The 113,978-nt window shown below is 51.7% G+C and overlaps 5 protein-coding genes across 19 annotated transcripts; 4 read left to right on the forward strand and 1 right to left on the reverse strand.

Annotated features, from left to right (window-relative positions):
- Nucleotides 1-12,257: 12,257 nt before the first annotated feature.
- On the reverse strand, nt 12,258-12,859 carry LOC105478602 (large ribosomal subunit protein eL19-like). Its single transcript, XM_071086280.1, has one exon. The coding sequence runs from the start codon at nt 12,696-12,698 to the stop codon at nt 12,333-12,335; it is 366 nt and encodes a 121-aa protein (XP_070942381.1). The 5' UTR covers nt 12,699-12,859; the 3' UTR covers nt 12,258-12,332.
- A 6,445-nt stretch (nt 12,860-19,304) lies between these two features.
- On the forward strand, nt 19,305-36,320 carry LOC105478603 (coiled-coil domain containing 9). Of its 10 annotated transcripts, none has more exons than XR_011617724.1 (15): nt 19,305-19,518; nt 21,480-21,553; nt 21,708-21,812; nt 23,453-23,554; nt 23,720-23,971; nt 26,132-26,215; nt 26,302-26,475; nt 27,768-27,949; nt 31,988-32,034; nt 32,132-32,267; nt 32,653-32,746; nt 32,833-33,214; nt 33,598-33,690; nt 35,031-35,430; nt 35,633-36,320. XR_011617724.1 is itself a non-coding variant. In XM_071087254.1 (15 exons), exons 2-15 carry the CDS (start codon nt 21,551-21,553, stop codon nt 35,648-35,650), a joined length of 1,722 nt encoding a protein of 573 aa, XP_070943355.1. In that variant the 5' UTR covers nt 19,306-19,518; nt 21,480-21,550; the 3' UTR covers nt 35,651-36,320. The 10 variants fall into 10 exon arrangements, 8 of the variants coding, with proteins under 8 accessions (XP_070943352.1, XP_070943358.1, XP_070943355.1 ...); XR_011617725.1 differs by having other exon boundaries at nt 35,031-35,237; XM_071087254.1 differs by having other exon boundaries at nt 19,306-19,518; nt 35,031-35,080.
- A 110-nt stretch (nt 36,321-36,430) lies between these two features.
- Nucleotides 36,431-37,308, forward strand: LOC105478604 (InaF motif containing 1). Its single transcript, XM_071087258.1, has one exon. The coding sequence runs from the start codon at nt 36,533-36,535 to the stop codon at nt 36,962-36,964; it is 432 nt and encodes a 143-aa protein (XP_070943359.1). The 5' UTR covers nt 36,431-36,532; the 3' UTR covers nt 36,965-37,308.
- Nucleotides 37,309-48,944: 11,636 nt separating this feature from the next.
- LOC105478605 (complement C5a receptor 1) lies at nt 48,945-83,404 on the forward strand. Of its 3 annotated transcripts, none has more exons than XR_011617729.1 (2): nt 48,945-49,098; nt 81,114-81,195. XR_011617729.1 is itself a non-coding variant. In XM_071087262.1 (2 exons), the coding sequence occupies exons 1-2, from the start codon at nt 63,753-63,755 to the stop codon at nt 82,161-82,163; spliced, it is 1,089 nt and encodes a 362-aa protein (XP_070943363.1). In that variant the 5' UTR covers nt 63,586-63,752; the 3' UTR covers nt 82,164-83,404. The 3 variants fall into 3 exon arrangements, 2 of the variants coding, with proteins under 2 accessions (XP_070943363.1, XP_011734385.2); XM_071087262.1 differs by lacking the exon at nt 48,945-49,098 and adding an exon at nt 63,586-63,791 and having other exon boundaries at nt 81,114-83,404; XM_011736083.3 differs by lacking the exon at nt 48,945-49,098 and adding an exon at nt 67,915-68,022 and having other exon boundaries at nt 81,114-83,404.
- Nucleotides 83,405-91,800: 8,396 nt separating this feature from the next.
- Nucleotides 91,801-104,918, forward strand: LOC105478606 (complement C5a receptor 2). Of its 4 annotated transcripts, none has more exons than XM_011736087.2 (2): nt 91,801-91,959; nt 103,420-104,918. In XM_011736087.2, exon 2 carries the CDS (start codon nt 103,435-103,437, stop codon nt 104,446-104,448), a length of 1,014 nt encoding a protein of 337 aa, XP_011734389.2. In that variant the 5' UTR covers nt 91,801-91,959; nt 103,420-103,434; the 3' UTR covers nt 104,449-104,918. The 4 variants fall into 4 exon arrangements, with proteins under 4 accessions (XP_011734389.2, XP_011734387.2, XP_011734388.2 ...); XM_011736085.3 differs by lacking the exon at nt 91,801-91,959 and adding an exon at nt 94,575-95,038; XM_011736086.2 differs by lacking the exon at nt 91,801-91,959 and adding an exon at nt 99,541-99,871.
- The last annotated feature ends 9,060 nt before the right edge of the window (nt 104,919-113,978 follow it).

A 113,978-nucleotide genomic window follows, 5' to 3' on the forward strand; every position in this document is an offset into this window, starting at 1 on the left:
TGAGGCAGGGTCCCACTCTGATACCCAGGCTTGAATGCAGAGGCACGATATTGGCTCACTGCAACTTCCGCCTCCCAGGCTTGGGTGATTCTCCTGCCTCAGCCTCCTAAGTAGCTGGGACTACAGGCCCATGCCACCACGCCCAGCTAATTTTTGTATTTTTAGTAAAAATGAGGTTTCACGATTTTGCTCAGGCTGGTCTTGGACTCCTGGGCTCAAGTGATTCCCCCACCTCAGCTTTCCAAAGTACTGGGATTACAGGCATGAACCACTGGGCCCGGTCTGGACCCCTTTTTTTTTTTTTTTGAGAGGAAGTCTCGCTCTGTCACCCAGGCTGGAGTGCGGTGGCACGATCTCGGCTCACTGCGACCTATGCCTCCCAGGTTCAAGCGATTCTCCTGCCTCAGTCTCCTGAGTAGCTAGGGCTACAGGCATGTGCCACCATGCCTGGCTAATTTTTGTGGGGTTTTTTTTTTCTGTTTTTCGGTTTTTTTTTTGAGATGGAGTCTCACCGTTGCCCAGGCTTGAGTGCAGTGGTGCGATATCTTGGCTCACTTGCAACCTCCGCCTCCCAGGTTCAAGTAATTCTCCTGCCTCAGCCTCCTGAGTAGCTGGGACTACAGGCATGCACCACCACGCTTGGATAATTTTTGTATTTTTAATAGAGACAGGGTTTTGCCATGTTGGCCAGGCTGGTCTCGAACTCCTGACCCCAGGTGATCCACCTGCCTAGGCCTCCCAAAGTGCTGGGATTCCAGGCCTGAGCCACTGAACCCGGCCCAGGACCCCTATTTTTATGGGGCCAGAATGCCTGCATTCTCTTCTGGGAAGGATCATCAGCCCTATGTTCAAAAACCATGATGCCTGAATCCAGTTTGGGTAGAGACGACCAGTCTCTGTGTTCATGGGGTCAGGATGCCCAGGTCTCCTTCTGGGAGGAAGACAGCTGGTGTCTATTTGCACAGATGCTCATGGTGAGGCCGTGGTCTCAAACTGGTGGCCCACAGGGCGGCCACGAGTGTGTTTTCTTGACTGTGAAGTTTCTTATTTTGAACGTTAATGCCTCTCCCACGGGCTCACAGCACAGAGGAACGATAACGTGCCCGGGCGCTGGAGTCATTTGAACCCGACATGGGTTCAAATTATGACCTTGAGCAAGCAGCTTCCCTGCTCTGTGCCTCAGTTTCCCTCTCTGTCCAAAAGGGATCAGCACAGGCAGGACCAAAAATATTGTGAAGATGAAATGAGTTCGTATTTGTAACATACTTAGAATAGTGCCCGGAGGTAGTAAGCCGGATGTGAAGTGCTGGTGAGACAAAATAGAGCTGGTTGACTGCAGACCTAAAACCGTCTCATCTCCAAGATCTTGTCTGCCATTCTGGGGAAGCAGATTTCGCAGCCTGGGGAGAGGGAGTTGGGAAGGACTTAACTTTTCACTGCAGGGTCTGAGTCCTGGCTTTCCGCGGTGGGGAGGGGGTCTCCCGGGTCCCCTCGGTGTGGCCGACCCTGCAGGCCCGGAGGCTGGACCCGGGCCGGGTGGGGGCTGGGCGGGGGAGCGGGCGTCCGCAGGGTCCGAGCGGCCGGCGCGCGTGTGAAGGTTACCGCTTCCCGGCGGGGCGGGGGCCGCGCGCTGTTGCTGGGGTCTGCGGGGCCTGCCTGCGCCCGCGCCCCCCCTCCTTCCCGGCCAGCCAGTGAGCGGTACCCGCCGCCGTTGCCAGGGGAAACTCGCCGCCCCGTTACCCAGCAACAAGCCTGGCCCAACCAGGCGCGAGGACCCCCTAGGCCCCGCCCGCCGCTGCCCACCGCGTGCCCAATGCCAGGCGGGCAGAGCCGGCCCAGCTCCCGGAGACGGCGAGCGAGCTCATTGGCCACCGCCGCGTCCGCCCGGATCTGGGGGAGCCCTCGGCACGGGGGGCGGGGAGCCGGGCCCCGGGGAGCTGCTGGGCGCGCGGCCTGCAAACCTGCGACCGGCTGGGTGATACCCGGGCTGTGCACCATCCACCTCCCTGCTCCCCTGCCCCGCACTCTCGGGTGAGGATGGGCAGTTGGGATGGGTTGGAAACGGGGTTGCGCATTCTGTTCCTACTCCCAGAATGGCAACCTGGAGTTGGCCTTGTGCAAACAGACACCAAGGGCCCTCCTCCCACAAGGAGACCTGAGCACCCTGACTCCATGAAGACAGGGACTGGTTGTTCCCCCGCCCCACCCCGCAAAACAGGATTAGGTATGGTGGCTCTTGAACATAGCGGCTGAAGTTCCCTTCCAGAATCGAACCCAGGCGTCCTGACCCTATAAAAATAGGGGTGTCACTGCACCCCCAAAGGACGCAGGCATGCCTGAACCCGTGAAAACAAGGATATGAACCCCCTCCTCTTAGGAGATGCAGATGTCCCAGCTCCGGGACACAAAAACTGAGGGTCCCCCCAGAAGGGGACACAGCCATGTCTGATCCCAGGAAAACTAGGGCTAAACATCCCACTTCCACAAGAAACGCGGACTCAGGCCTTTGGGCTCCCGACCCTAAGATGTCACAGAGCTCCTGGGCATCTTGGCCCTCACCACACTGATGATGGGAGACACTCCTGCCCCTAACAGTCACCAGACCCTCAGGCATCCAATTTACCTAGGTGGGACCACCTGCCCAGCCCCAGGGTGCAGACCTGCCCACTTCCCACCCCATGAGCCCTTTTCCCTGGAGTCCAGGTGGTTGATCTCCCAGGACGTGGGCATCGGACTTCAGAGTCGCTCTCCTTACCTGTTGGCACCGACCCCCCACCCTGCGCCAGGGTCCCAGGCCTCATAGTGCCAAGGACCCCAGAAGTCCAAGCCTCGGGTCTCAGATTCCCCAGACACTTGGTCAAGCGACCCAGCCCCTCACAGTGGTGTAGCTGGGGACGAGGGGGTAGTGGAGAGGTTAGAGGGCCCTCCCCAGTCCCAGACCCCCAGGTCTGGAAGATCCAGCCCTGCAGCACCTTTACTTGGCCCCATGGATCCGGACTGGGAGCCCCCAGTCTCGAGAGACCCTAACGTGCATGGCTGGGCCACTTCAGAGGCCCAATTCCTCAGTCCCTTCCCTCCCCGGGAGACCTAAGGCAGCGCCGCCTGCAGCTCCAGATCCCAGCTCCAGACTTGGTGAGCCCAGGTGCGGCCCGCCCCTACCCTGGTACCTGGCGGGGCGGAGTTGAGGATTACTCAGCCTCCAGAATGAGGCGATGACATCATCCTGGGGGGGGAGTTGACTAATGGCCGCGCTGGGGGGGGCGGGGAAGTTTACCCGGTAACAGCGGCTGCCGCACGGCCCCGCCCCCGGGGAAGGGCTGGGAGGGGGAGGCACAGCCCGCGCTGGCGCACACACACACGCACACGCACACACACACACACACACACAGCGCATCCCTCCCCCACCGTCCCACATCTAACACAGCTTCCTGGGGCAAGGGCAGGGATGGGCGGGTTGGGTGTTTGTGTGACTGTGTGTGTGCTGGAGTCCTCTGTAGGTCTATGTTAGTGTGCTGTTGTGTCGGGGGTTCACACATTATGGTGGTGGTTGTGTCAGTGTGTGCTATTGTGTGTCACTTGATGGATTGTGTGTCAGTGTGATGGTGTGTGTCAGCATGCTACATTTGTCACAATGCTACATGTCATGGGCTGCTGTGACAATGTGATTGTGTGTCAGTGTACAATTGTGTGATGTTCTGGTGTGCTGTGTGTGATCATGATGGTGTGATGTGTGTGGTTCTGTGCAGCACGCTGGTCTGGCAGTGAGATGTGTGTGCCCATGTGATTGTGTCTCTGTCATGCTGGGATTGTATGTGTGTCAGAGTGATGTTGTGTTAGGAGGAAGATTTGTGAAGGTGCTATGTCACACTGTACTGTCCTGTTGTCGTGGTTGGATGTGTTTGTGTAATGCTGTGTCACTGGGGTTGTGTGTGTATGTCGTGGTGATGGTGTGCACATGTATACAATGCTGTGTGTATGTGGGATTGTGTGCCACTGAGTGTGTCAGTGGTACTTGTGTTGTGGGTGGTGGGACTGTGATTGTGTCACTGTGACAGTGTGTGACCATGTGCTGTGCTGGGTGTCGGGGGAAGATGTGCATACATCCTACTGTTATTGTGTGTGCCTGGACAATGTGGTGCGTGGTGGGATTGTGGGTGTGTGTCACATTGTGATTGTGTCTGAAATGCATGTCTGTGGGACTGTGTATCACCGACAGTATGTGCCTGTGAAATGCTGTGTGTCACTGTGGTTGTGTGTCATTTTGGTTGTGTGATGTTGTGTGTCCATGGAACTGTGTATGTGTCTAATAGATTGTGTGTGTGCAATATTGTGTCTCACTGTGATTGAATGTGTCACTGTTGCGATTGTATCACTGTGATCTAGTGAGTGTGTTGGGACCAATTTGTTGTGGGATTATAAGTGTCACTGCATTGATTGTATGTCACTGATACTGTGTTTCAGGGTGACGTTGTGTGTTCAAGGGACTGTGCATAACTCATGGAGATTGCATGTGCCTGGGCAGCACTGTGTGGACCTGTGGTTGTGGGTCTGGGGAGTGCTATGTGTCCTGGGACTGTCTGTGTCACTGAGGTTTTTTGTTTTTTGAGACGGAGTTTTGCTATTGTTGTCCAAGTTGGAGTGCAGTGGCAGTGATCTTGGCTCATTGCAACCTCCACCTCCCGGGTTCAAGCGAATCTCCTGCCTCAGACTCCCAAGTAGCTGGGACTACAGGTGCATACCACCACGCCCAGCTAATTTCGTATTTTTAGTAGAGACGGGGCTTCACCACGTTGGTTAGGCTGGTCTCGAACTCCCGACCTCAAGTGATCCACCTGCCTCGGCCTCCCAAAATGCTGGGATTACAGGCATGAGCCACCGTGCCCGGCTGTCACTGCGATTTTGTGTGTCTGTGTGATGCTGTGTGTCTGTGTGTTCCTGAGACGTGTGTCTTTCGCTGTGTGTGTCACTGTGATTGTGTATGTGCGGGGTGCGACGTTGTTTGTCTCTGGGACGGTGAGTGTGTGTGAGCCCGCCGATGCGATTGTGTGTCAGCGCGCTTCGCTGGGTGTCGGGGGAAGGTGCGCGTGTCTCCAGGCCTCCTGCCCGAGAACAGCGGCGCTGCTCTCTGATTGGCCGCGGCCGCGCCAGTGAGAAGCTCCCGAATCCTGCGGTAACTTGGTAACTTGGAGACTCGGCCCGCGCCGCCGCCGCGGGGCTCCGGGCTGGGGGCTGGGAGGGCGGGGAGGGGAGGGGCGCGCCCCGCTCCGTCCCACCCGGATCTCGCAGGCCCGCCCCGAATGCCCCTCCCCGGCCCCCTCGCCCCGTCTCCCCTACCTCCAGCTCGGCACCTCTGAACCCCTACTTTGACTCCATCTGCCTCACCTCTGCGTCGCTCCTGACTCCCCCATCTCTGCCACTCCTGGGTCTCTACGTCTCTCTCTTTCCCATGTTTATCTCTCCTGTCTCTGTCTCCCTGTAGATCTCTTTCTGCCTTTGTCTCTGTCTCCCATGTCCCACCTCTGTTTCTTCCATCTGTCTCTCCCATCTGTCTCCACCACTGCTGTCTCTCCCCGTCTCTGTCTCCGCCATCTGTCTCTCCCAGTCTCTGTCTCTGCCACTTCTGTCTCTTCCCGACTCTGTCTCATTTCTCCCTGTCTCTGTCTCCGCCACCACTGTCTCTCCCCATCTCTGTCTCCGCCACCACTGTCTGTTTCCATCTCTGTCTCTGCCATCTCTGTCTCTCCCTGTCTCCACCATCTCTGTCTCTCCCCATCACTGTCTCTGCCATCTCTATCTCTCCCTGTCTTTGGCTCTGCCATCTGTCTTTGCCATCTGTGTCTCCCTATCTCTGTCTCTCCCTGTCTACCTCTCTGCCACTTCTGTCTCCGCCATCTGTCTCCATCATCTCTGTCTCTATCTCTGCCATCTGTCTCTCCCTGTCTCTGTCTCTGCCATCTCTGTCTCCATCATCTCTGTCTCTCCCTGTCTCTGTCTCTGCCACCTCTGTAGCTCCCTGTCTCCTCCGTCTTTGTCTCTCCCTATCTCTGTCTCTCCTTCTCTCTGCCATCTCTGTCTCTCCCTGTCTCTGTCTCCCCTCTCCCTGTCTCTGTTGCTCCATCTGACTTTCTCAGCTGTCCCTCCTTGATTCTGTCTCTCTCTCTTCCTCCTCTGCCTCAGTCTCCCCACCTTTGCCTCTTCTTCCCGTCGTCTCTCCCATCTCTTGTCTCTGTCTCTTCCGCCCCGCTCTCCCTCCCCCAATGCCCTTTTTCTTTTCTTTTTTTTTTTTTTTTTGAGACGGAGTCTGGCTCTGTTGCCCAGGCTGGAGTGCAGTGGCTGGATCTCAGCTCACTGCAAGCCCCGCCTCCCGGGTTCACGACATTCTCCTGCCTCAGCCTCCCGAGTAGCTGGGAGTACAGGCGCCCGCCACCTCGCCCGGCTAATCTTTTTTGTATTTTAGTAGAGACGGGGTTTCACCGTGTTAGCCAGGATGGTCTCAATCTCCAGAACTCGTGATCCGCCCGTCTCGGCCTCCCAAAGTGCTGGGATTACAGGCTTGAGCCACCGCGCCCGGCCCCAATGCTCTTTTTCTTACTCCCACAGCCAGGCTCAGAATTCACTTTTCATCCTTCTAAGACAGCCAGGGGACCATTACTTTGTCCTCTCCCCTCCCCTCCGGCCCAGGCTTCTGGCAGCAGGCCCCACGCAGGGCAGACTTCAGGAAGGACTTCCCGCCCTGGTTCGGCACGAGAGCTTTATCGCTCGGGCCAGGCGGAGGCCGGGCGGCCCCGTGGCTTCCGGAGGCGCCCGGGCGGGATGAGCTCACTGCGAGTTGGCCAGGATTTCATCAGCTTCCTCCTGAGGACTTGCCCCCGCTCCTTTCCCGGTGCGGCCGCGCGGGCGAATCCGCCGGGCGCCTGCTGCCCCCGAGCGGCAGAAGGCGGAAGCACAGGCGCCGCGCAAAAAGCCCACCTTTGCATCGACGATGTCGCTACCTCAGGAAGCCTGCAAATCCAAACCCAATTCATCCTCACAACCACCAGGGGAGATGGAATATACATACATCTATATCTATATCTATATCTATATCTATATCTATATCTATATCTATATCTATATCTATCTATATCTATATCTATATCTATCTATCGAAACGGAGTCTCGCCCTGTCGCTCAGGCTGGAGTGCAGTGGTGGGATCTCGGCTCACTGCAACCTCCGCCTCCCGGGTTCAAGCCATTCTCCTGCCTCAGCCTCCTGAGTAGCTGGGACTACAGCCGCCCGCCACCATGCCCGGCTAATTTTTGTATTTGTAGTAGAGACAGGGTTTCACCATGTTGGCCAGGATGGTGTCGATCTCTTGACCTTGTGATCCACCCGCCTCGGCCTCCCGAAGTGCTGGGATTATAGGCGTGAGCCACCATGCCTGGCCCCATTTATTCTTATATCCACTCACTCAGCAATTACAACTGAGTGTCTCCCCTGTGCCAGGCACTGGTGCAGTTGTAGGCATGGGGATGCAGCTGTGAGCAAAACGGATACAAATCCTGCCTTCATGGGAGGGACACTCTGGTCTGTGGCAGATAGACATTCAAGAAATAGTTACAATACAAAGTGAAACTTCAAGTAGAAAAAGGAAGCAGGGAAGGGCCGTCAGGAGTGTTGAGGGATGATGTCTTTGAAAAAGTGCTATTTGCAGCTGGGCACGGTGGCTCACATCTGTAATTCCAGCACTTTGGGAGGCCGATGCAGGAGGATCATTTGCGGCCAGGAGTTTCAGGCCAGCCTGGCCAATATGGTGAAACCCCATCTCTACCAAAAATACAAAAAGTAGCTGGGTGTGGTGGTGCATGCCTGTAATTCCAGCTACTCGGGAGGCTGAGGAAGGAGAAAGGCTTGAACCTGGAAGGTGGAGGTTGCAGTGAGCCAAGATCATGCCATTGCACTCCAACCTAGGCAACAGAATGAGACACTGTCAAGGAAGGAAGGAAGGAAGGAAAGGAAGGAAGGAAGGAAGGAAAGGAAAGGAAAGGAAGGAAGGAAGGAAGGAAGGAAGGAAGGAAGGAGAGAAGGAAGAAAGGAAAGGAAGGAAGGAAGAAAGGAAAGGAAGGAAGGAAGGGAGGGAAAGAAAGAGAGGAAAGAAAGAAAAAGAAAGAGAGAGAAAGAGGGAAAGGGAAAGGAAAAGGGAGAGGGAAAGGAAAGGAAAAGAAAAGAGAAAGAAAGAAGAAAGAGTGGGCCGGGCGCGGTGGCTCAAGCCTGTAATCCCAGCACTTTGGGAGGCCGAGACGGGCGGATCACGACGTCAGGAGTTCGAGACCATCCTGGCTAACACGGTGAAACCCCGTCTCTACTAAAAAATACAAAAAACATGGCCGGGCGCGGTGGCTCAAGCCTGTAATCCCAGCACTTTGGGAGGCCGAGGCGGGCGGATCACAAGGTCAGGAGATCGAGACCACAGTGAAACCCCGTCTCTACTAAAAATACAAAAAATTAGCCGGGCGCGGTGGCGGGCGCCTGTAGTCCCAGCTACTCAGGAGGCTGAGGCAGGAGAATGGCGTGAACCCAGGAGGCGGAGCTTGCAGTGAGCCGAGATCCAGCCACTGCACTCCAGCCTGGGCAACAGCGTGAGACTCTGTCTCAAAAAAAAAAAAAAAAAAAAAAAAATACAAAAAACTAGCCGGGCGAGGTGGTGGGCGCCTGTAGTCCCAGCTACTCGGGAGGTTGAGGCAGGAGAATGGCGTAAAAACCCGGGAGGCGGAGCTTGCAATGAGCTGAGATCCGGCCACTGCACTCCAGCCTGGGCGACACAGCAAGACTCCCTCTCAAAAAAAAAAAAAAAGAAAAAAAAAGAAAGAGTGAGCTGGTGGGATTGGCTGAAGTAGTGGATGTGGATGTCAGGGACAGAGAGGAGTTTAGGGGGGCAGCCCGGAAGGATGAAGGATCTGAGAGACCAATTGTCATCATCATCATCATCATCATGGCAGCTCTGTCAGTTCACCTACTGTGTGCTAGGCTCTGTGCCAATTCAGAGCTTTACATGCATGACCTGGTTACATCCTTATGACCATCCATAGATCCAGGAAGTGGAGATGAGAGCTGTAGTAGGATTCAAGATATATATATATATATATATATATATAGTTTGTTTGTTTGAGACAGAGTCTTGCTCTGTCGCCCAGGCTGGAGTACAGTGGCATGATCTCAGCTCAGTGCAACCTCTGCCTCCTGAGTTCAAGCAATTCTCCTGCCTCAGCCTCTTGAGTACTGGGATTACAGGCACACACCACCAAGCCCCACTAATTTTTGTATTTTTAGTAGAGATGGGGTTTCACCATGTTGGTCAGGCTGGTCTCAAACTCCTGACCTCATGATCCACCCACCTTGGCCTCCCAAAGTGCTGGGATTACAGGCCTGAGCCACCGCACCTGGACTTTTTTTTTTTTTTTTTTTTTTTGACAGGGTCTCACTCTGTCACCTAGTCTAGAGTGCAGTGGTGTGAACATGGCTCACTGCAGCCTCCACCTCCCAGACCTAAGCAATCCTCCCACCACAGCCTCCCTCCTGAATAGCTGGGACTACCTTCTACCACCATGGCCAGTTAATTTTATATTATTTTGTAGAGATGAGGTCTCCCTATGGTGCCCAGGCTGGTCTATAACTCCTGGGCTCAGGTGATCCTCCTGCCTCCATCCCCTAAAGTGCTGGGATTATATGCATGAGACACTATACATGGCCTTATTTTTTTTAAGACAGTGTCTTGCTCTGTTGCCCAAGCTGGGGCAGTCATGTCATCACAGCTCACTGTAGTCTCAACTTCCTGGGCTCGAGTGATCCTCCCACCTCAGCCTCCTGAGTAGATGGGACCACAGGTGTGTGCCACCATGCCCTGCTAATTTTTTCTTTCTTTTTTTTTGAGACGGAGTCTTGCTCTGTCGCCCAGCCTGGAGTGCAGTGGCGCGATCTTGGCTCACTACAAGCTCTGCCTCTCGGGTTCATGCCATTCTCCTGCCTCAGCTTCCCGAGTGGTTGGGACTACAGGCACCCGCCACCACGCCCAGCTAATTTTGTTTTTGTATTTTTAGTAGAGACAGGGTTTCACTGCATTAGCCAGGATGGTCTCGATCTCCTGACCTCGTGATCCGCCCTCCTCAGCCTCCCAAAGTGCTGGGATTACAGGCGTGAGCCACCGCACCCAGCCTAATTTTTGTATTTTTAGTAGAGACAGTGTCTCACCATATCACTCAGGCTGGTCTCGAATTCCTAGCTGTAAGTGATCAGCCTTCCAGAGTGCTAGGATTACAGGCGTGGGCTACCACTCCAGGCGTTTTTTTAAATTTTATTTTATTATTCTTTTTTTTTTTTTTTTTTTTTTTTTTTTGAGACGGAGTCTCGCTCTGTCACCCAGGCTGGAGTGCAGTGGCCGGATCTCAGCTCACTGCAAGCTCCGCCTCCCGGGTTTACGCCATTCTCCGGCCTCAGCCTCCCGAGTAGCTGGGACTACAGGCGCCCGCCACCTCGCCCGGCTAGTTTTTTTTTTTTGTATTTCTTAATAGAGACGGGGTTTCACCGTGTTAGCCAGGATGGTCTCGATCTCCTTACCTCGTGATCCGCCCGTCTCGGCCTCCCAAAGTGCTGGGATTACAGGCTTGAGCCACCGCGCCCGGCCTATTTTATTATTATTTTTTAGAGAGGGGGTCTTACTATGTTGCCCAGGTGTCCAACTTCTGGGCTCAAAGGATCCTCCTTCCCCAGCCTCCCAAGTACCTGGGAGCACAGGTGCACACCATCACGCCTGGCTAATTTTAAATTTTTTTGTAGAGATGGGGGGGTCTCATTATGTTACCTGGTCTGGTCTCGAATTCCTGGCCTCAAGCGATCTTCTGGCCTCAGCCTCCCGAAGTGCTGGGACTACAGGCCTGAACCGCCTCGCCTGGTCTCTACCTATTCCTTCGTTTAGCTGTTTGTTGTCTGTCTTCTGGAGAAAGTGAGCTCCATGGCGGCAGGGACATTCTAATTCCCATTTCACAGATCGGGTAACTAGAAGGAGGCCCCGCACAAAGTAGGTTCTCATGGTTTCAGGTTTGTTGAATTTTTTTTGTTTTTGTTTTTTTGAGACGGAGTCTCGCTCTGTCGCCCAGACTGGAGTGCAGTGGCGCGATCTCGGCTCACTGCAAGCTCCGCCTCCTGGGTTTACGCCATTCTCCTGTCTCAGCCTCCTGAGTAGCTGGGACTACAGGCGCCCGCCACCGCGCCCGGCTAATTTTTTGTATTTTTAGTAGAGACGGGGTTTCACCGTGGTCTCGATCTCCTGACCTTGTGATCCGCCCGCCTCGGCCTCCCAAAGTGCTGGGATTACAGGCGTGAGCCACCGCGCCCGGCCAGGTTTGTTGAATTAATATGCATGCCCGTTTGTCTCAAGCGGCGGGGAGTGCGCCGCACCGCCCCCTGGTGGAGAGTGGGAAACGTGTCCGCTGGTGTGATTATCAAATTTCCTGGGAGACCTTCAAGTCCGCCCTTAGCCAGGTCGTACTAATGGTAGCATTTAACTCCATTCCACAAATAAACACAAAGTATTTTTTATGATTATTGTTGAACTTGTAAAATTTATTTTTTGATTTATTGAGACCATTGTTTAAGCTGTAGCATAAGTTACATACTTCTCTATTCTCTAAAGCTCCCAAATCCTTTTTTTTTTTAGAAACAAGGTCTCCCTCGTTGCTCAGGCTGGCGTGATCAGAGCTCATTGCAGCCTTGAACTCCTGAAGCTCTCAAACTCTTTTTTCTTTTTCTTTTTCTTTTTTTTTTTGAGACGGAGTCTCGCTTTGTCACCCAGGCTGGAGTACAGTGGTGTGATCTCGGCTCACTGCAACCTCCGCCTCCCAAGTTCAATTCTCTGCCTCAGCCTCCTGAGTAGTTGGGATGACAGGCCCCCACCACCATGCCCGGCTAATTTTTTTGTATTTTTACTAGAGACGGGTTTCACCATCTTGGCCAGGGTGGTCTTGAACTCTTGACCTCGTGATCCATCCGCTTCGGCCTCCCAATGTGCTGGGATTACATGCGTGAGCCACCGCACCTGGCCCTTTTTTTTTTTTTTTTTTTTTTCCCTGAGACAGAGTCTGGCTCTGTCCCCCAGGCTGGAGTGCGATCTCTGCTCCCTGCAACGTCTGCCTCCCGGTTTCAGCAATTCTCCTGCCTCAGCCTCCCGAGTAGCTGGGATTACAGGCGCATGCCACCAGCCCGGCTTATTATTTTTTTTTTTTTAAAGGCTTGTTTTATTTTCATGGCTGATCTATGTAATCACGGAGGCCAGTATGTACAGACAAAGGGGGAGCTTTTATTTCTTGCTCTCTTCCTCCTTGGACAAAGTCTTGATAATCTCCTCCTTCTTGGCCTGGAGGCGCTCTTCACAGCGCTTGTGTGCTTCCTTGGTCTTAGACCTGCGGGCCTCAGCCTGGTCAGCCAGGAGCTTCTTGCGGGCCTTGTCTGCCTTCAGCTTGTGGATGTGTTCCATGAGAATACGCTTGTTTTTGAACACATTCCCCTTCACCTTCAGGTACAGGCTGTGATACATGTGGCGATCAATTTTCTTAGACTCATGGTATCTTCTGAGCAGCAGGCGCAGAATCCTCATTCTCCTCATCCACGTGACCTTCTCTGGCATTCGGCCACTGGCTGTACCCTTCCGCTTACCTATGCCCATGTGCCTCCCCTTCCGGCGGGCCAAGGTATTTTTCCGGCATCGTGCCTGGGAATGGACCGTCACAGGCTTGCGGATGATCAGCCCATCTTTGATCAGCTTTCGGATCTGCTGAGAAGAGTTGGCATTGGTGATTTCATTAGTCTCACTGGGGCCTAACCAGACCTTTTTTTTTTTTTTTTCTTTTTTTTTTGAGACGGAGTCTCGTTCTGTCGCCCAGGCTGAAGTGCAGTGGCCGGATCTCAGTTCACTGCAAGCTCCGCCTCCCGGGTTCCCGCCATTCTCCTGCCTCAGCCTCCTGAGTAGCTGGGACTACAGGCGCCCGCCACCTCGCCCGGCCAGTTTTTTTTTGTATTTTTTAGTAGAGACGGGGTTTCACCGTGTTAGCCAGGATGGTCTCGATCTCCTGACCTCATGATCCGTCCTCCTCGGCCTCCCAAAGTGCTGGGATTACAGGCATGAGCCACTGCGCCCGGCCTTTTTTTTTTTTTTTTAATAGAGATGGGGATGGGAGGGGTCTCACTCTTATGCCCCAGGCTGGTCACCAACTTCTGGGCTCAAGTGATCTACCCTCCTTGTCCTCCCAAAGTTCTGGGATTACAGGAGTCAGCCACCGCGCCCGGCCCCTCCCAAACTCTTAAGTGCAGAACTCCATGCAACCAGCACCTAGGTGGAGAAACAGAAAGTTCTTAGCCCCATTTCCTGATCCTGCTTACCCTAATCATCCTCAGGATAATCATTATCCTGAATTCTAACACCAGAGATTAGTTTTGCTTGTTCTAGAATTTCATATAAATGGACCATGAAATACGGTCTCTTTGGTGTCTGTATGACTTTTGTTATGCAGCCTAATGTTTGCAAGATTCATTCATGTTCTTGTTTACTTTTACTTTTTTTTCTTTCTTTCTTTCTTCCCCTCATCCCCCACCCCTGCTTCTCCACAGAGCCTGGCTCTGTTGCCCAGGCTGGAGTGGCAGTGGTGCGATCTTGGCTCCTTGCAACCTCTGCCTCCCGAGTTCAAGTGATTCTTGAGACCCAGCCTCCCGAGTAGCTGGGATTACAGCCCCAATGCCACCAGGCCCGGCTAATTTTTGTATTTTTAGTAGAGACGGGGTTTCACCATGTTGGCCAGCCTGGTCTCAAATTCCCTACCTTAGGTGACCCACCTGCCTCAGCTGCCCAAAGTGCTGGGATTACAGGCGTGAGCCACTGTGCCCAGCCATGACTGACCTCCCTCCCTCCCTCCCTCCCTCCCTCCCTCCCTCCCTCCCTCCCTCCCTCCTTCCTTCCTTCCTTCCTTCCTTCCTTCCTTCCTTCCTTCCTTCCTTCCTTCCTTCCTTCCTTCCTTCCTTCCTTCTTTCCTTTCAAGACAGGGGTCTCACTTTGTTGTTGCCCAGTCTGGCGTTGAACTTCTGGCCTCTAGTGATCCTCCCACCTTGGCCTCCCCAGTAGTGGTGCACCACTGCTCCCTGCTGATTGGTCACTTTCACTGTTGCAGAGTATTTCACTGTAAAAAGGCTGGATCATAATTCACTGCAATCTTGACCTCCTGGGCTCAAGCAATCCTTCTGCCTCAGCCTCCTGAGTAGCTAGGACCATGTGCCACCATGTCTGGCTAATTTTATTTTGTTTTATTATTATTACTTTTTAACATATGCTGACTTTAGTTATTTATTTACTTTTTTTTTCTTTTTTTTGAGACGGAGTCTCACTCTGTCGCCCAGGCTAGAATGCAGTGGTGCGATCTCGGCTCACTGCAACCTCTGCCTCCTGAGTTCAAGCGATTCTCCTGCCTCAGCCTCCTGAGTAGCTAGGATCACAGGCATGCACCACCACGCCTGGCTAATTTTTGTTTGTTTGTTTTTTGTTTTTTAATTTTGAGCCAGAATCTCACTCTGTCGCCGAAGCTGGAGTGCAGTGGCATTGTGTTGGTTCACTGCAACCTCCGCCTCCTGGGTTCAAGCAATTCTTCTGCCTCAGCCTCCTGAGTAGCTGGGACTACAGGCATCCAACCACCGTGGCCGGCTAGTTTTTTTGTTTTTTGTTTTTTGTTTTTTTTTTTTTTTTTTGAGACGGAGTCTTGCTCTGTAGCCCGGGCTGGAGTGCAGTGGCCGGATCTCAGCTCACTGCAAGCTCCGCCTCCCGGGTTTACGCCATTCTCCTGCCTTAGCCTCCCGAGTAGCTGGGACTACAGGCGCTCGCCACCTCGCCCGGCTAGTTTTTTGTATTTTTTTTTTTAGTAGAGACGGGGTTTCACCGTGTTAGCCAGGATGGTCTCGATCTCCTGACCTCGTGATCCGCCCGTCTCCGCCTCCCAAAGTGCTGGGATTACAGGCTTGAGCCACCGCGCCCGGCCTTTTTTTTTTTTTTCTCTTGAGACGGAGTCTCGCTCTGTCACCCAGGCTGGAGTGCAGTGGTGCGATCTCAGCTCACTGAAATCTCCACCTCCTGGTTCACGCAATTCTCCTGCTTCAGCATCCCTAGTAGCTGGAACTACAAGTGCCTGCCACCACACCCAGCTAATTTTTTTTTACATTTTTAGTAGAGACGGGGTTTCACCATGTTGGCCAGGCTGGTCATGAACTCCTGACCTCAGGTGATTAACCCACCTTGGCCTCCCAAAGTGCTGGGATTACAGGTGTGAGCCACCGCACCCGGCCATGCCCGATTAATTTGTGTGTGTGTGTGTGTGTGTGTGTGTGTGTGTGTACTTACTTATTTTTTTGAGACAGGGTGTCGCTGTGTCACCCAGGCTAAAGTGCAGTGGCAGGATCTCAACTCACTGCAACCTCTGCCTGTCAGGGTCAAGCGATTCTTCTGCCTCAGCCTCCCGAGTAGCTGGGACTACAGGCATGCACTCACACTCTTGGATAATTTTTTTTTTTTTTTTGAGATGGAGTCTTGTTCTGTCCCCCTGGCTGGAGTGCAATGATGTGATCTCAGCTCACTGAAGCCTCTGCCTCCTGGGTTCAAATGATTCTCCTGCCTCAGCCTCCCAAGTAGCTGGGTTTACAGGCGCACACCACCACGGCTGGCTAATTTATTTTTTTGTGTGTGTAGTTTTAGTAGAGACAGGATTTCACCATGTTGGCCAGGCTGGTCTTGAATTCCTGACCTCAGGTGATCCTCCTGCCTTGGCCTCCCAAAGTCCTGGGATTACAGGCATGAGCCACGATGCCTGGCCGAGGCTGAGTCTTTATCTTGGGGACTGGCCTGGGCACTGGAAGATGTTCAGGAGCAGCCCTGGCCTCTGCCCACTAGATGGCAAGAGGACCCTCTCCTGTGACAACCAGAAATGTTCCTAGTCATTGTGAAACGTCCTTTAGGGGGCAAAATTACCTCCATGGAGAACCACTGGCTAAGAACATGGAGTGTGAGGATGCACAAAAGAGAGTGATGTGGCTGGAGAGGGCAGCAGCGGTGACACACACAATGCTCAGGCTCCATCAAGTCAGCTCTGCCTAGGGTGCTCTGGGCAGCCTCTTTCTGTCGGAACAGTTGCCATGGTTTGAATGTGTCTGTCGAAGTTCACGTGTTGAAAACAATCAGCAGGGCATAGTGGCTCACGCCTGTAATCCCAGCACTTTGGGAGGCCGAGGCGGGTGGATCACGAGGTCAGGAGTTCAAGACAAGCCTGGTCAAAATGGTGAAACCCTGTCTCTCCTAAAAATACAAAAAAACTAGCCAGGCATGGTGGCACATGCCTGTAATCCCAGCTACTCGGGAGGCTGAGGCAGAGAATTGCTTCAACCTGGGAGGCAGAGATTGCAGTGAGCCGAGATTGTGCCGTTGCACTCTGGCCTGGGCAAAAAGAGCAAAAGCTGTCTCAAAAAAAAAGAGAAATGAAAAAGAAAAGAAAAAAAATACACACACACACACACACACACACACACACACACACACACACACACAGGTGGGGGTCTTACTATGTTGGCCAGGCTGGTCGCGAGCTAGCTCCTGGCCTTAAATGATCCTCCCACTTCTGCCTCCCGAAGTATTGGAATTACAGGCATGAGCCACTGTATTTGGCCTACTTTTAAATTTTTTTGGTGGAGACTGGGTCTCACTATGTTGCCCAGGCTGGTCTTGAATTCCTGAGCTAAAGTGATCTGCCCACCTTGGCCTCCCAAAGTTCTGGGATTACAGGCACAAGTCACTGCACCGGCCTGCAAGTGAATTTTGTTACATGCATAGATTGCTATTTGGACAATTATAAGAGGATTAAGTTTCATTGGTATCTCTGAAAGGCTGTAAACAGTAGCCATATAAGTGGTAAGCAATTACCAGGTACTTCCACTTTCCATCTCTTAAATCACAAAATAAAATTACTAGCACCGCAGGGAATCTGGTCTGTTCACTTATAACGGTCATTCACCTTCTCTGAGGGTATTCTATAGCATTCATCATCATCTGTCACAATAGCTTTTTTATGTATTTATGTATTTATGTATTTATTCTGAGACAGAGTTTCGATTTTGTTGCCCAGGCTGGAGTGCAATGGCGCAACCTTGGCCCACTGCAACCTCCATTTCCCAGGTTCAAGTGATTCTCCTGCCTCAGCCTTCCAAGGAGCAAGGGTTACAGGCGTGAGCCTCAGTGCCTGGTTGGCTTGTCACAATAGCTTTATCATGTCTAAAATTTTGGTTAATGCCGTAAACTCCTGGACTTTGCAGCTATTCAGCTATTGTTACTTTGAGTATCTTGTAGTTTTGGGAATGCACCCAGCTCATTCACCACAGGTCCTTTGCATAGGTTGTATCCTTGGGCCTGCTCAGGCAGCCTCTCACCCTTGGGCCTCTCCTGCCTCTCTTGCCAGGCATCTCCCACAGGTGCTGCTATTTCCCATTTACTTGTGTCTTAGGAGGACAAGGATGGGGTCAGCTTTGTTCATCATCTCAGTTCCCCCTCCAACCTTTCCCCCCAAGTACACAGCCTGGCAGTCAATGCTGATTTGGGAGAATGAACGACTGATTCTATCAGTTGAACGTTTATTTTATTTTATATTTTATTTATTTATTTATTTTCGATACAGAGTCTCACTCTGTCGCCCAGGCTGGAGTGCAGTGGTGCGATCTTGCCTCACTGCAACCTCTGCCTCCCCGGTTCAAGCAATTCTCTGTCTTAGCCTCCCAAGGAGCTGGGATTACAGGCATCTGCCGCTACGTCCAGCTAATTTTTGTATTTTTAGTAGAGACGGGTTTCACTATGTTAGCCAGGCTGGTCTCGAACTCCTGACCTTGTGATCCACCCGCCTCAGCCTCCCAAAGTGCTGGGATTACAGGCGTGAGCCACTGTGCCCAGCCAGTTATTTTATTTTATTTAGTTTTTTGAGACGGAGTCTTGCTTTGTCGCCCAGGCTGGAGTGCAATGGCACGACCTCAGCTCACTGCAACCTCTGCTTGCCGGGTTTAAGCGATTCTCCTGCTTCAGCCTGTAGGTGGGATTACAGGCGTTACAGGTGCCTGCCACCATGCCTGGCTAATTTTTGTATTTTTTAGTAGAGACAGGGTTTCACCACGTTGGTCAGGCTGGTCTCAAACTCCTGACCTCAGGTGATCCACCCACCTCAGACTCCCAAAGTGGTGGGATTACAGGTGTGAGCCAGGGCGCCCAGCCTATTTTATTTCATTTTGAGACGGAATCTCCTTGGTCGCCCAGGCTGCAGTGTGGTGGTGCAATCTCGGCTCACTGCAACCTCTGCCTCCCAGGTTCAAGCGATTCTCCAGCCCCAGCCTCCCAAGTAGCTGGAATTACAGGTGCCCGCCACCAAGCCTAGCTAATTTTTGTTTTTTTTTTTTGAGATGGAGTCTCTCTCCGTCGTCCAAGCTGGAGTGCAGTGGTGCGATCTCGGCTCACTGCAAGCTCCGCCTCCCAGGTTCACGCCATTCTCCTGCCTCAGCATACTGAGTAGCTGAGACTACAGGCACCCGCCACCATGCCCGGCTAATTTTTTTGTATATTTAGTAGAGACGGGGTTTCACCATGTTGGCCTGGATGGTCTCGAACTCCTGGCCTCAAGTGATCCGCCCTCCTCGGCCTCCCAAAGTGCTGGGCTTTACAAGCGTGAGCCATCCCGGCCGGCATTTAAATTTATTTTTGAGAAGGAGTACGCTCTGTCGTCTAGGCTGGGTGCGGTGGCATGATCTCGGCTCACGGCAACCTCTGCCTCCCCGGTTCAAGCGATTCTCCTGCTTCAGCCTCCCAAGTTGCTGGGGTTACAGGCGCGCGCCACCACAACCGGCTAATTTTTTTGTAGAGATGGGATTTCACAATGTTGGCCAGGCTGATCTCGAACTTCTGACCTCAGGTGATCCGCCCGCCTCGGCCTCCCAAGGTTCTGGGATTAGAAGTGTGAGCCGCCCCCCGCCGGTTGAACATCTGAAGCTTCTAAAGCGAACTCTTAGGTTTCATTGGCACGAGGGGCTCGAACCAGGTCAGCCTTCCAGGCGTCAGTGCCCAATGCTTGGCATCTACTGACAGAAACCAGGAATAAGGGGCTGGAGGCGGAAACAGCTTGAAGAAAGAGGTAGAGGCCAGGGAGTGAGGACGGTGTCTCCTTTTCCTGGAAGTTGGTAATTCAGGCAGAAGGAAATTGGATGAGCTTCCAAAACACCCGGGGGGCCAGGTGGCCCCGATCCCACCTCCACTGCGGAGACGCGGCCCCTTTAAGGCTCCCGGAAACGGTCCCACAGGGCCGGAAGTGACCCTCTTTATTTCTCTGCCTCACGTGGTGCGGGCAGGAAGTGACGCGCGTGGCCCGGGAGCTGCGGACGCAGAGGCCGACGGAGCTGGAGTCGCGGACGCCGCGGGGTCTCCGGGACAGGTGACCGGGGGGAGGGGGCCGGGAGCGCGCCCAGAGAAGGCGGGGCCTGAAGCTCCACGTGGCGGGGAGCGCGAACAGGCGTGGGCGGGGTGGGGAGCCGCCGGCGGGGGCGGGGTCGGAGTACTCTGCGGGGGGCGGGGACAGGACGCCCACATGGGAAGCTGGAGGGGCGCTGGCGCGGCGGGCCGTTGGGGGGGGTGGGTAGGGCCGAGGCGGGGCGGGGCCCGAGCCTGGGCCGGCGGCTATGGGCGGGGCCTAAAAGTTGTGGCTGGGCTGTGGGCGGGGCCATATGTTGCTTGGACAGCTGTGTGGCGGGGCTCCGATGCCCGGCGGACGCGCTGTGGGCGGGGCCAGAAAGTTTTGCCTGACTGGAAGTGGGTCCAGATTGTTGGCCGGGACGTTGGGGGCGGACCCAGAGGCTGACGCGTGCCGGGGGCGGGGCCACTTTATAGTGGTGAGCCAGGGGGCGGGGCCAGGGAGCTGGCGGGGAATGCTGGGGGTGGAGCCAGAAAGTTTCGTCTGAGCCACGGGCGCGGCCAGAGCGTTGGCGGGGAAGCGGGGAGCTGAGCCAGAACCCTGGGGAAGCCACGGGTGGGGCCAGATGCTGACGTAACGAGGTGTGGGAGGGAGTCAGGGGGCGTGTCCAGGAAGTTGGCCAGGCCAATCGGAGGCGGGGCCGGAGGGTTGACTGGGAAGGCCGGAGGCGGGGATGGAATAATAATAATAAGAGATGGGAGGGGCGGGTCTGGGCTGTTGCCTGGGAGAAAGTCGGGAGGGGGGTTAGATTAATGGCCCATGGGTTGGGGCGGGGCTAGAGCGGTTTCTTGGATGTCGGGGAAGTGGCCCTGGCATTCCCAGCTGGATTGAGGCTGGAACTTTGCACAGAAAATCTGGGGCGGGCCTGGGTATTTTTGTCCTTGTTGGTTGGGGCTGGTGGAGTATTCAGTGGGGCAAAAGGCCAGTTCCAGGAAGCCTCGCCAGTGAGTTCTGGGCCTGTGTACAGAATCCTTTCAGGGGAGGCGGGAGGCTGTTGAGTTTCCTTAGGGTGCTGAAGACCGGGACTAGGAAGTCCCTGGGGAAGGTGTGGGCTTGGCGTGTTCTCTGAAAACTTGGGCAGCCAATAAGAGTGGGGTTCAGACTTTCTTTGAGCGTGGGATTAGGAATGTTTCTGAACCTTACCTGGCGGAGCTAGAATATTCGCCTGAATATGAGAGGCACCAGGATGAGCACAGGGAGGTGGGTCTGGAACTTTCTTGTGCAGGCTGGTTGGAGGGGTTGTAGTTGGAACTCTCGATAGGGAACCGGGCTAGCACTCATACCACAGGGTATGCAGGCTGGACTAGAATCTGCGTTTGGAGGAGAGCAGTGTTGGATACTTAAGTAGTGGGTGGGGGCCAGAATATCCCCAAGGTGGGTTTCACTAGATTGTTTACGTGGGAACTGGGTGAGTCCACAAAGATCATGAAAGGGCTGAGTCTTAATTTCTTTCTTTTTGTTTTTTTTTTTGGGACGGAGTCTCGCTCTGTTGCCCAGGCTGGAGTGCAGTGGCGCGATCTCGGCTCACTGCAAGCTCTGCTTTCCCGGGTTCACGCCATTCTGCTGCCTCAGCCTGTAGCTGGGACTACAGGCGCCCGCCACCACACCCGGCTAATTTTTGTATTTTTAGTAGAGATGGTGTTTCACCGTGTTATCTAGGATAGTCTCGATCTCCTGACCTTGTGATCCGCCCATCTCGGCCTCCCAAAGTGCTGGGATTACAGGCGTGAGCCACCACACCTGGCCCATCTTAATTTCTATGGAGAAGGTAGAGCTGGCAGTTGAAGGGAGGGAGAGTGAGGGCTAGAATTCTCTTGCGGTACAGGTTTTTTTTGTGTATGGCTACGAGGAGCCCCCAGTATGTTAGAGGACGAAGTAGATTGGGGGGCCATTGGCCTTAGTCCTTCTTTTTCCTCTGCCCCCAGGAACCCTCAGTGCTGTGTCTAGATTCTGCAGGGGAGGTTTGCTGGGACCTTGACCCCACCGAGCCAGCGAAATGGTGAGGCTGAAAGTGGGTCTCTAGAATCTCAGTTTTGGGGACGGGGGCTTGGGAGGATGGGATCCAGGGGGCGCAGACTCTCAGACCCCAGGGGAAAATCCCTGGTATGGATGGAGGTTTTTCCTTCCATCCCTCAACTGCCTCCCGGTCTCAGGCAGCCACACTCGATTTGAAATCAAAGGAGGAGAAGGATGCTGAGTTGGACAAGAGGATCGAGGCTCTTCGGCGGAAGAATGAGGCCCTCATCCGGCGCTACCAGGTGCCCTAGCCCCGCCCTGGGAGACCCCATCCCCTCTCTTCCCCGCAGTGAGTTTTTCTCACCTCTCCCTTAAAACCTTTTCATGGCTCCCCATCACTGTCAGGATAAAAGCCAAAGGCCTTAGCCTGACATCCCTTCTTTCATTTCATTATTCATTCATTCATTCATTTGTTCACAAGTATTCCCCAAGATCTTTACCGTACCAGCCCCGGTGCTGAGTGGTGCTGGGGATACAGCTGTGATTGAGACAGACCCAGGCCTACCCCTCCAGGGTCCACCGTCTAGTCAGGGATGTCCCAGAGTGGACAAGTCTGGAATCAGGAAATCCAGGGGTCTGTGGGAGTCTGGAGGAGGCTCCTGCCCAGCCTTGGGGATATCAGGAAGGGTTTCCTGGAGGAGTGGACTTTGAGGCTTGAGTGATGAGTAGACAGTAACCAGTTGAGAAGGAGAGGGGAACATGTTTCAGGCAGAGAGAACAGTTTGTGCAAATGTTGGAAGTGAGAGAGAGCTTGGAGCTTCAAGTTGGAGGGTTGGTTAGGAGAGAATTGACCTGGGCAGGTCAGCAGGGACTAGGCTGTGCGGGGTCCTGAATGCCACCAGGCTGAGTTTGAACTTTGTCCTGAGGGCGCTGGGGAACCAGGGAGAGCCTTGAGCAGGGGTGGGACCCGTCAGAATAGTTCTTTAGGAAGACGCATCTGGGTGCTGTGTGGTGGTGGGTGGGAGGAGGTGATACTGGAGCCCAGTGACCGAGGAGGAAGTTGGGGCTGGAACCCTAGTAGGAGAGGAGGTACCTGGCTCAGGGCAGGGCTGTTGAGAGGAACTCAGTTACTAAAGAGCAGTTGGGGGCAGGGGGAGGAAGAGGGAGGATTTAGGACAAGGCTGCTGAGTAGGTGGTGTGGCTGTCCCTGAGATGGGATCTGGGGGGAGGCATGGGTTTCATTTATTCATTCTTCATGAAGTCATTCATTTTATAAAAGGCATATTGAATTTCCCTTGTGGGCCAGGCAACGTTCTAGACTTGGGATACATGTCAGTGACATACATCACTGAAAGCGGACCGACATTCCTGTCCCCAGGCAGATTCTGCTGTAGTGGAGGAAGCAGACAGTGAGCAAGACGCACACGGTGCTGGGTGCAAATGGGATGAGATCAGAGAGGGTGGCAGGGAGCTGGTTTCCATAGGGTGCTCAGGGAAAGCCTCACCAGAAGGCAGCATTGCAGCAGAGACCTGCAGGAGGTGAGGGGTTGGAAGATCTCTGGGAAAAGTGTTCCTGGCAGAGGGAGCCGCTGGTGCAAAGCCCCCGAGGCAGGTTTGAGCTGGATGTGTTCTGGGAATAGCAAGGAAGCCAGAGTGATCGCGGGGCAGAGGGTGAGAGACGAGGTCAGGGAGGTACCAAGGCCAGACCCCACGGGTCCCACAGGATGTGGGGAAGGCTGTTACTCAGAGATGGGCACCACAGGAGCGTTTTGAGTCGGGCAGCAACGTGATGGGGTTTGAGGGATATGAGTGGCCGCCTTGTCCAGAGCCCAGGAGAGAGGCCTGGGCTGGGGCCAGACTTAGTCGGAGATCAGGGGTCTGTGGGAGGCTGTCTGGCGGTCAGGGCACCTGACGCTTCCCTGCCCCGGGTGTCTGTTCCTAGGAGATTGAGGAAGACCGTAAGAAAGCTGAACTTGAGGGAGTTGCGGTCACAGCTCCCCGAAAGGGCCGCTCAGTGGAGAAGGAGAACGTGGCAGTGGAGTCGGTGAGCTCATCACTGGGGTTAGGGATCGTGGGGATGGGGAGGGGCAGAGGGTTGAGGCCTGGGACCCAGGACCCCCCAGCTGTCCTGCACCAGTGGGTGGCCTCCATCCTGGCCGCATGCCTGCCTGCCCCAGTGACTGTATTTTCCCCATCTCCCCTCTTCCAGGAGAAGAACCTGGGTCCTTCCCGGAGGTCTCCTGGGACCCATCGGCCCCCAGGGGCCAGCAAGGGGGGCCGGACTCCTCCACAGCAGGGAGGCCGGGCTGGCATGGGCCGAGCATCGCGCAGCTGGGAGGGCAGTCCTGGGGAGCAGCCTCGAGGAGGAGGAGGTGGGGGCCGTGGCCGGAGAGGCCGGGGCCGGTGTTCCCCTCACCTCTCTGGAGCTGGAGACACCTCAATCTCTGACCGTAAATCTAAGGTAGGAGCTAGGCAGCACTTGGAGCCCTGGCTGAGGTTCTCTGTTGTCTGTTTCTGTCTGTTCCTCCTCTCAAATGCACAGTTGTCCTGTATATCCATCTTTCGGCATCTCTCTCTGAGCCTCTGCATCTGGCTCTGTTTCTCTCTTCCTTTACCACCTCCCCCTCCTCCTGCTCTCCCTCTTCTATTTCCTCCTGTTCCTTCCCTCTCTCCTCACGCCCAGAGCTCGCATGTTACTCCTTGTCTCTTTCTCTCCTGCCCGTGTTCCCCTCTTCTCATTCCTCCTCGCCTTCCTTCCCTCCCTCTCCTGCAACTCCTAGTGCTGTGTATCCTCTGTCGCTCGCTCTTTGTTTCCCTTTTTCTGGCTTTCTGGTGCATGCTTGCCCGCTCATCCTCTGTCCCCACCTCTCCTGCCTTTCTGGCACAGTGTGTGTGTCTGGTGGGCTGTCTCTATCTGGTGTGCTTGTGGGCACAGGCTCTGTGTGTGTGTCTGGTGGGCTGTCTCTGTTTGGTGTGCTTGTGGGCACAGGTTCTGTGTGGCATTCTGTTTCTGTGTTTGTGTTGGTCCCCGGCTTTGTTTGTGGGGAGCAGTGATCTTACTGTAACTGCCTCACTCACCCATGACGTGCAGGTCAGCGGGGTGTGAGGCGGTCTAGCTAAGTGGTGGACAGCCCACCATAGACATGGGTTGAACCTGGTTCTGTGAGTTACCTGTCCTTGGGCAGCTCACTTCCCCTGTGAGCTTCTGGTTCTGGCATTTACACGGGAATAAGAAGATTCAAAAATTAGCCGGGCGTGGTGGTGGGCACTTGTCATCCCAGCTACTTGGGAGGTTGAGGCAGGAGGATCACTTGAACCTGGGAGGCAGAGGTCACGGTGAGCTGAGATGGTGCCACTGCACTCCAGTCTGGGTGACAGAGTGAGACTCCATATCAGAAAAAAAAAAAGCTGGGTGCGGTGGCTCACGCCTGTAATCTCAACACTTCAGGAGGCCAAGGTGGGCAGATCACCTGAAGTCAGGAGTTCGAGACCAGCCTGGCCAACATGGTGAAACCCTGTCTCTACTAAAAATACAAAAAATGAGCCAGGCATGGTGGCACACGCCTGTTATCTCAGCTACTCAGGAGGCTGAGGCAGGAGAAGTGCTTGAACCTGGGAGGCGGAGGTTGCAGTGAGCTGAGATCACACCATTGTACTCCATCCTGGACAACAAGAGTGAAATTCTGTCTCAAAAAAAAAAAAAAAAAAAAGAATTAGACTTAAATTGGGCATGCCAAGCTGCTGTCACAGAAAGACGCCAAAAATCTCACGACCTAAGTAGAGTAGGAGTTTATTTCTCTCTTGTATGCTGAGCCCTGCAGGGAGGTGGGTGGTCCAGGGGGCGAGGCCCCGCTCCATGTTGTCACTCAGGGACCCAGGTTCCTGCTTTTTTGTGTTTGAGACGGAGTCTCGCTCTGTTGCCTATGCTGGAGTGCAGTGGCATGATCTTGGCTCACTGTAAGTTCCGCCTCCTGGGTTCATGCCATTCTCCTGCCTCAGCCTCCCAAGTAGCTGGGACTACAGGCGCCTGCCACCACGCCCGTCTTCTTTTTTTTTTTTTTTTTTGTATTTTTAGTAGAGACGAGGTTTCACTGTGTTAGCCAGGATGGTCTCAATCTCCTGACCTTGTGATCCACCTGCCTGGGCCTCCCAAAGTCCTGGTATTACAGGCGTGAGCCACCACCCCCGGCCACGTTTGAAATTTTTTGTAGAGACAGGGTCTTGCTCTGTTGCCTAGTCTGGCCTTGAACTCCTGGACTCAAGCAATCCTCCTGCCTTGGCCTCCCAACGTGCTTGGATTAGAGGTTTAAGCCACCATGTCAGCCTGGAGGCTGGTTTTGAACGCAGGCTCCCTCCGTCTAGTATGTACTGAAATTCCAGACCCCCGCAATAGGAAAGCCAGTGCAGTATATACTGTGGTGTTTGCATAGACTAGGCCTGACCAACCAGCCTCATTAGTTCACTACTGACCTTGAGCACGGAGCATGCTAAGAGCAAATGCTCAGACACCAGCAGACCAGTCCGAGGAGAGGAGCCTCAGGCCTGCTGGGCAGCCCCTCTCCTGCACGGGCGGCCTAATAGTTCTCCCTGAAGCTGGGTATCCCTATCTTTATCCCCCCAGGAGTGGGAGGAGCGGCGCAGACAGAACATTGAGAAGATGAACGAGGAGATGGAGAAGATTGCCGAGTACGAGCGCAACCAGCGGGTCAGTGGTGCGGGTGTCCCCGTGGCGGGGCCCAGCTGCCTGGGCTGTGGGGAGCCGGCGTCAATCCCCTGCTCCGCTGCCTGCAGGAAGGGGTGCTTGAACCCAACCCGGTGCGGAACTTCCTGGATGATCCCCGGCGACGCAGCGGGCCCCTGGAGGAATCTGAGAGGGACCGCCGGGAGGACAGCCGCCGGCATGGCCGCAACTGGGGTGGCCCTGACTTTGAGCGGGTGCGCTGTGGCCTTGAGCACGAGCGGCAGGTGGGTGCTGGCAGTGAGGACACCCCGGGGCTGTCAGGGCTATGATGGGGACTGAGCAGCAGGAACCAGACAGATCAGGGCCATGGGGCCTGTCCTTTTTTGTGCCGTAGCACAGGACTTTTTTTTTCATTGAGACGAGTCTTGCTTTGTCACCCATTCTGGAGTGCAGTGGCGCCATCTCGGCTCACTGCAACCTTTACCTCCCGGGTTGAAGCAATTCTTCTGACTCAGCCTTCCAAGTAGCTGAGATTATAGGCGAGCACCACCATGCCTGGCTAATTTTTTCATATTTTCAGTAGAGATGGGGTTTCACCATGTTGGCCAGGCTGGTCTTGGCAACTCCTGACCTCAAGTAATCTACCTGCCTCGGCCTCCCAAAATGCTGGGATTACAGGTGTGAGCCACCATGCTTGGCCAGGATTTTAATTATTAAGGATTTGTGGTATGTTTTGTTTCCTGCTAAGGCAAATCTTCCCTCATTGTTAATGACATCAGCATTTATGAGGCACCTACCATGTGGCAGGTTCTGTGTGAGGGGTGGGGACCTGACCTAGAAGAGGAGGGAGGGGCAGTGTCCTTGCACTTGGTGGTCCACCCCCAAATTGTTTGTCTGTTGGTTCTTCTGTCAGTACCACGCTGCTCTAGTTGTTACAGCTTTGTGGTATGTTTGAGGGTTTTCTTGTTACTAACAGTATTTTTTTTGTTTTTTGGAGACGGAGTCTTGCTCTGTCACCCAGGCTGGAGTGCAGTGGCGCCATCTTGGCTCACTGCAAGCTCCGCCTCCTGGGTTCACACCATTCTCCTGCCTCAGCCTCCTGAGTAGCTGGGAGTAGCCGCACGCCTGGCTAATTTTTTGTATTTTTAGTAGAGAGAGGGTTTCACCATGTTAGCCAGGATGGTCTTAATCTCCTGACCTTGTGATCCGCCCCCCTCAGCTTTCCAAAGTGCTGGGATTACAGGCGTGAGCCACCACGCCCAGCGGGATAAGAGTTTTGAGGCAGAGCCCCTTCCTTGATGAGGTTTCTATTGGTGGGAGCTGAGTGAATGAAAATATAGCAAGATGTGAGGTCCTCCCAAGTGTTGTGGAGAAAAATCCAGCAGCTGAGGGGACAGAGGGATGCTACAGATCTGAGAGGGCCTCTCTGAGGAGGTGCCACCTGAGCCTACTTGGTTGTGATTTCTGCCTTGTCACTGCTTTCCTGTGTGACCTTGAGCAAGTGGATGTGCCCTGGGGCTTAGGGGTGGGGTGGGGTGTGGGACAGCGCCCTGACTCCCCCTGGGCTGGGGGGCAGGGCCGCCGAGCTGGCCTGGGCAGTGCTGGAGACATGACGTTGTCCATGACGGGCCGGGAGCGGTCGGAGTACCTGCGCTGGAAGCAGGAGAGGGAGAAGATCGACCAGGAGCGGCTGCAGAGGCACCGCAAACCCACTGGCCAGTGGCGGCGCGAGTGGGACGCCGAGAAGACTGATGGGATGTGAGTCTCCTCCCTCCTGTCCTCCCTGTGTGGCACCTTGACCTTGGCCCTGACTTCTAAGTCCTGTGCCTCTCTCTGGTTTCTCCTGCTGTGTATGAGTGAGTGACTGCTATATCCTGAGATGCTGTGGACCAGCTGCCGGAGCTCAGCAGCACGTGAGAGCACTTCTAGTTTTCTTTTTTTTTTTTTTCTGGAGACAGAGTCTTGCTCTGCCACCCAGTCTGGATGGAGTGCAGTGGCGCGATCTCAGCTCACTGAAACCTCTGCCTCCTGGGTTCAAGCAATTCTCCTGCCTTAGCCTCCTGAGCAGCTGGGGTGAGAGGATTTCTTCTGTATGCACGGGTGTGCTGGGCTCATCTGATCCAGGCTGGACGCTAAGCTGTGGGTCCCACTGGGCTTGGCTCCTTGCGGCAGGGTGAACTCATTCTGTGCCAGGGTGTTCATTCTGCTGTCCAGGCTGAGGGCAGCAGCTGCCTGGAGAGCGCTTGCCCTGACATGGGCAGATGCACAAGCGGGCACATGTGCCAGTCGTTTTTGCCAGCACACTCCATCTCACTGGGGCGGGGAAGTAAGCTCTGCCCACTCCAGTGGATAAGAACACCGGTGGCTGCAGGGACGTCAGTTCCAATGCAGGGAGGGTGTGAAGGCTGTTTAACAGCAATTAGACCTTTGCATCCTCCCGCCAGCCTCTGACCTGTCCCCACCAACACAGATTCCTGAATGTCTTTCCATGCCCCACCGTCACCTTCTTCTTCTTTTTTTTTTTTCCTTTGGAGATGGAGTCTCGCAGTGTTGCTTGGGCTAGAGTATAGTGATGTGATCTCGGCTCACTGCAACCTCTGCCTCCTGGGTTCAAGCGATTCTCCTGCCTCAGCCTCCCGTGTAGCTGGGAATACAGGTGCCTGCTACCACATCCAACTAATTTTTGTATTTTTGGTAGAGACAGGGTTTCACCATGTTGGCCTGGCTGGTCTTGAACTCCTGACCTCATGATTTGCCCACCTGAATCTCCCAAAGTGCTGAGATTACAGGTGTGAGCCACCGCGCCCAGCACCACCACCTTACCCCAGTGGCATTGTTAACCTCAAGTTTGACTCTGTCCCCCGATTCAGTCAGACTTAAAGCCCTCATCACATTGTCGTCATGGGGAGCAACTTCCATAGCCAAGAAGGAGAAGGTTCAGGAAGAGCCAATAAATGGCAGTATTTAAAGATCAGCAACTTTAGGTTTTACCTCATCCCCCATTCTTTCCTGTGTTGAAAGTTTTCATTCACCTATAACTTGTGTTTTGGCTTTGGCTAAGGAGAAGGATTTTGTCTGCCCGGTGGTCGGGAAGCATTCTGTTGTGGATTGTGAGCTAAGCCTGTGCAAGTGTGAGAAATATTTTGCTCAGATACTATAGCTGATCTTCCTAAGGAGGAGGCAGCTGGACTTTTGGGGAGATGTTCTCAGTGTTCACAGTGAGAAAGTATTTGTTTTTCTTGTGTGTCCCAAAAACAGTTTGCAACAAGTCTGATTAATAATATGTGTGTGGGCTGGGTGCAGTGGCTCATGTCTGTAATCCCAGCACTTTGGGAGGCCGAGGCGGGTGGATCATGAGGTCAGGAGATCAAGACCATCCTGGCCAACACGGTGAAACCCCGTCTCTACCAGAAATTCAAAAAATGGCGGGACGCAGTGGCTCACGCCTGTAATCCCAGGACTTTGGGAGGCCAAGGCGGGCAGATCACGAACGAGGTCAGGAGATGGAGACCATCCTGGCTAACATGGTAATACCCTGTCTCTACTAAAAATACAAAAAATTAGTCAGGTGTGGTGGCGGGCGCCTGTAGTCCCAGCTACTCGGGAGGCTGAGGCAGGAGAATGGTGTGAACCCGGGAGGCAGAGCTTGCAGTGAACCAAGATCACGCTACTGCACTCCAGCCTGGGTGAAACAGCGAGACTCTGTCTCAAAAAAAAAAAAAAAAATGTGTGTGTGGGCCAGGCGCAGTGGCTCACGTTTATAATCCCCATAATCCCAGCACGTTAGGAGGCCGAGGCTGGAGGACTGCTTGAACCCAGGAGATTTGCAGTGAGCCGTTATGATGCCACTGTACTCCAGCCTGGACCACAGAGCAAGACCCTATCTCTAAAAAAAAAAAAATGCATGGTGTCTTGCTTTCATCAGCATATATTTGAGTCCCCCCTATGTCATAGAAGGTTCTAGGTGATACAGCAGCAAACAAAACATTTCTGCCTTTGTGGAACTAAGAATGTAGTGGGCAAGGTGGGTAATTCAGAGGTCTAATGTCAGTCCCGGAAGGACAATGAAGCAGAGTAAGCAGCCAGGGTGGAGATTAGAATTTTAGACTTAGATAATCTGTGTAATAATAATAATATTATTATTTTCTTTTTTTTTGAGACTGAGTCTTGCTGTGTTGCCCAGGCTAGAGTGCAGTGGTGTGATCTCAGCTCACTGCAACATCCACCTCCTGGGTTCAAGTAATTCTCCTGACTCAGCTTCTGGAGTAGTTGAGATTACAGGTGCCCGCCACCATGCCTGGCTAATTTTTTTTTTTTTTTTTTTTTTGAGACAGAGTCTTGCTGTGTCGCCCAGGCTAGAGTGCAGTGGTGTGATCTCGCCTCACTGCAAGCTCTGCCTCAGGTTCATGCCATTCTCCTGCCTCAGCCTCCCGAATAGCTGGGACTACAGGCGTCCACCACCACGCTTGGCTAATTTTTTGTATTTTTAGTAGCGACGGGGTTTCACCGTGTTAGCCAGGATGATCTCAATCTCCTGACCTCATGATCCGCCCGCCTCGGCCTCCCAAAGTGCTGGGATTACAGGCGTGAGGCACCTGCGCCTGGCCTAATTTTTGTATTTTTAGTAGACATGGGGTTTCACCCTGGTCTCAAACTCCTGGTCTCAGGTGATCCACCCATCTGGCCTCCCAAAGTGTTGGGATTACAGGTGTGAGCCACCGCGCCCGACCCTAATATTGTCTTAGCTGGGGGTTCAGGAAGGCCTCTGAGCGGAGCCCTGAAAGGAGGTGAGGGAGTGAGCCAGTGAAAAATGTGGGAAGAACGTTCCAGGAGCAGGCGCTAAGGCCCTAAGGCAGGAGCTAGGTGTGGTGGAAGAGCCTGCTTAGCTGGAGAGGCGAGAGAGACTAGTGGGAAAAGTCAGTCAGTTGGGGGTCATGTACTTGGGCAAGGGTCTGTGGTGATTCCCCCAAATTTTTGTTTTGGCGCCCACATTCTGAATCTTTTTGTATTTGTCACTATGCTGTCAAATTTGTCTCTCACCCATCACCCATCACCTGGTCCAATTTTTTTTTTTTTTTTGAGACGGAGTTTCGCTCTGTCGCCCAGGCTGGAGTGCAGTGGCCGGATCTCAGCTCACTGCAAGCTCCGCCTCCCGGGTTGACGCCATTCTCCCGCCTCAGCCTCCGAGTAGCTGGGACGACAGGCGCCCGCCATCTCGCCCGGCTAGTTTTTTGTTATTTTTTAGTAGAGACGGGGTTTCACCGTGTTAGCCAGGATGGTCTCGATCTCCTGACCTCATGATCCGCCCGTCTCAGCCTCCCAAAGTGTTGGGATTACAGGCTTGAGCCACCGCGCCCGGCCAGTCCTATTTTTTTTTTGAGATGGGGTCTCCCTCTGACACCCAGGCTGAAGTACAGTGGCTTGATCATGGCTCACTGCAGCCTTGACCTCCCAGGCTTAAGCAATCCTCCCTCCTCAGCCTCCCTAGTAGCTGGGATTACAGGCGTGCGCCACCACGCCCAGCTACTTTTTGTATTTTTTGTAGAGGTGGGGCTTCGCCATGTTCACCAGGCTGGTTTCAACTCCTGGGCTTAAGGGATCTGTCTGCCTCAGCCTCCCAGAGTACTGGGATTACAGGCTTGAGCCACCATGCCCAGCCCTGTCCTACTTCTAGTGACCCCTGTCTGGTTGACCATCTGTCACTGATCTGATTTCTGACCCTGACCTCTCCTATCTTCTTGATCCTCTTGTTACCGTGTTCCCCCAGCTGCCCGCTCATCCGTTATCTTTCCCCAGGTTCAAGGATGGCCCAGTCCCTGCCCATGAACCATCCCACCGCTATGGTGAGTGGGTGCCCTTGGATGAGCCGAGGCTCGGTCTGGGAGTCGGGTGGTGTGTGCCACGCCTTCCCTTTCCGATGATACCTGGGTTCTGTTGCAGATGACCAGGCCTGGGCCCGGCCCCCGAAGCCCCCTACGTTTGGGGAGTTCCTGTCCCAGCGCAAAGCTGAGGCCAGCAGCCGCAGGAGGAGAAAGAGCAGTCGGCCTCAGGCCAAGGCAGCACCCCGGGCCTATAGGTGGGGCATCCCTTCTGTGGGTTTGCATACCCCCAGGGCTCTCCACAGGGCGCCCTCTTCTTTGGCTTGCTGTGAAGGTGTGGGTACATCTGTCTGTCCCTGTCTTTGTCTTGGCCCTATCTCGCAGGTCTGTGGTTTGAGGGGCTTGGGATCTGGCTCTTGGTTTTACCCTCATCTGTCCCCTTTCTGCCCTTACCCATCTCCTCTCCTGCCACCTGCCCTGCTCTCTGTCTTTGACACCTGGGGGGACACATCTGCCATTCCCTCAGTGCTCCAACATGCCAGGTGCTCTGGGCAGCTCCTCCCTAGGGAGGGTGGAAGCAGGAAGCCCTTCCTCCTATCTACTCTCCACCCAGGCATCACCCCTTCTCTCTGTTCCCTCTAGTGACCATGATGACCGCTGGGAGACAAAAGAGGGGGCAGCATCCCCAGCCCCTGAGGCTCCACAGCCCACTTCCCCTGTGGAGACATCCACGCAGGTGAGGCTGGGCCACGGTTCAGGGCATGGGCCTGGGGTGGGGGCTGAGGGCCTGCGCCTTGCCCTGACTTGCCTATGTCCCCAAAGCTACCCAAGATCCCAGCTCCTGCTCACCAGCCTCCCGAAGACAAGGGGGAAGAGAACGAGGGGGAAGAGGATGAAGAATGGGAGGACATAAGTGAGGACGACGAGGAGGAGGAGGCGATCGAGGTGGAAGAAGGTGATGAGGAGGAAGAACCAGCCCAAGACCACCAAGCCCCAGAGGCCGCCCCCACTGGGAGCCCCTGTAGTGAGCAGGCCCACGGAGTCCCCTTCAGTCCAGAGGAGCCCCCGCCGGAGCCCCAGGCCCCTGGCACGCCTTCCAGCCCTTTCTCACCACCCAGCGGCCACCAGTCCGTGTCCGATTGGGGTGAAGAGGTGGAGCTGAATTCTCCCCGGACCACCCACCCGGCTGGCGCCCTCTCTCCGGGTGAGGCCTGGCCTTTTGAGACTGCATGAAGCTGGCTCTGTGTGTGTGTGTGTGTGCACAAGTGCGCGTGCCCTGGAGGGGTGTGGCTGATGGGGGACCCTTGGGGGCTGGGCCCTGGGACCCAGTGTGTCCTATAGCCATGGTGGCTGTTGGTTGGGGGTCAGCCCATGCTCTTCTGTACGGTCATGCTCTTCTCTGGAATGCCTCCTCCCAGAGCCTGCCCCAGCCCTTCGAGCCCCCTCCCCAATAAAGAATTCACATCCTCAAATGACATTCCCCCAGGTGTGTCCTTGAACCCCCTTCAACTCCCCCTGGGCCTTCTCTCTTGGGGTAGGGAGATGTCAGGAGGGAAAGGGGGCTTGACCGGGCCTCCCCTTCCCTAGGAGGTGGCCAGTCAGCCCCTGCCTCCCTGGAGAGTGGGCCCAGCCTCCCAGGAACCCAGAAAGCTGAAGAGGAAGGGTCTGAGGCAACTCCAGGTGGGGGAGTGCATGGGGCAGGGGGTGGAGGCTGCTGCTGCTGCTTTCTGTGGGGCTGAGGGGCAGAGGGCTTGGGGGAGTGGGGTGAGTGTGTGTAGGTAGCAGTTGGACCATAGAGGTGAGGTGAAAAGGGTGAGCTGGGATAGGGATTGGGGACTGGAGCTGGGTGGCAGGGGTGGGGCAAAGGGGCAACTTTATGGGCCAAGCCAATAGGAATTGGGTATGTGGGTGGAGGTTGAAGTTGGGGGTAAGGAAAGGATTAGAATTTTGGAGTCGAGCTCAGGGGTTTTGGAAAGCACTGGTTTAAGAGTAATGGGGTGTGGTCGGACACCTTGGCTCATGCCTGTAATCCCAGCACTTAGGGAGGCTGAAGTGGGCAGATCACTTGAGGTCAGGAGTTCCAGACCAGTCTGGCCAAGAAGGTGAAACCCCGTCTTTACTAAAATAAAAAAATTAGCCGGGTGTGGTGGCATGCGCCTGTAATCCCAGCTACTTGGGAGGCAGGAGGCTCGCTTGAACCTGGGAGGTGGAAGCTGCAGTGAGCAGAGATCGCTCCACTGTACTCCCACCTGGGTGACAGAGCGAGACTCCGTCTCGGAAAAAAAAAAAAAAAAGCGGGGGGGTTGGTGTACTAGGGCAGGAGCTAAAGGTGGACTTCGAAATTTGAACTGGCTCCAAAAGACCAAAAAGATGTGCAAGGGCAGAAAACTGGATTTCACTGTGGCTGGGATTAGAGTTTTGAGGTGCAACCTAGTGGGGCAAATTAGAGATGCGGACCCCATCAGCATTTTGGGACCGACGAAGTGTGAGCAAGAGGCCGAGCCCCTCTCCACCTACACTTCGTAGGAGTAAGATTTCGAATCTCAGATGGCCTCCCCTCCCCGCAGAGTGGGATTAGGATTTGGGGTGCAGAGCCGAGGAAGGACTGGTTAGAATAGCAGGCGGTGGCGAAGGAAAGGGGAGGGCGGGTCCTCTAGGACTGGCTTGGTGGAGGTTGGTGAAGGCCGTGAGATGGGGCGGGGGTGGGAGAGGACAGGTTGCAGCGGTGGGTGGTGCGGGGGCCTAGGCGCTCTGTCTTGGGCCACGTGTTGGTCGGGAGACAGAGCGCACCACACCCGCGTTTCCCCGATTGTAAACAGGGTTATGTTGCTGGGGGTGTTTGCTGCTGCGTGGGTCCGCTGAGAGGATTAGTCTAGGCTGTGTAAACCGCTTAGCGCCAAGCCGGCTGTGGCAGGGGCTCGAACGGGGAAGGGGCGTGGCTAGGCGGGGGAGTGGTCCTGGGCCTGGGGGAAGGTAGGAAGACTAATTCCCTCCGCTGACTCAGCCCCTTCTCTCCTCAGAGGCGGGCCCCGAGGGCCAGGAGACTGCGGAGATCACCGACTTCCAGAGGGTGCGTTTCTGCAAGGTGGTGGCGGCCCCTCCGCCGCCGGGGGCCGCTCGCTGACCGCGCCCGCCGGACCGCGGCCTCCGCGCTCTGCACTAACCTCCCATCGCCTCGCTCCTCTGTCCTCTGCTTCTGCCACACTCCAGCCAGGAGAGGGTTAAATGTAAGGGGGGAGGAGCCAGGGTCTGCGAGCCGGGCGGGGCCAGGGCAGTAGTCGGTGCAGGCCCCACCAACGGGGGACGTCGCGGTACCGGGACGGCTGGGGCGCTTCCGCGTTAGCCTCCCATGGAGGCCCTGGGCGGCTCGGGTCGAATCTCCCGCCTCCAGGATTGCATCCGAGGCCTGGCAGATAGCCGGTGACTCTTCCGAAGGGCTTGAATTACTCGGGCACCAGCCTTGTCCTATTAAACGCAGTGCTTCCGCTCACCCTTGAACTGTGTTTCTGGAGGGGGCAGGCTGGGTCGCTGTGCTTGGCGGGCTTTTCCGTGTTGGAAGAGGCGGGAGGAAGGAGTCTTCCTTCACTCTTCTGATCCGTCTTCCCTCCCCCCCCTCCCGCAGGCCTCCCCGAATTCCTGAAGACGCTGCTGGGAGGGGACTGAAGCTTCCCCGCCTTGATGGGGAGGGGGCGTCAGGAGGGGTTTAACTGGATTTCCAGGCTGTCTTCTCTCTTCCCCAGAGCCTAGTCTGGACCCCTTGGCTCTAGAGAGAAGACGGTGGGGGAGGAGCTGGGACAAGGGGCGCGATTGCGGTCAGGGGCGGAGTGGAACCTTGGGGCCTGAGGTTGTGCTGAGCGACCAGGAAAGGGGGCTGAGCGTGTGCTGGAGGCGGCGGGTCCCGCAGCGGCGGGGCCGGAATTCCGACAAGCGGAGTTAGGCGGGGGGCGGGGTGGGCGCGCGCGGGTGTGGATCTTGCCCCGGTCATGGGGCGGGGCCATCCGCGGGGGCGTGGTCGGGTTGCCGCGCGGGAGCCCGCGGAGGAGGAGAGCAGGGGCCCCGGCCTAGACTGTGGGAGCCAGAGGGTAGCGCGCGGGGCTTGAGCGCTGGAGTAGACAGTCCGACAGTCAGCGAGAGATACTGGCTGCGGCAGAGGGCGGCGTAGGGCTCCAGGCAGGGCTTGAGCGGGACGAGGGGGCGGGCTCCGAGGCGGGGTAGACGCCTGGGCTGGATGAAGTCTGGGTCTGGGAAGAGAACCGGGTTGTGGCAGAAGCAGGCGGTGATAGAGGTGATGGAGCTAAACGCGGGGACGGGGCTGGAGCGAGGGGGCGGGGCTAACACCTCCGCCGTTAGGTGGTTGGGCGGAGGCTGGAGGGGGTGGGCCTAGGCTGCGGAGCCGTGTGTGGGCGTGACCATGCCTGGCGGGGGCGGGGTCGGAGGCGGGCGATTTAGAGCGCGGGGCGGTCCTGCGGGTTGGGGGCGGGGCCTGTGCGGGCCGCGGCGCGGAGCGGAGTGGGCTGCGGGGATGCGGGGGACCAGCTGCGTGGGCGGCGGCGCCGAGAGCCCCGGCGGCGCGGGGCTGAGCGAGGGCCCACGGGGGCGTTGGCTGCGCTTGGCCCCAGTCTGTGCCTACTTCCTCTGCGTCTCGCTGGCTGCCGTGCTGCTCGCTGTGTACTACGGTCTCATCTGGGTACCCACGCGGTCCCCCGCGGCGCCCGCCGGCCCGCAGCCCAGCGCGCCGTCCCCTCCGTGTGCCTCCCGCCCGGGCGCGCCGCCTGTCCCGGCGCCCGCCGCTGCCTCCGTCTCCTGCCTCCTGGGAGTCCCCGGCGGGCCCCGATCCCAGCTCCAGCTGCCGCTGAGCCGCCGCCGCCGCCGCTACAGCGACCCTGGCCGCCGCCTGAGCCACCAGACAGCCAGAGAGACGCCAGAGGCCGCGGAGGGTCGAGGACCTGGGTAACTCTCCCTTCCACCCCAACCCGCATCGCCAGCCCGCAAGAGCTCTGTGCTCCACGCCGAGGATGCACCGTCTCCGGATGGGTCCGGCCTCCTTCCTAGTGACATTGCCCAGCGTCTCTGGAGCTGTCATCCCGCGGAATGGGGGCCCAGGGGGTGTCGGCTCGGGGCCTTGCCTCTTGCAGCTCCTCTGTGGTCAGACCGGGTCCTCCACCATCAGGAAGATCCCATCCTGAGCTCTGTCTCCTGCTCCTCCTGCTGTGGGATGCTGAGCACAGAGCCCACGGCCCATCTGCCTTCTCACCTCCCTGAATCTGTCCATCTGCAATAAACCACAGCCTCAGCTGCCTCGTGCTGTGTCTGTCCTGTTGTCTGCAGAGATGCCTCCCCTCCCAAGTTTGTGTGGGGAAGACCTTCCTGGGTGTGGCCTTTGTCTCTCTTGTCCCGGGTGGGCTGTTCTCCTTCCTTAAGGCGCTCTTCTCTTTTTGGTTGGAGTAGGGAGAAGAAGCTTAGCGCAGCAGGGCCTTTGAAGGTCAGACAGTGGGAAGGGCTTCCCAGTTTTTTGTGTGCTTGGAGCAAAGGACAGATGTCTCTGGAGAGAAGCAGAGTGTCTGCCCTCGTGTTACAGCACAGGAGACAAGAGGAGGAGTGGGGTGATTTAGGACAATAGCTGAGGTTCTGGGAATTGCTGTTGGTGTAATTATCATGTCAGGGACAGAGGCTAAATAACTCAGGGATCTCAGTTGGCTGCCGAGAGGGAACGATGCTGGCCCACTTCCTGGGGTCAGAGAGATGGGAGTGGATGGCGGCGGTGGTAATGTTGCTTCTCAACCTGTCTGGAAATCTCAGAGCCAATCACCAAAGCGCTGTGCTGCCTTGGAAGACTGGTGCAGCCTCTCTGGCCTGTGGCGCTGCTAGGAAACCTAGACCAGGAAACTGAGGTCTAGCTTCTGGGCAAGGAGTCCGAGGTGGGGAGGCCATATTCCATCCTGGAAGACTGAGGCCTGGCTCTGGGCAGGGCCTGGGATCTGACATGCAAGAAACTGGTCCCTTTCCAGCCTCCCGGCTTGAGCTGGAGGCCTTCCCAGGAGAGTGAAGCGGAGCCTTTTCTCTCACATTGTGGCTCCTGGAGATCTGTGGAGGTGGTTCCTTAGGAAGGTCAGCTGCTCTGCTCACCTCTTCTTACCCCACCACCACTCCCCAGAGCGTGTCTGTGGACAGAAGGGGAATCCAGGAAGCCAGCACTATTTTTTTTTTTTTTTGAGACGGAGTCTCGCTCTGTCGCCCAGGCTGGAGTGCAGTGGCCCAATCTCAGCTCACTGCGAGCTCCGCCTCCCGGGTTTATGCCATTCTCCTGCCTCAGCCTCCCGAGTAGCTGGGACTACAGGCGCCCGCCACCTCGCCCCGCTAGTTTTTTGTATTTTTTTTCTTTAGTAGAGACGGGGTTTCACCTTGTTAGCCAGGATGGTCTCGATCTCCTGACCTCGTGATCCTCCCGTCTCGGCCTCCCAAAGTGCTGGGATTACAGGCTTGAGCCACCGCGCCCGGCCGCCAGCACTTCTTTATAGTCAGCATAGGTGATAGGGGCACTGACTGGGGCAGGACTATTCGGGTACAAATTCCAGATCTTCTCATTACAAACTGTGTGACTTTGGGCAGGTCACTCGACTTCTGTGTTTCTTCTCTTTTCTTTTTTGATATGGAGTCTTGCACTGTTACCTAGGCTGGAGTGCAGTGGCATGATCTCGGCTCACTGCAACCTCCACCTTCCAGGTTCAAGTGATTCTCCTGCCTCAGCCTCCTGAGTAGCTGGGATTACAGGTGCCTGCTACCACACCCAGCTAATTTTTTTTGTATTTTTATTTTTTACTATTTTATTTTTATTTTTATTTTGAGAGAAGTCTCACTCTTGTCCCCCACACTTGAGTGCAATGGCTCGATCTCTGCTTCTGCAACTTCCACCTCCCGGGTTCAAACAGTTCTCCTGCCTCTGCCCTGCGAGTAGCTGGAAATAAGGCCCCTGCCACCATGCCTGGCTAATTTTTGTACTTTTTAGTAGAGACGGAGTTTCACCATGTTGGCCAGGCTAGTCTCAAACTCCTGACCTTGTGATTCGCCCGCCTGGGCCTCCCAAAATTCTGGGATTACAGGCGTGAGCCACCGCGCCTGGCTTCTGTTTATTTTTTTTTTTAAAGTTTGTTTATATAAATTTTTTGAGATGAAGTCTTGCTCTGTTGCCCAGGCTGGAGTGCAGTGGCATGATCTCTGCTCACTGCAACCTCTTCCTCCCGGGTTCAAGTGATTCTTCTGCCTCAGCCTCCCAAGTAACTGGGATTACAGGTGCCTGCCACCCCACCTGGCTAATTTTTGTGTTTTTAGTAGAGATGAGGTTTTGTCATCTTGGTCAGGCTGGTCTCAAACTCCTGACCTAAGGTGATTCGCCCACTTTGGCCTCCCTAAGTGTTGGGATTACAGGTGTGAGCCACTGTGCCCAGCCTTAAAGTTTATTTGAATTTTTAAAACTTTTTTTTTTTTTTTAATAGAAATGGGGTCTCACACTATGTTAGCCAGGGTGGTCTTGAACTCCTGGGCTTAAGTGATATTCCTGCCTTGGCTTCCCAAAGCCCTGAGATTATAGACGTGAGCCACCGTGCCTGGCCCTGCCTGTGTAGTTCTGTAGAATGAAGATGCTAATGGTACTTGCTTCGTAGACTTGCTCTGAGGAATAAATAAACTGGTGATCTCAAGCCCTGAGAATGATGTCACATGTTCTCTGTCTCCACCACTTCTGTCCCTCAGAGTTTAAAAGCCCCAGCTGGGATCCTCTGGGGATAGCAAGTCAGTCCAAAGCCCTGGCCACCAGCAAATGGTGAGTTTGAGGGGGAGTCTCTCCATTTCGGTTCCCACTGGCCCCCCTCTCTTTGGTTTTCATCTCTCTTCTCCCAGCCCCATTTTTTTCCTACTCTTTCATTTCCTTGTTTCTGTGTGTCCTGGCTCTTTTCTCTTTCTGTGTTTGTCTCTCTGCATCTCAATCTTTCTGTGTCCTGTGTGTCTCTCTGGTGTTTCTTGGTATTGTTTCTCTCTCCCACTCTGTATCTCTCTGACTCATTCTGTCGCCTCCCTATTGCTCTCTGTCCCCAGCTCGTTCTCTCTCTTCTTTTCTTTTTTTTTTGGAGATGGAGTCTTGCTCTGTCACCCAGGCTGGAATGCAGTGGCGCTGGGATTACAGGCACGCACCACCACGCCTGGCTGATTTTTGTATTTTTAGTAGAGAGAGGGTTTCACCAGGTTGGCCAGGCTGGTCTTGAACTCCTGACCTCGAGTGAGCTGTCCGCCTCAGCCTCCCAAAGTGCTGGGATTACAGGCGTGAGCCGCTGTGCCCAGCCCCAGCTTATTTTCTTTCTTCTCTCCTCCACACTTATCTCACCCCAACACGTTCTTCCACCTTGGTCCCCTTCCCCTGCCCCCGTGCCCCACAGCTTCCTGTTCCCTAGTCGCAGTGTCCCCTGTCTCCTTCCCTTTATCTCTTCCTTTTCTCCTCCTGTTTCTCTTTTGATCTCCATTGTTTAATCTTTTAACAAATATTTTTTGAGGCCGGGCACAGTGGTTCTTGCCTGTAATCCCAGCATTTTGGGAGGCCAAAGCCGAAGGATCACTTGAGGCCAGAAGTTAGAGACCAGCCTGTGTAACACAGCAAGACGTCATCTCGACAAAAAATTAAAAAATTAGCTGGGTGTGGTGGTGCATACCTGTAATCCCAACCACTCAGGAGACTGAGAGGAGAGGATTGCTTGAGTCCAGCAGGTCGAGGCTGCAGTGAGCTATGGTTGCACTGCTGCACTCCAGCCTGGGAAACATCAAGACCCTGTCTCTAAAAAACTAAAAAAACAACCCCCCCCGAAACCCACAATTATTTTTCGAACATCTGCTGTGTGCCAAAGCTTATTTTAAACACTGGAGACTCAGGAGTGAGTAAAACAGGTAAAAATTCCTGCTCTCGGCTGGGCATGGTGGCTCATGCCTGTAACCCCAGCACTTTGAGAGGCCAAAGCAGGAGGATCACTTGAGGTCATGAGTTTGAGACCATCCTGGACAACATAGTGAGATCCTGTCTCTACAAAAAATACAAAAATTAGCCGGGCATGATGGTGCATGCCTTGTACTCCCAGCTACTCAGGAGGCTGAGGTGAGAGAATTGCTTCCTGGGAGGTCAAGGTTGCACTGACCTGTGACTGCACCACCGCACTCCAGCCTGGGCAAGAGAGCAAGACCCTGTCTCAAAAAAATTCCTGCTCTCAATGGAACCGAATATTAGTGGGGACACAGACAAGAAATACGACTAATGGCCGGGCGAGGTGGCTCACGCCTGTAATCCCAGCACTTTGAGAGACCTAGGAGGGCGGATCACCTGAAGTCAGGAGTACCAGACCAGCCTGGCCAACATGGTGAAACCCCGTCTCTACTAAATACAAAAATTAGCTGGGTGTGGTGGTGGGCGCCTGTAATCACATCTACTTGGGAGGCTCAGGCAGGAGAATTGCTTGAATCCAGGATGGGGAGGTTGCAGTGAGCCGAGATCGCACCACTGCACTCCAGCCTGGGTGACAGAGTGAGACTCTGTCTCAAAAAAAAAAAAAAAAAAAATTCCTGCTCTTAATGAAACTACATATTAGTGGGGACAAAGACAAGAAAAGTCATTAATAACTTTGAGTGAAAGCAGCGTAAGGGTGATGGGGATGCTGGAGGGGCTGGTTACTGGGTAGAAGTCCAAGGCAGGTGAGGACGAGGCTGGCAGGTCTCTGGCGGCTGAGGGAACAGTAAGTGCAAAAGCCTTGAGGATGGTGTGCCTGGCTTGTTCAAGGAACAGCAAAGAGGCCAGAGTGGCTGAAGCAAGAGGGAGTGGGGGAGAGCAAGAGGAGGAGGTGAGGCAAGAGACGACAGGCAGCTTGATCAGGGCCTCATGAGCAGTGGCTCACCCCTGTAAACCCAGCACTTTGGGAGGCTGAGGCGAGTGGATCATGAGGTCAAGATATATACACACACACGCACACATATACATACACACACACACACGTACAGATTTTGTTTGGTGGTTCCTCCATAAATTAAACACAGGTTGTCAGGCGGGGCATGGTAACTCACGCCTGTAATCTCTTACACTTTGGGAGGCCAAGACAGGAGGATCACTTGAGTCCTGGAATTCAAAACCAGCCTGGACAACATAGGGAGATCCCGTCTCCACAAAAAATTAAAAATTTAGCCAGGCGTGGTGGCGCACACCTGTAGTCTCAGCTCCTTGGGAGGCTGAAGCAGGAGGATCGTTTGAGCCCAGGAGTTGGAAGCTGCAGTGAGCTGTGATTGCATCACTGAACTCCAGCCTAGGTAACAGAGTGAGTCTCTTCCCAAAAAAAGAAAAAAAAAAGTTCAAAAAAACACTGTACATGCATGTTCATAGCAGCACTATTCGCAATAGCCAGAAGGTGAAGCAACCCTAATGTCCATCAACAAATGAATGGATAAACAAAATGTGCAAAATGTAGCCTATCCATACAATGGAATTTTTCTTTTTCCAAGACGGAGTCTTGCTCTGTTACCCAGGCTGGAGTGCAGTGGTGTGATCTCAGTTCACTGCAACCTCCACCTCCTGGTTCAAGCGATTCTCCTGTCTCAGCCTCCCAAGTAGCTGGGATTACAGGTGTGCACCACCACGCCCAGCTAATTTTTGTGTTTTTAGTAGATTCGGGGTCTCGCCATGTTGGCCAGGCTGGTCTCGAACTCCTGACTTCAGGTGATCCACCCGCCTCGGCCTCCCAAAGTGCTGAGATCACAGGCGTGAGCCACCGCGCCCACCATGCCCAGCCCTGAATATTCACATTTTTTGCTGCAAAAATATTACCACATCTGATGGAAGAGAAGGGGGCGCCTGCATCAGGCCTCTGAGAGTGTTACATAATGTATGGTATTCGCTCAAAATTGCCTTTCTAAAATTGGAACAATTCTGAGTTCTGCAACTCATCTGTCCCCAAGGACTTCTGCTAAGGGCTTGTGGACCTGTAATTTGGCCCGCTGCCAAACCTAGATTCATCTTAATTATTTGCTCAACATTTATTTAATGGCTCAGGGAAAAAACTAACTCTCTGTTACAATTTTTTAAAAGTAGAGAATGACGTTCATTTAGTAAGTTCCCATTGTCAATGACATGCTATTTTTAGCATTGTGTGGTTATGCGAATGTGTGTGTTTGTGATGGCTTGGATGAGTGTGTCTGTGTGTGAGGGCGTTTTTGTGTGACAGTCTGAGTGTGCATGCGTGAGTCTGTGTGAGTGTGTGAATGTGTGTGTTTGATTGTTTCAGTGTGTGTGTGATTGGGTGTATAAAAGTGTGTTTGTAATCCCAGCACTTTGGGAGGCCAAGACGTGTGGATCACGAGGTCAGGAGATCGAGACCATCCTGGCTAACACAGTGAAACCCCGTCTCTACTAAAAAATACAAAAAACTGGCCGGGCGCGGTGGCTCAAGCCTGTAATCCCAGCACTTTGGGAGGCCGAGACGGGCGGATCACGAGGTCAGGAGATCGAGACCATCCTGGCTAACACGGTGAAACCCCGTCTCTACTACAAAATACAAAAAAACTAGCCGGGCGAGCTGGCGGGCGCCTGTAGTCCCAGCTACTCGGGAGGCTGAGGCAGGAGAATGGCATAAACCTGGGAGGCGGAGCTTGCAGTGAGCTGAGATCCAGCCACTGCACTCCAGCCTGGGCAACAGAGCGAGACTCCGTCTCAAAAATAAATAAATAAATAAAATAAAAGTGTGTTTGCTCCTCTAATCGCAGCACTTTGGGAAGCCAAGGTGAGAGGATTGCTTCAGCTCGAGTTCAAGACCAGTCTGGGCAACACAGCAAGACCCCATTTCTACAAAACATTAAAAGATTAGCGGGGTGCGGTGGCGTGCACCTGTGGTCCCAGCTACTCTTCGACGCTGAAGCAGGAGGATCTCTTGAGCCTAGGAGGTCAAGACTGCAGTGAACTATAATAGCACCGCTGCACTCCAGCCTGGGCGGCGGCAGAGCAAGATCCTGTGTCAAAAAAAAAAGTATCATGCATGTTTAGTCTAGTTGAGTCTGTGTGTGATTGTACGTTGAGTGTGACTATGGGTCTGTGTGTGTGTGTGCGTGTGTGAGAACGTGCATGAGAAGAAGCATGGTGCAGGGTTTAAAATTTATATATTGAAAGAAAGTTCTCATTTCAGGCGACATCTGTGCCCTCCGCAATTAGAATTTCAGCGGACTCCACAAAATCAGCAAATATTGTGCTGTCAAGCAATACCTTTTATGTCCACTAGAGGCCGCCTGTCTGCTTTGAGCAGAGGAAACTAATCTGTATTTTTGCATTTAGTTGCTGGGAGTTTGCAGACACTTGCAGAGATGTGGGAGGTAGAAGTGTGGGGATGAGAGGTGGAGAAGTGTGTGTGTGTGTGTGTGTGTGTGTGTGTGTGTGTGTGTGTGTGTGTGTGTGTGTGTGTAGTTTAGTGTGTGTGTGTGTGTGTGTGTGTGTGTGTGTGTGTGTGTGTGTGTGTAGTTTAGTCATTGCCTTACTCACCTCAGCTGTACATAGAGCAGCCATCCTCAAACTTACTGGTCTCAAGACTCTTTCATTCATTTTTAAAACAGGGTCTTGCCCTATTGCCCAGGCTGGAGTGCAGTGGCCTGATCATGGTTCACTGCAGCCTTGAACTCCTGGGCTCAAGCGATCCTCCCATTTCAGCCTCCCAAGTAGCTGGGACCACAGGCATGCATCACTATGTCTGGCTAATTTTTAAAATATTTAGTAAAGATGGGGGTCTTGCTGTGTTGCCCGGGCTGGTCTTGAACTCTTAGACTGAAGCCATCCACCTGTCCCAAAGTGCTGGGATTGCAGGTGTGAGCCACCACACCTAGGTGAGATGAATACTATTATAAAGAGCAAGTTCAGCCCCCTTTTGCCTCTTTGCCCTACTACTCTCTTGAATTGCTTGAACCCAGGAGGTGGAGGTTGCCGTTAGCGGAGATCGCGCCACTGCACTCCAGCCTGAGCAATAGTCTCAAAAACCAAAAACAACAACAACAAAAAGGCACTAATTCCAAAAGGCCCGCCTTCCAAGTATCGTGGCGAACCCCGTCTCTACTAAAAATACAAAAATTAGCTGAGCATGGTGGCGGGCACCTGTAATCCCGCTACTCAGGAGGCTGAGGGAAGGGAATCGCTTGAACCTGGGAGGCAGATGTTGCAGTGAGCCAAGATCATGCCATTGCACTCCAGCCTGGGTAACAAAAGCAAAACTCCATCTAAAAAAAAAAAAAAAAAAAAAAAAAAGATAGAATAAATAAATAAACAATCTGGATATGACTTCTTCAAAGGTCTGGCCTCAAAATATTTTTTGACCTTTAGCCAACTTCTCTCTCTCTCTCTCTCTCTCTCTCTATATATATATATATATATATATATGTGTATATATATATAACCAGCCTATATAAATATTATCAAGATTTCTTTGGGCTGGATGTTGTGGCTCTTGCCTGTAATCCCAGCACTTTGGAAGGTGGAAGTGGGAGGATGGCTTGAGCCTAGGAGTTTGAGACCAGCGTGACCAAAATAGTAAGACCCCACGTGTACTTCTTTTAACCAAATTTGTGTTTTGTTAATAAAGAATATTTTTGGCCAGGTGTGTTGGCTCACGCCTGTAATCCTATCACTTTGAGAGGCCAAGGTGGGCATATCACCTGAGGTCAGGAGTTTGAGACCAGCCTGGCCAAGATGGCAAAACCCTGTCTCTATTAAAAATACAAAAATTACCTGGGTGTGGTGGCAGGCGCCTGAAATCCCAGCTACTTGGGAGGCTGAGGCAGGAGAATCAGTTGAATCCGGGAGGCGGAGGTTGCAGTGAGCCGAGATCGCACCACTGCACTCCAGCCTGGGAAACAGAGTAAGACTCCATCTCAAAAAAAAAAAAAAAAAAATTGTTTGGAAATTCTTCCCATCTCAAACCAAGTGAGAGAAAGTTCTAGAAAACTTGGCATGTTTTCCCTGGAGTTTGGAGGACATGATGACAGCATTGTAGAGCTCCGATAATTTTTTTTTTTAAATGAAGTCTCACTCTGTCGCCCAGGCTGGAGTGCAATGGCATGATTTTGGTTCACTGCAACCTCTGCCTCCTGGGTTCAAGCGATTCTTCTGCCTCAGCCTCCTGAGTAGCTGGGATTACAGTTGCCTGCCACCACGCCCGCCTAATTTTTTGTATTTTTAATAGAGATGGGGTTTCTCCATGTTGGTTAGGCAGGCCTGGAACTCCCGAAGTCAGGTGATCCTCCCGCCTCGGCCTCCCAAAGTGCTGGGATTGCAGGCGTGAGCCGCCGCACCCAGTCCTGCTTTTTTATTAAAAGGAAGCTGTCGGCCGGGCGCGGTGGCTCAAGCCTGTAATCCCAGCACTTTGGGAGGCCGAGACGGGCGGATCACGAGGTCAGGAGTTCGAGACCATCCTGGCTAACACGGTGAAACCCCGTCTCTACTAAAAAATACAAAAAACTAGCCGGGCGAGGTGGCGGACGCCTGTAGTCCCAGCTACTCGGGAGGCTGAGGCAGGAGAATGGCGTGAACCCGGGAGGCGGAGCTTGCAGTGAGCTGAGATCCGGCCACTGCACTCCAGCCTGGGCGACAGAGTAAGACTCCGTCTCAAAAAAAAAAAAAAAAAAAAAAAAAAAAAAAAAAAAAAAAAAAAAAAGGAAGCTGTCTCTGAAGTGTCAGACCAGTAAAGGGTCTTGTAAGTCTCCAAAGATTCAGAAATTGTGGTTGTGCTCCATGAACAAACCTTCAATGAGAAGCCTTTTATTCAGATTGTCCATCTGTCATGGTAATTTGTTACCCTGGTCCTAAAATTGTGATTGAAATTGAGTTTTTCGGCCGGGCGCGGTGGCTCACGCCTGTAATCCCAGCACTTTGGGAGGCCGAGGCGGGCGGATCACAAGGTCAGGAGATCGAGACCACGGTGAAACCCCGTCTCTACTAAAAATACAAAAAAATTAGCCGGGCGCGGTTGTGGGCGCCTGTAGTCCCAGCTACTCGGGAGGCTGAGGCAGGAGAATGGCGTGAACCCGGGAGGCGGAGCTTGCAGTGAGCCGAGATCGCGCCACTGCACTCCAGCCTGGGCGACAGAGCGAGACTCCGTCTCAAAAAAAAAAAAAAAAAAAAAAAAAAAAAAGAAATTGAGTTTTTCCTTTAAGGCTGTATTGGGCATTTGTCACTTTCAGTTGCCCTGGCAACAGCACACCCTCCCTACACTGAATAATACTGATGGTATAAAAAAACACGTGCGACTGGGTGCGGTGGCTCATGAGTGGACATGGTGAAACCCCGTCTCTACCAGAAATACAAGAAATTAGCCCGGTGTGGTGGCACGTGCCTGCAGTCCCAGCTACTTGGGAGGCTGAGGCAGGAGAATCGCTTGAACCCGGGAGGCAGAGGCTGCAGTGAGCCGATACGGCACCACTGCACTCCATCCTGGGCGACAGAGCAAGACTCTGTGTCAAAAAAACCCAAAAAACAAAAAACATGCAAATAAAGTAAAAAGTGATAGGTGGGAAGGCCACCTGTCAGCTGTTAGCTCTACTATGGGAGAAGGTCTGGGGAAGAATTGAGAGGGGCCATGAAGGATGAGGCCGGGAGTGTTATATGTGTTATGCATAGTAGCAGGTATTGGTTAGCATGAGATAAGCTGCTGTAACAAATAGACCCCCCCAAGCCAACAGTGGCTTAAAGAAGAGTGTTTATGGCTGGGCAAGGTGGTTGATGCCTGTAATCCCAGCACTTTGGAAGGCCGAGGTGGGAGGATATTGTGAGTCCAGTAATTTGAAACCAGCCTAGACAACATAGCAAGACCCTATCTCTATAAGAGAAAAAGTTTTTAAAAATTAGGTGGGCTCGGTGGTGTGTGTCTGCAGTCTCAATGTCGGCTTAGCCTAGGAGGGTTCTTGACATTACCCTGTAAGAATTCAAGGGTGAGCCAGTGGTGTTATTTTTTTTTCTTTTCTTTTCTTTTTTTTGTTTTTGAGACAGAGTCTCGCTCTGTCGCCCGGGCTGGAGTGCAGTGGCGCGATTTCGACTCACTGTAAGCTCCGCCTCCTAGGTTCATGCCATTCTCTTGCCTCAGCCTCCCGAGTAGCTGGGACTACAGGTGCCCGCCGCCACGCCTGGCTAATTTTTTGTATTTTTAGTAGAGACGGGGTTTCACCATGTTAGTCAGGATGGTCTCGATCTCCTGACCTTGTGATCCACCCGCCTCGACCTCCCAAAGTGCTGGGATTGCAGGCGTGAGCCACCGCGCCTGGCCTTCTTTTTTCTTTTTTGAGACAGAGTCTTGCTCTGTCACCCAGGCTGGAGTGCAGTGGCGTGATCTCTGCTCACTGCATCTTCCACTTCCCGGGTTCAAGTGATTCTTGTGCCTCAGCCTCCCAAGTAGCTGGGATTACAGGCATGTGCCACCATGTCTGGCTAGTGTTTTGTAGAGGTGGAGTTTTACCGTATTGCTGGCTGGTCTTGAATTCCTGGCTTCAAGTGATCCACCCACCTTGGGCTCCCAAGGTGCTGGGATTACAGGTGTGAGCCACTGTGTCTGGCTCAGTGGTGTTACATAGCAACTTTTACTGAAGCCTCAGTGCACAGCCACAATACAGGGACTGCCCCTTGCAGAGCGGGGCTACTCCATAGGCCATAGTGCCCAGAGGAGCAGCTCAGAGGCAGCACTGCTGTCATATTCATACCCACTTTAAATTATATGCAAATCAAGGGGCAGTTTATGCAAACATTTAGGAGGAGGATGGTAACTTCCAGTCACCAGGTCATTGCCATGGAAAGCTGTGCTAACTTCTGAGTGTTGCCATGGCAATGGTAAACTGATATGGCACACTGGTGGGCGTGTCTTATGGAAAGCTGCTTCTGCCCTAGACCTGTTTCAGCCAGTCGTCAGTTTGGTCCCGTGTACAAGCCCCGCCTCCTACCTCAGTAGGATAGGGCACTGGGCAGAATAGCAGGACTCCCATTCCGGGCCCCAGCTGCTGGAGGACGTTTCAAACACACCGTGATGGGGAAGGGAAGATGCTGTGTTGAAGGTAAGGACCCAGTCCTGGCAGGTTCATCACCTGCTGACTAAAGAGCCTTTGGGCCCTGAATAATCGGCAGCAGTGGCCAGTCCAGGTGGTACACGCTGTGGCCCTTGGGTGAGACTCAAACGTGATGGCTTCAGATGGAACCTGGCACATTCCCAGCTGTGGTGGCTACATGGGAGAGACTCCTGCTTGAGAAAGCAGAGAAAAGCAGAGAGGCCAGGCGCGGTGGCTCACGCCTGTAATCCCAGCACTTTGGGATCAAGTGGATCACCTGAGGTCAGGAGTTTGAGACCAGCCTGGCCAACACGGTGAAATCCTGTCTCCATTAAAAATACAAAAATTAGCCGGGCGTGGTGGGGGTGGGAGGGCGCCTGTAATTCCAGCTACTCGGGAGGCTGAGGCAGGAGAATCGCTTGAACCTGGGAGGCAGAGGCTGCAATGAGTCCAGTTCACGCCATTGCGCTCCAGCCTGGATGACAGAGTAAGACTCTGTCTCAAAAAAAAAAAAAAAAAGAAAAGAAAAAAGAAAAAGAAAAGAAAAGGGAAGGCTGGGTGCGGTGGCTCACGACTGTAATCCCAGCACTTTGGGAGGCTGAGGCGGGTGGATCATCTGAGGTCAGGAGTTCAAGACCAGCCTGGCCAACATGGCAAAACCCCGTCTCTACTAAAAATATAAAAATTAGCCAGGTGTGGTGGCGGGTGCCTGTAATCCCAGCTACTCGGGAGGCTGAGGCAGGAGAATCGCTTGAATCTGGGAGGTGGAGGTTGCATTGAGCTGAGATTGTGCCACTGCTCTCCAGCCAGGGCAACAGAGCGAGACAACGTCTCACAAAAAAAAAAAAAAAAAAAAAAAAAAAAAAAAAGGCTGTGCGGTGGCTCATGCCTGTAATCCCAGCGCTTTGAGAGGCCGAGGTGGGCAGATCATGAGGTCAGGAGATCAAGAGCATCCTGGCTAACACGGTGAAACCCCGTCTCTACTAAAAATACAAAAAATTAGCTGGACATGGTGGTGGGCGCCTGTAGTCCCAGCTACTTGGGAGGCTGAGGCAGGAGAATGGTGTGAACCTGGGAGGTGGAACTTGCAGTGAGCTGAGATCACGCCACTGCACTCCAGCCTGGGTGACAGAGCGAGACTCTGTCTCAAAAAAAAGGTAAATGTGATTCCGTCTCGCAGCTTAGCTGTCAGCCTGGCCGCAGTGGGGTAGAGCCCCAAGTACACTCTTGAGGTCCCCAGTTGCAGGCCATGGCTCTTGGACAGCATTTCTGGACCTGCCCTGGACCAGAGGGGAGTCCACTGCCTTGAAGAGAGCCTGGAGTGAACATAGGCGGTTGCCAAGCCGTGGGTACAGCGGGCCTTGGGTGAGACCCGGTGCCGTGCTGGCTTCAGGTCTGACCCAGTGCAGTCCTAGAGGTGGTGGCCACAGAGGAGCTTGTGTCACTCCTCCCCTAACTCCAGGCATCTCAGCACAGAGAGACTCTGTTTGGGAAAAATAAGGGAAGAGAACAAGAGTCTCTGACTAGTAATCCAGAGAATTATTATTATTCTCTTATGAGACAGAGTCTTGCTCTGACGCCCAGGCTGGAGTGCAGTCGTGTGATCTCGGCTCACTGCAACATCTGCCTCCCAGACTCAAGTGATTCTTGTGCCTCAGCCTCCCGAGTAGCTGGGATTACAGGCGCCCACCACAATGCCTGGCTAATTTTTTGTAGTTTTAGTAGAGATGGGGTTTCACTATGTTGGCCAGGCTGGTCTCAAACTCCTGACCTCAGGTGATCCACGCGTCTCGGCCTCCCAGAGCACTGGGATTACAGGCGTGAGCCACTGTGCCTGGCCTACTTAAAAGTTACGTATCTTAACTTTTTCCTTAGTTTCCCTCTCTCTGTCCCTTACAGATGCTTCTGGAATAGTATTCTCATCTTGTCCACTCTTTTTTTTTGAGACAAGGTCTCACTCTGTCACTCAGGCTGAAGTGCAGTGATGTGAACATAGCTCACTGCAGCCTCGACCTCCTGGGCTCAAACAATCTTCCCACCTCAGCCTCCCCAGTAGTTGGTACTACAGGTACCAACTACTGTGTGATGTGCACCACCACATCCAGCTATTTTTTTGATTTTTTATAGAGATGGGCTTTCGCCATGTTGCCCAGGCTAATTTTGAGCTCTTGGGCTAAAGCGATCCTCCCGTCTCAGCCTCCTAAAGTGCTGGAATTACAGGCATGAGCCACCAAACCTGGCCTAATTTATTCATTTTTAAAGCTCTGTCTATTCTGCCATCTGATACACCATCCAACACATAATTATTTCAATAATTGAGTTTTTCATATCCCTCATCTCCAGTTAGGTTCTGCTTCATAACCTCCTCTTCTCGCTTCAACTTGCCATTATCCTCCGTAATTTCTCTGAGGATATTTGTTATGCATAGTTTACATGCCTTATTAGCTCTACTTCATTGGGGATAGTTTCTTTCAAGCCCAACTGAGATATTTGGGCCTCCTGGGTGTGCTGGCAATTATATGCTTCAGAAAAGGTAACAATTCACTGCTTCTTAAAACTATGATAGTTTATGGCCAGGCGCGGTGGCTCACGCCTGTAATCCCAACACTTAGGAAGGCCAAGGCGGGCAGATTGCTTGAGCCCAGGAGTTTAAGACCAGCCTGGGCAGCATGGTGAAATCTTGTCTCTACCACCACCACCACCAGCAACCAAACAAACTCACAGAAAAATCCAAAAAACAAAACTGATAATTTTGAGGGTTTGTTTTTTGAGCATTAATTTAGAGGTAGAGAAACCAATTTCTTTTCTTTTTTTTTTCTTGAGACGGGGTCTAGCTCTGTCACTCAGTCTGGAGTACAGTGGTACAATCTCGGCTCACTGCAACCTCTGGCTCCTGGGTTCAGGCAATTCTTCTGTCTCAGTCTCTCGAGTAGCTGGGACTACAGCCTCGTGCCACCACGCCTGGCTAATTTTTGTATTTTTAGTAGAGACGGGGTTTCACCATGTTGCCCAGGGTGGTCTCGAACTGCTGTCCTCAAGTGATCTGCCCGCCTTGGTCTCCCAAAGTGCTGGGATTACAGGTATGAGCCACCGCGCCTGGCCCTCTCCTTTCTGTTTTCTCTGGCACCATGGAACCTACTTGGACCCCAGGTGCACCCTGAAAGTGTGGGGATGTGTAATGTCTTCCTTTGTAACGCCCCTGGGCAGCTCTGCCCTGAAGACCTGGTGAGTTTGCTGCATCAACGCCCCAGCCACCTCCTCCTTCATTTTTATTTTCTTTATTTTTAAATTGCCTTTATAATAATGGCAAAAGCTGGCCGGATGCGGTGGCTCACACCTGTAATCCCAGCACTTTGGGAGGCCGGGGCAGGTGGATCACCTGAGGTCAGGAGTTTGAGATCAGCCTGGCCACCGTGGTGAAAACCCATCTCTACTAAAAATACAAAAAATTAGCCGGGCATGGTGGCTCAGGGCTGAATCCCAGCTACTCGGGAGGCTGAGGCAGGAGAATCGCTTGAACCTGGGAGGCGGAAGTTGCAGTGAGCCCAGCTTGTGCCACTGCACTCCAGCCTGGGCAACAAGAGCGAAACTTCATCTCAAAAAAAAAAAAAAAAAAAAGGCAAAAGCTTTTCATTTTGATGAAGTCCAGTTGGCCAGCCTACATTCAAAAAAAAATTTAAATTCTATTTTTTATTTTTTAGAGACATGGTCTCACTCTGTAACCCAGGCTGTAGTGCAGTGGTGTGATCATAGCTTACTGCAGCCTCAATCTCCTGAGCTCAAGAGATCCTCCTCCTTTTTTTTTTTTTTTTTTTTTTTTTTTTTTTTGAGATGGAGTCTCGCTCTGTCACCAGGCTGGAGTGCAGTGGCGTGATCTTGGCTCACGGCAACCTCTGACTCCCGGGTTCAAGCGATTTTCTTGCCTCAGCCTCTCGAGTAGCTGGGACTACAGGCGTGCACCACTATGCCCAGCTAATTTTTGTATTTTTAGTAGAGACGGGCTTTCACCATGTTGGCCAGGATGGTCTTGATCTCCTGACCTTGTGATCCTCCTGCCTCGGCCTCCCAAAGTGTTCGGATTACAGGCGTGAGCCACCGCCCTGGCCTCTTTTTTTTTTTTTTTTTTTTTTTTTTTTTTTTTTAAGAGTGCAGTGGTGAGATCTTGGCTCATTGCAGCCTCCGTCTCCCAGGTTCAAGCAATCCCCTTCCTGAACCTTCTGAGTAGCTGGGATTACAGGTGTGTGCCACCAGGCTCAGCTAATTTCTTTGTATTAGTAGTAGAGACCAGGTTTCATGGTTTTGCCAGGCTAGTCTTGAACTCCTGACCTCAAGGGATCTGCCTGCCTCGGCTTCCCAAAGTGCTGGGATTACAGGTGTGAGCCATTGTGCCCGGCCCACAATCCTTCTTCCTCAGCCTTCCGAATAGCTGGAACTACAGGCACAAGCCCAGTGTCTGGCTAGTTAATAACAAAAACAATTTTTTTTGAGAAATGGGGTCTCGCTATGTTGCCCAGACTCATCTTGAACTCCTGGCCTCAGGCATTCCTCCCCCGTCTTGGCCTCCCAAAGTGCTGGGATCACAGGCTTGAGCCACCGCGCTGGCCGCTCCTCATCCTTCGGTGGGAAGATTCCGAGGTATTTTCTGCTTGGTTTCTCAGAGGATCCCCAGCTGTGACCCGCTGAGCAGCAGGCGCTTACTGGCTTTTCTCTCATTGCTTGCTTGCTTTTTTTTTTTTTTTTTTTTTTTTTTTTGAGACGGAGTCTCGCTCTGTCGCCCAGGCTGGAGTGCAGTGGCCGGATCTCAGCTCACTGCAAGCTCCGCCTCCCGGGTTTACGCCATTCTCCTGCCTCAGCCTCCCGAGTAGCTGGGAATACAGGCGCCCGCCATCTCGCCCGGCTAGTTTTTTGTATTTTTAGTAGAGACGGGGTTTCACCATGTTAGCCAGGATGGTCTCGATCTCCTGACCTTGTGATCCACCCGTCTCGGCCTCCCAAAGTGCTGGGATTACAGGCTTGAGCCACCGCGCCCGGCCTTTTTTTTTTGAGACCATGTTGGTCAGGCTGTTCTCAAGCTCCTGGCCTCAGGTGATCTGCCTGCCTTGGCCTCCCAAAGTGCTAGGATTACAGGTGTGAGCCACCACGCCAGGCCTTGTTTCTGGCTTGGTTCTCTCTAACTCACTCCTGCTTCCTGGGATCACCTCCCAAATAAATTGCCATCACCCAAGTCATTGTCTCAGAATCTGCTTTTGTGGAACCCAAGCAAATCTGCCACTCTTCTGTAGATGATGATGTATTTTCATATGTAACTTTTTCCCCACAAGACCTAACTTCTTGGAGGGCATATTAAAATGGAGAAAATTGCCAGGTGCAATGGCTCATGACTGTAATCTTAGCACTTTGGGAGGCTAAGGCAGGCGGATCACTTGAGGTCAGGAATTCTAGACCACCCCTGGGCAACATGGCGAAACCCCATCTCTACTAAAAATACAAAAATTAGCTGGGCATGGTGGCGCATGCCTGTAAACCCAGCTATTCAGGAGGCTGAGGCAGGAGAATCGCTTGAACCCGGGAGGCAGAGGCTGCAGTAAGCTGAGATTGTGCCACTGCACTCCAGCCTGGGTGACAGAGCGAGACTCTGTCTTAAGAAAAAAAAAAAAAAAAAGGAGAATAATACAAATTGCTTATTTCCAATAAAACATCTCTGCCATGGTTTCAGATTTTCAGCTGATTACAAATTCATGCACCGACGATCAAATCCAACAAGAGAGATAGACCCCCTGCTATAAAGGAAGAGGGCTGGCTGGATGCAGTGGCTTATGACTGCAATCCCAGTGCTTTGGGAGGCTGAGGCAGGAGGATCGCTGAGGCCAGCAGTTCAAGACCAGCTTGGGCAATATAGCGAGACCACCCCCCCATCTCTCCAATAATAAAAAAAAATTAGCCGGGCATGGTGGCGCGTGCCTGTAGTCCTATCTACTCGGTAGGCTGAAGTGGGAGGATTGCTCCAGGACTGAAGTTCGATCCTGCAGTTAGCTGAAATTGCGCCGCTGCACTCCAGCCAGGGCGGTAGAGCCAAACCGTGTCTCAATAAAATCTCCACAAGGGGGCGCCATCTACATGGTGAGAGCAGGAAGGGAACCGCCCAGTGTCTCTGGGTGACGTACGCATTCAGCGCTTCTTATACCTTAAAGGTGACCAGGAATCACCTGGGGGTCTTGTTAAAATGCGGATTCTAATTCAGTGGGGCTGGAGCAGGACCTCAGCTCTTGCATTTCCTTCCCTCCCTTCCTTCCTTCCTTCCTTCCTTCCTTCCTTCCTTCCTCTCTCTCTCTCTCTCTCTCTCTCTCTCTCTCTCTCTCTCTCCCTCTTTCTTTCTTTCTTTTTTTTTTTTTTGACCGAGTCTCACTCTGTCACCCAGGCTGGAGTGCAATGGTGTGATCGCAGCTTACTGCAACCTTCACCTCCTGGGTTCAAGCAATTCTCCTTTCTCAGCCTCCGGAGTAGATGGGATCACAGGCGCCCACCACCACACCCAGCTGATTTTTTGTATTTTTCGTAGAGACAGGGTTTCACCACGTTGGTCAGGCTGGTCTCGAACTCCTGGCCTCAGGCAGTCTACCTGCCTCGGCCTCCCAAGGTGCTGGATTACAGGCGTGAGCCACCATGCCCCACCAAGATCTTGCATTTCTAACATGTCCAGGAAGCTTGATGCTGCGGATCAGAGAAACACACTTTGGTAGTGAGGGGGCTGTGGCCTTAAAGTTGGGTAACTGAAGGGGACTCCCCACTGGGACCCATTTTCCCTGTTCCTCAACCCAGCTCAGGTTAGCATCTGCATTATTTTATTTATTTTATTTTTTTTGAGACAGGGTCTCGTTCTGTCACCCAGGCTGCAGTGCAGTGGTGCAATCTCTGCTCACTGTAGCCTCCACCTCCCGGGTTCAAGAGATTCTCCTGCCTTAACCTCCCAAGTAGCTGGGATTACAGGCACCCGCCATCACGCCCAGCTAATTTTTGTATTTTTAGTTTCACCATGTTGGCCAGGCTGGTCTCGAACGCCTGACCTCAAGTGATCTGCCCGCTTCAGCCTCCCAAAGTGTTGGGAGTACAAGCATGTGCCACCACATCTGGCTAATTTTTTTTTTTTTTTTTTTTTGAGGCGAAGTCTAGCTCTGTTGCCCAGGCTGGAGTACAGTGGCGCGATCTCGGCTCACTGCAAGCTCCACCTCCCGGGTTCACGCCAGTCTCCTGCCTAAGTCTCCTGAGTAGCTGGGATTCCGCCACCATGCCCGGCTAATTTTTTTGTATTTTTAGTAGAGACAGGGTTTCACCGTATTAGCCGGGATAGTCTCGAACTCCTGACCTCGTGATCCGCCCGCCTTGGCCTCCCAAAGTGCTGGGATTACAGGTGTGAGCCACTGCACCTGGCCAATTTTTATATTTTTAATCGAGACAGGGTTTCACCATGTTGGCCAGGCTGGTCTCAAACTCAAGGCCTCAAGCAATCCTCCCACCTCGGCCTTCAAAGTCCTGAGATCATAGATGTGAGTCCCTGCATCTGGTTCTAACTCTATTTTTGTACCCATTAACCCATTTCTTTTTATGTCTCCCTCCCACCTTCCATTCTCAGCCTCAGGTAACCAACATTCGACTAGAATTGCACTCTTAAACACTTACAACTTTAGAATTAGAGACTTCTAGAATTTTCTTTTCTTTTTTTCGAGATGGAGTCTCGCTCTGTCACCCAGGCTGGAGTGCAGTGGCGCGATCTCAGCTCACTGCAAGCTCCGCCTCCCAGGTTCATGCCATTCTCCTACCTCAGCCTCCCAAGTAGCTAGGACTACAGGCGCCCACCACTACATCCCGCTAATTTTTTTGTATTTTTAGTAGAGATGGGGTTTCACCGTGTTAGCCAGGATGGTCTTGATCTCCTGACCTCGTGATCCGCCTACCTCGGCCTCCCAAAGTGCTGGGATTACAAGGCGTGAGCCACCATGCCTGGCCTTAGAATTTTCAATGTAATAATAATACCAGCTTCCATTCTGTATATATTTTTTTTAGTTGTTTTAGAGACACGGTCTTACTGTGTTACCCAGGCTGAAGTGCAGTGGCACAATCACAGCTCACTGTAGCCGGGTGGATAACTCCTGGGTTCAAGTGATTCTTCCACCTCGGCCTCCTGAGTAGCTGGGACTACAGGTGTGTGCTACCGTGCCTGGCTAATTAAAAACAATTTTTTTTTTTTAGAGATGGGGTCATGCTATGTTGGCCCGGCTGGTCTCGAACTCCTGGGCTCAGTGATCCTCCCACCTCAGCCTCCCAAGTGCTGGGATTACAGGCATGAGCTACCATGCCTGGCCTCCATTATGCATTCTGTGAGCTTGCATCTCTTATCTCCACCTGCTTTGGTGGTTATGAAGGCTTAGAAGAGCCCCTCCTGGTCCTAAGCAATCACTATTATTATTACTATTATTTTAAAATTATTATTATTATTTTTGGATGGAGTTTCACTTTGTTCGCTCAGGCTGGAGTGCAATGGCAAGATCTCAGCTCATTGCAACCTCCTGGGCCCAAGTGATTCTCCTGCCTCAGCCTCCCCAGTAGCTGGGATTACAGGCGCGCGACACTGTGCCTGGCTAATTTGTGTATTTTATTTATTTATTTTTTTTGAGACACAGTCTTGCTCTGTCGCCCAGGCTGGAGTGCAGTGGTGCGATCTTGGTTCACTGCAACCTCCGCCTCCCAGGTTCAAGCGATTCTCCTGCCTCAGCCTCCCGAGTAGCTGGGATTACAGGCGCCCACCGCCACATCAGGCTAATTTTTGTATTTTCAGTAGAGATGGGGTTTTACCATGTTGGCCAGGCTGGTCTTGAACTCCTGACCTCCTGATCTGCCTGCCTCGCCTCCCAAAGTGCTGGGATTACAAGCGTGAGCCAACGCATCTGGTCATTTGTGTATTTTTGATAGAGATGGGGTTTCAACATGTTGGCCAGGCTGGTCTAGAACTTCTGACCCCGTGATCTGCCTGCCTCGCCTCCCAAAGTGCTGGGATTACAGGCGTGAGCCGCCGCGCCCGGCCACCCAGCCCTGTTTTTATTATTATTGCTGGTGCTGATGTTTTCTGCCCGCCTTTGAGACGCCCTCGGCTTGGCGCACCTCCAGCTTCCTCCTGCCTGTGTCCCTCCACTGGTGCTTATTGCAGCCTCTGGGCCTTCCTCAGAACCCCCTGGGGCTAGAGTTTCTGGTAAGTTGGTCAGGCCAGGGTCGGATAACTGCATGGGCACAAGCATTGCCCATGATGGACCCACCACATCCTGCCTCAAAAGCCACTCTGGCTACAGGTAAGGAACCTGCATGCCAGGGGAGGGGAGGGTGGTGAGTGGTGGTCAACCAGCCCAGTGTGGCTGGTTCTGGGCTTCCTGTGGCCGCTGGCAGGCTGGTGGCTGGGCATAGCTGCTTCTCTTTGGGATGTGGTAACTGCAGCTGCCTGCTCAGTCCATCCCTCCTGATGGGGGTTGGCATTGCCTGGTGCGATGGGTTTGTGAATGCAAAATAACATGCTCCATGTGCCCTTCGGCCATGATTCTTTTCTTTCTCTCTCTTTCTTTTCTTTCCTTCCTTCCTTCCTTTTTTCTTTTTTTTCTTTCTTTCTCTCTTTCCTTCCTTCCTTCCTTTCTTTCTTTCTCTTTCTTTTTTTTTCTTTCTTTTTCTTTCTTTCTCTTTCCTTCTTTCTTTCTTTCCTTCTTTCTTTTTCCTTCCTTCCTTCTTCCCTCCCTCTGTCTCTATTTCTTTCTCCTTCCTTCCTTCCTTCTTCCCTCCCTCCCTCCCTCCCTCTGTCTCTCTTTCTATTTCTTTCTCCTTCCTTCCTTCCTTCCTTCCTTCCGTCCGTCCGTCCGTCCGTCCCTCCCTCCCTCCTTCCTTCCTTCCTTTTCGTCTTGTCTTTTCTGTTTCCTTTTTTTTTTTTTTTTTTTGGATACAAAGTTTCGCTCTTGTTGCCCAGGCTGCAGTGCAGTGGTGCGATCTCAGCTCACTGCAACCTCTGCCTTCCGGGTTCAAGCGATTATCCTGCCTCAGCCTCCCGAGTACCTGGGATTACAGGCACGTGCCACCAGGCCCAACTAATTTTGTATATTTAGTAAAGACAGGGTTTCTCCATGGTGGTCAGGCTGGTTGTGAACTCCCAACCTTAGGTGTTCCTCCCGCCTCAGCCTTCCAAAGTGCTGGGATTACAGGCGTCAGCCACCGTGCCTGGTCTCTTTTCTTTTCTTTCTTTCTTTTTTTTTTTTGATGGAGTCTCACTCTGTCACCCAGAGTGGAGCGCATTGGCACGATCATGGCTCACTGCAGCCTCCGCCACCCAGATTCAACCAATCCTCCTGCCTCAGCCTTCTGAGTAGCTGGGATTACAGGCGCATGCGCCACCACCACACCCGGTTAATTTTTGTATTTTTAGTAGAGATGGGGTTTCACCATGTTGGCCGGGCTAGTCTCGAACTCCTGGCCTCAGGTGATCCACCTGCCTAGGCCTCCGAAAGTGCTGGAATTACAGGCGTGAGCCACTGCACCCGGCTTAAAAAAAGGACTTCTATTGATATGTAAAAATACAGCAGAAGAGTTCACCAATAATAAGCTTAAAGAATGTTTACAGCTGAATATCCCTGTGTAACCAACACTCCGATCAAGAAAAAGACTTTTTCTAGCATCCAGAGCCCCCCTTCCAGTTTTTACCCCTCAAAAATTATTTCTTTCCTGGCTTATAACATTGAAGTCTCGTTTTGTGTGTTCTTGAATTTTTTCTTTTTTTTCCGAGTTGGAATCTTGCTCTGTTGCCTACGTTGGAATGAAATGGTGCGATCTTGGCTCACCGCAACCTTCGCCTCCTGGGTTCAAGCAATTCTCGTGGCTCAGCCTCCCAAGCAGCTGGGATTACAGATGCCCACCACCATGCCCGACTAATTTTTGTATTTTTAGTAGAGACGGGTTTCACCATGTTGACCAGGCTGCTCTGGAACTCCTGACCTCAGGTGATCTGCCCACCTCAGCCTCCCAAAGTGCTGGGATTACAGACGTGAGCAGCCATTCCTGGCCTTATCGACATCTTTTACAATCTATTTTTTTGGTACTAAGTCTTTGAAATCCAGCGTGTGTGTCATTTTCACGGCCCATGTTAATATGGACTCACTGTATTTCAAGCACTCACTGGTCAGATGTGGCTGGTGGCTGCCATAATGGGCATTGCTGGTCTGGATCTTGAAGAGGATGAAGAGACACCAGCACAAAAGTTACCGACACAGGCCGGGCGCGGTGGCTCACGCCTGTAATCCCAGCGCTTTGGGAGGCCGAGGTGGGCAGGTCATCTGAGGCCGGGAGTTTGAGACCAGCCTGACCTGACCAACATGGAGAAACCCCGTCTCTACTAAAAATACAAAATTAAACTGGCGTGGTGGCACATGCCTGTAATCCTAGCTACTCGGGAGGCTGAGGCAGGAGAATAGCTTGAACCCAGGAGGTGGAGGTTGCTGTGAGCTGAGATTGCGCCATTGCACTCCAGCCTGGGCAACAAGAGCGACACTCCGTCTCAAAAAAAAAAAAAGGTTGCCAACATAAAAAATGGTGCGTACACACTGTGTCCTGCAATCTCATTTCTAGAGAGTCATCTATAAATACTTGTACATGCATATGAGAATATATGTACAAAGGTGCTCACTATGTTATAACCCAAAATATTGGAAACCACCTAAAATTTCACCATTAGGGAGGTGATTGAGTAAGCAAATTTGAAACTAACAACAGATTTCTTCTTCTTTTTTTTTTTTTTTTTTTTTGAGACGGAGTCTCACTCTATCGCCCAAGCTGGAGTGCAATGGCGCGGTCTCGGCTCACTACTGCAACCCCCGCCTCCCGGGTTCACAAGATTTTCCTGCCTCAGCCTCCCAAGTAGCTGGGATTACAGGCACCTGCCACTACTCCTGGCTTATTTGTATTTTTAGTAGAGATGGGGTTTCTTTCTTTTGTTTTTTTAATTCAAAACCTTGCTAAATTCATTTTTTTCCTTTTTTATTATACTTTAAGTTCTAGGGGTACATGTGCACAACGTGCAGGTTTGTTACATATGTATGCATGTGCCACATTGGTGTGCTGCCCCCATTAACTCATTGTGTACATTAGGTATATCTCCTAATGCTCTCCCATCCCGCTGAGATGGTGTTTCACCATGTTGGCCAGGCTCGTCTCGAAGTGCTGACCTCGTGGTCTGCCTGCCTCGGCCTCCCAAAGTGCTGGGATTACAGGCATGAGCCACCATGTCCGGCCTTCTTCTTTTCTTTTTTGAGACCGGGTCTCTCTCTGTCACCCAGGCTGGGTGATCATAGACAGTGGTGTGATCATAGCTCACTGCAGCCACAATCTCCCAGGCTCAGGTGATCCTCCCACCTCAGCCTCCAGAGTAGCCGGGACCACAGGTGTGCATCACTACACCTGGCTAATTTTTGTATTTTTTGTAGAGATGGGGTTTCTTCATGTTGCCCAGGCTGGTCTTGAACTCCTGGCCTCAAGCAATCCTCTCTCCTTGGCCTCCCAAAGTGCTGGGATTACAGGCATGATCCACCACACCCAGCTAAAGGATTTCTTATGCTGTTAAAACAGAACAAAGTGTTTTAAAATTTATTTACAAAAACATTATTGACAGCAGGTGCAGTGGCTCTTGCCTGCAATCCCAGCACTTTGAGAGGCTGAGGTGAGAGGATTACTTGAGCCCAGGAGCTCAAGACAAGCCTGGGCAGCATAGACCCCCGACTCTACAAAAAATAATAAAACCAAAACCAAAACATTTTCCAGAAAAACAAAGTGATAAAGTACATTATTGGGGCCCAGCATGGTGGCTCACACCTGTAATCCTAGCACCTTGGGAGGCTGAGGCAGGAGGATCACCTGAGGTCAGGAGTTCAAGACCAGCCTGGCCGACATGGCAAATCCCCATCTCTACTAAAAATACAAAACGTAGCCGGGTGTGGTGGTGGGCACCTATAATCCCAGCTACTTGGGAGACTGAGTCAGGAGAAACTCTTGAACTTGAGTGGCAGAGGTTGTAGTGAGCTGAGATTATGCCACTGGACCCCAGCCTGGGCGACAAATTAAGACTCTGTCTCAAAAAAAAAAAAAAAAAAACGACTGTTATTGGAACGACTGACGAAATTTCAGTGAAGGCTGAGGATAGTGTGGTATCTGGCATAGTTCCTTATTTTGATAAATATATTGTGGTTATGTCAGAGAATATCCTGTCATAACTGCAATATAAGAGATACATAGTGACGAATTTATGGTAAAGGAGCGTGATGTTTCCAAAGTACTCTCAAATGATTCCAGAACAAACTTAAACAGACATAGATATATACGCCTGTATTATTTTTCTAGGGTTTACCAGCCCCCACAATTGCATGAGCCAATTTCTTTCTGTCTTTTTTTCTGTGTATATGACGAAGTTTCGCCCTTGTCACTCAAGGCTGGAGTGCAATGGCACGATCTCGGCTCACTGCAACCTCCACCTCCCGAGTTCAAGTGATTCTGCTGCCTCAGCCTCCCAAGTCACTGGGATTACAGGTGCCCATCACCATGCCCGGCTAATTTTTTATATTCTTAGTACAGATGGGGTTTCACCATGTTGGCCAGGCTGGTCTTGAACTCCTGACCTTCAGGTGATCCACCCGCTTTAGCCTCCCAAAGTGCTGGGATTACAGGTGTGAGCCACCGTGCCCGGCCTCTGTCTTTTTTTTTTTTTTTTTTTTGAGACAGGGTCTTGCTCTATTGTCCAGGCTGCAGTGCAGTGGCACAATCATAGGTCACTGCAGCCTCGACCTCCTGGGGTCAGGTGATCCTCCTGCCTCTGCCTCCTAAGTAGCTAGGACTATAGGTGTGCTCCACCACACCTGGATAATTTTTTGTGTTTTGTAGAGACGGGGGTTTCACTATGTTACCTAGGTCTGGAACTCCTGGACTCCGGTGATCTTCCCACCGTGGCTTCCCAAAATGCTGGGATTACAGGCATGAGTTGTTGCTTCTGGCCCCGATTTCTTTCTTTCTTTTTCTTTCTTTCTTTTTTTTTTTTTGTTTTTTTGAGACAGAGTCTCACTTTGTTACCCAGGCTGGAGCACAGTGGCATGATCTCGGTTCATTGCAACCTCTTCCTCCTGGGTTCAAGCGATTCTTCTGCCTCAGCCTCCCGAGTAGCTGGGACTACAGGCGCCCCGCCACCATTCCCAGCTAATTTTTTGTATATTTATTAAAGACGGGGTTTCTCAATGTTGGTCAAGCTGGTCTCGAACTCCTGACCTCAAGTGATCTTCCCGCCTCGGCCTCGCAAAGTGCTGAGACTGCAGGCGGGAGCCAATGTGCCCGGCTGCTTTTACTATTCTTGCAACTTTTTTCATTTGACATTCCATTAAAATAAAAAGTTAAAAATTTTTTTTTTCCTGAGGGGATGTTTTATCAAGGACAGCTTTATCAACGGTCCCGGACCTAAAAACGTTAAGAACCCATGATTTACGGTTGAGGAGGCAACTTCGATCCAAAATCCTAAAAGTCAAGTTCCTGTGACCTGGCTTCCTGAGCCTCCCCGCTCCCGCGCCCCCTGGAGGTCAGGGCCAGAACAACACGGCATTCCTATAATGCTCCAAATCGCCACAAACCGACCTTCGAAATCCTGGGTGAGTAAGGCAGACCGCTCACATGGCTTCAATTAGCAGAACTAAAACTTGCTGAACATCGTGCACCTGCATGTCCATCGCCAAACACAAACTCCGCCTTTGTAAAAGTCTAGGTGAATTCCCAGCTGAATTCAGAAGGGTGACAGGAATGGGACTTTTCATTGGTATTTTTCTTTCCTTTTTTCTTTTTTTTGGAGTCGGGAGGAGTGTATTTCTGGATTGTTTAAATATTTACAATGAGCATCCATTTCCTTTGCAATTAAAAGAAAATCAGGGCCGGGCGCGGTGGCTCAAGCCTGTAATCCCAGCACTTTGGGAGGCCGAGGCGGGTGGATCACGAGGTCAGGAGATCGAGACCATCCTGGCTAACATGGTGAAACCCCGTCTCTACTAAAAATACAAAAAACTAGCCGGGCGTGGTGGCGGGCGCCTGTAGTCCCAGCTACTCGGAGGCTGAGGCGGGAGAATGGCGTGAACCCGGGAGGTGGAGCTTGCAGTGAGCCGAGATCGCGCCACTGCACTCCAGTTTTAAGACTGCACTCAAATTTTGAGACAGAGTCTCGCTCTGTCGCCCAGGCTGGAGTGCAGTGGCGCGATCTCGGCTCACTGCAACCTCCGCCTCCCGGGTTCAAGCGATTCTCCTGCCTCAGCCTCCTGAGTAGTTGGGACTACAGGCGCCTGCCACCACGTTCAGCTAATTTTTGTATTTTTAGTAGAGATGGGGTTTCACCATGTTAGCCAGGATAGTCTCAATCTCTTGAACTCGTGATCTGCTTGCCTCGGCCTCCCAAAGTGCTGGGATTACAGGCATGAGGACCGCACCCAGCCAAAAACCAGATTTTTAAAAATTGAAGTTTGCTGTAGAAAAATACTGTGGGAGAAAGTTGTGGGTGGTGTTTTGTAGTCGCAAAAGGACATGGGAAAAAAAAACTGAGTGTGTTCCTGTAATTATCATAACAATCACACTCATTGTGCCGTAGGCTCCACAGGAGGGCTGTGAGCTGTGGTTACCAGATAAAATACAAGATTCCCAGATAAAATATGAAAAAAAATTTTTTTGTGATCTTAACTCACTGCAGTCTTGATCTCCTGGGCTGAAGCGATCCTCCTGCCTCAGCCTCCCAGGTAGCTGGGACCACAGGCACGTGCCACCATGCCCAGCTAATTTTTAATTTATTTTGTTGAGATGGGATCTCACTGTGTTGCCCAGGCTGGTCTCAAATTCCTGGCCTCAAGTGATCCTTCCTCGGTGTCCCAATGCCCTGGGATTACAGGTATGAACCACCAGGCCCAACCCTGAAATTTAAAGTTAACTGGGCAATCTGTAGTGTGTTTATGTTTGTTTGTGTGGGTGTGTGTGCTAAATCAGGCAACCCTATTCTGAGCAGAGGAGTGCTCTGATCTGACTTAGATTTTAGTAGGCGCCCTCTGGTTGCTGATGGAGATGAGACTACGGAGGGCGGGCAGTGAAGATCCCAGAGAGGAGGCTACTGTAATGGTCCAAGCAGTAGGTGATAGTGATTTGGATCAGGGTAACAGAGTCGAGGTGGTGAGGGGCTGACAGGTCATGGATCTATTTTGAAGGAAAGGCCAAGTCCAGGCTCCTTAGCTCGGCATTCAAGGCTTCTCTCCACCACAGGACACACTTCCTCTCTGGCTTCTCAGACCCTGTAGCAGATAAAATGATGATCCCCGATGGTGTCCACATCGTAATCCTCTGAATCTGTGAACAGGTGACCTTCCATGGCAAAAGGGACTTTGCGGATGAAATTAAGTTAAAGATCTTTAGATGGGGAAGTGATTATCCTGGGTTGGGTCTGGATGGGCTCACTGGAATCACAAGAGTCCTTATATGAGGAAGACAGAAATTTGAGACATATGGTAGAGGAGGAGGTGATGGGACCACAGAGGCAGGGATGGGCAGGGTGCAGCCACAAGCCAAGGAATGCCAGGAGCCCCCTGAACCTGGGAGAGGCAAGGAACAGATTCTGCCCTGGAACCTCTGGAGGGAGTGCTGACATCTTGATTTTGGACTTCTGGCCTGCAGAACCATGCCAAAATAATTGTCTGGCCTTTTTTTTTTTTTTTTTTTTCTTCCCCCTGAGATGGAGTCTTGCTCTGTAGCCCAGGCTGGAGTGCAGTGTTGCCATCTTGGCTCACTGCAACCTCCACCTCCTGGGTTCAAGCAATTCCTTGTTCCTCAGCCTCCTGAGTAGCTGGGACTACAGGCATGAACCACCACACCCAGGTAATTTCTGTATTTTTAGTAGAGATGGGTTTTGCCATGTTGGCCAGGCTGGTCTCGAACTCCTGACCTCAATGATCTGCCTGCCTCAGCCTCCCAAAGTGCTGGGATTGCAGGCATGAGCCACTGCACCTGGCCCTGGTGTTAAGCCCACATTTTGTGCTAATTGGTTACAGCAGCCACAGGAAGGTAATCTAGGCTCCTTCCTTGCCCCAGGCTCTAGGAAGTATTTTAGAGCAGGGGTCCCCCACCCCTGGGCTGCAGACCTGTACTAGTCCATGGCCTGCTAGGAACCATGCGGCATAGCAGGAGGTGAGTGGCAGGTGAGTAAGCGAAGCTTCATCTGTAAATACAATCGTGCCCCAGCCGTACCCCTTCGCTCATGTTACCCTCTGAGCCCCGCCTCCCCTCTGAGCCCCGCCTCCTGTCAGATCAGTGACAGAATTAGATCCTCATAAGAGCGTGAACCCTGTTGTCAACAGCGCATTCGAGGGATCTGGGTTGCACGCTCCCTGTGAGAATCTAATGCCTGATGATCTGTCACTGTCTCCCATCACCCCCAGATGGGACCATCTAGTTACAGGAAAACAAGCTCAGGGATTCCACTGATTCTACATTATGGTGAATTGTATAATTATTTCATTATGTATTACAATGTAACAATAATAGAAATAAAGTACCCCACGAATGTAATACACTTGAATCATTCCAAAATCAGCCCCCACAACCTCTGGCCTGTAGAAAAATTGTCTTCCACAAAACCGGTCCTTGGTGCCAAAAAGGTTGGGGACCACGGTCTTAGAGAACCCACAATGAAGCTGGAGAGGATGAAGTGTGGACCCCATTTCCAAGACGGAGGTGGTTGTGGCTTGTGTGGCTAGTGTGGCTTGTGGAGTGGGTGGGCGGTGTGTGGGGTGGATAGCGCCATCTTCTATTGCCAACTTCGTAACCATAGAAGGAAGATTTTTTCTTTTTATTTTTTTTTCTTTCCTTTTCTTTTTTTTGAGATTGAGTCTTGGTGTTGTCAGCCTGGGCTGGAGTGCAATGGTGCGATCTCCGCTCACTGCAATCTCCGCCTCCCAGGTTCCAGCAATTCTCCTGCCTCAGCCTCCCGAGTAGCTGAGATTACAGGCACCTGCCACCACTCCTGGCTAATTTTTGTATTTTTAGTAGAGATGAGGTTTCACCATGTTGGCCAGGCTGGTCACAATGGTTTTTTTTGTTGTTGTTGAGACAGAGTCTTGCTCTGTTGCCCAGGCTGGAGTGCAATGGCATCATCTCGGCTCACTGCAACCTCTGCCTCCTAGGTTCAAGCAATTCTCCTGCCTCAGCCTCCCGAGTAGCTGGGATTACAGGCTGGGGCCTTCGAAGGAAAGAGATAGATGGCTCCAGGCCGGGCGCGGTGGCTCACACTGGTAATTCTAGCACTTTGGGAGGTTGAGGTGGGTGATTGCCTGAGCTCAGGAGTTCGAGTCCAACCTGGCCAACATGGTGAAACCCCATTTTTACTAAAAATACAAAAAATTAGCCGGGGGTGGTGACACAGGCCTGTAATCCCAGCTACTCGGGAGGCTGAGGCAGGAGAATCGCTTGAACCTGGTAGGCAGAGGCTGCAGTGAGCTGAGATCGTATCACTGCCCTCCAGCCTGGGCAACAAGCAAGATTCCGTCTCAAAGAGAGAGAGAGAGAGAGAGAGCCCCAACTAGGGAAACCAAGGCCAGAAGAGGGGCCGAGCCTACAAAGGAACTTCCTCGGTTTTCCGAGCACTGGCCCCCGTTCTCTGCCTGGGAGGAGGTGGTTAGAGTCCCCTGGGTGTGTGCCCCGCAGAGGGAGCTCTGGCTGCAGTGCCCAGTGTGCAGACCAATGAGAGCCTCAGAGAGAAAGATGGTCATTTCCTCCCTGCATCTTCCCTTGGGGCTTTAAAAACCACAGCCCTTGGGCAGGAGGGACCTTCGATCCTCGGGGAGCCCAGGAGACCAGAACATGGTGAGTCTCGAAGGGGAATGGGAGCAGGAAGCTTTGCCCAGGGTCCCTCCCATCTCTGCTCCCCTGGGTCCTTTCTCTCCCCAACTGTCACCATCGACTCTGTCTCTCCCTTTCCTTCTGTCTCCCTGTCTTCCACCTCCCACCTTCCCTCTCTCCCACATCCCAGGCTCTAACACTCTAGGACTGGGATGTGGCCATGGGAATAAGATCGTCAAGTTGTGGGAGCCACAGCAACCTCATGGGGCTGGGGTCCGAGAAAACTCCCCAGGGGAGGGGACCCTTGAGTTGGGTCTCATAAGATGACTAAGAATTCCACAAGCAGCCGAGCACGGTGGCTCACGCCGTAATCACAGCACATTGGGGATTGTGCCAAGGTGGGAGGATTGCTTGAGGCCGGGAGTTGAAGACCAGCCTGGCCAACATAGTGACACCCTGTCTGTATTTTTTTAAAAAAAGAATTCCACAAGTGAAAAGATCTAGAGAAGGCCTTCCAGGCAGTAGGAATGGTAGAGAAAATGTTGGGAGGCTGGAAAGAACCAGTTTGGAGGAATAGTAAAGTTACTCACAAGCTCTTGCAGATAGATGTTCTTTTCTTTTTTGACTTGGGATCTTGCATGGTTGCCCAGGCTGGAGTGCAGTGGCACCGTCATAGCTCACTGCAATCTTGAACTCGGGCTCAAGTGATCCTCCCACTTTAGCCTTCTGAGTACCTGGGACCACAGGCATGCACCACTATGTCCGGCTAATTTTAAAATTTTTTATTCTTGTAGAGATGGGTTCTTGGCTATGTTGTCAGGGCTGGTCTCAAACTCCTGGCCTCAAGCCATCCTCCCACCTTGGCCTCCCAAAGCTCTGGGATTACTGGCGTGAGGCCATTGCACCCGGTCGTTTCAGATGTTCTACATGATAGAGATAGGGAAACCGAGGCCCAGGCAGGAGCAGAGATGGCCGGGGACCCTCCGTGGTTGGTGGCAGAATGAGGTTATGCCACAGATTCTGCGAGTGTCAGAAGGAACGCAGCCCAGGCTAGGTGAAGGTCCCCGTCATCCCTGCATCCGGCGTCCTGGGCACTGAGCCAGCAGAGCTGCGACTCAGCACCTGCTGTAACACAGGCATTGCCTTGCTTCATCCGTGTCAAAGAGGAAACGGAAGACAATTTGGATGGACTAGGGAGGGGACTCATGTTGCTTCATTCCTGCATTCCACCCTTGAGATCAGACCAGGGCAAATGGCACTCTCTGCTTCTTCTTTTTTCTTTCCAAAACATATTACAAAGTACCAAAGGACACTTGGTAAAAACTCATTCTCAGCCGGATGCGGTGGCTCATGCCTGTAATCCCAGCACTTTGGGAGGCCAAGGCAGGCGGATCACGAGGTCAGGAGATTGAAACCATCCTAGCCAACATGGTGAAACTCCGTCTCTACTAAAAATACAAAAATTAGCTGGGCGTGTTAGTGGGCGCCTGTAGTCCCAGCTACTTGGGAGGCTGAGACATGACAATCGCTTGAACCCAGGAGGCGGAGGTTGCAGTGAGCTGAGATTGCGCCACTGCACTCCAGTCTGGCAATAGAGTGAGACTCCGTCTCAAAAAACTAACAGAAAAAAAAGAAAACTCATTCTCCCTGCCTACCCCAGAGCCTCTGACTCCTTTTCTTTTCTTTTCTTTTTTTTTTTGAGACGGAGTTTTACTCTTGTCACCCAGGCTGGAGTGCAATGGCACGATCTTGGCTCACCGCAACCTCCGCCTCCTGGGTTCAAGCAATTCTCCTGCCTCAACCTCCCAAGTAGCTGGGATTATAGGTATGCGCCACCACGCCTGGGTGGTTTTTTGTCTTTTTAGTAGAGACGGAGTTTCACCGTATTGGCCAGGCTGGTCTTGAACTCCTGACCTCAGGTGATCCACCCACCTTGGTCTCCCAAAGTGCTGGGATTACAGGTGTGAGCCACTGTGCCTGGCCCTCTGACTCCTTTTCATTGCCCCCTCCCCTACCCAGAGGCAACCACAGGATGCCAGTTTGTGGTGGATCCTTCCAGAAACAGTTTACAGACGTCTGAGAGCACAGATGCTTAGGGAACAAAGTAAGGACTAGCGTGATGCAGGGAACCCCAAAACCGATCTCAGCTTCTGTCTCTACTGTGAAATAGCTGCAGAGATCTGTCCTCTCCTTATCTTTTTGTTTTTTCAAAACAGTGTCTTGCTCTGTTGCCCAGGCTGGAGTGCAGTGGTGTGATCTCAGCTCACTGCAACCTCCACCTCCTGGGTTCAAGTGATTCTCCTGCTTCAGCCTCCCAGGTAGCTGGGACTACAGGTGCCCGCCACCACGCCTGGCTAATTTTCGTATTTTTATTTTTGTATTTTTGTATTTTTAGTAGAGACAGGGTTTCACCCTGCTGGCCAGGCCAGTCTCAAACTCCTGGCCTCAAGCAATCTTCCTGCCTCGGCTTCCGAAAGTGCTGGGATTACAGTCATGAGCCACCGTGCCTGGCCACCCTCTCCTTATCTTTTTTTTTTTTTTTTTTTTTTTTGAGACGGAGTCTCGCTCTGTCGCCCAGACTGGAGTGCAATGGCCGGATCTCAGCTCACTGCAAGCTCCGCCTCCCGGGTTCACGCCATTCTCCTGCCTCAGCCTCCCGAGTAGCTGGGACTACAGGCGCCCGCCACCTCGCCCGGCTAGTTTTTTATATTTTTTAGTAGAGACGGGGTTTCACCTTGTTAGCCAGGATGGTCTCGATCTCCTGACCTCGTGATCCACCCGTCTCGGCCTCCCAAAGTGCTGGGATTACAGGCTTGAGCCACCGCGCCCGGCCTCCTTATCTTTAAAGTGAGGATAATACTAGAACCTACATCATAGACTAGATGAGAGAATTGACTGAGTGAATGCATGAAAAGTTCTTGTAATAGTGCCTGGTATACAGCTGGCACTCAATGTGGGTGACATTTCTATCCTTTCCCAGCCTTATAAATAGCAGTATGTTTTGTACAGTACTCTACATCTGACTTTTTTTCATGAATGACATATAGTATTATTAACTGGCATTTATTGAGTGCTTACTGCATACCAGGCATTGTATTAAGGCATTCATTAATTTCCCCTCAAGCAAACTTGAGGAAGGTACTTCATTCCCATGTAGTTCAAGGGAGTTGCCTCCTCCTCCTCCTTTTTTTCTTTTTTCTAGACAGGGTCTACTGAGGTCTCCCACCTCAGCCTCCTGACTAGGTGGGACTACAGGTGCATGCCACCACGCCCAGCTAGATTTAAACTTTTTTGTAGTGATGGGGTCTTGCTATGTTGCCCAGCCTGGTGCTTCTTTCTTTCTTTTATTCAGCTGAGTAATGTGCTAATAGGAGGTTTCATCCCCTTCAATGGAAATTTAGTTTGAATTCCAATATTTGGTCTGTTTTGTTTTGTTTTGAGAACGAGTCTCGCTCTGTCACCCAGGCTGGAGGGCAGTGGTGTGATCTTGGCTCACTGCACCTCCGCCTCCTGGATTCTGGTGATTCTCCTGCCTCAGCCTCCCAAGTAGCTGGTATTACAGGTGCGCGCCACCACACACGGCTAATTTTTGTATTTTATTATTTTAATAGAGACAGGGTTTCATCATGTTGGCCAGGCTGGTCTCAAACTCCTGACCCCATGATCCACCTGCCTCGACCTCCCAAAGTGCTGAGATTACAGGCATGAGCCACCACGCCTGGCTTCCAGCCACATTCTTTAACTCAGTATCTACAGACCTTCCAGTCCCATCTTGGCCGCCGGCCAGCCATGCTGACCTTTCGCTTCTGCTATGCAGAAATGGATTTTGAGACTCCGCCTAAAAAACAAACAAACAAACAAAAAAAAAAAAAAAAAAAAAGAGGGTTTTGGAGCTCAGCTCTCAGGAGTTTCTCTCCTGTCTCTGTTCTTGCTAACTGAGAAGACTTGGAGAGGTCTCTTCATTTCTCTGTAGCCTCATTTTTCTCATCTGGAAAATGAGTGTTGCTATTGCAACAAGTCTCCTAGGGTTGCTTTGTGGGTTAAATGAGATAATACACGAGAAAGGCTCAGGACAGCTTGGCAATGATTATGGCTATTCTTGTAAGTACTGCGCCTTCTCCTTCACCGTGTTCTCATCTGATTGTTCACATCTTGCTGCCAGCACCCTTGTCTAAGCCACCGTCATGCCTCATGTCACCTGGACAGTTCCAATCTCCTTTTCCTCCCGGCTTCTGCTTTCTGCCCCTTTCTCCATGCAACAGACAAGGGTCCTTCTTCTAATGCGCACGTGAATTTAGGAACAATAATAGTACCTTGCCCTTCGTGCTGTTGTGACATAGATACACTCTGTGATTAGGAAATTACTGAGCCAACACTTGGGAAGCACCTGGAATAGTGCTAGGCAATTAGAACCCCCAGAGTAGCCCTGGACCTGCACTGCCCAATATGTGGGCCACGTGCCACAATGCAGCTGATCTACGTTTATTTTTCACGATTTTATTTTATTTTATTTTATTTTTGAGATGGAATTTCGCTCTTGTTGCCCAGGCTGGAGTGTAGTGAAGCGATCTCGGCTCACTGTAGCCTCCATCTCCCGAGTTCCAGAGATTCTTCTGCCTCAGCATCCCAGATAGCTGGGACTACAGATGCACGTCACCACTCCTGGCTAATTTTTGTATTTTTTAGTAGAGACAGGGTTTTACCATGTTGGTCAGGCTGGTCTTGAGCTGCTGACCTCAGGTGATCCACCCGCCTGGGCCTCCCAAATTGCTGGGATTACAGGAGTGAGCTACTGTGTCCAGCTTATTTTATTTTTTAGAGATGGAGTCTCGCTCTGTCGCCCAGATGGAGTGCAGTGGTGCAATCTCAGCTCACTACAACCTCTGCCTCCCGGGTTCAAGTGATCTTCCTGCCTTGGTCTCCTGAGTAGCTGGAATTACAGGTGCTTGCCATCACACCCAGCTAACTTTTGTATTTTTAGTAGAGACGGGGTTTCCCTATGTTGGCCAGGCTGGTCTTGAACTCCTGACCTCAAGTGATCCGCCCTCCTTGGTCTCCCAAAGTGCTGGGATTACAGGAGTGAGTCACCGCGCCTGGCCTCACCCCAGATGTTGGAGATCTTTCCACATCATTATATAAACAACTTCCTCATTCTTTTTGTTTGTTTTTTTTCTTTTTTGTAGGGATAGGGTCTTGCTAGGTTACCCAGGCTGATCTTGAACTCCTGGGCTCAAGAAATCCTCCTGCTTCAGCCTCCCAAAAGTGCTGGGATTACAGGCCTGAGCCACTGCACCTGGCCAACTTTTCCATTCTTTTTGATAGCTGTGTAGTATTCTGTTGCCTAGATGTACCATCATTAATTTAGCCAGTCCCCTCTTGCTGGACACTTCAGTTATTTCCAGTATTTGGAGTGGTGACGCAGTGGCAAAACTTTGCAAGCCATTTGTGTCTAAAGATCCTGGAAACCACAGGATGTTGGAATCAGCATATTTTTTCTGCCTTTCTGAAGTCAACCAGAGGAAAGGACTGAGCGAGCTCATGGCAGGAAAGGAGCTTTGTCAGCTGACGAGGGAGTGACAAGGCAATGTCAGAGCAGAGGGTGAGGAGGCTTCCCTTAGGAGGGTCTGAGTCATTCTGTAGTCAAGGGTTGCTGGGAGCTTGCGAAACCAGCAGACGCAAAAGTTACCTTCATGCATCACAGCCAAGGGGGGCATTCAAAATCTTTAACAACATGCTAAAGTGCAGAGGACCCCTGGGCAGGGTCTAGGGCCTCCTGCTGCACCTAGCATTAACTGTTTAGTGACATGAGCGTTGGGACCTGGAGTGGGGGTGTCCCAGGGTAGGAAACAGGAACTTAGGGTGCTGGGAGTGGGCAATAGAAGAGGTGGGTGGCTGAGGGCAGGGGCTGTTTACCAATGAAAATATTTTAAACAATGTTAACCTTCTATTTGGAAACATTTTCAAACTTACAGAAAAATGACAAGAATGGAACAGGCTCATATACATATACATTTTACCCAGGCTCTCCCAATTTACTATATCTATCTCTCCATTATCCATCCATCCATCCATCCATCTATTATCTAGCTATTTTTTTTTTGAGACAGAGTCTTGCTCTGTTGTCCAGGCTGGAGTGCAGTGGAGTAATCTTGACTCACTGCAACCTCCACCTTCCAGGTTCAAGGGATTCTCCTGCCTCAGCCTCCCAAGTAGCTGGGACTACAGGCACACACCACCACGCCCAGCTAATTTTTTGGTACTTTTAGTGGAGATGGGGTTTTGCTATGTTGGCCAGGCTGGTCTTGATCTTCTGACCTCAAGTGGTTACAGGCATGAGCCACCACGCCCAGCCCATTGTCTATCTACTTATCCATCCTCTATCTCCCAATCATATCTCTATCTATCCATTGTCTATCAGTCATCTATCTATCCATCATCCATGCATCCACTCATTCGCCCATTCGTTATCTATCTATCCATCCATCCATTCATTCATTTATATCCATCCATCTTTCTATCATTTTTTTTTTTTTTTTTTTGAGACAGAAGTCTTTCTCAGTCAAGGCCGGAGTGCAGTGGCACGATCTCAGCTTACTGCAACCTCCGCCTCCCAGGTTCAAGTGATTCTCCTGCCTCAGCCTCTGGAGTAGCTGGGATTACAGGGGTGCGCCAACATGCTGGCTAATTTGTATATTTTTAGTGGCCTTTTTTGAATGGCTTCTTTCACTTAGCATCGTGTTTTCAAGATTCATCCACATTGTAGCATGTGTCAGCACTTCCTTTTCATGGCTGAGTAATATTCCACCACGTGACTAAACAACCCCTTTTTCATTCACTCATTAGCAGAAAGTGACATCTTAGCTTTCAATAATTTACTCATGGGGGTGATTCCACCAGTAAATGCCCACTGCCTACAGCCTGGTTAACCTTGGGCAGGTACAATGTTAGGGAACTAGAAATAAAGAAAGAAGGACTATCCAGGCATGGTGACTTTTACATCTGTAATCTCAGCACTTTGGGAGTTCAAGCCTGGAGGGTTGCTTGAAGTCAGGAGTTTGAGACCATCCTGTGCAACAAAGTGAGACCCCAACTCTACAAAAAAAAAAAAAAAAAAAAAAAGAAAAAACAAAAATTAGCTGGGTGTGGTAGTGCACAACTGTAGTCCTAGCTACTCGAGAGGCTGAGGCAGGAGGATTGCTTGAGCCAGAGGGGTTGGGGTGACAGTGATCCATGATTGCACCACTGCACACAAGCCTGGGTGACAGATCAAGACCCCATCTCAAAAAAAAAAAAAAAAAAAGAGAGAAAAAGGAAATATAAAAAGGGAGCTGGGCCTGTAATCTCAGCACTTTGGGAGACCAAAGCAGGAGGATTGCTTGAACCCAGGAGTTTGAGACCAGCCTGGGCAGCACAGTGAGATCCTCCTCTTTACAGAAAATTAAAAATTAGCTGGGCACAGTAGTATGCACCTGTAGTCCCAGCTGCCTGGGAGGCTGAGGCAGGAGGATCACCTGAGCCTGAGAAGTCAAGGCTGCAGTGAACCGAGGTTGCACCCCTGAGCTATAGCCTGGGTAGCAGAGTGAGACCCAGTCTCAAAAAAAAAAAAAAAAAAAAAAAAAAAAAAAGATTCAGAGATGTGGATCTGAGCTCTTCAATAATCGAAGTATTGACAAATAATAATACCAATGGCTGCCACTTGTCCCCTTCTCTGTGTCAGATGCTGTGCTAGGTGCTTAGGCATTTTTCATCTTATTTAATCTTTAAGGTGAATATTTTAAAAGTGTAAAAACCAGGCTGGGTGCAGTGGCTCACGCCTGTAATCCCAGCACTTTGGGAGGCCAAGGTGGGTGGATCACGATGTCAGGAGTTCAAGACCAGCCTAACTAACATGGTGAAACCCTGTCTCTACTAAAAATACAAAAATTAGTAGGGCATGGTGGTGGGCGCCTTTAGTCCCAGTTACTCAGGAGGCTGAGGCAGGAGATTCACTTGAACCTGGGAGGCAGAGGTTGCAGTGACCTGAGATTGTGCCACTGCACTCCAGCCTGGCGACAGATCGAGACTCTGTCTTGGCCAGGCTGGTCTTGAACCCCTGACCTCAGGTGATTTGCCCACCTCAGTCTCCTAAAGTGCTGGGGTTACAGGCATGAGCCACCACACCTCGCCTGAAATGAGCATATTAAGAGAACCTCCTTGTAGGTTGTGGTCAGGATCGAAAGAACAAATTCCATGTGGCACGTATAGCAGGTGCTCAGTAAGTACTGGCTGCTTTCGTATGACCACTCAGTGCCTTGATGGGTGCTTTACTGCAGTGTCTGATGGCTCTGGGCACAGATTTTGCCTACAAGGCTTTCTCTAGTCCAGCTGCCATGGACTGCAGCCTTTCTTTCTTGGGTGCATGACAGCTTCCTGCAGCTCTGTCTAGGAAGAAGTGATCAGGACCTTTTTTTTTTTTTTTTTTTTTTTTTTTTAGATGGAGTCTCACTCTGTTGCTCAGGCTGGAGTGCAATGGGGCTATCTCGGCTCACTGCAACCTCTGCCTCCTGGGTTCAAGCAATTCTGCCTCAGCCTCCCGAGTAGCTGGGATTAGAGGTGCACACCACCACGCCCCTACAAATCCACCACTGCCATTCTTAGTCATCTATAGCCCTGCCCTCCTTCCTCCCTCTGTCCCTCTCTCCCTCTCTGCTTTCTTCCTCCCTAATTTCCTCCTCCCTCCTTTTTTTCTTTTCTTTCTTCCTGCCTTTCTTCCTTTCACCCTTCTTCCCTTCCTCATTTCCTCCTCCTTCCCTCCTTCATTCCTTCCTCTCTCTCTTCTCTCTTTCTTCCTCTTCCCTTCTTTCCTTCCTCCTTCCCTCTCCTCCTCTCTCTCCCTCTAGTTACTCCTTTTGCTGGAGTGTTTTTTGTGGAGTCCTAATTAGGGAAAAGGAGTCAGGTGGCAGGACCGAGGGAAAGCAATAAGAGGAAGGAGATAAACTATACATCTGCCTCTCTTCATGATTTAGGACACACAGCTCTCCTGTGCAAATAACTCCCAATTTTCCTGCGTCCAGCTACCGCCAGACACTCAGCTAATAGAAAAATGCAAGTTAGCTCACTGCAACCTTGGTGTTACTGGAACTTCACAAAGCCCTTTTCGCACACAGCACAAGCACCAGCATATAAAATCGCTAGCGAGCCTTCGTCTCTTTGTAGTTAGCTCCTCTGTTGCTGACCTGCCCATTGCACTCTTACAACATATTTTCCTACTTTCTCTAATAAATCTGCTTTTCTTTACCTACAACTGTCTTGGTAAATTCTTCTACCCTGCATCACTGGTCCCAAATAGTCACATTTACCTGTGATATTATTGTTATTTTTGTGAGAGAGGGTCTCACTATGTTGCCCAGGCTGGAGTGCAGTGGTGTGATCATAGCTCACTGCAGCCTTGACCTCCTAGGCTCTAGTGATCCTCCTGCCTCACCCTTCCAAGTACACCAAGTACACAGGAGTACACCACCATACCTGGCTACTTTTTTTTTTTTTTTGGTAGAGACAGGGTCTTGCTATGTTGCCCAGGCTGGTCTCTAACTCCTGGGCTCAAGCAATCCTCCTACCTTGGCCTCCAAAGAGCTGGGATCACAGGCATGAGCCACAATGCTTGGCAAAAAAATCTATTTCTTATTCCTGTTTGTATCTTCCTCTTGCTGCCCCCAAACATTTTGTTCAGGGTTGGCACCATGATCCTACAATCAGTCTTAGTGCCCCAAGAAGAGAGGCAATCGGAGATTCAGTGCCACTGAGGTGAGGCAGCAGAAAAGACACAGAACCATCTATGAAGTACTTTTTGCCAAAAAAAGAAAAAAATTGTACCTAAATCTAATCGAAGTTCTAGATCTCAAACTACCACTTTACAGCAAAACCAAGGGAGAAAGGAACAGGTGAAATAACAGCACACCTAAAAAATCAGCAAAATCGGCCGGGCGCAGTGGCTCAAGCCTGTAATCCCAGCACTTTGGGAGGCCGAGGCGGGTGGATCACGAGGTCAGGAGATCGAGACTATCCTGGCTAACATGGTGAAACCCCGTCTCTACTAAAAATACAAAAAACTAGCCGGGCGTGGTGGCGGGCGCCTGTAGTTCCAGCTACTTGGGAGGCTGAGGTGGGAGAATGGCGTGAACCCGGGAGGCGGAGCTTGCAGTGAGCTGAGATCACGCCACTGCACTCCAGCCTGGGAGACACAGCGAGACTCCGTCTCAAAAAAAAAAAAAAAAAAAAAAATCAGCAAAATCTACTTGAAATTGATAACTCCTGGCCGGGTGTGGTGGGTCTTGCCTGTAATCCCAGCACTTTGGGAGGCCAAGGTGGGCAGATCACAAGGTCAGGAGTTTGAGACCGCCTGACCAACATGGTGAAACTCTGTCTCTACTAAAAAATACAAAAATAAGCTGGGCGTGGTGGCACATTGCCTGTAATTGCAGCTACTCAGGAGATTGAGGCAGGAGAATCGCTTGAACCCAGGAGGCAGAGATCCAAGATCCCGCCACTGCACTCCAGCCTGGTGACAGAGTGAGACTCTGTCTCAAAAAAAAAAAAAAAAAAAAAAAAATGGATAACTCCTCCTAATGGCTTTGGGTTTTGAAATTATATCAGTTAGAACAGATGGGCTGCTGGCTGGGCATGGTGGCTCATGCCTGTAATCCCAGCACTTTGGGAGGCCAAGGCAGGTGGATCATCTGAGGTTGGGAGTTCGAGACCAGCCTGACCAACATGGAGAAACCCCGTCTCTACTAAAAATACAAAATTAGCCGGACATGGACATGGTGGTGCATGCCTGTAATCCCAGCTACTCAGGAGGCTGAGGCAGGAGAATCGCTTGAACCCAGGAGGCGGAGTTTGCGGTGAGCAGAGATCGCACCACTGCACTCCAGCCTGGGCAACAAGAGCAAAACTCAGTCTCAAAAAAAAAAAAAAAAAGACCAGATGGGCTACTCGGCTCTCTATGGAAGGATAAAAAGGGAGGCGAAGAGCAGTAGATGAACGTGCAGAGGGTCACACAGGCTTCACATAGGGCAGTCAGGATCTGAACCCTAGAGGACTGACTCCAAATCCAGTGCTGCTAACCTGAGTGCCATTCTGAGCCCACCACTACTGGACTACTGGAGCCCAAGTCAAAAGTATTCGCATAGACTCATACTTGTAATCCTAGCACTTTGGGAGGCTGAAGCAGGTGAATTGTTTGAGGCCAGGAGTTTGAGACCAACCCTGGCAACATAGCAAGACCCCATCTCTACTAAAAATTAAAAAAATAAGCCAGGCATGGTGTGTGCCTGTAGTCACAGCTACTTGGGAGGCTGAGGCGAGAAGGTTGCTCGAGACTCGGAGATTGAGGCTGCAGTGAGTCATGATCACACCGCTTGTACTCCAGCCTGGGTGACAGAGACTCTGTCTCTAAAAAGTTTTTTAAAATAGTGTTTTTATGCAATCTTTTTTTTTTTGGACAGTCTCGCTCTGTTGCTAGGCTGGAGTGCAGTAGCACAATCTCAGCTCACTGCAACCTCCACCTCTTGGGTTCAAGCAATTCTCCTGCCTCAGCCTCCCGAGTAGTAGCTGGGACTACAGGTGCCCGCCACCATGCCCGGCTAATTTTTATATTTTTAGGAGAGACGGGGTTTCACCATGTTGGCCAAGCTGGTCTTGATCTCTTGACCTCGTGATCCGCCCACCTTGGCCTCCCAAAGTGCTGGGATTACAGGCGTGCGCCACCGCACCCAGCCCCATACAGTCTTTTAAAGAATCAAAATTAATGCAAAAAAGTCCATGGTGAGAAAAAAAATCCAAATTTTAACTAAAGACCATCTGCTTTCATTTGTTTGTTTTAGCACACCGCATTATTGCACAACAGGAAATGTAGAGGCTGGTCCCCAACATTCTATTTTTATGACCAGTTTATACAGGCACCCCACAAGCCCTTTTCCCAACAAGGAACCTTGTTTTCCAATCTACAGATGCCTCGAACTCTCAGCTGGGCGGGTTCACCCAGGTTCACAGTGTGACAAGAGCATGCAATCAGATTAGGCAACGTGGGGCTTTATGTAGTCATGGGTGTTTTGTGGTCTTGCGTTCTTTTGCTAAGCTTTATAAACTTTTTCTTCTTGGTTCAAACTATGGGAATGGCCAGGCACAGTGGCTCATGCCTATAATCCCGGCACTTTGGGAGGCTGAGGCGGGTGGGTCACCTGAGGTCAGGAGTTCGAGACCAGCCTGGCCAACATGGTGAAACCCCGTCTCTACTAAAAATACAAAAATTAGCCAGGCATGTTGGTGGGCACCTGTAATCCCAGCTACTCAGAAGGCTGAGGCAGGAGAATCGCTCACACCCAAGAGGCAGAGGTTGCAGTGAGCCGAGGTCATGCCACTGCACTCCAGCCTGGCCAATAAAGTGAGACTCTGTCTCCAAAAAAAAAATTAATAACAAGCGGTGTGTCCTTCACTGACCAGTCTGAATGGGTAGTGGCTACAGCCTTGCAGTAGGGCTAGACTTTAACCATTAGGTTTCTAGATTGTGGGGAAGTGGGGAAGTCCAGGGGCTTCACAGGATGGGACTGAGGGGAGAGTGGCAGGCTGGCAAGGGGCCCAACCAGCATGGAATCATTTCAATTTTTTTTTTTTTTTTTTTTTTGAGGCAGGGTCTCACTCTGTCACCCAGGCTGGAGTGCAATGGTGTGATCTCAGCTCATTGCAACCTCTGCCTCCTGGGCTCAGGTGATCTTCCCACCTCAGCCTCCGGAGTAGCTGGGACGACAGGCAAGTGCAACCACATCCGGCTAATTTTTGTATTTTCAGTAGAGACGGATTTTTGCCATGTTGCCCAGGCTATTCTTGAACTCCTGGGCTCAAGCAGTCTGCCCGCCTCGGCCTCCCAAAGTGCTGGGATTACAGGCGTGAGCCACCACATCTGCCTTAATATTTTAGTAAGTGGTATGACACCCTGGCTGACTCTCAGCCCTCAGCATCCCCATTTCCTAGGAAGAAAAAGCCACACAGGGGAAAAGCCACATGTCTGGGCCAGGATGCCCCCTCCCCGGGCATGTGTCTGCAGACTCATCCTCTCTGCTCTCTCCAATTCCCCTTAGGACCCCTTCAGTAGTACCACCCTTGATTATGAGCACTATGATGGCAAGAATATCCTGGACTCCGACACCCCTGTGGATAAAACTTCTAACACGCTGCGTGTTCCAGACATCCTGGCCTTGGGTGTCTTTGCAGTCGTCTTCCTGGTGGGAGTGCTGGGCAATGCCCTGGTGGTCTGGGTGACGGCATTCGAGGTCAAGCGGACCATCAATGCCATCTGGTTCCTCAACTTGGCGGTAGCTGACTTCCTCTCCTGCCTGGCGCTGCCCATCTTGTTCACGTCCATTGTGCAGCATCACCACTGGCCTTTTGGCGGGATCGCCTGCCGCATCCTGCCCTCCCTTATCCTACTCAACATGTACGCCAGCATCCTGCTCCTGGCCACCATCAGTGCCGACCGCTTTCTGCTGGTGTTTAACCCCATCTGGTGCCAGAACTTCCGAGGGGCCGGCTTGGCCTGGATAGCCTGTGCCGTGGCTTGGGGTTTAGCCCTGCTGCTGACCATACCCTCCTTCCTGTACCGGGCGGTCCGGCAGGAGGAGTATTCACCAAAGGTGTCGTGTGGCGTGGACTACAACAACGACACACGGCGGGAGCAAGCTGTGGCCATTGTCCGGCTGGTCGTGGGCTTCCTGTGGCCCCTACTCACACTCATGATCTGTTACACCTTCCTCCTGCTCCGGACGTGGAGCCGCAGGGCCACGAGGTCCACCAAGACACTCAAGGTGGTGGTGGCGGTGGTGGCCAGTTTCTTTATCTTCTGGTTGCCCTACCAGGTGACGGGGACAATGATGTCCTTCCTGCACCCGTTGTCACCCACATACCTGCAGCTGAAGAAGCTGGACTCCCTGAGTATCTCCTTTGCCTACATCAACTGCTGCATCAACCCCGTCATCTACGTAGTGGCTGGCCAGGGCTTCCAGGGCCGACTGCGGAAATCCCTCCCCAGCCTCCTCCGGAACGTGTTGACTGAAGAGTCCGTGGTCAGGGAGAGCAAATCATTCACGCGCTCCACAGTGGACACTACGACCGAGAAAACCCAGGCAGTGTAGGCGATAGCCTCATGGGCCACTGTGGCGCGATGTCTCCTTCCTTCCCGGCCACTCTCCTTCCGCTTGTTTTCACTCTGCTCTTCGTGGGATGGCGTTACCTTAGCTAACTAACTCTCCTCCATGTCGCCTGTCTTTCCCAGACTTGCCTCTCCTCTTCCAGCGGAACTCTTCTCATCCTTCCTCATTTGCAAGGTGAACGCTTCCTTCTAGGAAGCCCCCCCCCGGCCCCCACCCCACACACCGTCTTTCCATCCCAGGCTTTTGTAAAACAAACAGAAACCCACGTATCTGGGGTATTTCCATATAGCAATAGGTGTGAACAGGAAACTCAGAATACAGACAAATAGAAAGATTCTAGCTTTAAAAAAACGTATTTATTTTATGGTGAGTTGGAAAAAATGTAACTGGAATCTTAAAAGTTCTTTGGGATAAAACAGAAGTCCATGGAGTTATCTAAGCTCTTGTAAGTGAGTTGATTTAAAAAAGAAAATTAGGCTGAGAGCAGTGGCTCACGCCTGTAATCCCAGAACTTTGGGAGGCTGAGGCTGGTGGATCACCTGAGGTCAGGAGTTCCAGACCAGCCTGGCCAGCACGGTGAAACCCCGTCTGTACTAAAAATAGAAAAAATTAACCAGGCGTGGTAGTGGGTGCCTGTAATCCCAGCTACTTGGGAGGCTGAGGTGGGAGAATTGCTTGAACCTTGGAGGCAGAGGTTGCAGTGAGCCACGATCACTCCATTGCACTCCAGCCTGGGCGACAGAGGGAGACTGTCTCAAAAGCAAAAACAAAAACAAAAACACCTAAAAAGCCTACAGTTTTGTTTTTACTTTGTTTTTAAATTATACTTTCTATTTTGAGATCATTGCAAACTCAACACAGTTGTAAGTAATGATGCAGAGGGATCTTGTGTACCCTTCACCCAGCCTCCCCCAATGGCAACATCTTGCAAAACTACAGTGTAGTCTCATAACCAGGATATTGACATTGACACAGTGAAGATATGGGACATTCCCATCACCACGAGGATCCCCAGGATGCCTACCTCCTCCACCCCCACACTCCAGCCTTTTCCCTAAACCCTGGCGATCAGGAATCCACTCTCCATTTCTCCAGTTCTATAATGTTGTCATTTCAAGAATGTTATACAATGTAATCATATGGTATGTAATCTATTTTGAGCTTTTTTAAAAAAATAGTATGCATGACTTTAATGATGAAAATAAAAATAATGAATATTGAAATCTTGTGTTATTTCTAATGAATAATTGACTTTGCAGTAGGTATTAGTCCATTTGCACACTGCTGATAAAGACATACCCAAGACTGGGAAGAAAAAGAGATTTAATTGGATTTACAGTTCCACATGGCTGGGGAGGTCTCACAGTCATGGCAGGAGGCAAAGGCACTACTTACATGGCGGTGGCAAGAGAAGAAGAGGAAGAAGCAAAAGTGGAAACCCCTGTGAAACCCATCAGATCTTGTGAGACTTATTAACTATCACAAGAATAGCAAGGGAAAGACCAGACCCCGACCCACAACACATGGGAATTCTGAGAGATACAATTCAAGTTGAGATTTGGGTGGGGAGACAGCAAAACCATGTCGCAATATTTCTGCTTTGATTGTGTAGTGAGAAGCCATGGATTATCTAGAAATAGCATGCAGACTAGCCAGGTGTGGTGGCTCGTGCCTGTAATCCCAGCACTTTGGGAGGCCGAGGCAGGCAGATCACTTGAGGTCAGGAGTTTGAGACCAGCCTGCCAACATGGTGAAACCCCATCTCTACTAAAAGTACCAAAATTAGCTGGTGTGTTGGTGCACACCTGTATGTAATCCCAGCTACTTGGGAGGCTGAGGCAGGAGAATTGCTTGAACCCTGGAGGTGGAGGTTGCAGTGAGCCAAGATCATGCCATTGCACTCCAGCCTAGAGTGAGACTCTGTCTCAAAAAAAAGAAAAAAAAAAAAATTAAATTTAGAAATAGTGTATAGACCCAATGTTGTCCAACAGAAATATGATGTGGGCCACATGTATATCTTTGTTTTCTAGTAGCCATATTAAATAAGTAAAAAGAAATAGATGAAATACTTAATAATATAATACAATCATATGTTATATTAAGAACAATGAGGTGGTGGCTTACGTCTGTAATCCCAGCACTTTGGGAGGCCAGCCTGGGCAAAATAGTGAGATCCCATCTTCAAAAAAATTAGTACGAGTGTGGTGGCTCATGCTTGTAATCCCAGCACCTTGGGAGGCTGAGCTGGGCAGATCACGAAGCCAGGAGTTTGAAATCAGCTTGGCCAACATGGCGAAAACCCATCTCTACTAAAAATACAAAAATTAGCCGGAGGTGATGATGCACGTCTGTAATCCCAGGTACTCAGGAGGCTAAGGCATGAGAATCACTTGAACCCGGGAGGCAGAGGTTGCAGTGAGCCATGATAGTGCCACGGCACTCTAGCCTGGGTGACAGAGTGAGACTCTCTCAAAAAAAAAAATTTTTTTTTAATTAAAAAATTAGCCAGTGTGGGCCAGGCGCGGTGGCTCAAGCCTGTAATCCCAGCACTTTGGGAGGCCAAGACAGGCAGATCACGAGGTCAGGAGATCGAGACCATCCTGGCTAACACGGTGAAACCCCGTCTCTACTAAAAAATACAAAAAACTAGCCGGGCGAAGTGGCGGGCGCCTGTAGTCCCAGCTACTCGGGAGGCTGAGGCAGGAGAATGGCGTGAACCCGAGAGGAGGACCTTGCAGTGAGCTGAGATCCGGCCACTGCACTGCAGCCCGGGCGACAGAGCTAGACTCCGTCTCAAAAAAAAAAAAAAAAAAAAATTAGCCAGTGTGGTGGTGGTGCCTGTGGTCCCAGCTACTCGGGAGGTCGAGGCTGGAGGATCACTTGAACACAGGAGTTTGAGGCTGCAGTGAGTTGTGATTGCACCACTGCACTCCAGCTTGGGTGACAGAGCAAGACCCTGTCTCCAAACAAACAAACAAACAAAAAATTGCCTGAGTGTCTCGACGGACAGATGCTGCAGTCTCTTGAGCTTGCAGAAGCGGCTGTGAGTGGCGTCTGTGCCTGCTTGAGAGGAGATGTTGGTACCTGGGACAAGATCCACTCTAGAACTTGTGCTCATTCGTGCAGATTCCCTGGGCATTGAGGTCATGGGGAAGGACCTGAGCCCCAGCCGCCTTCAGCTCCTGGGGGTGGGCTCCTGGCAGCTCCCTCCCCAAGAAGACAACATCAACCTCCTGGGCTCCTGGCCTCCTCCTGCCTGCTCCGGTCTCTTCCGTGGCTGCCCCTGACCTAGACAGTTTCCCTCTGCCTCTCTGCTGGACCCTTCTCTGCGTCCCTTGCAGAGTTTTTTCCTCTTCGACGTTGGCATTCCTCAGCTGTGTGTCCAACTCACTGGGTGCGCTCACTCCTGCAGCTTCACCCAATACCTTCAGCCTCTCTCTTTCCACACCTGGCCTCCCCACCCACTTGCCACAGCCAGACTGACCTCCGCAGTCTCCCCGGAACCTCTTCTTCCCCTTCCCTCCCGACTCCAGAGACAACCCCACGGTCCTCCCAGTCACCCAGGCCTGAGCCTGGGGCCCATCCCGGATGCTACCTCCTTCCCAACCCATGCCCTGCCTGGCCCATGCCCTCCATCCTCTCCCAGTTGGCTCTCTGCCTTGCCCCTTCCCTGATTTCCTGGCTGCTCATTCTGTTTTTCCCAGACCATCTCTGCCTCTATTCTACCTTCCTTCAGGGGCTGCCTCCTCCAGGAAGACCTCCCTGACTTCCTCCTCTGCCTCCACAACCCCTAAGTTCTATCTCTATTCCCAGTCATCCTGTAGCTTTCCTGACTTCGGAAGTTGCAGGCAGTCGGTATTTTCTCCCCACCCTGATTTGGGAAGGAGATAGTGTCCCAAGAGCTGGGCCCCACAGTGGTCTTCTAGATACAATTGGAGAGGAGTGGGATCCAGGTAGCCTTTCCAAGGCAGCCCCCATCTGGTGTTGACCAGCCTTGCCCAGGACGGAAGTGGGCTGAAGGGGCAGACAATTGCCAGATCTGCAGCTTGGGGAATCTGCTGGGTCAGCAAGTTCTGAAGGGGAAGTGGTAGGAAAGGGAAGTGGATGATGGGCTTGGCTGAGTCAGGCTGTATCCCCTTTCCTGCACCCACCCCCGCTCCCTGCATCCCTGGGATCTTATTCACATGTCTACTCTGCAGACCAGGGTGCCTCCAAGCCCTGAGACCAAAGCCTCCTCCTCCTTATCTTTGCCACGTGACCTTCCTGAACCTCACACCTCTCAGAGCCAGGAGGGCATTTGTCTATATGAGCACAGTCCCATAGAAATAGACCGTTAGTGGCCGGGCACAGTGGATCACACCTGTAATCCCAGGGCTTTGGGAGGCCAAGGTGGGTGGATCACCTGAGGTCAGGAGTTCAAGACCAGCATGGCCAACATGGCAAAACCTCGTCTCTACTAAAAATACAAAAACTAGCCGGGTGTGGTGGTGCATGACTGTAGTCTCAACTACTCGGGAGGCTGAGGCAGGGGAATTACTTGAACCTGGGAGGCGGAAGTTGTGGTGAACTGGGATCGTACCACTGCACTCCAGCCTGGGTGACAGAGCAAGACTCAGTCTCTAAACAAATAAATAAAATAAAAGAGAAAGAAATAGACTGTGAACCAGGAGGCAGGAGGATCACTTGAGCCTAGGAGTTAAAGACCAGCCTGGGCAACATAGTGAGACCCTGTCTCTACAAAAATTAAAAACAAAAGAAATAGGTGGGTGTGCCGGGCGCGGTGGCTCAAGCCTGTAATCCCAGCACTTTGGGAGGCCGAGATGGGCGGATCACGAGGTCAGGAGATCAAGACCATCCTGGCTAACATGGTGAAACCCCGTCTCTACTAAAAAAAATATATAAAAAACTAGCCGGGCGAGGTGGCGGGCGTCTGTAGTCCCAGCTACTCGGGAGGCTGAGGCAGGAGAATGGCGTAAACCCGGGAGGCGGAGCTTGCAGTGAGCTGAGATCCGGCCACAGCACTCCAGCCTGGGCGACAGAGCGAGACTCCGTCTCAAAAAAAAAAAAGAAATAGGTGGGTGTGCAGGTGTGCACCTGTAGTCCCAACTACTCAAGAGGCTCAGGCGGGAGAATTGTTTGAGCTCAGGAGAGACTGAGGCTGTAGTGAGCCAAGGGATTGCACCACTGCACTCCAGCCTGGGTGACAGAGTAAGACCCTGTCTCAAAAAAAAAAAAAAAAAAAGAAATAGAATGATATTCATATTTTCCCGCAGGCAAGCAACAGACAAAAAGAAACAAAAAGAATCAGGTAAAATTAATTTTGGTAATACGTTTTATTTACCACAATATATTTAAGAGAGTATCATTTTAATATGTGTTCAATAGAAACAGATTCTTGAGACTTCATATACTTTTTTTTTTTTTTGTGGTACTGTGTTTTCAAAATCTGGTGTATATTTTACACTCACAGCACTTCTTATCTCGGACCCGAGGACATTTCAAGTGGTCCGTAGTCTCTCGTGGCTGGTGGCTGCACTGTTGGACTGCTCAGGGCTGGACTTCCTTGACTAATGTATACAGCGTCTACAGAATTCGAACATCTAACTGTTGGAGCTGTACTTCTAACCCTCCGAGGTTCTGGTGTGACATTCTAGGATCCTGTGATTCAAACAGACTGTGACTCACATTGTAGGATCTGTTGGATTCAACAGTCTATGATTCCAATATTTTAAGAGTCTGTGATTCCGATATTCTAGTCTCCAGAGTCTTTGATTGCTTGATTGGTTTTGAGATGAAGTCTTGCTCTGTCACTCAGGCTGGAGTGCAGTGGTGAGATCTTGGCTCACTGCAGCCTCCGCCTCCTGGGTTCAAGCAATTCTCCTGCCTCAGCCACCTGAGTAGCTAGGATTATGGGCACCTGCCACCATGCCTGGCTAATTTTTTTTTTTTTTGAGACAGAGTTTTGCTCTTGTCACCCAGCTGGAGTGCAATGGCACCATCTCGGCTCACTGCAACCTCTATCTCCTGGGTTCAAGTGATCCTCCTGCCTCAGCCTCCTGAGTAGCTGGGATTACAGGCGACTGCCCCAGGCCCAGCTAATTTTGTATTTTTAGTAGACCCCGGGTTTCACCATGTTCGCCAGGATGGTCTCGATCTCTTGACCTTGTGATCCGCCCGCCCCAGCCTTCTAAAGTGTTGGGATTACAGTGTGAGTCACCATGCCCGGCTGTGATTATGTTTTATGACTCTCATATACGTTAAGACATTCTCTCCTATGCATCAAATATCACATATATATTGTTTAATATTACATTGTTCAAAAGAGAAAAAGTCTATGGTCCTCTCCATTAGTCACTCATCCTGTCACGCCCTGTAATTCCATTAGTTTGAACGCTACGAAATTGCCAAAATTTAGTCTAATTTGGGGTGGCAGGTGTGTGCAACAATTTATTTATTTGTTGCTTTTGAAAAATTGTGGTGCCATGGCACAGTGGCTCGTCTGTAATCCCAACACTTTGAGAGGCTGAGGTGGGAGGATCACGTGAACCCAAGAATTCGAGACCAGTCTGAGCAACATAGTGAGACCCTGTCTCTACAAAAAAAAAAAAAAAAAATCAGCCAGGTGTGGTGACACGTACCTGTAGTCCCAGGTACTTGGGAGGCTGAGGCAGGAGGATAACTTGAGCCGGGGAGGCAGAGGCTGCAGTGAGCTGAGATCACACCACTGCATTCCAGCCTGGGTGACAGAGTGATCTGAGGCGGGCAGATCACTAGGTCAAGAGATCGAGATCATCCTGGTCAACATGGTGAAACCCCGTGTCTACTAAAAATACAAAATTAGCTGGGCATAGTGGTGCGTGCCTGTAGTCCCAGCTACTCGGGAGGCTGAGGCAAGAACCCAGGAGGTTCACTTGAACCCAGGAGGCGGAGGCTGCAGTGAGCCAAGATGGAGCCACTGCACTCCAGCCTGGTGACAAAGCGAGACTCCGTCTCAAAAAAAAAAAAAAAGAAAAGAAAATGAGTAAAACAAAAATTGTAGTAAAATGCACATAACATAAAATTTACCATTAGTGGCATTTCATGCATTTGCAGTGTTGTACATCCATCACCGCTATCTTGTTCCAGAACATTCTCATCACCCCAAAAGGAAACCCTGTACCCATTAAGCAGTCACTCCCCATTCTTTACCCCTTCAACCCCTGGCGACCTCTCATGTACATTCCAACTCTAGAGATTTGCTGAAATTTGACCTTTTGGCCTGACATGGTAGCTCATGCCTGTAATCTCAGCACTTTTGGAGGCCAAAGTGGGAGGACTGTTTGAGGCCAGGAGTTCGAGACCAGCTTGGGCAATATAGCGAGACCCCTGTCTGTTTTGAAAAAAAAAAATGAAAGAAAGAAAAAAAGAGAAATTCAACCTTTTTTGACCTAGAAAAATGACAATTTCATATGGATTGACTTAAGAACCTTTTAGGATGCTTGGTTGTGGTGGCTAATACCTGTAATCCCAGCACTTTGGGAGGCTGAGGCAGGTGGATTATTTGAGGTCAGGAGTTCGAAACAACAGTGGCCACCATGATGAAACCCCATTTCTACTAAAAATACAAAAATTAGCTGGGTGAGGTGGCGGGCGCCTGTAATCCCAGGTACTTGGGAGGCCAAGCCTGGAGAATTGCTTGAACCTGGGCGGAGGTTATAGTGAGCCGAGATCTCGCCACTGCACTTGAGCCTGGGCGACATAGCAAGACTCTGTCTCCAAAGGAAAAAAAGAAAAAAAAAAAAAAAAGAAACAAAAAAAAAATCCTTGTAGGATGTTCTCATTCAAAGTTTCTCCCAGGAGGAAATGGCTGGTGAGTTGAGGGGGTGGTGCTCGGCTTTTCACAGGGTGGCTGACAGAGAATGCCCCTCCACTCCCCTCCACATACATGCTGGCCCCCCTCTTGCCTTCTGAGACCTGTAGAGACCCTGTTCTTGTCCCATAGCAACCCCCAGACCCATAAGTAACAGCCCTCAGCTCCAGGGACACCAGAAAATCTTTGCCTTCCCAAATCTAAGACTTTTGTTTTGTTTTTGGTTTTATGAAATGGAGTCTCGCTCTGTTGCCCAGGCTGGAGTGCAGTGGCGTGATCTTGGCTCACTGCAACCTCCGCCTCCCAGGTTCAAGCAATTCTCCTGCCTCAGCCTCCTGAGTAGCTGGGATTACAGGTGCGTCCCACCAAGCCTGACTAATTTTTTTTTTTTTTTTGTATTTTCAGTAGAGATGGGGTTTCACAAAGTTGGCCTGGTGGATCTGGAACTCCTGACCTCAGGTGATCCACTGGCCTTGGCCTCCCAAAGTGCTGGGATTACAGAAGTGAGCCACTGTGCCCAGCCTCAAATCTAAGACACTTAAAAAAAATTCTTTTTGGCTGGGCGCGGTGGCTCACGCTTGTAATCCCAGCATTTTGGGAGGCTGAGAGGGGCAGATCACAAGGTCAGGAGATTGAGACCATCCTGGCTAACACGGTGAAACCCCATCTCTACTAAAAATACAAAAATTAGCCGGGCGTGGTGGCGGCGCCTGTAGTCCCAGCTACTTGGGAGGCTGAGGCGGGAGAATGGCATGAACCTGGGAGGCGGAGTTTGCAGTGAGTGGAGATCGTGTCATTGCACTCCAGCCTGGGCGATAGAGCGAGACTCCGTCTCAATAAAAAAAGAAAAAAAAATTTTTGAGGCGGAGTTTGGCGCTTGTTGCCCAGGCTGGAGTGCAATGGCACGATCTCCACTCACTGCAAACTCTGCCTCCCAGGTTCATGCCATTCTCCTGCCTCAGCCTCCCGAGTAGCTGGGATTACAGGCATGTGCCACCATCCCACCTAATTTTGTATTTTTAGTAGAGACTGTGTTTCTCCATATTGGTCAGGCTGGTCTTGAAATCCCGACCTCAGGATCTGCCCACCTTGGCCTCCCAAAGTTCTGGGATTACAGGTGTCAGCCACCATGCCTGGCAATTTTTGTTTAAATTTTAAATTATTTTTTAGAGCCAGGGTCTCTCTCTGTCACCCAAGCTGGAGTGCAGTGGTGCATTCATAGTTCACTGCAGCCTTGACCTCCTGAGCTCAAGCGATCCTCCCTCCTCAGCCTCCACCTCCCACTTCAGCCTCCAGAGTAGCAGGGACTACAGGCTTGCTCCAACACGCCTGGCTAATTAAAACAAATTCTGGAGGGCCAGGTGCTGTGGCTCGCACGTGTAATCACAGCACTTTGGAAGGCCAAGGTAGGAGGATTGCTTGAGCCCAGGAATTGGAGACCAGACTAGGCAACAGAGACAGACCCCATCTCTACAAAAAGTTTTTTAAAATATTACCTGGGGCCGAGCACGGTGGCTCACGCCTGTAATCCCAGCACTTTGGGAGGCCGAGGCAGGCGGATCACAAGGCCAAGAGGTTGAGACCATCCTGGCTAACACGGTGAAATCCTGTCTCTACTAAAAATACAAAAAATTAGCTGGGCGTGGTTGCAGGCGCCTGTAGTCCCAACTACTCAGGAGGCTGAGGCAGGAGAATGGCCTGAACCCGGGAGGCGGAGCTTGCAGTGAGCCAAGATCACGCCACTGCACTCCAGCCTGGGCAACAGAGCGAGACTCCATCTCAGGCAAGACTCTGTCCAGAGACAGCATCTCACTGTGTTGGCCAGGCTGGTCTCAAAATCCTAGCCTCAAGCAGTCCTCACACCTCGGCCTCCCAAAGTGCAGAGATTACAGGCGTGAGCCATCCTGCCAGGCTGGAATCCTAAGAAAGGTATGTTGAGAACCTTTGTGGCCAGATCAGGAGTTTATCAAGATGAAGTATCTGAGGAACAGACCATTGCAAACTTTTGAGATTAAAGAAAGTTTGAGCTGATAAAGGGAAGGTTGCACCTCGGTTTCTTTCCTCTTAATGTCTTCTTCCGGCCAAGGCAGGTTCCCGCAGGAGACTGGGGCTGGCAGGATATGGGAGAGGAGGGGGCCTCATGTTGGCCTCCCAGGACAGAAGAGGAGGGGAGGGGACTTGGGGGATGTTTGTCTCTCTGAGGGTCCGGGGTGAGGGTCGGCCAACACAGGGTCACCTAGATGGGGAAACAGAGTGGAGGACGCCCTGGGTCAAACAGTGAGTCCCAGCCTCTTGTCTCACGAACAACTTCCTCTAGGAAAGTTATTTCATTCTCTAAAACAATAACAAAAGAAGTGTGTAAATATTTCCCTTGAATCCCTAAAGCATGCACAGAAAAAAGCACGAACAGAAAGAACTGCTGAATAAAGAGTTTCCAAAGTAGGGGTTGGAGCCACTTCCTCTTGCTAAGCCTGCATGGTATGTGTACTTTGAGAATTCCTACTACAGTCCTGTTGCTGTTGCATGAACCTAGCGTATACTATGTGCCAGGTACTGTTCTGGTTTTTTTTGTTTTTTGTTTTTGAGACAGAGTCTCACTCTGTCACCCAGGCTGGAGAGCAGTGGCAAGATCTCGGCTCACTGGAACCTCCGCCTCCTGGGTTCAAATGATTCTCCTGCCTCAGCCTCCTGAGTAGCTGGGACTACAGGCATGCGCCACCACGCCTGGCTAATTTTTATATTTTCAGTAGAGATGGTGTTCTGCCATGTTGGCCAGGCTGGTCTTGAACACTTGACTTCAAGTGATCCACCTGCCTCGGCTTCCCAAAGTGCTGGAATTATAGACGTGAGCTACCACACCTAGCCAGCTCTGTGCGTTTTAAATTTATCAAATGCTCATAGCAACCATCCACTGCACAGATGAGGAAGTTGAGGTTCAGAGGGGCTGAGGCCCTGAACTTTGATGAGGGTATGTGGACCTGGAATATGAATCTTATCATTCTGGCCCTTGAGTCCTTGTTCTCAGTCACGGTGGTATGCTGGGAGAGGTTAAGAATTGCTATGGGGCCGGGCGCGGTGGCTCACGCTTGTAATCCCAGCACTTTGGGAGGCCGAGGCAGGTGGATCACCTGAGGTCGGGAGTTCAAGACCAGCCTGACCAACATGGAGAAACCCCTGTCTCTACTAAAAATACAAAATTAGCCGGGGTGGTGGCACATGCCTGTAATCCCAGCTACTCGGGAGGCTGAGGCAGGAGAATCGCTTGAACCCGGGAGGCGGAGGTTGCGGTGAGCCGAGATCGCGCCATTGCACTCCAGCCTGGGCAAAGAGAGCGAAACTCTGTCACAAACAAACAAACAAACAAACAAACAAAAGAATTGCTATGGGGGCCGGGCGCAGTGGCTCAAGCCTGTAATCCCAGCACTTTGGGAGGCCGAGACGGGCAGATCACGAGGTCAGGAGATCGAGACCATCCTGGCTAACACGGTGAAACCCCATCTCTACTAAAAAATACAAAAAAAAAACTAGCCGGGCGAGGTGGCGGGTGCCTGTAGTCCCAGCTACTAGGGAGGTTGAGGCAGGAGAATGGCGTACACCTGGGAGGCGGAGCTTGCAGTGAGCTGAGATCTGGCCACTGCACTCCAGCCTGGACGACAGAGCGAGACTCTGTCTCAAAAAAAAAAAAAAAAAAAAAAAAAAGAATTGCTATGATGGCTGGGCATGTTGACTCACTCCTGTAATCCCAGCCCTTTGGGAGGTCGAAGTGTGAGGATGGCTTGAGGCTGGGCAATGCAGCAAGACCCCAACTCTACAAAAAATTTTTAAAAATTAGTCAGGCATGTTTGGTGCATGTCTGTAGTCCTAGCTACTCAGGAGGCTGAGGTAGGAGGATCACTTAAGCCTAGGAGTTTGAGGCTGCGGTGAGTCATAATGTTGTCACTGCACTCCAGTCTGAGCGACAGAGCAAGACTCCATCTCTAAAAAAAAGTAAAGTGTCGGGCCGGGCGCTGTGGCTCAAGCCTGTAATCCCAGCACTATGGGAGGCCGAGACGGGCGGATCACGAGGTCAGGAGATTGAGACCATCCTGGCTAACCCGGTGAAACCCCGTCTCTACTAAAAAAATACAAAAAACTAGCCGGGCGAGGTGGCGGGTGCCTGTAGTCCCAGCTACTCGGGAGGCTGAGGCAGGAGAATGGCGTGAACCCGGGAGGCGGAGCTTGCAGTGAGCCGAGATCCAGCCACTGCACTTCAGCCTGGGTCACAGAGCGAGACTCCGTCTCAAAAAAAAAAAAAAGTAAGGTGTCACTATGGCCAACAACATCTTCCCATGTTACAGATGGAAAATCGAGGCTCAAGAAAGGAGCTGTTTGTGCTTTTTCTACCACTGAGGCCGTGGGCCCTGCGCTCAGCTGCAGCGGTCTTTCTGTGGAGAATGTGACCCCAGGCTGCTTTCCTCAGAGCCAAGGAGGATGGAGGGACGTTTGTCTGTCCTGAGGCTGCAGGCGGGAGGGGTTGAGCACAGTAAGAGAGGCCTGGAGGTGGCTGGGGGCAGCTGGCATGTTGTGGGGAAAACGAAATCCAGGCCAAGACCTCTAAGGGGTTGAAGAGCAAACCGCGTGCAGGTCTGGCTTCCGGGAAGCTGGGACTTCCAGACTAGGGTTGGGGACTTGGGATCAGCCCTCCACCCACGAGCCCTCTCTAGCCCTGCCAGCCGCCCCGTAATTTTGTGTTCTGAGTCATGGGAAGAAGACAGGACAAACACACCCTGAGAGTGAGACGAGGCCACTCCTAGTTTGTACTGCTTATAAAGATTTACTGGGACCGGTGAGGTGGCAGTGCTCAGAAGCGTCCGGCAGGAGCTTCTGGCAAACAGGACGGATTTCCAGGACTCTACCAGCTGCCAGACACGGCAGGGAGAGACCCCAGACCTCCTGGGTCCTGGCTGTGCGCCCAGATTGCGCTCCCAAGTGGCGTTTGACTCACGTGGGGACCCTCTTGGAAGAGACGGTAAGGATGGAGGCAACAAGGGCGGGAAGGAGGGAGAGAGATTGCATGATCCTGGCTTCCTGGAATCGTTACTTTCAGAATCTGGGAAGCAGAACTAGAGTTGGAGAAGTGCTGTCTCATTATGGCCACACTGGAATGCACGTCAGAGTCCTGGGCTCTTGGAATTAACTTGGGCAGCCCAGCAGCAAAGCTCTTATCAAAGGAGCTAAACGTTTTTTTTATTTTTGGAGACGGGGTTTTACTCTTGTTGCGCAGGCTGGAGTGCAATGGTGCCATCTCAGCTCATCACAACCTCCACCTCCCCAGTTCAAGCAATTCTCTTGTCTCAGCTGGGATTACAAGTGCGCGCCACCACGCTCAGCTAATTTTGTATTTTTAGTAGAGATGGGGTTTCTCCATGTTAGTCAGGCTGGTCTTGAACTCTCGGCCTCAGGTGATCCGCCCGCCTTGGCCTCCCAAAGTGCTGGGATTACAGGCGTGAGTCACCATGCCCGGCCCAAATGGTTTTTCACACACAGGTGTAAGGGAAACAGCCTCTCTCAAACCTGCAGGAATTCCTGCAGCTTCCGGCAAATCCTCCAAACTATAGCATGCGTAGCGAGCAAGCCCTTTCACTCAGCGATTCCAATTCTTTTCTCGTTCTTTCCTTTTCTTTTTCTTTCCTTTGACAGGGTCTTGCTCTGTCGCCCAGGCTGGAGTGCGGTGGCGCGATCTTGGCTCATGGCAAACTCCGGCTCCCAGGTTCAAGTGATTCTCCTGCCACAGCCTGCTGAGTAGTTGGGATTACAGGTGCACGCCACCACACCTAACGAATTTATGTATTTTTAGTAGAGACGGGTTCCACCATGTTGGACAGGCTGGTCTCCAACTTTTGACCTCAGGTGATCCACCCACCTCGGCCTCCCGAAGTGCTGGGATTACAGGCGTAAGCCACTGCACCTGGCCGTAATTGTTTTTTGTATTTTTAGTAGAGACGAGATTTCACCATGTTGGAGAGGCTGCTCTCGAACTCCTGACCTCAGGTGATCCTCCCACATCGGACTCCCAAAGTGCTGGGATTACAGACATGAATCGCCATGCCTAGCCCCCTCAATGTTCTATCACAAAATCTGTCCACATTCTTGCGTGGTGTTTGTTCATTCTCACCATGTAGAATATTCCACAGGGTGAACACCCTATGATGTGTTTATCCGTTCTGCTGTGAGTGGCTATTTGACGGTTTCTCATCTCGGGCTGCTGTGAACATTCTGGCACGTGTGTTCTGGTGAGCATATGTGTGCTTTTCTGGGAAGGAGGCTGATCGCAGGGTCGTGAGGGAGGAATCCTAGAAGATGGATGTTCAGGAAGGAAGAACGTTCAGCCTTTTTTTTTTTCTGAGCATCTCGCTCTGTCACCCAGGCTGGAGTGCAGTGGCGCCGTCTCGGCTCACTGCAAGCTCCGCCTCCTGGGTTCAGGTCATTCTCCTGCCTCAGCCTCCCGAGTAGCTGGGACTATAGGCGCCCGCCGCTGCGCCCGGCTAATTTTTTGTATTTTTAGTAGAGATGGGGTTTCACTGTTAACCAGGATGGTCTCGATCTCCTGACCTCGTGATCCACCCGCCTCGGCCTCCCAAAGTGCCGGGATTACAGGTGTGAGCCACTGTGCCCGGCCAGCCTTCTTTGATTCTACTCCAGAGTTTTCCAGAGCAGAGGATCCAGCACGACTGGATGCACAGACAGGCGTGCACCAAGAGGCACACATGAGGATGCTTGCAATCACGACAAAAGAAACCTAAGTGACCACTTAGTTTCTCTGTGCCTCTGTTTACTCTTTTATTCTTTCACTTACCAAATATCGACCGTGCCTGTGCTGTGTGCCAGGTTCTGTCCCAGATGCCAAGGACACAGTGGCACCTAAGGCCAGAAGGAGCTGATGTTCTGTGAAATGAGGATGATGATACTGACCTCAAGAGTTTGTGATAAGGGTTATATCTTGTAGATCATAGGTGCTCAATAAAAGCCATCTACTATTTTAATTATTATGAAATAATAAGAAGGGTACCTATGCTTTAGAATCTAGATATAAGTACAAATGCTCTTTGACTTAACGATGGGGTCCCATCTCTATCAACCCATCGTAAGGCTGGGCACAGTGGCTCACACCTGTAATGGCAGCACTTTTGGGAGGCTGAGGTGGGAGGATTGCTTGAGCCCAGGAGTTCGAGATCAGCCTGGGCAACGTAGTGAAAGCTGTCTCTACAAAAAATAAAAAATTAACTGGGCGTGATGGCGTGCACCCGTAGTCACAGTTACTCCAGAGGCTGAGGCAGGAGGATCACTTGAGCCTAGGAGGTAGAGGCTGCGGTGAGCCGAGATTGAACCATTGAACTCAGCTTGGGTGACTGAACAAGACAAAAACACAAACAAAATGAAACAAAACAAAAACCCCATCGTAAGTTTAAAATATCCTAAATCAAATTGGATTTAATACACCTAGCCTACCGAACATCATAGCCTACGTTTTTGTTTTTTTTCTTTTGAGACAGGGTCTCACTCTGTTGTCCAGGCTGGAGTGCAGTGGCACGATCTTGGCTCACTGCAGCCTTGACCTCACGGGCACAGCCTACCTCAAATGTGTTCAGAACACTTACATTACCCAACAGCAAGACAAAATCATCTCAACCAAATCCAATTTTTTTTTTTTTTTTTTGAGATAGAGTCTCACTCTGTCGCCCAGGCTGGAGTGCGTGGTGTGATCTCAGCTCACTGCAACCTCCACCGCCCAGGTTCAAGGGATTCTCCTGCCTTGACCTCCTGACTAGCTGAGATTACAGGTACTTGCCATCACGTGCAGCTAATTTTTTTTTTTTTTTTTTAGTAGAGATGGGATTTCACCATGTTTCCCAGGCTGGTCTCGAACTCCTGACCTCAAGTGATCCGTCTGCCTAGGACTCCCAAAGTTTTAGGATTACAGGTGTGAGCTTCTGCACCTGGCCCTGTTTCTCATTATTCTCCTTATCATTGTTATTGAATGGCCTTTAGTTAATAAGCATGACTTGGGCAGACAGTGGACTGTTTTTGATGCTTTGGGGATGAATGGGGTTGATATCTGTACAGATAGGAAGACAGATATCTGGCACGTTAAGTGAAAAGATGAAGCAATGGAACAATGTGTGTTGAAAGCTCCCATTTCTGGTTAAAACGTTACAAAGGAAATGCCATCTGCGATACCATTGTTTTGGGCTTACAGTTGGACAAATTACGATGCACAGAAAGTTCCCCAGATTGTAATAAACAGGGGCCAGGAAGGGTGGAGTCTTTGTGGGGTGAGAGGATGCGTGTGGACAGTGATAACAGCAGCTAGCATGCGTATGGCACCCACTGAAAACCAGCGCCGTACACTCAGTTCTACGTTTCTAACTCGCTGAATTCTTACCACACCCCCCAAGGCAGGTATATTATTATTTCCATTTTACTAAGGCACAGATAGGTTAGGTAACTTGCCCAAGGCCACACAGCTGGTAGGAATTGGAGGGTTTTTGTTGTTGTTTGTTGGTTTTTTGAGACGGCGTCTCACTCTTGTCGCCCCGGTTGGAGTGCAGTGGCGGGATCTTGGCTCACTGCAATCTCCGCCTCCTGGGTTCCAGTGATTTTCCTGCCTCAGTCTCCCTAGTAGCAGGGATTACAGGCGCCCACCACCACGCCTGGCTGATTTTTGTATTTTTAGTAGAGACCAGGTTTCACCATGTTGCCCAGGCTGGTCTCCAACTCCTGGCTTCAAGTGATCTGCCCGCCTCAGCCTCCCAAAGTGCTGGGATTACAGGTGTGAGCCACTGTGCCCAACCGGGCAGGGGGGGGGTTCAGTTGTAAATGTTTTTCTTTGTCTCTCTCTCTCTCTCTTTCTTTCTTTCTTTCTTTGACAGAGTCTCTCTCTGTCGCCCAGGCTGGAGTGCAGTGGCAAGATCTCAGCTCACTGCAAGCTCCACCTCCTGGGTTCACGCCATTCTCCTGCATCAGCCTCCCGTGTAGCTGGGACTACAGGCGCCCGCCACCATGCCCAGCTAATTTTTTTGTATTTTTTAGTAGAGATAGGGTTTCACTGTGTTAGCCAGGATGGTCTCGATCTCCCGACCTCGTGATCCGCCTGCCTCGGCCTCCCAAAGTGCTGGGATGACAGGCGCTAGCCACTGCGCCTGGCCTCTTTCTTTTTTTCAAGAGACGGGGTCTCACTCTGTTGCTCAGGCTGGAGTACAGTGGTGCGATCATGGCTAACTGCAGCCTCGAACTCCTGGCCTCAGATGATCCTCCACCCCAATCTTCAAAAAGGTTGGGATTGCCAGCATGAATCACTATGCCTGGCTAATTTTTAAATTTTTTGTAGAGACAGACGGTCTCACTGTGTTGCCTAGGCTGGTCTTGAACTCTTGGCCTCAAGCGATCCTTCCTCCTCAGCCTCCCAACGTACTGGGATTACAGGTGTGAGCCACTGCACCTGGCTAAATTCTGCACACCTTTTCCTCTAGGGATAAAAATAATATGAAAGTGGAATGCCAGACTCCAGATACATACACCAAGTGGCCCGGCCTCTTCGCTGCTACCTGGCATGGAGGAGGGGAGTGCCCTAACTTCCTCTCTCTCCTTCCTGTTGCCTCAACACCAGCTGGAGTGCTGGGCAGTGCCACCCAACCCATAATAGTCAGCAGAGAGCCGCACGGCCGGGTCACACTGACATTGTGGGGATGGGGTGGTGGGGACTCCTGCCTGGGTCCTGTGCTACCCAGGCTTCGTCTACCTGAGCCTGTGTGCCACGTGCTAGACACATCTTAACTCCTCAAGGACTCCCAAAACCAGAGAGGTAGGTTCTCCTCCATGACTCTCGTTTTCCCGATGAGGAAATAGACACAGCCAGCTGCAACTGACACCCACAATCACGGAACCCCTGGCTGCTCGGGGCCACTTGCCGTACTGCCTGCCAGCTCTCCAGAGCCTGAGATTTGGAGATGGTAATATTCTAGGGCATGGGGTTCTGCAGCAGGGACTAACACACTTTGAAATTTATCTACTTAGGGGCCGGGCGCGGTGGCTCACGCCTGCAATCCCAGCACTTTGGGAGGCTGAAGTGGGCGGATTACAAGGTCAGGAGTTCGAGACCAGCCTGGCCAATATGGTAAACCCCGTCTCTATTAAAAATACACGGCCGGGCGCGGTGGCTCAAGCCTGTAATCCCAGCACTTTGGGAGGCCGAGACGGGCGGATCACGAGGTCAGGAGATCGAGACCATCCTGGCTGACACGGTGAAACCCCATCTCTACTAAAAAATACGAAAACTTAGCCGGGCGAGGTGGCGGGCGCCTGTAGTCCCAGCTACTCGGGAGGCTGAGGCAGGAGAATGGCGTAAACCCGGGAGGTGGAGCTTGCAGTGAGCTGAGATCCGGCCACTGCACTCCAGCCTGGGCGACAGAGCGAGACTCCGTCTCAAAAAAAAAAAATAAATAAAAAATAAAATAAAATAATAAAAAAAAATAAGGTTTCAGTGACACAGTGTTTAAAGCTGCGTGGTGGCCACTGCCTGTAGTCCCAGCTACTCAGGAGGCAGAGGTGGGAGGGTCGCTTGAGCACAGGAGTTTGAGGCTGCAGTGAGCCGTGACTGCACCACTGCACTCCAGCCTTGGCAAGAGAGTGAGACCCTGTCTCTAAAAAATATAACACGGTGAAACCCTGTCTCTACTAAAAATACAAAAAACTAGCCAGGCGAGGTGGCGGGCGCCTGTAGTCCCAGCTACTCAGGAGGCTGAGGCAGGAGAATGGTTTAAACCCAGGAGGCGGAGCTTGCAGTGAGCCGAGATTGCGCCACTGCACTCCAGCCTTTTAAGACTCTGTCTCAAAAAAAATAATAAAAAATAAAAAAAATATATATTTTATTATAATATATATAATATTATTATAATATATTATATTATATATATATATATAAATTTGCCAGGTGCGGTGGTGCACACCTGTAGTCCCATGTACTCAGGAGGCTGAGGTGGGAGGACCACTTGAGTCCAGGAGTTCGAGGCTGCAGTAAGCCATGATAGTGCCATTGCATTCCAGCCTGAGTGACAGAGCAAGATCTGTCCCTAAAAAAAGAAGTTTGGCACAAAACACAAAGTGTTCAATAAATGATGGCTTCTAATAATAATAATACTTTTATTATTATTATTATTATTATCAGGCACAGTGGCAGTCACGCCTGTAATCCCAGCAGTTTGAGAGGCTGAGGCAAGGCAGGTTGCTTGTGCCCCAGAATTCAAGAGGTGGAACCAGATGACCTCCAAAAAAAAAAAAATTAATCAGGCATGATGGTGTGCATCTGTAGTCCTAGCTACTTCGGAGGCTGAGGTGGAGGGTTGTTTGAGCCCATGAGGTGGAGGCTGCAGTGAGCCAAGATAGTGCCACTGCAGTCCAGTCCAGGCTACAGAACCAGACCCCGTCTCAAAAAATAGTAATAATAATATTATTGTGGCCGGACATGGTGGCTCATGCCTGTGATCCCAACACTTTGGGAGGCCGAGGTGGGCGGATCACCTGAGGTCAGGAGTTCGACACCAGCCTGGCTAACATGGTGAAACCCCTTCTCCACTAAAAATACAAAAATTAGCCAGGCGTGGTGGCAGGTACCTGTAATCCCAGCTACTTGGGAGGCTGAGGCAGGAGAATTGCTTGAACCTGGGAGGCGGAGGTTGCAGTGAGCCAAGATCATGCCACCACACTCCAGCCCGGGTGACAGAGCGAAACTCTGTCTCAAAAAGAAAAAAATTATTGCTATGATAGATTGTGTCGCTTCTCTGCTCAGCACCCTCCTACAGCACCTGTCTCATTTGGAATAAATGATGACGTCCTTGCGTTGCCCACGTGGCCCTACACGCCACGGCCCCTGATAACTGGTTTTTGTTTTTGTTTTGAGATGGAATCTTGCTCTGTTGCCCGGGCTGGAGTGTAGTGGCATGATTTCAGTTCACAGTAACCTCTGCCTCCCTGGTTCCAGTGATCCCTCCTGCCTCAGCCTCCTGAGTAGCTGGGATTATAGGCGCCTGCCACCACTCCAGGCTATTTTTGTATTTTTAGTAGAGATGGGGTTTCACCATGTTGGCCAGGCTGGTCTCAAACTCCTGACCTTAGGTGATCCACCCACCTTGGCCTCCCAAAGTCCCGTGATTACTGGCATGAGCCACTGTGCCTGGCTCCTGATGACTCGGCTATTGCCTCCAGCCCTCTCCCGCTGGCAGATTCCACTCCAGCCACACTGGCCTCCTTGCTGTTCTCAGACGTGACTGTCATGTTCCCACCTCAGGGCCTTTGCACTGGCTGTTCTCGATGCCTGAAACACTCTCCCCCCAGATCTCCATGCATCTCTCCCACCTTTCCTTCAGATTTTTATACAAATATCGCCTTCTCAGAGAAGCCTTCCCTGACTATGCCTGTAAAACTCCAACATAGCCAGCTTCCCTGTGTGATACTTTTCCCACAGTATTTATCATCTTCTAAAATACTGTGGATTTTGGATTTTGCTCATTTCTTTCTTTTTTTCTGATTTTTTTTTTTCTTTTTTGAGACAGAGTCTCACTCTGTCATCCGGGCCGGAGTGCAGGTGTACGATCAAGCTCACTCAGTCTCCTGGGCTCAAGTGATTCTCCCACTTCAGCCTTTTCAGTAGCTGGGATTACAGGCACACATGACCGTGCCTGCCTATGTTTTAAAAAGTTTTTGTAGAGATGGGGTCTCTCGATGTTGCCCGGGCTCGTCTAGAACTCCTGACCTCAAGCGATCTTCCCACCTTGGCCTCTCCAACTGTTGAGATTACAGGCCTGAACCACCGTGCCCAGCCCCAATATTCCAACGTACTAGGGTTTTAGCATTGCAATATTCTAGAATTCCAAGATGCCACCGAGCTACTTCTAACAACACTAAGTTCTGGAATTCCATTTTTTTCTTTTTTTGAGACGAAGTCTCACTCCGTCTCCCAGGCTGGAGTGCAGTGGTGTGATCTTAGCCCACTGCCACCTGCATCTTCTGGGTTCAAGAAATTCTCAACCTCCCAAGTAGCTGGGATTACAGGCACACACCACCACACCCAGCTAATTTTTGTATTTTTAGTAGAGATGGCATTTCGGCATGTTGGCCTGGTCTTGAACTCCTGGCCTCAAGTGATCTGCCCTTCTCGGCCTCCCAAAGTGTTAAGATTACAGGTGTGAGCCACCACACTCAGCCTAGAATTCCAATATTCTAAAGCACGGGAGTTCTTATGACACAGTATTCCAGTTTACAAGGTGCTGGTGGGCCGGGCTGATGGACACCCTAGATCTCCAGGGCCATGGAGTTTCCTCCTCTGAGTTTTCATTGTCTTTCTTTCCTGCCCAGACACCGGGAGCCTGAATGGGGAACGATTCTATCAGCTACGAGTATGGGGATTACAGCGACCTCTTGGACCTCCCTGTGGACTGCCTGGATGGCGCCTGCCTGGCCACCGACATGCTGCGCATGGCCCCGCTCCCGCTGTATGCTGCCATCTTCCTGGTGGGGGTGCCGGGCAATGCCATGGTGGCCTGGGTGGCTGGGAAGGAGGCCCGCTGGAGGGTGGGTGCCACCTGGTTGCTCCACCTGGCCGTGGCGGATTTGCTGTGCTGTTTGTCTCTGCCCATCCTGGCAGTGCCCATTGCCCATGGGGGCCACTGGCCATATGGGGAAGTGGGCTGTCGGGTGCTGCCCTCCGTCATCCTGCTGACCATGTATGCCAGCGTCCTGCTCCTGGCAGCTCTCAGTGCCGACCTCTGCTTTCTGGCTCTCGGGCCTGCCTGGTGGTCGAAGGTTCAGCGGGCGTGCGGGGTGCAGGTGGCCTGCGGGGCAGCCTGGACGCTGGCCTTGCTGCTCACCATGCCCTCCGCCATCTACCGCCGGCTGCACCAGGAGCACTTCCCCGCCCGGCTGCAGTGTGTGGTGGACTACGGTGGCTCCTCCAGCACCGAGAACGCAGTGACCGCCGTCCGGTTTCTTTTTGGCTTCCTGGGGCCCCTGGTGGTCGTGGCCAGCTGCCACGGTGCCCTCCTGTGCTGGGCAGCCCGACACCGCTGGCCACTGGGCATGGCCATTGTGGTGGGGTTTTTTGTCTGCTGGACGCCCTACCACCTGTTGGGGCTGGTGCTCACTGTGGCAGCCCCGAACTCCGCACTCCTGGCCAGGGCCCTGCGGGCTGAACCCCTCGTCGTGGGCCTTGCCCTTGCTCACAGCTGCCTCAATCCCATGCTTTTCCTGTATTTCGGGAGGGCTCAACTCCGCCGGTCACTGCCAGCTGCCTGTCACTGGGCCCTGAGGGAGTCCCAGGGCAGGGAAGAAAGTGTGGACAGCAAGAAATCCACCAGCCATGAACTGGTCTCGGAGATGGAGGTGTAGGCTGGAGAGACACTGTGGATGTGTATCTTCCTATCCCATTTCACAAGGCTGGCTTCAGGCATAGCTGGATCCAGGAGCTCACTGATGTCTTCATTTTATTCCTTCATTCAACAGATACCCATTATGCACCTGCTATGTGCAAGGCCTTTTTAGGCACTGGAGATATAGTAGTGACCAAAACAGACACAAATCCTGCCCTCAGGGAGCTGATATTCTAGTGGAGGAAGACAGACTTTAAACAAAGATATACAGGGCCATTTGCGGTGGCTCATGCCTGTAATCCCAGCGCTTTGAGAGGCTGAGGCAGGTGGATCACTTGAGGTCAGGAGTTCAAGACCAGCCTGGGCAATATGGTGAAACCCCATCTCTACTAAAAATACAAAAATTAGCCGGGCGTGGTGGCATATGCCTATAGTCCCAGCTACTTGAGAGGCTGAGGCAGGAGACTTGTTTTGAACCCGGGAGGCAGAGGTGGCAGTAAGCCAAGATTGAGCCCCTGCACTCCAGCCTGGGTGACAGAGCGAGACTCCGTCTCAAAAAAAAAATAAAAATAAAAATAAAAAAATAAAAGATTTTATTTATTTATTTTTTTGAGACGGAGTCTCGCTCTGTCGCCCAGGCTGGAGTGCAGTGGCACAATCTCGGCTCACTGCAAGCTCCACTTCCTGAGTTTGCGCCATTCTCCTGCCTCAGCCTCCTGAGTAGCTGGGATTACAGGTGCCTGCCACCATGCTCAGCTAATTTTTAAATTTTGAATAGAGACTGGGTTTCACCTTGTTAGCCAGGATGGTCTCGATCTCCTGACCTCGTGATCCACCCGTCTCAGCCTCCCAAAGTGCTGGGATGACAGGCGTGAGCCACTGCACCCGGCCAAAAGATTTTTAGCAGGATCCCTCTGGTTGCTGGTAGAGATGACAGTATGGTGTGGGGGCAGTGAAGATCCCAGAGAGGAGGCTACTGCAATGGTCCAAGCAGGAGGTGATAGTGGTTTGGATCAGGGTAACAGAGTCGAGGTGGTGAGGGGCGGACAGGTCATGGATCTATTCTGAAGGAAAGGCCAAGTCCAGGCTCCTTAGCTCGGCATTCAAGGCTTGTCTCCACCACGGACACACTTCCTCTCTGGCTTCTCAGACCTTACAGCAGATAGAATCATGACCCCCAATGGTGTCCACATCTGAATCCTCTGAATCTGTGAACAGGTGACCTTCCATGGCAAAAGGGACTTTGCAGATGAGATTAAGGATCTTCAGAAGGGGTGGTTATCCTGGATTGTCTGGATGGACTCAATGGAGTCACAAGGGTCCTTTTAAGAGGGAGGCAGGAGGGTCAGGGTCAGTCACAGGAAATGTGACAACGGAAGCAGATGTCATAGTGACGTGAGGGGGTGCCAAGAAATGCAGGCAGCTTCCAGAAGCTGAAACAGACAAGAAAACTGATTTTCTCGGAAGCTCTCAGAAGGAACGCAGACCTGCTGACACTTTCAGAACTCTGATCTGCAGACCTTTAAGAAAATACATTTGTATTGTTTTAAGTCACTATGTTTGGGGTGTTTTTTACAGCAGCCGTGGGAAGCTAACACACACCCTTTGGACTATATTATTTTCTTGCTTCTGCATCTTTCCTGAAGCTGTGCCACTGACTGGAATGTCCTTCTGATCTATGATGTGCAGTTCAACAATCAAGAACCATCTGTGGCTATTCAAATTAGAATCAATTGGCCAGGCGTGGTGGCTCACGCCTATAATCTCAGCACTTTGGGAGGCCGAGGCAGGAGGATTGCATGAGCCCAGGAGTTTGAGAGCAGCCTGGGCAACATAGCAAGACCCCATCTCTATAAAAAATACAAAAATTAGCCAGGCATGGTGGGGCGTGCCTGCAGTCCCAGCTACTGAGGAGGGAGTTGCTTGAATCCTTCTGTTTCAATCCTCCTTGAAGCAGGTAGATTGCTTGAGCCCGGGAAGTGGAGTTTGCAGAGAGCTTAGATCGCACTGCTGCACTCCAGCCTGGATGTCAGAGTGAGACTCCATCTCGAAAGAAAGAATAAATTTTCGTTTCATTCAGTTCCTCAGGCACACTGACCATAGTTCAAGCACTCAGTAGCCACATATGGCTGGTGACTGCCATATTCAACAGCACAGCTATAGAACACTGCCATCATAAAAGAGATTTCTGTTACAAAATACTCTCTAGAATTTACTCTTGAACTCTACCTGCTCAGATCTCTTAAATTACATAGTAGGCCAGGCACGGTGGCTCATGCCTGTAATCCCACCACTTTGGGAGGCCCAGTCGAGAGGATCCCTTGAGCCCAGAAGTTGGAGACTGGCCTGGGCAACAGAGCAAGACCCCATCTCTACAAAATAAAAAAAAGAAAATTAGCCTGGTTTGGTGCACATGCCTGTAGTGCCAGCTACTAGGGAGGCTGAGATGGGAGGATTGCTTGAGCCTGCGAGGTTGAGGCTGAAGTGAGCCATGATTGCATCACTGCACTCTAGCCTAGGTGACGGAGTGAGACCCTGCTGCTAAATAAATAAATAATTAAATAACATAATAGTGGTACCTGTGTCTGCAGTCATTACTCCAGAACAGCACTTTACACATAGTTTCTCCTTTAAGGTCATTCTCACAACAGCCCAGGGAGACAGGGTGGCATGCTTCATTTTATAAGCTGAGGTCCAGGGAGGAGAGGTCATTTACCCAAGATCACACAGCAAGAACACCGGACAGCTGGAATTTGATCCCAGTTTTACTTGACTCCGACACTCCTGCTCTTCATCATCAATAATTTCCTTCAAGGCCTCCCTCAAATGTCACTTCCTCCAGGAAGCCCTCCCTGATTTATACTCCTTCCAGAGAGAATGGGCTCTTCCTTTCTCTGAGTCTCTGGAATACAAGGTCCCAGCTAAACTGTAAATTCCCCAAGGGTAACAACTGGACTAATTTTTAAATTTTTTATTTTATTATTATTTTTTATTTTTTTCAGACGGAGTCTCTCTCTGTCGCCCAGGCTGGAGTGCAGTGGCACAATCTCGGCTCACTGCAAGCTGCACCTCCTGGGTTCATGCCATTCTCCTGCCTCAGCCTCCCGAATAGTTGAGACTACAGGTACCTGCCACCACGCCCGGCTAATTTTTTGTATTTTTTTTTTTTTTTTTTAGCAGAGACAGAGTTTCACTGTGTTAGCCAGGATGGTCTCGATCTCCTGACCTCGTGATCCGCCTGTCTCAGCCTCCCAAAGTGCTGGGATTACAGGCGTGAGCCATCATGCCTGGCCTACTATTATTTTTTTGAGATGAAGTCTGGCTCTGTCACCCAGGCTGGATTGCAGTGGCATGATCTCAGGTGACTGCAACCTCCACCTCCCAGGTTCAAGCAATTCTTATGGCTCAGCCTCCCGAGTAGCTGGGATTACAGGCACAGCCACCACGCCTGGCTAATTTTTGTATTTTTAGTAGAGACAGGGTTTCACCATGTTGGCCAGGCTGGTGTCGAACTCCTGACCTCAGGTAATCCACCCACCTCAGTCTCCCAAAGTGCCAGGAATACAGCCGTGAGCCACCGTTTCTGGCCTTATCCTGTGACTTAGAATGCTTAACCTCCTGGGAATGCAGCCCAGTAGGCCTCAGCCTTATTTCACCCAGCTCCTATTCAAGATGGAATCACTCTGGTTCACATGCGTCTGACATTTCCCTCCTCCCTTTTATTTTTATTATTTTTATTTTATTTTATTTTATTTTATTTTATTTTTTGAGACGGAGTCTCACTCTGTCACCCAGGCTGGAGTGCAGTGGCACCATCGCGGTTCACTGCAAGCTCTCTCCGCCTCCCAGGTTCATGCCATTCTCCTGCCTCAGTCTCATGAGTAGCTGGGAGTACAGGTGCCCGCCACCATGCCTGGCTAATTTTTTGTATTTTTTAGTAGAGACGGGGTTTCACCGTGTTAGCCAGGATGGTCTCGATCTCCTGACCTCGTGATCCGCCCGCCTCGGCCTCCCAAAGTGCTGGGATGACACGCGTGAGCCACTGCGCCCGGCCCCCCTACTCCCTTTTATAAGAGAAGCTTTAATCCTAAGGGTTGTAGAGGGAGGAAGATCCATCTTCTGTAACTTCTTCAGGCTGAAGAGGGGTGATGATATTCCTGCCTAACTATTAGGATCTATTGGATTCAGGGTAGAGAGGAGTTCAATTAGAAAGCATTGGTATCACATATTTTGTTACTTAGTATTTTACTCAGAATTCTCATGCCTGAATTAAGACCAAGGCTGTCTTGTAAAATAAAATTTGTTGTGGAACAATTTATACACCTCCTTTGAGGTAGGAGGTGGGACTCAACTCTGGAGGTGGGGCTCAAACATTAGACCAAATTGAGGACTAACTAAAACAGGGAGGAGGCCGAAGCAACTTTTTTTTTTTTTTGAGAAGGAGTCTTGCTCTGTTACCCAGGCTGGAGTGCAGTGACATGATCTCGGCTCACTGCAACCTCCACCTTCGGGGTTCAAGCGATTCTCCTGCTGGTCGAACTCCTGACTCAGGTGATCTGCGAACCTCGGCCTCCCAAAGAGCTGGGATTACAGGTGTGGGCCACCACGCCCAGCCCGAAACAACTTTCTATGACACGCCTACTAGTGTGCCATGTCAGTCTGCCATTGCCATGGCAACACACAGGAGTTACTTCCCCTTTCCATGGCAGTGACCCCACGACCCGGAAGTTACTACCCCTTCCCTAGATATTTCTGCATAATCTGCCCCTTAATCTCTATGTAGTTAAAAATAGGTCTAGGCCGGGCGCAGTGGCTCATGCCTGTAATCCCAGCACTTTTGGAGGCCAAGGCAGGTAGATCACCCGAGGTCAGGAGTTTGAGAGCAGCCTGGCCAACATGGTGAAACCCCGTCTCTACCGAAAATACAAAAATTAGCCGGGCGTGGTGGCGGGTGCCTGTAATCCCAGCTGCTTGGGAGGCTGAGGCAGGAGAATCACTTTAACACCAGAGGCAGAGGATGCAGTGAGCTCAGATCATGCCATTGCAGCCTGGGCCACAGAGCAAGACTTTGTCTAAAAAGAAATGTATAACTATAACTACAGAACTGCCCTGAGCAGTTAGTCTCAGCACACGGCCTATGGGGTATCCCTGCTGTGCAGGAGCAGTCACAGAGCTGTAACACTGCTGCTTCAATAAAGCTGTTTTCAACCCAGCGTGGTGGCTCACGCCTATAATCCCAGAACTTGGGGAGGCCCAGGCGGGCAGATCCATGAAGTCAGGACTTCGAGACTAGCCTGGCCAACATGGTGAATCCCCATCCCTACTAAAATTACAAAAATTAGCCGGGTGTGGTGGTGCATACCTATAGTCCCAGCTACTTGGGAGGCTGAGGAAGGAGAATCGCTGGAACCTGTAAGGCGGAGGTTGCAGTGAACCCAGATCATACCACTGCAGTCCAGCCTAGGCGACAGAGCGAGACTCCCTCTCAAAAAAAAAAAAGGAGGCCGGGTGCGGTGGCTCACCCCTATAATCCCAGCAATTTGGGAGGTCGAGGTGGGCAGATCACAAGGTCAAGAGATCGAGACCATCCTGGGTGTTCCCCAGGCTGGTCTCGAACTCCTGGGCTCAAGCAATCCTCCTGCCTCTGCCTCCCAAGGTGCTGGGGTTACATGCGTGAGCCACCGCACCTGGCCTCCTCTCTCTCTCTCTCTCTCTCTGTTTTGTCTATTTCCGTATGACTCCTTCTCTCTCTTCCCATGTCATTCTCTCTGATTCCTTCCAGGTCTCTCTCTGTCCCACTCTGCCTGTCTCTCTCCTTGTTCTCTGTCTCAGTCTGTAGGTCTCCCTCCCTCACCTCCACTCTGATTCTCTGTCTCCCTCTTTCGCATCACTGCGTCTCTTCTCTCTGTGGCCCTCGCACATGCCCGCGCCATTCCCTGCCAGCCACTCTGTGTCCCCCTCACATTGGGGCTGATGAGGGATGCACAGATGGGCTGGGATGGGGCCAGGCCCCCTCCCGCTCCTGACTTGGCGTCTCCTCCCCTCTCCAGAGACCCAGCCTCCAGCTGTGACCCCCAGCCTCACACCTGGTTCTGGTTCCCGCCTGGTCCTCCAGCTTCAGGACCCCACCTCCAAAGGCCCCTCCGCTCAACGCCTACCTCCCTAGGGCCCTGCTGGGACATGAGTGCCCACCCAAGAGGCTCTCAAGGACACCGGCAAGGCCTCCAGGCCCTGAACCCCACTTCTGCCTTCACCTCTGCCTGGGACCTGAGCTGGGCTCCTGGGCCTTGCCAGAAGATGGCGGCTAGGGCCTCGCCGCCGGGACAGAGAAGGGACGGGGTGGCTGGGCAGTCAGGGAAGGAGGGTCGCCCGGATCCGACATTTTGGAGAGATTCCTTCACCCTCCTGTCCCCCCACCTCCCTTCTCTAATTTCTTCTTTTTTTAATGATAAAGTCTTAAAAACACAGAGCCTTCTGGAGTTCTTGTGTCTATTCCAATATTTCAAATTCTTACCAATTTGAAGCTCATAAGTCACGAATAAGGATACTGATTGGCCGGGTGCAAGCGCGATGGCTCACGCCTGTAATCCCAACCCTTTGGGAGGCCAAGGCGAGTGGATCACTTAAGGCCAGGAGTTCAAGACCAGCCTGGGCAACATAGCAAGACCCCATCTGTACAAAACAAGCAAACAGATTGCCTGGGCATGGTGGTGCACGCCTGCGGTTTCAGCTACTTGGGAGCCTCCCAGAGTGCTGGAATTACAAACAAGAGCCACCAGACCCGGCCTAGACTCCACCTCTTGACTAGAGGGAACTGCAAAATGCCTGCGAGAGATGTGCGTGCAGGGGAGAATGAAGACTCAGGGCCACGCGTGTGTCACTTTACCAGCTGTGGCTCTCCGATCACGTCCTCTGTCCCATGGGAAATGAGCAGGTTAGGCATGGACAGCCTCACTTCCAAGGCTTCCGGACGGACATGGGTTCAAATCTCACCTCTGGAACGCAACATGACTTCACCTGTGTGGACCCCAGTTTCCACATCTGGAGAACGGGGAGAGTGGCTGTGCCTGTCTTATAGGATGATTGTGCTGATGGTGGAGGTATTTTGAGGAGCACATGGGGAACTGTGCCCCGTGTGTCAGCGCCTATCAGAAGCAGAGGCTATCCTTTGTGACTAGGAAAACAGGCTCAGAAACCAGTGTGAGTCCCTTGGGGTTCTCAGCTTTGCAGACCTCTGTCCCCTCCAGCCCCCAGAGAGAGGGACCACCAAGGCAGAGTGTGGGTCGCTCCCCTGTTTGGCTCTGTCTCTCTCCCTCTGGTACCTTTTTTTTTTTTTTTTTTGAGAGGGAGTCTCACTTTCTTGCCCACACCAGGCTGGAATACAATGTTGGGATCTCAGCTCACTGCAACCTCCGCCTCCTGGGTTCAAGCGATTCTCCTGCCTCAGCCTCCTGAGTAGCTGGGATTACAGGCATGCGCTACCACGCCCGGTTAATTTTTGTATTTTTAGTAGAGACGGGGTTTCACCATGTTGGCCTGGCTGGTCTTGAACCCCTGACCTCAGGTGATCCACCCGCCTCCACTTCCCAAAGTGCCGGGATTACAGGTGTGAGCCACCGCGCCCAGCCATTCTTTCTGTCTCTGTTTTGTTCAGACCTCGTCTCTCTCTGTCCCCTTCCCCACTGGAAACCCGCATCTTTGGGGCCTCCCCCTCCCTTCTCCTTCAGAGTCCAGGTGACCTCTCTCCCGCAGACCCAGGCTGCTTCGTCCTGGCTCGCTGCCCTCCAGTCCCCTCTCCCAAGTGCCCCTCAGCCCCTCTGCCATTCAAGCTCCCCCTCTGCCACCCTCTCCTTAGAGCCATCCTTGGACCGTTGAGTCTCTCGGGCACCCCCCACCATGTCCACTGCTGCTCTGTGTTCAAGGCCCAAGGGGCACGTGTGTGGGTTTTTGAGGGACCCCTGGAGCCCCTTCGGGGCGAGCCACGATGGAGAGATTCGCACAGAGACACAAACGTTGCTATGAACAGACACACATGCAAATATGCACACGCACACACACTCCGAAACACACACACATGAAGTACGCACAGAAGATATGCCACACTCAGCCAGGCGCGCTGGCTCATGCCTGGAATCCCAGTACTTTGGGAGGCCAAGGCGGGCAGATCACCTGAGGTCAGGAGTTCGAGACCAGCTTGGCCAACATGGTGAAACCCCGTCTCTACTAAAATACAAAAAATTAGCTGGGTGGGATGGCGCCTGCCTGTAATCCCACCTACTCAGGAGGCTGAGGCAGGCGAATCAGGCTGGGAGGTGGTAGAGATTGCAGTGAGCTGAGATCGCGCCACTGCACTCTAGCCTGGATGACAGAGCGAGATTCCGTCCCAAATAAAAAAGAAAGAAAGAAAATATCTGCTGAGCAGAAGAGTGAATGAACAAAATCTCAGGATATGCCAGGAGTGATGGCTCACGCCTGTGATCCCAGCATTTTGGGAGGCTGAGGCGGGCAGATTACTTGAGGACAGGTGTTTGAGACCAGCCTGGGCAATATGGTGAAACCCCGTCTCTACTGAAATACAAAAATTGGCCGGGCGCGGTGGCTCAAGCCTGTAATCCCAGCACTTTGGGAAGCCGAGGCGGGCGGATCACAAGGTCAGGAGATCGAGACCACAGTGAAACCCCGTCTCTACTAAAAATACAAAAAATTAGCCGGGCGCGGTGGCGGGCGCCTGTAGTCCCAGCTACTCAGGAGGCTGAGGCAGGAGAATGGCGGGAACCCGGGAGGCGGAGCTTGCAGTGAGCCGAGATCGCGCCACTGCACTCCAGCCTGGGCAACAGCGTGAGACTCCGTCTCAAAAAAAAAAAAAAAAAAAAAAAAAAAAAAGAAATACAAAAATTAGCCGGGCGTGGTGGCGCATGCCTGTAATCTCAGCTACTTGGGAGGCTGAGGCAAGAGAATCCCTTGAACCTGAAAGGCAGAGGTTGCAGTGAGTTGAGGTCATGCCATTGCACTCCAGCCTGGGTGACAGAGCGAGACTCATCTCAAAAAAGGAAGAAAAGGACAAGTGTCACAAAAAGCAGAACAGGCACAGGATGAGAGCATGGGCTGCCACTTTTATGACCTTATGGAGCCCTTCAGTGAGGGCCGTGTCCCGGGCTCTGTTCTAGGAACCATATACCTGAGAATCTGCTGAACCCTATGGCAGCCCCGGGAGGTGGGTGCCATCACGGTCCCCATTTCCCAGACGAGGAAGTAGGACCAGAGAGGTGAAGCGGCTCATCCAAGGTCACACAGCTGGAGATTGTGGGGCTGGGCTCCATTTGAACCCAGGCAGCCTGGCTCCAGGGCCTGGGCACTAACCACCGTGCTTCCAGCCTCTCTTTTTTTTTTTTGAGATGGAGTCTTACTCTCTCTTGCCCAGGCAGGAGTGCAATGGTGCGATCTCAGCTCACTGCAACCTCCGTCTCCCAGGTTCAAGTGATTCTTCCACCTGGCCTCCCGAGTAGCTGGAATTACAGACACCCCCCATCATGCCCGGCTAATTTTTGT

The sequence above is a fragment of the Macaca nemestrina genome, chromosome 20 (assembly GCF_043159975.1).
Source record: "Macaca nemestrina isolate mMacNem1 chromosome 20, mMacNem.hap1, whole genome shotgun sequence".
Taxonomy (NCBI): domain Eukaryota; kingdom Metazoa; phylum Chordata; class Mammalia; order Primates; family Cercopithecidae; genus Macaca; species Macaca nemestrina.

Excerpts from the sequence above, each read along its gene's own strand:
- LOC105478602 (XM_071086280.1), bottom strand. The coding sequence starts at position 12,698 with ATGGGCATAGGTAAGCGGAAGGGTACAGCCAGTGGCCGAATGCCAGAG.
- LOC105478603 (XM_071087251.1), top strand. Across the intron at positions 32,747-32,832 it reads CTGTGGAGACATCCACGCAG|CTACCCAAGATCCCAGCTCC; the intron begins GTGAGGCTGGGC and ends ATGTCCCCAAAG. Across the intron at positions 33,691-35,030 it reads AGGGTCTGAGGCAACTCCAG|AGGCGGGCCCCGAGGGCCAG; the intron begins GTGGGGGAGTGC and ends TTCTCTCCTCAG.
- LOC105478604 (XM_071087258.1), top strand. The coding sequence starts at position 36,533 with ATGCGGGGGACCAGCTGCGTGGGCGGCGGCGCCGAGAGCCCCGGCGGC.
- LOC105478605 (XM_071087262.1), top strand. The coding sequence starts at position 63,753 with ATGCTCCAAATCGCCACAAACCGACCTTCGAAATCCTGG. Across the intron at positions 63,792-81,113 it reads ACCGACCTTCGAAATCCTGG|GACCCCTTCAGTAGTACCAC; the intron begins GTGAGTAAGGCA and ends AATTCCCCTTAG.
- LOC105478606 (XM_011736087.2), top strand. The coding sequence starts at position 103,435 with ATGGGGAACGATTCTATCAGCTACGAGTATGGGGATTACAGCGACCTC.